General features: G+C 37.3%; 15 protein-coding genes and 1 long non-coding RNA gene across 28 annotated transcripts; 10 read left to right on the top strand and 6 right to left on the bottom strand.

The window, feature by feature from the left end:
- Positions 1–4,291: 4,291 nt before the first annotated feature.
- On the top strand, positions 4,292–8,181 carry LOC121241380 (cation/H(+) antiporter 28-like). The gene is given in 5 exon segments (XM_041139128.1): positions 4,292–4,478; positions 5,091–6,083; positions 6,743–7,205; positions 7,208–7,335; positions 7,443–8,181. Coding segments are annotated over 5 exon segments (2,367 nt in total). The 5' UTR covers positions 4,292–4,310; the 3' UTR covers positions 8,058–8,181.
- Positions 8,182–8,784: 603 nt separating this feature from the next.
- Positions 8,785–11,781, bottom strand: LOC121240219 (DNA-directed RNA polymerases II, IV and V subunit 11). Its single transcript, XM_041137616.1, has 6 exons — positions 11,396–11,781; positions 11,076–11,309; positions 10,905–10,994; positions 10,723–10,801; positions 10,273–10,368; positions 8,785–9,065 (listed from the first exon to the last, which is right to left on the bottom strand). Exons 2-6 carry the CDS (start codon positions 11,126–11,128, stop codon positions 9,033–9,035), a joined length of 351 nt encoding a protein of 116 aa, XP_040993550.1. The 5' UTR covers positions 11,129–11,309; positions 11,396–11,781; the 3' UTR covers positions 8,785–9,032.
- A 5,355-nt stretch (positions 11,782–17,136) lies between these two features.
- LOC121241203 lies at positions 17,137–32,476 on the top strand. 3 transcript variants are annotated; one of them, XM_041138883.1, is made up of 12 exons: positions 17,137–17,340; positions 17,431–17,830; positions 18,505–18,676; positions 18,751–18,800; positions 26,180–26,272; positions 26,346–26,434; positions 27,266–27,344; positions 27,779–27,861; positions 28,049–28,127; positions 28,233–28,977; positions 30,777–31,365; positions 32,225–32,476. In XM_041138883.1, coding segments are annotated over exons 1-12 (2,412 nt in total). In that variant the 5' UTR covers positions 17,137–17,308; the 3' UTR covers positions 32,226–32,476. The 3 variants fall into 3 exon arrangements, with proteins under 3 accessions (XP_040994817.1, XP_040994815.1, XP_040994816.1); XM_041138881.1 differs by having other exon boundaries at positions 17,139–17,340; positions 32,166–32,476; XM_041138882.1 differs by having other exon boundaries at positions 17,140–17,340; positions 17,431–17,797; positions 32,166–32,476.
- Positions 32,477–34,138: 1,662 nt separating this feature from the next.
- On the top strand, positions 34,139–35,144 carry LOC121240278 (stress-response A/B barrel domain-containing protein HS1-like). Its single transcript, XM_041137670.1, has 2 exons — positions 34,139–34,363; positions 34,592–35,144. Exons 1-2 carry the CDS (start codon positions 34,155–34,157, stop codon positions 34,794–34,796), a joined length of 414 nt encoding a protein of 137 aa, XP_040993604.1. The 5' UTR covers positions 34,139–34,154; the 3' UTR covers positions 34,797–35,144.
- Positions 35,145–36,508: 1,364 nt separating this feature from the next.
- Positions 36,509–40,379, top strand: LOC121241417 (putative disease resistance protein At3g14460). Its single transcript, XM_041139173.1, has one exon. The coding sequence runs from the start codon at positions 36,696–36,698 to the stop codon at positions 40,377–40,379; it is 3,684 nt and encodes a 1,227-aa protein (XP_040995107.1). The 5' UTR covers positions 36,509–36,695.
- Positions 40,380–41,261: 882 nt separating this feature from the next.
- Positions 41,262–47,449, top strand: LOC121241180 (tRNA-dihydrouridine(20/20a) synthase). 4 transcript variants are annotated; one of them, XM_041138841.1, is made up of 13 exons: positions 41,262–41,400; positions 42,189–42,426; positions 42,513–42,639; positions 43,152–43,279; positions 43,360–43,429; positions 43,586–43,688; positions 44,627–44,744; positions 44,960–45,041; positions 45,695–45,756; positions 46,118–46,190; positions 46,287–46,367; positions 47,033–47,113; positions 47,211–47,449. In XM_041138841.1, exons 2-13 carry the CDS (start codon positions 42,227–42,229, stop codon positions 47,376–47,378), a joined length of 1,293 nt encoding a protein of 430 aa, XP_040994775.1. In that variant the 5' UTR covers positions 41,262–41,400; positions 42,189–42,226; the 3' UTR covers positions 47,379–47,449. The 4 variants fall into 4 exon arrangements, with proteins under 4 accessions (XP_040994775.1, XP_040994773.1, XP_040994774.1 ...); XM_041138839.1 differs by having other exon boundaries at positions 41,264–41,433; XM_041138840.1 differs by having other exon boundaries at positions 41,264–42,426.
- Positions 47,450–48,565: 1,116 nt separating this feature from the next.
- Positions 48,566–54,031, top strand: LOC121240369. The gene is made up of 3 exons (XM_041137786.1): positions 48,566–48,849; positions 50,252–50,607; positions 52,020–54,031. Exons 1-3 carry the CDS (start codon positions 48,648–48,650, stop codon positions 53,643–53,645), a joined length of 2,184 nt encoding a protein of 727 aa, XP_040993720.1. The 5' UTR covers positions 48,566–48,647; the 3' UTR covers positions 53,646–54,031.
- Positions 54,032–55,197: 1,166 nt separating this feature from the next.
- Positions 55,198–61,873, top strand: LOC121240368 (actin-related protein 7). The gene is made up of 7 exons (XM_041137785.1): positions 55,198–55,437; positions 56,488–56,702; positions 57,262–57,395; positions 58,657–58,901; positions 59,864–60,047; positions 61,104–61,171; positions 61,523–61,873. The coding sequence occupies exons 1-7, from the start codon at positions 55,360–55,362 to the stop codon at positions 61,673–61,675; spliced, it is 1,077 nt and encodes a 358-aa protein (XP_040993719.1). The 5' UTR covers positions 55,198–55,359; the 3' UTR covers positions 61,676–61,873.
- Positions 61,874–62,946: 1,073 nt separating this feature from the next.
- LOC121241727 (cytokinin riboside 5'-monophosphate phosphoribohydrolase LOG1-like) lies at positions 62,947–64,554 on the bottom strand. Of its 4 annotated transcripts, none has more exons than XM_041139618.1 (7): positions 64,307–64,554; positions 64,106–64,203; positions 63,964–63,994; positions 63,772–63,871; positions 63,578–63,648; positions 63,351–63,494; positions 62,947–63,186 (listed from the first exon to the last, which is right to left on the bottom strand). In XM_041139618.1, exons 1-7 carry the CDS (start codon positions 64,439–64,441, stop codon positions 63,142–63,144), a joined length of 624 nt encoding a protein of 207 aa, XP_040995552.1. In that variant the 5' UTR covers positions 64,442–64,554; the 3' UTR covers positions 62,947–63,141. The 4 variants fall into 4 exon arrangements, with proteins under 4 accessions (XP_040995552.1, XP_040995551.1, XP_040995554.1 ...); XM_041139617.1 differs by having other exon boundaries at positions 63,964–64,046; positions 64,122–64,203; XM_041139620.1 differs by having other exon boundaries at positions 64,106–64,240; positions 64,307–64,451.
- An 11,197-nt stretch (positions 64,555–75,751) lies between these two features.
- Positions 75,752–76,798, bottom strand: LOC121241728. The gene is made up of 2 exons (XR_005935760.1): positions 76,647–76,798; positions 75,752–76,531 (listed from the first exon to the last, which is right to left on the bottom strand). It is a non-coding gene; the product is annotated as an uncharacterized LOC121241728 (long non-coding RNA).
- A 994-nt stretch (positions 76,799–77,792) lies between these two features.
- On the bottom strand, positions 77,793–82,908 carry LOC121241499 (nuclear transcription factor Y subunit A-1-like). 3 transcript variants are annotated; one of them, XM_041139282.1, is made up of 7 exons: positions 82,719–82,908; positions 81,818–82,074; positions 80,445–80,557; positions 80,238–80,309; positions 79,871–80,032; positions 78,228–78,653; positions 77,793–78,120 (listed from the first exon to the last, which is right to left on the bottom strand). In XM_041139282.1, the coding sequence occupies exons 2-6, from the start codon at positions 82,059–82,061 to the stop codon at positions 78,240–78,242; spliced, it is 1,005 nt and encodes a 334-aa protein (XP_040995216.1). In that variant the 5' UTR covers positions 82,062–82,074; positions 82,719–82,908; the 3' UTR covers positions 77,793–78,120; positions 78,228–78,239. The 3 variants fall into 3 exon arrangements, with proteins under 3 accessions (XP_040995216.1, XP_040995214.1, XP_040995215.1); XM_041139280.1 differs by having other exon boundaries at positions 81,797–82,097; positions 82,719–82,907; XM_041139281.1 differs by having other exon boundaries at positions 81,797–82,074; positions 82,719–82,907.
- A 1,095-nt stretch (positions 82,909–84,003) lies between these two features.
- LOC121241403 (protein FRA10AC1) lies at positions 84,004–92,074 on the bottom strand. 2 transcript variants are annotated; one of them, XM_041139160.1, is made up of 12 exons: positions 91,924–92,074; positions 91,739–91,806; positions 90,438–90,519; positions 89,748–89,831; positions 89,591–89,630; positions 88,408–88,453; positions 88,249–88,307; positions 86,789–86,856; positions 85,800–85,883; positions 85,655–85,719; positions 84,749–84,871; positions 84,004–84,638 (listed from the first exon to the last, which is right to left on the bottom strand). In XM_041139160.1, exons 1-11 carry the CDS (start codon positions 91,977–91,979, stop codon positions 84,786–84,788), a joined length of 738 nt encoding a protein of 245 aa, XP_040995094.1. In that variant the 5' UTR covers positions 91,980–92,074; the 3' UTR covers positions 84,004–84,638; positions 84,749–84,785. The 2 variants fall into 2 exon arrangements, with proteins under 2 accessions (XP_040995094.1, XP_040995095.1); XM_041139161.1 differs by having other exon boundaries at positions 84,004–84,633.
- Positions 92,075–99,004: 6,930 nt separating this feature from the next.
- LOC121241416 (cellulose synthase A catalytic subunit 3 [UDP-forming]-like) lies at positions 99,005–106,839 on the top strand. Its single transcript, XM_041139171.1, has 14 exons — positions 99,005–99,028; positions 99,499–99,694; positions 100,137–100,360; positions 100,494–100,608; positions 100,709–100,907; positions 101,220–101,486; positions 101,762–102,107; positions 102,246–102,383; positions 102,681–102,806; positions 102,895–103,107; positions 103,329–103,593; positions 103,942–104,144; positions 105,181–105,531; positions 106,001–106,839. The coding sequence occupies exons 1-14, from the start codon at positions 99,005–99,007 to the stop codon at positions 106,583–106,585; spliced, it is 3,252 nt and encodes a 1,083-aa protein (XP_040995105.1). The 3' UTR covers positions 106,586–106,839.
- A 573-nt stretch (positions 106,840–107,412) lies between these two features.
- LOC121240306 lies at positions 107,413–108,433 on the top strand. Its single transcript, XM_041137702.1, has 3 exons — positions 107,413–107,609; positions 107,704–107,937; positions 108,100–108,433. The coding sequence occupies exons 1-3, from the start codon at positions 107,556–107,558 to the stop codon at positions 108,259–108,261; spliced, it is 450 nt and encodes a 149-aa protein (XP_040993636.1). The 5' UTR covers positions 107,413–107,555; the 3' UTR covers positions 108,262–108,433.
- A 2,051-nt stretch (positions 108,434–110,484) lies between these two features.
- Positions 110,485–115,086, top strand: LOC121241053 (zinc finger CCCH domain-containing protein 30-like). Its single transcript, XM_041138656.1, has 2 exons — positions 110,485–110,815; positions 112,325–115,086. The coding sequence occupies exon 2, from the start codon at positions 112,336–112,338 to the stop codon at positions 114,535–114,537; it is 2,202 nt and encodes a 733-aa protein (XP_040994590.1). The 5' UTR covers positions 110,485–110,815; positions 112,325–112,335; the 3' UTR covers positions 114,538–115,086.
- A 2,392-nt stretch (positions 115,087–117,478) lies between these two features.
- Positions 117,479–127,904, bottom strand: LOC121241054 (protein DETOXIFICATION 43-like). Of its 2 annotated transcripts, none has more exons than XM_041138658.1 (14): positions 127,896–127,904; positions 120,951–120,982; positions 120,618–120,739; positions 120,287–120,492; positions 119,729–119,851; positions 119,429–119,564; positions 119,163–119,259; positions 118,960–119,060; positions 118,606–118,769; positions 118,392–118,463; positions 118,174–118,290; positions 117,964–118,059; positions 117,735–117,856; positions 117,479–117,542 (listed from the first exon to the last, which is right to left on the bottom strand). In XM_041138658.1, exons 1-14 carry the CDS (start codon positions 127,902–127,904, stop codon positions 117,488–117,490), a joined length of 1,452 nt encoding a protein of 483 aa, XP_040994592.1. In that variant the 3' UTR covers positions 117,479–117,487. The 2 variants fall into 2 exon arrangements, with proteins under 2 accessions (XP_040994592.1, XP_040994591.1); XM_041138657.1 differs by lacking the exon at positions 127,896–127,904 and adding an exon at positions 121,066–121,111 and having other exon boundaries at positions 119,729–119,901; positions 120,250–120,492; positions 120,951–120,978.
- Between the last annotated feature and the right edge of the window lie 7,855 nt (positions 127,905–135,759).

Here is a 135,759-nt window from a genome sequence, read left to right as displayed (position 1 = left end):
TTTGACCCAGTCAATTTAGTCCCTAACAGATATCATAATTGATTTTTCTGGTTTGATGAGGTCCGAATCTAAAATGTTTAATAGTTTTATAATAGATTTGTAAATTGAGAAATTGGAACAAGAATAATTTAGGTGGAAGAAAAGTTAGCCATTTTTAACCTTCTTATATGAAAGATAAAGTTTACCGGTGAAAGTTTTGTTACCCTACCTAAACATGGTTGTATGTATTGGTTATAGTCTTCTTTTTTGTTGGCATGACTCAAAGGGTCACTTATTTTTTGGTTTTGTTGTGATTATAATTTATTACCATGTTATAGGGGCTTGGGAAGATAACATTAGATTATTATTTGAAATGTGTGAAACACCAAGTAGAGGAAATTGGAAGGATAAAATGTTACGATTCCTACTTTTACGGTCCAAATTAAAATGAAGTTTATAGAAACATGGTGTGATTGACCTCACTTTGAGATATCCATATAGCATACATAACCTTAAGGATCTTGGTGGCTTTTCGAAGTCAAGAATGGCAATTTAACATAGATATAAGGAGTTCTGCTACTTTAGTTTCTTTTTTTCATTGCCTGGAGGCTTCTCAAGTTATCTAACATTTAATAGATAGGCATACCCTTTATAATGTAATTTATTTATGAGATGAGTAACCATTGAATTTTACTATCTTTATGTTCTTATCTTGATTGTGAGAATTTTGATAACTATATGCTTCAGAAAATAATCCCTTTACATGAAGTCACTAGTGTATGAAGGGCGAAGACAGCAACGATCTTCCCTAATACCATAGAAATTGTTACTCGAGGCAAAAAGATAATTCTAGATATGGCTTTGTAGAGATGATGTCTATAAGAATGTGGCCTGAATTTGTTTTGGTATTATCTTTGTCATTTCAGTATCAGCTGCGATGTCTTAATCCAACTATTATTATGGCAAAGTAGGGTGACATTTTTTTGGTTCTTATAGTCGAAGAAATAATTACGAATGCATGTATGAAGTTGTCATATTTTTGTATTGTTTTTTAATGCATGTACAAAATTTTCATATTTGAAATTTGAAATTCTTGAATTATATGCAGGGAGAAGGCAAGATGTCAATTTCTCGTATAGGCATATATAGTTCAATTGGTAGAGGAAAAAATCCTGACAAGAGGAATGCAGTTCGACAGAGGAGTCTATTGTACTAGTTTTTGGTTGGTTCGGACTATAGATGTATCTTGTTACTTTTAATTGTAAATAGATGGTTTGGATCGTAACTGTATGCTATATTCTCTATGAATATAATTATGACAGCTTATTATAGATGCTAAATTTTGTGTTTGTGAGAATGGTAATGGATGTGTTAAATTGTTGCATCCTCTCAGTTTGTGAGAATCCGATGGAAAATGCATTTTGATATTCTCTAAGGAAAACTCTTTTTTCAAGCGAAGTTGTGCACCGAAGTGCACCAACAGCTGATATGGAACGGTTTAATGAAACGTCTTGTTTTGGTTTTACTTGATGTGATGAGTTTTGGGTGGGATTTGAATTCTCTCTACTCTACTTCTCCTCTCCGCGTGCCTTTTCTCTACCTAGACTCCTCCATTTTCTTCTCTCTTTCACCTAAAAGCTCCATTCTCTTATAGGACAAGTTCAAGTAGAGTCTCCTATTCTTGTACTGGAATGTAAGAAAGATGGGGGATGGAATGAAATTGGTATCCTTTTTTTTTTCTCCTCGAAAAAACATTTTTTTCTGCTCAGTAAGAACCATTTTTTTTCCTAGACGCCCCAGAAAGATGAAATTGAAAATAAAATTATGTTGTGGTCCATCATCCCTTGTGTAATTTCATGAAAACTGGAAAGTATTTTCAATGGCATTTTTGTGAAAGTCCATTGAGAACTGCTTCATTTTAAAAATGGGTGTTTTTCTTACAGTGAAAACAGAATGCAATGCTCTGAAATTTTTTTTTTTTTTTTTGAACAAAATGCTCTACATTTCTAGTCGCTCTCCAACAAGTCATTCCGAAGATAGGAGAAAGATCAGTATTGACTTAGGCAAAAAACGATGTTTAGGGGGAAATTTCCCCTCAAGCATCCCTTTCTAAATAGATATACTTTTATATATACAATTTTTAATTTAAATCTACAATTTACTTTATTTATTGTAGGCATGTGCAGTGTTGTCTTCCGGGCTTGATCTCATGCCGTAGCTTTAGCGAGAGGAAGAAGAAGATGGACCCTACTATGGCGATTGTTGATTAAGCTTTTAGTTTGTAATGCCTCCAGTAAAAAATAAATAGATAAATCCAAGTTCTCTGATATTTGGAGATCACAACTTCTGAACTTTTCTGACTTCATGTTTCCTCAAATATTATTGTAAAGTGTAAGATAATCAACAAAGAAGAAGATCGAGGACACCCAAAGTAGTCCGTTGCAGAAGAGTCCTCAATTTTTAGACGTCTATGTTTCACTCTCATTTTTTTTTTTTTTTAATAAAAAATATATTTGACAAAAACATTAAAATAAGAATTGGTACACGGGTTGGCGCCAACCCGGTTGTACCTAGAAGAACTGATCCTCTAAACACGCTTACTTTGTATGCTGCAATCATTTAAGGTTCCAGGATTGATGAGTGGTGCTATCAAGGCTCTTTTCTTGTGAGCCCTGAGGAGTGCAGTACGGACAAAGGGCCAGGGAAAAAATTGTGATTCACTGCCTTCTAGAACAAAAGCCTTTTAGAACCTGAACTCATGCTTACTCTTACTCTTTTTCTTCGTTGATAAAAAAAACAAATCAAAGTACATGTACAAAATCAAAGCAATACACGATTACCCATTTGCCCATTTATATACACAAATCCAAAACTTTTTGGAGAGTCTAGACTATTGGAACTGTTCTCTTCCATGGGCAATCTCTGGTTGGATCTTTCGTCAAATTTGGATGTAAATTGTTGAGATCCATCATTGCCTTTATTCTTATAGCTAAATAATTATTTTCTCCATGCATGGCTTTTCCTTCCCACACCTCCTACCACGACATTTTCAAATAAACAATATATATCTTATCTGAGTTGGTGAAATTGAGGTAAAAGGCTTGGGTGACCTTCCATCTTCCTCATCGCCCATCACATTATTTTAATTGTGTTTTGAGAACAACAATTAATTTCAGATAGTAACGGGAGAAACATACATGTTGATCTCTCAGTCAGAGAAGTTGTTTGATTTTTTTTTTTTTAATCAGTGTCTCCTTAGTATTTGGATTTTATTTTGAAGTGGTTCTTTGCCATCATTAAGACAATGTTAAAGTCATATGGAGCTTGTCATATTTTTACATCCTAGCTTTGAATTTATAACCACTGAAGGCTAAAACCACATTGCTGGAGTGGACAATATTATATAATATGGCATATTTGTGATCATGACATCTGTATGGCATCTACATATCATTATGAATATGGCATCTGGAATTGCCAAAAATAGAGATAAATCCAAGTTTCAACCTCTACAGACCAATTTCATGCTAAGCAATCAACTCACCGCCGTACGTATGGAAAAAAAAAAAAAAAAAAAAAAAAAAAAAAAAAAAAACTTGCACAATGGTAAAAAAATGGAGAGAGATACACGAATAGAAAAATGCCCGAAATCTAACATGAGCACAGCTTTAGCATTTTTACTTTTAACTTGTCTAACGTAAGGTATACGAACGGAAAAATGCCCAAAATCTAATGTGAGCACAACTGTTGATATTTATACTTTTAACTTGTCTAATCATAATGTAAGGTACACAACAGAAAAATACCCAAAATCAGCAACCAACCACATATGAACAAATACAAAACCACCAATCTTACAAACACAAAAACACACAGGATGAGTCACGTTAGAAATGGAGAGAAACTGAAAAACAAAATGGAGAGAAAGTACCCTTCTTTCGGTTGGTTCTTACCCTTGTCTGAGGCCCTAGACGGGCGGGTGAGAATGGCGGCAGGAAGAATGCGGGCGGAGGGGTGAAGCCCGGAAGGAGAATGCTTTTTTTTGGGGGGGGGGGGGGGATTCGGAAGTAGCTCTAAACGCACGTTTCAATTATTAAAAAAATATAAAAAATTACACGTAAGTTGGGGAGGTTGTGTAGATGGCTGATTCTCCTAACACTGCTCCTTTATTTTCTCCTCAAAAGATGCATTCATTTGCTGCCACTCATTACACCGACCGTCGAAGCAAAGAAACGGTGACATTAATCATTTGCAACAAGAAAACACATAGAAATTAGGACATAAGATCCTTTTTTGGATCAAAGAAAGCAGGGAATCGAAGTGGAAAGAAAATGGCAGAAATGAGTTTAGAAGAGGACCCATGTACGGGTAAGCTAACCGCAATATTTACAAGGGCGGCAAAACATGTTTTCGGTTTCTTCTTAATGGTGGTTCTCTGCAATGTCACGCATTTCCTTTTAAGGCCCTTTTCACAACCTCGTATCACCTCTGATACCATTGTAAGTCTCTCTCAGCCTCCATTTTGGGTCAAGAAACGAGCCAAAAAAAACAAAAAACAAAACTGTCCGTTGATTGTTCTCAACGTTGAAGCATTGTTAACTATGTATATGTATATATTCGTGTGTTTCCTACGTAGATGTCTAGCTTATAAATTAAGTTTTGTTAAGACAATATATAAATAATCAAATCTCGGTATATGAGGTCAAAAAACATACCACCACATATATTACACAACTTTCCACAATTAATGCATTTCGTGCATATATCGTAGGGGTTAGAAGTTTGGTTTGAGTTTAAGGAAGGAAGATAGTTATAATCTTATGGTTGTTGTCTGACATGACTTCTTCATCCCAACTCCAAAAAACTGTCTCGGGGTCCTAACTATGACAAGTGCAGGCATATTTTGCAACATGGAAGGGAAGGGGGATCCTAGCTTGATGTATATTGGTGCATGCCATCATTGGAAAAGGGGATCAGAGTTGCATGATGCATGAAACCAAGTTTGTGCTAATAAAAAACACAAAACCTACTACCAATAACTTGCATTGCATGAATCCCCTTAACCTCTTTCATTGTGACTAAATTTCTGTCTTTTTTGTTTTTATATGCAGATAGGGATGCTCATTGGCAACTTAGGCATCGTACATTCCTTAATTGATAAATCAGCAGCGCAGACTTTGCGTTTCATAATCGATTTTGGGATGATATGCTACATGCTTGTGTTGGGTATAGAAATGGATCCATATGTGCTCTTTAAAGTTCCAACTCGGGATGCTAAAGTAGCCTACGCTGGAATGCTCTCCACATTCCTCCTAGCCTGCTTCCTAACCCCATTCCTTAATTATACACACGGATTTAAGATACACTTCACCCTCACCCTCTCCACTGCCCTCTCCGGCACTGCCTCCCCTGTCCTAACCCGCATAATTACCAGTTGTAAAATAGGCAAGTCGGACATCGGCCGGCTTGTGATTGCTGCAGGAATACACTCTGATTTTATATCCACTCTTCTCATTTCCATTGGCTATATTGTATGGCCAATAAGAGAAAAACCTTCGGGTAAGAGTCGACTTCAAGAAGGCATAGAGATGAGTTCTGCACTGGTTCTCCAAACAGTGATCACTGCCAAAGTTTCACCCATTATTATGAACTGGGTTAACAATGAAAACCCTGAAGGCAAACCCATGAAGGGTTCACACCTAGTGCTCTCACTTGCCTTCATGGCCTTGGTATGCTGCTGCTCGCCTGCATACGGGTACAGCCCCATACTTAGTGCCTTTATGGCTGGGATTTTCTTGCCCAGCAAGGGGAGAGTATCAAAATGGGTTATTAGCAAAGTCAACTACTTGTTAACTACCATTTTCTATCCAATTTTTTTCATCTGGATGGGGTTTGAAGCTGATTTCCGAGAGTTTCAACCTGGCCAAATAGGAACTTGGACACGCCTAGTTCTACTCTTTGTGATAACGACAGCTGGGAAGGTAACTGGAACTGTCATCTCAGGGGTGGTGCTGGGGTTTCATTGGCCAGAGTCAGTTGCACTTGGGTTGCTTCTCTCTACAAAGGGCCATTATCAGATCTACTTGGCTATTGCTGCTAGAACTGTAAGAATCTATTTTATTATCTTCTTCACAATATTTTGTTCGGAGGAAACTTTATATATTCTCTTATTCTTGTGACTGGATAATCACTATGATATTTATGCTAAGACGCGTCTAAGCCACTGTCTATTTGCTTTTTTAAAATTTTTCCTCAACCTTTCCTTTTCTTTGGTAGGTATCTTCACGAGTTGTTAAAAACACATAATGCTTCTAATTGTAGTACAAGGCAAGCTTCTCGGGGCCTAAAAGCAACAGGCATATAAACACTAAGGTGCCTACGTACAGGCAACCATGAAATGGGATATTTTTATTTTGTGTTTCTTGTATCATTCTTTGACACCAAACTATATCCGAAAAATCATGACGATACATAAATAGATGTGCAGCTAAGGCTAAACGGTTGCACTGCAACCTGAAAAAAAAAATCATACTACATAAATGATTCTGCATAGTAAATAAGAAGAATTATCTTAAACAGCTAGCAAAAACTAAATTGACTCATTTCATATCAATGCAAGTAAGAAACAGAGACTGAAGACTGCAACAAATGATGGTGACAGATACAACTGTCAATAGCTATGATTTCCATGCCCATGAGCACTAGAGAGCTACTCATTACCATTAGAACGACTATAATCTTGTGACTTTGTGCTCTAATGCAGGCTGGTACCACATCAACTACAACCAGTATTGTGATGGTAATTGCAATCTTTTTCACTGTTGTGCACACCCCATCAGTTGTTGCACATATCATCAAACGTGCAAGGAAACGCGCACCAACTCATCGAATGGCACTTGAATGGCTTGAGCCATCAAAAGAGCTCCGAATCTTGCTGTGTGTTAACGGGCCTCAAAATGCATCTGCTGCCATTAACTTCATGGAGATCTCTCGTGGCACAGCTGACCCTGGAATAGAGGTGTATGTCACTGACATGATCGAACTCACAGACCAGATAGCAGCCACACTTGTGCAAGGTGATGATGGAGTGAACACGTTGGCTGTGACTGACGAATCAGTGACAGACATGAGAGAACAAGTAACTACTGCAGTTCAAGCCTATGCAGATATGAATGGTGATGGTGTCACAGTCAAGCGAATGCTTGCACTCTCCACGACCAATGGCATGCCCAGGAGATTTGCAATTTGGCAGAGAACTTGATGGTAGCACTCATCATATTGCCATTTCACAAGAGCCAGCGTGCAGATGGAAGATTGGATGCAGGCCATTCAGGGTTCAGATATGTGAACCGCAAGGTAAAATCAGAATATTTTACCAAACTTTTAATCAACCATCTCTCATCCAGTTATTTGAAAGCTTGTCTTCCAAATTGTAGCTTGCTTATAGATGTGGTTTTCAACAGGTTCTCAGGAGTTCCCCATGTTCAGTGGGGATTCTGGTGGACAGAGGTCTTGGATTGATAGAAAAAATATCAGGAGCACATGTATCTCTCAATGTTGCAGTTATTTTCATTGGTGGCAAAGATGATAGAGAAGCACTAGCCTATGCGGGGCGTGTGGCACGACATCCTGGAGTAAAACTCACGGTAATAAGATTCTTAGTGGATACCAATTCAGAGAATGCATCGAGAAGAGCAGGCAACAATAGGGTCAAAATAGCAGAGCAGGAAGAGGAAATGAAACTTGATGATGAGTGCTTTGCTCAGTTTTATGGAAGACATGTTGCAGGGGGACACGTTGCATACATGGAGAAGCATCTTATAAATTCATCTGAGACCTATTCTACTTTAAGGTCATTGGAAGGGCAGTATGCACTCATCATTGTAGGACGAGGGGGAAGGGTAAACTCAGTATTGACATTGGGAATGAATGATTGGCAGCAGTGCCCAGAATTAGGTCCTATAGGAGATGTTCTTTCGGGTTCCGATTTCTCAGTGAAGACATCGGTTTTGATCATTCAACAACACAACGTAAAAGGAGAACTAGATGGACTTGAAGATGACTTCTCGATTATGTAAATGTCAAACTAAATGTGGTAGCTTAGGACATTAGGAACTAATTGTAACAAGGAAACAGATGATTTCTAGAACCTTAGTTTGTATAAATGACAACCACAATGTGAGAGTTTGCAGTGGGATTGACCAAGATTATTTATCTAAAGGGTGCAAAAAAGAAAAAAAGGGAAAAAAAAAAAAAAAAAAAAAAGATTAGAAGGTAGAGAGAGATACAACTAGTAGAAACAGCTATGAAAACGTAGAAAATGAATGGTACGCAATTTAATGTGCGAGATGAGTGTTGATCTGTTACAGAGGCGAGTCATTCCTTTGTTAGTAGTGAAGGGCCATGGAAACGATGACTACACTTTGAGCTGTTCTTGAGTAGTAAAACGAAAACAATGATGACTCCCAAGTGTCCTGGTATCCAGTTGCTGTTGCGATATATGTTCGATCCCATTGTCCACCCGTTTGTCCTCTTCTCTTCGTTTGGCCTAAAATCCTAGATCCATTCGAAAATTTCATTTTCTTTTCCCCATGAGCTATCCTCCTATCAGGTTGAAACAATTAGGCATACAAAAGAAGTCCGTCCAAACTACTTGGCACGAGCCAAAATCAAGCTTCTATCAGGATATAACTTCAATCGTAACATATGGTAATAAAACCTAAATCGTAACATATCTAAACTTCCCAGTGCAGAACGAAAATCACGAAGCAGTAACGCATTACCACAATTCATCTTCAAAAGATGAACTAAATCAGTGGGGCTGCTTGCGAATGAAACCCAGAAAGGGTAAGTCGAATGTCGATTCATACAAAGATCCATATGGTCCAGTTAATTCTGCAATTTACTTCAAGGGCTGGGCATAGAAGTTCATTAATCCATTACATTACACAAGATCAAATTCATTACAAAATTCCTGTAAAATTCCAATTGAGAAGAAGCATCCTAAACGTGAACATTGAACACGCTGATCCTTTGCTTGCCTTCAAAGCATATTAGTACTCTCTTGAATGCTTTGCCAACTCAGTCTGCAAGCAGGGATTTAAGATTGTAAGAAATGAGCAGTTTGATGTTCACAAGAATACGAGAATGCTTGAAAATGTGAGATCAGCATATCTTCAGAACTTAACCCCTTAAATTATTTAACGTTAAGAGTGCAACACTCATATCTCTCGGTATCATTGACGGAAGGTTCCTAGATATTTTGTTGTTCAACTTCATGTTGTCCAAAACTAAGAGGACCAAAATCAACGCAAACACTTATCTCTTAGATATGAGGAATTAGGAGCATTGTGACAGACAATAAAGCAGCACTATTGCCTTTTTCTACTATTAAAAAGAAATCTAAAATGCAAGCATCATCTTTGTATGTAATGAACTAAAATTTATTATAGGGGAATAGCCACAAGTACACACATTGTACACACATTGACATAGTATACACCAAAACCTCCAAACAAAAGGCAAAACAGTAGTACAGAGAATGGTAGACATTGAACTCATACAAAGATTATGCTTGGTTAAAAAGAAGAACGCACTAGGTCCAAAACTGAGACTAAGGAAGTTGCAACGTTGAAGAACCCACAGCAAGTATCCTAGTTTTTGTCTGTGGAAACCTATGTTGGCACTGAATGCTCTGAAGGAAATGGAATGATTCTACATCATCTCACAACGCCACAGATCTTTCCATGCAAAGAAATTGTGGGGTAAAATATGGAACAAAAAAACACACTAGAAAGTAGATCCAACTGGAGGGAATAGATGCCCTCTCTGAGTATAAAACAAGATCCGTCCATTCTAGACTCCAAAACAAAATTCATCCAACATACCAACCTTCCCGGCATGGCAAGTGAGGCACCCATGTTGGACCCACCATGAGACACAGGCTCTTTCACTCACAATCTTGGATCGCAATTCATTTCTAAGACTATACAGCAAGATGTCACCATGGAAGATATAAAAAGATTATTACACCAAAGAATATGACAAACTAAAACCTTTTCCCCTGATGCTTATATATATACCAGTGTCTTGATACATGAGATTTTATAAAGACGCGTGCATGGGAAAGATTTTTTTACTATTAATCAAGGATTTTATGAATGAAATCATTGGCATAGCCAGCGTACACAGGATCTATACAAGAAAAACAACATGGAAAAGAGAGATTAATATTTACGGATACTTATACTTTCAACATTCTCTCCAAATGCAGGATAGATAGGGATGTTATACCTCGAAAGCATTCTTCAAATGATCAAGTTCCTTGTCAATATCATTGATAGCCTGGTTATACGCCTGCATTGGTGATGACTGGCTTGTGGTGTGTATCTATAAAAAAAAAACCCAACAAAGCATGAAGAACAAAGTCTACACAACATTAAAAAGTACAAAGAGACCAACTCATGAAAAAAAAAAAAAAAAAAAAGTGGACTTTTCAATCATCAAAATATAGTATCGATATTGGTAGTTGTATCGGTATGAGATGCCCCAAAATCAGCTTCTTACACGAGCATTAAAAAAACAGACTGAAAAAGAAATCATCTGACTAAAATGCCAAAATAAAAAACATTCAACTAAGATAGGTTTTATAATTAAAATACCACAATGGAGTTACCCTACAGATTGCGTGCACATAAAGATTTTTTTTAATAAAAAAGGAAGAGGGGAGAGAAAATCACTAACCCTAACAATGATTTTATACTGAAGGGGGTGAGGAAGCTTGTACCCAGCGAATAAAACATTCGGGTCCCTATGCAATTGCCTGATAAAGACGAAAAAAAGCAAGAAAAGCAGGAGTTTTATTAAACTATTTTAGGAAAAGTAATAACTTAAGATAAATGGAATAAGCAATTCGAAGACAGTACATGCGAAGAATGTTGCCGATTGTGTGGTCCTCTCTCTCGACGGTGAACGACGCAGCGTTGATTATCTTCGTGTCCCTCTCGTACGACACCCTGAAAATTAAATTTTAAAAGAAACTAAGAAAATGAGGGTCAGAAAGAGGGGTTTAGAGATAAATCTTTGTAGAAAGATACTTTTTGGTGCCTTCAGGGACGACGAAACGTTCATAGCGGTCGGGAGCGTTCATATCTCTTCTTCTTCTTCTTCTTCTTCTTCTTCTTCTTCTACCGCTGCTTCTGCTCTATGAACGCTCTCTCACGGAACTGAAATCATACGCTTCTGCTATGCTACACCATATTGAATGATGTCGTTTATATAACTTTAGAAAAAGAGTTCGGCTACCAAGGAGCTCCTCTATTTTGCACACCCTACACATCCGGTGACGTGGCATTATCTAGAAGAAAAAAAAAACAAAGTCTCAAACAGATTGGCATAGGAAGGAAGGAAAGTTCACCTCTCGCACAAAGGAAATCAATTCATTTCGGAAAATTGCTTGTGTGTCTATCTGATTATGGCTGCCCAACAGAAGCATTAGCAATTTAGCAAATTTATTCTCTCTCTCTCTCTCTCTCTCTCTCTCTCTCTCTCTACCTTGAAGATACTCGAGCTTTGTCCAAAATCAAGCATTTTCTTCATTCTTTCGATTCCACTCTTTGTCTATGTTTGTTCACAGCAAACCCAACCAAAACCTCTATCTGTGTTACTTTCTCAAAAGCTTGAGAAACATGAGCTTTGTGAATCTAAGTACATGGGCCCAAACTTGTTCAATGTTTATGCAAGCAGGAAGATCCAGACCCCCCACCTTTCCAAAACCTTCATCCTTTGAAGAACATGCCCATTTCGTTCAGGGCCGCACTCTGCGTGTTATCCACGCGTTGGATACATGCGTACGGTACTACTGCATAGTATACGCAATTTCTTGCCGAAAGCGTGTAAGAGTATTAATAGTTGGGTCAACAAAGTTTGGCCAAAATCGTAATGAAATTATTACCAGATTTCGTAGAAGTCGATGGGGAAGAAATTGCAGAGAAGTCGACGGAGAGAAGTTGCAGATGAAGATGACTTCGACGGAGTTGTAGAGACGACGCACGGAATGCAGATCGTGTTTTTGGGTGTGGGATTTGGGCGAAATGCATATCGTGTTTATGAGCCGAAGATGACTTTTTTTGAGTTGTGGATCGCGCGAAACGTTAGACACGCGGGAAAGATGAATTTTTTATGTGAAAATAAATTGGCCAAATTTGAGTAGTGAAAACGATGAAAGTAAAAATTATTGAAGTTTTATTGAATCTATTACAATGTGTTATTGTGCACCTTAGCTATTTTTTGGCTAAAGTTTGAGTTTGTTGACTTGTTCAACCTATTACTAATACTCTAATTACTAATAATAATTGAATAAAGTGCATACAGCTCCTTGCCATTTAAAAAGGAAAATTATTCTCCTTACCTTAGCTTGAAAGTTTTCTAAAACTAGTTACGTTTGGGCTAAAAACTTTAGGACCGGTTTGGAATCATAGATGAGATAAGATAATTTTAGATAAAAGATAAAATTATTATTATTTTGAAATGACATATAGAGAAGTAAATTTTTTGTAAATTTTTTTTAAATAAATTTAACATTTTCCATTATAAAAAAAATTGACGATGAAAGTTAAAAAAGAAATAGGGTTGATGAATGTGTAATATATATATATAACAAGGAAGCTGCTAGGTCCACAGATGAATTCTACCGAAGGTGGCCACTGAAAAGAGTAAATTTGTTTTTTTGTTGTTGCTATTTTTCATACATTTTTTTATATCTTTAAATATATTTTTTTAAAAAAAATTACAACATCATTTAAAAACACTTTCTTCCTTAATCACTAAGTCAAAAAAAAAAAGAATCGATGGCTATTTTCGGTGGCTTTCATATGTGGATTAAGCATTATCCATATAACAATGCTATATACAGTTTTGGAATTTCTAAATTCTCGTTTTCTTTATGAAAAAAAGTGAGCTCAGCATTAAAAAAAATCATTTTTATATAAATTTTAAATTTGTCTATTTTTTAAAAATAAGTGTTCATAACTTACAGACTCTATGATTATAAATATCATTTATTATATATATATATATATATATTTATATATATCGAGTTTTCATTTTTTTTAGTTGTCACTTCATATGTCCGATTTACGAAAACAATTCTTTAAAAATAATTTAAGTTCGATCTAAGCATGTTTTGAACATTAATTTTCTTAATTTCAAAAAAAGGGTCTAATAATTTGTTTAAATTTCGGAAATAAAAAACTAAAACGAAGACAAGTTTTAAAAATAAAAATAAAAACCTCTTCATTGAGCTTACATTCCATTGATATAGAATCTGATTTATTGATGGCTGAAACATATCTCAAGATTGGGTCTTGAGATATTGAACAAGAAAAACAACCACTTCACTCATATCTCACCCTATTAGCCCATAATATAGTTTATTATAGCAGAGTTCTTAGCGATATATCTTATATGCTATTGCCATTATTCTACTTGTATAAGGGGATTTTTCCTCATTTACGCCCATGTGACAAGCCCATAAGGGATCTTGAGGGGCCCAACCCGGCCCAACAACCCTTCTCTAAAGAAGTCATTGGATCCTTATGAAGTACTCGACCCGTAAACTAAACCAACCCTTGAAGCAACCCCTACAGGGAAAAGACGAATTGTAAGGATAGATGAAACTCACCTCCCTGACATCCCCCCAATGACACCTAACACTTGAGAATCTGTATAGACAGGCAGACGAGAGATGCGAAGTACCCTCGATCTCCTGACAGAATGTATAGAGAGACTCATCGATGATCACCCGTAGGCTAAAGTCTATTCAGGGAGCCACATCGCATTAATGTCGTCACTCTATGAACTTCACGCCGCATTAACTAGCACCACCCCGACCTCAGCTTTAGACGCATCAACTAGAATCTCGGCAACCCATGACACTACTCTCACCATTTCCATCCAGGAAACAACTTTGTCACCTCCACTCCCTCAGAAACAACTTCGGTCGAGACAACCTCAACTTCGGGAGAATAGACAATGGGAGATTCTGGGATGGAAACCTTGTCAAAAGAGTCCTTGGCCCCAACAGGACGCTCTTTGGTCGTTGGCAAGGGAACCATCTCAATATCTATTTCAGGAGACGATACCATTATTTGGGACACCCGGGTATGAGGGTCTAAAAGGACTCAATAAAACTACAAGGAGAGCAACTCCTCCCCCCAGTAAATGTTCTCGATCCCCCCTGCGTTGCTCGACGAGATCAGAGAAGGAACCTCCGAAAGAACTAAAAGGGATCCCTAGGACTGAGGAACATCGACCATCGAAGGGTTGGCCCGGACCTGCTGAAAGGCCTCAACCCCACCCGCCTTGCATTGTGAAGAAGAAGAATAAGACATTGCTTTTGGAGACGGGGAGGGTTTCCCACCCCTCTCCGAGGATGGCTTTGGCCGCCAAACAAGCATAGGAACAGAAGACTGTCTTGTGGGAGGCATCAGTGCCAAATCAGAGCTACTGCGGGCGGGAATGTCCCTCCGAAGTTTCTTTCTTTTCCCTATTGTCAAAGGGCTAGGGGAACGCCAGTGAACCTGGGGAACGGCCGGTTGCATGGGTATACATTGATCGGTAAAGCGCATGTTGGCCGAGGGAGCCAAGTATTACTAGAGGCTACTCTAATCCAATAAGGCCTCGAAGTAACATCATGCGCGCGTGCCTTCATCCAGGCCCTAACAATCTCAATCCAACTCACCTCCTCATGAGTTGTCGACGACTGAAAGCTTTTGTCCTCGCGGACAACTCCCCAGATGGCATGAACGGGATAGTCACGCCAGTTGACCTGGCTAACCGAAAACTCCCATCCTTTGCTAGACAGGTAAAAGAAATGCCGGTTCCACCCCTTCACCCGATTATCCTGTAGCTCTAGACAGGCCAATGCATGGATGGACCAGAAGCTGTACATATTGCCATTTTGTTTCAAGAGGTTGTGGGTGAGGAGGAACTCGCGAGCAGTGAGGTTAGGGGATTCTGAACCTACCTCCTCCAACGCCCGCCACCAGATGTGCAATAAGACACCAAGATCCTCCATGCCTTTGGATGGAGTTGTGCTGGTGCCAAGTGGAGGTAGTCTAGCACGTCGTGAACCGGACGACAGAAGGGCAACTGAAGGCCACTAGAGAACATGTTGGGGTACAAGGCCACCTTTGAGGCGTAGCCTTTAGAGTCCACCGCTCCTTCTTGGGGCGCTGGCACCATAAGCTCCACAATGCTAGGAACCTTGAAAGTTGATTTCAGAGACTCCAACTCACTGGGAGTCACCACAGATTGCCAGGAAAACCTGTCGAACTGTTGTGACTCGATACTAGCCTCAGGAAAGTCTAAACCCCTAGGAGCCCGTGAGGAGTCGAATGGATTGACATAGTTGGAGCTATTGGGAGTAGCACAAGAAGAGTTATTGAGAGCCATGAGAATATGAAGATAAATGAAGGAGAGGCAAAAAACACGCAGAAGAGGGGAAGAAAGGGAAGCACGAAAGCATGAGGGATTCAGAGAAGGAAGACAATGGTAAGAAGCGTAGGTAAGCTCCAAATGACAAAGGGGTTAGGGTTTAAATAAGCCTTGGAGACGGTTGGGATCCTAGGTTGGGGTTTAAAGAAGCCCTGCGAGTCCAGTAGACGGGCACGAATCCCGTAGCACGTATTGTATGATGCGAAGTGGGAGAGGGAGAGCCACCTGAAACAATCAATGCCAGGGAAACCGAATGGATGCAATCAAGTGCCAAATCTAACTTTTAGAGAATGTGCCACAAAAACCAGGAGAGGAACAATTGCCTGACACCATTAATAATAGAGAAACCGAATGGGTGCAATCAAGTACAAAAAACCTGGGGCGTGCAACCAAAGCCGGAAAGAGTAGTAACCGCCCATTTTGAAAGCCGGAAAGTTGAATGGACGCAACCACATAAAGGTCAGAACAAGAAGACAAGGGAAATAATAAATTCCCATTCAGACCCGTCTAATAGGAATTAACGGGATAACTGTAAGTGGATTTTCCCTCCCTAGACTCATATGACAAGCCCATGAGGGACCTCGAGGGGCCCAACCTAACCCAACAACCCTTCTCTAGAGAAGTCACTGGGTCCCTACCTAGTACTTGGCCCGTAAGCTAAACCAACCCTTGCGTGGAAAGGACGAATGATAGGGACAGATGAGATTCGTCGCACTGACATCCCTCAATGACACCTAGCACTTGAGAACCTGTACAAACAGGCGAACGAGAGATGCAGAGGACCCTCGATCTCCTGACAAATGGTATGGAGAGACTCGACGATGATCACACGCAGACTAAAGTCTATTCAGGGAGCCATGTCTCATTAATAGCGCCATTCTCCGGACTCCACGCTGTATTAATGCTGCCACCTCAGGAGCCACGCCTCATTAAATGATTTTGACCAAACAACAGTCGAACTGACATGATCCCCCTAAGGTAAGGTATGAGATGTCCCCCCATAAACCTTGTATAAAAGTCGACCTCTAGGTATGAGAACTCTCTCTAAGCTTTGGCACTCTAGCACAAACTATCAAGGAGATATACTGACTTAAACATTGGAGGCTCCCAGCCGCACCAAGCCCCCCTCTTTTTCTCTATTTTTTGGAATGTGCAGGTATAAAGATTCAAACTCAAGTTGCAGGAACTGACTCAAAGGTGTATGAAATACGATATTAACAACTTGTGTGCTAGATAATAATAAAAAAATAATGGTAGATACAATTTTAAGGTGTGCAAGTCTATAAATTATTAGATTAATTATTAATCTTTGTAATAACATGGTGGATAGATGACATCATATCAACAAGCAAGATAATAAGTAAAGTATAATGCTATATACAGTTTTAAGGTATGCAAGTTTCATCACTTATTTTGAAAAAAAAGTAAAGTTCATATTTCAAAAATATTTTTTTTTTAAGTAGATCTTAAATTTATCTATTTTTATCAAAGAGAGTATATTAAATTTATACATCTTAAAACCGTAAATATCATTTGTCATGATAATAAAATGATACAAACATCATCGCATCATTGGGTGAGCGCAGGCACCTCCCCCTCGACAATAATATTGCGTTGAAAACTACCGCCCAAAGGCAAACAGATGGCCGCTTCACTTCAACAAAATTAAATACATTCAAAAGAAAAGAAAAGAAAAACGTAGGCCGCGAGCGGAGCCAGAGAATAGCGATCCCTCGCGCGCGCGCACGCTCACTCAAGTCTCAACCAAACGCTCAGGAAACGAAAAAAAAAAAAAAAAAAGGAAAAGAATAAGAAATTATCGTCTACAAACTACATGGCCTTTCACGTAGCTTGCCCAATTACATGGTATGGTTTCCCTTAACCAACCCCCCCTCTCTTTAAACACACCCTCTCTCTGAAAAGTTTCTCTCTCTCTGCTTCTTCGTGTGGTTGCAGTCAGCGAATTTGTTCCTGTTCGCTAGGGTTTCCGGGGAGCCTTCACAGCGCCAATGCCAGGATTGACTTTCTGCTCGATGTTCATACAATCGATCAGTTTCTCAACGATCCCTCCTCCTCCGGTATTTCGGCCAGTCCCGACTACGCCGCCGCCAGTAACCACACCTTCCAGGTTCTTGTCCCCAAAGTCGTCGCCCTTCCTTTGGTTTTATCCGACGGAGGGGTTGTTGGTGGAAATGCAGTCGACGAGGTCGCGCCCTCCGCATCGACCCGGAGCAAGCGCATCGCCCTCCAGAAGAAGGCAGCTGACGCGATGGTCGCCGCAGAGGACTATGCCAGGCGGTTCGAGTCCGGTGATCTTTCGGCGGTGAGTGAGCTTCCTTGCATCTCAATTCGATGTATAAGGGTGACTTTACGTGCGTTTTGTTTTTGGGGTTTGGATTCTGTTACGATTTTAGTTTTTCTAAACTTCCTGAAATGTGAGTTTTTCCGGTTGATTGCGAGCTTTGGTTTGTGCATTTTGTGTTTCTATTTTATCATAAGAAGATGGTTTAAAAAAAAATTCAACCTACGAGATTTTTGGGGAATTAGCATTAGTTAGGCTGTTGAATGTTTACCAGATTAAGTTCTGTTTTTTATTTTTTTGGCTGGACATAGTTTGTTTGTATGGGAATGTATCTTGTTATATACTAGCAGTTTTATGCTACATGCTTTTTTTTGGTATTTGTATTTCAATATACTAAATTTTTAATTTTCTCAATGTTGTTTGGTTCTTGAATGCCAAAAAATGTGGAATGCATTCTAAAGTTTTCTTAGTTTTCTGATGCTAGATTGACCAATAAAAAAAAAATGTTTTCTGAGACTAGAGTTTGGGAACTATAAATTTATACCGAGTGGTTTTCATTTCAATTTGGAGTTATGTGGTAATATAAGTGAATTTAATGCTTGCGATTCTGTTTTGTGCTGCAATTAACTTCTGTATTCTTTTTGTTTTCTTCTTGTTTCCATGTTGACTTCTTTGTTATGTTCTATTTTGTTGCTGTGGCTATACTGATTGGGCTTTCTATAAAACAGGATGCCTCAAGAGGTCAAGCTGGGGAAGATCAGTCCAATGTGAATGTAATGTGTCGTTTGTGCTTTTCTGGTGAAAATGAAGGTAGTGAGAAAGCAAGAAGGATGCTTCCATGCAAGAAGTGTGGCAAGAAGTACCATAGGAGCTGCTTGAAGTCTTGGGCTCAGCATCGAGGTAAGATTTACTGGTTAAACATCTCTATGAAGTTACAAGCAACACATTCTCTCACTTGTGGGACTTGATTACAGATTTATTCCACTGGAGTTCATGGGTCTGTCCCTCTTGTCGGATATGTGAGGTAAAAAATGATGTGTAGTACTGCTAAATCCTTGTTACATCTTTTCATTCTAATTAAAATTATTCTTTCTTTGAAGCTCTAGAATGGAAAACGGTTGCTATTTATCCAGTTGATTTTTTTTTTTAAAGTAATTGATTAAAAAAGAAAGTACAATGGAAGGTTGCAATCTTAGTACATGATAGGAATTGCAACTCGTATTCATTATCCAGAAAATCCAAAACTATGAATATATGTGGACTATGGCAATAGTATAATATTACTTGAAGCCAATGGATAGTGGAGGTAATATTTGTTATTTCTTTATTCCTTGCCAGTAGAAATCAAAATATTTCTTTGCTATGTTTTTCCTGTCAGTAACTGTTACAATTTATTTTTTATACCTTTTTTAATTGATTTGATTTGCGCATTAACAAAAATTAGACTCTGTGTAATGCTCAGGATCAATCAATAGTTCATAGCACTCCCTATTGTCCATTTTATTAGCATTTTTTCCATGTTTTTGTGTTGTTTTGAATTTTCACTTTGAATTGTTTTGATATGAAATTTAAAGTAGATGCAGTTCAAACTAACAGATTAGGCTCGTTTGGACACTTGGAGTATCTCAAAATTCTGTGAATAAAATTTTATTGACCGATAAAAAAAAACAATTATGTGAATAGTAGTGAAATGATCTGTGAATAGTAGTGAAATAGTTTGAGTTAAGATGTTTTATTGGGTTTTTGGAAATGTGAGAAAAAGTTGAATAAAAATATTATGAAGTTAAAAAGTTGTTTGAATATTATTTTTGTTTTGAAATTTGTAAAAATTGTAATGATAAGTAATGATTAGATGAAAAAGTTGAAGATGTGGAATTGAGAAGTGTTTTGTGTTGTGATGTTTGGGAAGAAAATTGTAAGAAGTTTTGAGAATTTCTCTTCTCATCTGAGTACCCAACCAAAGCCTAAATTTCCTAAGGAAGCTTTGTCTAGTTGTGACCTACAATCTAAATTTCTTCTACTTGCAACAGAAGGGGGGCGAGGGATCTAAAACTCTTAAGTTATATTTGGAACTGACGGGCTTGATTTATTGGAAATGGACAGACCCAACTGGGTTGGTATTGCCCAAGCATAGGAATTTAATTGGAAGAATGATGATGTGCTACAGGGAGCTTTACTGATTTAATTTGGGGGGGAGAAATGTCTTTAGTGGTTGTTCTAATGTTGGTATATTGGGAATGAAAAACTGATCAAATGCCATTTTTTAGATGTGTTAGCAAAGATTCACTCACGATGAAGGACTGCCAGTCCTGCATAAAATGTAGCTAAACGACAATTATGGGCCCATTAATTATAGAAGGTCTGATGTCCTGAGTATTCAAATGATCAAGCTAGTGCACCATAACATTTGTGGGATTCCTACTGATCAAGCTTTTAGTAAGCGTTATAATATTCATTCCAAATTTATATTGACATATGGGCTTTTTATTTTTGTTTTCTGCCTTGAGTATTACACTTTTCTCTCTGTACACTTTTTCACCTCTGTTCATGGGAGACTGAGTGTGTGATTCTAGAAAGTGTGGGAAAGAACATGGGTACGTTGAATGTTGTTAGTATTGATTTTAAAAATTTTGAGGTAGTAAGGAAGGGAAGATGGGTGCATATTACTGAGAGGGGATGGAAGTGGGTTTAGAATCTTCATCTGGAGTCAGCCACGACATGGTGGTTCACAAAAGCACTGGAGGATTGCTTAAAGTCAAGGAGAAAGGGTTTTTACTCAGCACACAGAGAAGGTGATAGGGGCTTCATAGCTCAGAGAAGCTCCAATGCACAAGGGGTTTTCATGGCCCTGGTGGAATACAAACAGGGGGCCGGCGCAACTGCATTATCATTCCTGAAGGTAGAGAGGGGAAAGGGTGGAGGAAAATGGTGGAGGTTTTGAAGGAGGAGGTCAGAGGAGGCCGTCACGTTGGAGTGGCCTCAATGAAGATGGCAGCGATGTCGGTAGCTCAACCTTCGTCGCAGTCGTATAAGGAGGCTTTACAGAAACCCAAACCGATGCCTGTTGCTAACCCTAGCAGGCGTGAGGTTGCCATTTTTGTAGAGGTACAACATAGAGGGGTCGATGGCAGGGGAGCTGTTTGCCCAAATAAGGAAGAAATACTTCGGGTGCTGGCAGAGATGCAGGCTCAAGTGGGAGAGTTGCAAAGGCAGATGTTTGGCTTAATTTGGTATATAGAGGAGGATAAAGAGGAGGGAAAGAAATGGTGCGGAGTGGAGGGTAGGGGGCAGGAAGTAAAACGGTGCGGATCATTAATTGATAATGGCGTGGGCTGGGGTGGGCTTGGGTCAAGAGTAAGGCCCGTTGGAAGGGTGTTGAAGGGGAAGGGGGTTGGGCAGTTGGAAGGCCCGGCTGAGGAGGAAGGCCCGTATCGGGTGTGGAGACCCAAAAGCCGAAATGATATCGGCGTTACGGGGGGGCTTCACACGACGGCGTCAATGCACACGACGGAGCCACCAATTACACAGAAAGTGTCGCCGTCCGTGGGGAGTCATTCGGTCTCGCGTTAGAGCCGATGCCTTTGCCTGAGGAAGAAGAAAAAAAAAAATAGTAAGCCGATTGGGCCTGTGGTGGTTTTGCAGGAGCTAGAAATGGAAGAGGGGGAATTTTTGGGAAGTAAGGTAGGAGATGAAGGAAGGGATCATGCTGGTGAAATACCAAATGAGTCCGAGACTGAAGAACCAGAGAATCTCGGGCCAATACAGAACACGCGGAGGGAGGGTGAGAAAGGGTCTGATAGTGAAGATATGGGAACACTGGTGACTGTAAAGGAGAAGGAGCAGAGGGAGGGGGAAGGTGAAGGCTCCTTGGTTTTATTCAATGCTGAATCCGAGACTGAAGAGCCTGCAGGGGAGGATCCCTCTCCGATAAGAATTATGCATCCTTTACCTGCAGATTTTGTTAGAAAAAGGTGGAAGAATTGCAGAGTTGTGTGGGGATTTCTTGCGTGGGATATGCAGATCAGTTTAGGGCATTGTTAACAGCCATTGAGGCAGGCCATTATCAACAGGAAGTAAGGCCAAAAAGAAACAGAGAATTGTAGCGGCTAGATTGGTCTATTAATTATGACAGTAAGGTGGGGAGTGCAAGTCGTGGTAGGAATAAAGGAAGGGCTGGTATGGTTGTTAAATGAAGCAAAAAATTCTGATATGGAATGTAAGGGGGTTGAATGAGATTAACAAACGCCTCCAAATAAGATCCTTATTAAGACAATGGAAGATGGACATTATTTGTTTGCAAGAAACAAAGCTGAAGCTTATTACAAGAAAAACCATACGGAGTATTTGGAGTTGTCAATATGTAGGATGGTCATACTTACCTTCGCAGGGGGCTTCGGGTGGTATATTGGTTATGTGGGACAAAAGGGTGGTGGAGAATATGGAAGAATTTGTGGGAGAATACTCGGTGGGATGTTTTTAAAAAAATACTATAGATGGTTTTATATGGGCCTTTGCTGGGGTGTATGGACCTAACTTAGATAGCGAAAGACGTTTGCTTTGGGATGAGCTGGCTGGTTTATGTTCTTGTTGGGAGGTTCCTTGGTACATTGGTGGAGACTTTAATGTGACAAGGTTTTCCAATGAAAGATCTGGGGAGGGGAGAAATAATCACGCAATGGTGGAATTTTTTGACTTAATATTTGAGCTAGAACTTATGGACCTTCCTCTTACGGGAGGTGATTATACGTGGTCTAATAACTAAGCTTGGTCAAGGCTGGACAGATTCCTCATATCTCCCTTATGGGAAACGCAATTTCCAGATGTAAGCCAAAAGAGACTTCCACGGGTATGTTCTGATCACTTTCCTATAATGTTAGACTGTGGAGGAATTCCAGGGGGGAGAAGACCGTTTAAATTTGAGAATATGTGGTTAAAGACGGAAGGGTTTGTGGAATTGGTTAGGCACTGGTGGAATTCATATCAACTAGAGGGCACTCCAAGTAAGATATTGGCTGGAAAACTAAAAGCTTTGAAAGTGGATTTGAAGTCATGGAATGAACAGATTTTTGGAAATGTAATATTACAAAAAAAAAAAAATCTCCTACAAGAACTACAAAGTTTGGAGGATGTTGAAGATGAGAATGAACACAAAGGCCAAGTATTATCCGAGTTAGAAAGGTTGATATTAATGGAAGAGATCTCGTGGAGGCAAAAGTCAAGAGCTTTGTGGCTCAAGGAGGGGGATAGATGCACAAAATTCTTTCATCGAGTTGCAAACTCACACATGAGGTTTAATGCCATAGAGTCCATGACAGTAGATGAAGGTATATCCTCAGATCAAGCCGTAATTAAAGATCATGTTGCTGTACATTTCGAACGATTGTTGACAGAACCCCATGGATGGAGGCCAAAAGTGGATGGTCTAGTTTTTGAGGCCATTGATCAAAACAGCATGACTTCGTTGGAGAGACCATTTGAAGAGGAAGAGGTACGAGTCGTCGTCAGAAAAATGAACAAGGACAAAGTGCCAGGTCCAGACGGCTATACTATGGCATTTTTTCAAACTTGCTGGGAGGTGGTGGGAGGAGATGTCATGCAGGTGTTTCAGGAATTTTTCTCGTTTGAAAAATTTGAGAAAAGTTTAAACGCTACTTTTATTGCACTTGTCCCTAAAAAGGTGGGTGCCATAGAGGTGCAAGATTTCAGGCCGATTAGTCTTGTGGGCAGCATATACAAGATAATAGCCAAGGTACTTGCCAATAGGATGAGCATAGTAATGGATAAGATTATTTCTCAGTCTCAAAATGCCTGTGAGAAGTAGACAAATACTGGATTGAGTTCTTGTAGCCAATGAATGTCTAGACAGCAGGCTTAAGTTGGGGGTACCAGGTATTTTATGTAAGTTGGACATGGAGAAGGCTTATGACCACGTCAATTGGGATTTTCTGGTTTATTTGTTAGGTAGATGTGGATTCGGGGAAAGATGGAAGGGGTGGATAATGCATTGTGTGTCGACGGCTCGCTTTTCGGTTTTGGTAAATGGTGACCCGGTGGGCTTCTTTAATAGTTCACAAGGACTACGACAAGGAGATCCACTTTCACCACTCTTATTTGTCCTCGTGATGGAGGCACTTAGTAGAATGGTGTCGGCGGCTGTAGCGGGGGGGTTTTTCTCAGGTTTTTCAGCGGGGGCTTCTAACCATGGCTCCATCACTATTTCTCATCTTTTGTTTGCTGATGATACGTTGCTGTTTTGTGAGGATAATGCAGGACATATTCAATCTCTAAAAGCTATCTTACTTTGTTTTGAAGCGGTTTCTGGGTTAAAGATCAATCTTGCTAAAACGGAGATGGTTGCAGTGGGTGCGGTGAGAAATATTAGTGGGTTGGCCAGCGTATTGGGATGTGTGGTCTCCTCGTTGCCGTTAAAGTATCTTGGTCTTCCGTTGGGTGCAAATTTTAAAGCCAAGACAATTTGGGAGGAGGTGTTAGAGAAACTAGAGCGTAGGCTGGCCGGGTGGAAAAGGTTGTACTTATTGAAAGGGGGAAATATCACACTTATCAAGAGCACGCTATCTAACCTTCCCACATACTTCTTGTCTTTATTTTCCCTCCCGGTAAGCATTGCATCTAGAATCGAGAAACTCCAACGTGACTTTTTGTGGAGTGGACTAGGGGATGAGTTTAAATTTCACTTAGTTGGATGGGATAAAGTATGTACTCCCTTGAGCGCTGGTGGGTTGGGGGTTCGCAATGTTAGATTCTTTAATAAGGCTCTACTAGGAAAATGGTTGTGGCGTTATAATCATGAGAGGGAAGTCTTATGGAAAGGGGTAATTGATGCGAAGTATGGGTGTGCAAGGGGGGGTTGGTGTTCTAATGAGGGGAGGGGGGCTTATGGGGTTGGTTTGTGGAAGCACATAAGGCAAGGGTGGGGGACTTTCTCGAATAATACTAGGCTGTGTTTGGGGGAGGGCAGTAGAATCAGCTTTTGGAATGAGGTGTGGGTGGGAGATATGGCCTTCAAAAATGCTTATCCTAACATTTTCAGAATTGCAAGAGAAAAGGAAGCTATGGTGGCTGATGTGAGGGTGGTTAGACAAGGTTCACAGGAGTGGAACATTAATCTCACTAGGGAGGCACAAGATTGGGAAGTGAGTAAGCTGGTGGATTTTTTCAGCTTATTATATAACATCACTACCGCGGGTCCAGCTGACGACATGATGGAATGGAGGCCTTCCAAGAACGGGAAATTTTCGGTGCACTCTTTTTATGACATTCTTTCAGCTCAGGATAGACCTTATTTTCCTTGGAAGAACATATGGAGGTAAAGCACCTCCCAAGGCTGCGTTCTTTGTTTGGACAGCAGCTTTAGGGAAGATACTAACCATGGACAACTTAAGAAGGCGTGGACTCATAATTACGGATTGGTGCTGTATGTGTAGAAATAGTGGATAAACGGTAGATCATTTACTATTACATTGTGATTTTGCAAGAGACATATGGACTTACTTTTTCAGCAATTTGGGAGTCGCATGGGTAATGCTAGGAACGGTGGTGGAATTACTAGCTAGCTGGAGAGGGATCACAGGGACACCACAGATTGTAGCGGTGTGGAAGATGGCACCTATTTGTATTTTCTGGTGTATTTGGAGTGAAAGGAATGGTAGATTCTTTGAGGATCATGAACGCTCCTCGGAGGAGTTTAAGAGCTTTTTTTGGAAGACTTTATTTATGTGGGCCATTGCTTTAGAGTTAAATGGTCTCAACTTCCATGATTTCCTTGTAACAATTTCTAGTTCTTAATTGGTATACTCATATGTATACCTCCGTTGTACTTGGGCTATGCCTATCTTTATCAATACAATTGCTTATTACCTATAAAAAAAAAAAAAGCTTTTAGTAAGCACTTTCCTTTATGCTAAATTTGCTCTCTTCTCAATATGCTTACCTAAACTCATATTCAGAGACCAGCTGTGGACTTTCAAGGATATCAAATTATTATAATAATAAGCTCTAAGAGATATGATATGATGCATTTTTTTGCCTATGTTGTACTATGTGCTGCCTCTGTATGAGCAGAATCAACAGAAATATCAGTTATGGGTTTGAGAAATAAGCTACCAAAGTAAGGTCAGGAGTCAGGACTACAACTTTTGTAGCTTCTTGGGATCTTTTTTTTTTTTTTTTTTTTTTAATCTAAACTTTGTCAATAAATAATAGGAATACCTGAAGATTAGCCTTTTTTATCGGCTGTAAAGCATTTTCCCCTTGGAGTTGCATTTACATTATAACTTTACTTGTCAAGTTCCTGCATATCTGGTTGGTATCCCCTGGTTTTCCCTGTTTATAATTGATATTTTGTGTATCACATTTTTTTTTTTTTGCCTTTTTTTTCTCCAGGTATGCCTAAAAACAGGAGACCCAAACAAATTTATGTTCTGTAAAAGGTGCGATGCTGCTCACCATTGTTACTGCCAAAAGCCTTCTCACAAGGTGAGTGTAAATTGTTTGTTCTCAAGATTCTATATCTTAGTTAAAAGCTTGCTTATGCTTGTGAATGGTGCAGAATGTCAACTCTGGCCCTTATTTGTGCCCAAGGCATACAAGGTGTCACAGCTGTGGCTCAACTGCCCCTGGAAATGGCTTAAGCGTGAGGTATTGATTCTTAGACGTTATATGCTGTTTGTATACCTCCTGTGTACTTGGGCTATGCCTATTTACTTATATTAATAAAATGTTATCTTATAAAAAAAATTATTCTTAGACGTGATAACAGACTCTTTTATATGTATTTGATGTTTAATTGATTGTTATTGTGTTTTGCACTGAATTGAAGTGCTTAGGGTGTCAATGTTGGGCGCTGGGAACTATTTCGTGACCATTAGGCCTTCTAGAACTATGCTTAGTTGTGTCCTACCTTTAATGTACAAAAAATGGGAAAAAAGTTTATTCTTTGAGATCTAGTGCTTATGATATTTAATGAGCTTATGGCAGTAGCTTTATTGACTAGTATATAAGAGCTTAACACAGCTTGCTAATGGTCTTTTAAATCAAATTGCATGTCCCTATCCATAAGCAATGGGTGCAGTGCTTCAATTCTGTATGGACATGGCATTAAAAAACATTGACGCAGCTTATTGTTGTTTGCACTTTTAGTAATTTAAATACTTATCTTTACTGGTTGTGCAGCCTGGATTTGGAGTGTGTGGTTCTGGATTTGTACCGCCAAATAAAATGTGTATTTAATATTCATGATGCTTCTTTCAATCTTTCAATTTTTTTATTTTTTTTTTTATTTTTTATTTTTTTTTAATTTTAAGAGCTGTTCAAAATACTTTTAGATATTTGTACCATGCTTTCCACCCCCAAACTCTAGCTAGCAAATAAATAGATGGAAATTAAAGACCACTTCACCCCTCTATTTTGGAGTTGAGTACAGGGTCTACTATACACTATGGATTCATGATTTGCTTTTTAAATTTTCAGGTGGTTTCTAGGTTACACTTGCTGCGATGCATGTGGAAGATTATTTTCGAAGGGGAACTATTGCCCTGCTTGTTTAAAGGTTCCGATTATGCTCTTGATATTTATTGTCCTTTTGAAGTTCCTTTACATGATTCATTTGCATATTTTGCATTGGTTGTATAATGCACACTTAATGGTCTTAGTGAGATGATTATGACAAAGTGCATTCAACGGTTGTATGCATGAATGTGGTACATGAGTTCTAGTTCAATTGACACGTCCTCCGCCAATGAAAATGGTGAGGAGAGTGTTGTGGGTTCAATATCCAGGGTTCATATAAACTTACCAATTCCTGTTAAAAACAGGAAAAAGGTTCACTTGTATGTGACTCCATTAATGTTTAAAATCTGTTACTCTCTCTCTCTCTCTCTGTCTCTCTGCGCCATGAGAGTTTGGAGAAAGTTGATACCCCCCCCCCCCCTCCCAGCCCACGAAAAAGGAACTCGTCTTAGTTGCGTTGGTCCAATTTTGTAGGTATATCGAGATTCAGAATCAACACCAATGGTTTGCTGTGATGTTTGCCAGCACTGGGTGCATTGCAAGTGTGATAACATCAGGTTCATTTCTGCCTCTGTTTTTAATGGACCAACTATGTTTGTTCTGTGCTATTGTGTTTTTTTGCTGGTTTCCTGGGACAGATCATTAGGAAAGGTTAGTTGCAATAGTAAATGTCTTTGAAAATAATTCAATTTTTAAAAAGTAGCTTTTTTTTTTAGCTCTGAACTGGCGAACCATGTTTTACAGTGATGAAAAATATCGGCAGTTTCAAGTAGATGGAAATCTTCAGTATAAATGCTCCACATGTCGTGGGGAATGCTATCAGGTTTGCTTAAAAAGAAAGTGCATTCTTCCATTTGTTATCAGGTTTTGGTTTGGGGGTTCTTGCATTTGACTGTTGTTTTTGTAACTAAAAATTTCTATATGTCAGGTCAAGGGTATCGAGGATGCTATTCGGGAGCTTTGGAGAAGAAGAGATGAAGCTGATTGTGATTTAGTTTCTAGCTTGAGGGCTGCTGCAGGTTTGCCAACCCAAGAAGAAATATTTTCTATTTCACTTTATTCAGATGACGAGGAAAATGGTCCTATGAGAATGAAGGATGAACATGGACGGTCCTTGAAGTTTTCTCTTAAAGGGTTGGTTGAAAAGTCACCAAAAAAGACTGAGGATTATGTAAAGAAATCGTCGAATAAAAAGAATGCCAAGAAAAAAGAATATGAGGCACCTTTAGTCGTTAACCTAGAATATCAGGAGAGTTTTGAAGGACACAACAATGCCCAATCTTTTGGATACAGCTCGGATGACAACAACAATGATGATAGGCTGTTCTGCAGAAAGGAAGGTCTACAAAGGGATTCCTTTCCTGTGGCTGGAAGTCTGAGTCATAGCAAAGGGATTTGCTCAATCAATCAGCCAGGTGTTATGAAACACAAATTTGTTGATGACGTGATGGTGAATGATGAAGATAGGGCCCCCAGAGCTGTTCGACTCGAGAATGTTAAGCCTTATGGTTTAGATACTGGAGAAGACTTTGGAAAACATTCTTGTAAGTCAAAAGATGTGAGAGGGAAGAAGATAGTTATAAGTTTAGGTCGCCGAAAAAAAAATGTAACCGACTCTCCTATGTCTGATGCTTCAAACTGCCAAAGAGAAAAAGATCTGATGACCCCTAAAGGTATGTATACCACTTAGAATTTTGTTTTCTCTAGTTTTATCATAATTATTGTTAGACAGGGATGATTGTTACGATATGAGGATAGCCACGTGTGTGTGTGTGTGTGTGTGTGTGTGTGTTTGATTGGGATTTGTAGGCATTGCACAAGATTTGTTTATTGCTGCTGAGTTTGATATGATTCGCCTTTCTTCTTCCTGTTTTTAGGAAAAGGCATTGATAATTATGCTAAGAGGAGAGTAGTTTAATTGATTTTTAGTCTGTGAATGGTATAGTTTCTTCTATCAATCTGAGATAAGTGATCACATCGTGTAGTTTTATGAGAGTTAGTATACTTAACAATATAACTGGAGAATTCAATTGGATGCCTTCCATTTGATTCTTGGTATTGGTGAATGATACTTCAAAGGATTTTTCAATAGTTATTGTGATTTGCACAACTCACAAGGGGGATCTTGTATCTCCATTTTTTAAATCATTGTTGATGAAATATTGTGTATGATATCTGCTATGGTGTGTGAGGATTTGTTATTAGGTTTGCCGTGGGACCAAGAAATGTAGATAAATTGATTATTTCACATGTAATACCCTAGATTGAGTACTGGAGGGTACAGAATGGGATAATGTACTGCCTGGGAGAGAGAAGTTCTAGGGGGTTTATAATGAATCTAAGGGGTTCCAATTTTAATCTTCACTAGCCTTTTTGGAGTATAAGGTTAGATGTGGCTTGGGATATTCTTGGGTTGTTACAAATGGTATTAGAGCCAATCCTCAACTAGAAGAGTGGAATTTGAATCGTGCCACTTACAATGAAAAGGCCTGATGAAAACTTCAGAGATTTTTAACTAGGAGATTGAAATATCCCAGACTGAGTATTGGAGGGTAGTGACTGAGATTGCACATTGTTTAGGAGGTAGAAATTCTTGCGATTCCAAGAGGCTCCAATTGTAAGCTTGGCTATTCATTTCGGAGTATAAGCTCATTCATTTAAAGGAATGAAGTAGCAAATGGTTAGTCAAGAATACAATATGGTAGCATGTGGGTTGGATGGCATTCAAATGAGGCCGGTGGGCCTTATGGAGTTGGGGTGTGGAAGAACAATTATCTATTACTTTAAAAATGCAAAAACTAATATTGAATGGCAGCTATAATGATTGAATATTTCTACTGCCTGACCTGCATCATTCTCAACCTATTCGCTTATTTTAATCTTTTCCTTTGCTTGTTGTCTTCCACATTTTATCTAAAGCGACTTACTGAGTGATTTTACTTTCAGCAACTTGTTTATTCAAATATTATTTTCTAGGCTCTTTCCTAGAATGTATTTAGGTGTTCTTTTGTATACCTCCTATGTATACGGGCTTCGCCTACTTCATCCTTATCAATAAAATTTTCATTTTACTTATAAAAAAAAAAAAAAAAATTATCTTCAAGGCCCTTGCTTCTTTGGTTCTGTTGTTTTGCCTGAACAAGAAGGAACGCAAAATGCATGGGTTTCTAATATAATGAGTTTAACTCTTTTTCTCTATAAACTACAATTTTGTGTGTGTTGAAAGATGATAATTGTAGTATGTATCTGTTTTGGGATGACTTGTTGATTGACAAATTGATGTGGGATAGACATTTTGGCACTGCAAAACTTGGTGATGAGGTAGGAGTTGTTTGGACTTTTTCATGCACTGAAAAGTATGATCCTCCCACTCTTAATGTCTAAAACCACTTCTAATTTACAATAATATATGAAGTTGATATTTATTTTAAGTTGCACTAAAAACTTCGTTTGGACTTTCTGCAATTGGCAGGAGACAGAACTGATGGCTTTGGCCAATTGAAACTTTTGAAGGTTGCCGGGAAAGAAGGAAATTTGCTAAAATTGGGAGAAGTTAAACCTGAAACTTCTGATGTGAATATCAAATTTGGCAGAGGTGGTGCTGAGGCACATGAAAGTATTACTCAAGTGCGTACACAAATGTTATTGGGAAAGAGAAACAGTGAAGGAAACATGGCTGCAGCAGGGTCCTTAGGTGAAGTAAGAGGTAGCAAGGAATTGTTGGGGAAGCCAGCAGAAAGGTCTGAGAAGTATGATGAATGCAACGATGATTATGGCCAGACAACCGGTTCACATTTGCCAAAAGATATCAAATCCTTGCTGAAGTTCAAACTTCAGAAACCCACTCTTGAAAACCAGAATTCTCCTCATCCCGAGGAAGAGAAGAATTCTATCAAGGGTCAAAGGTCAAAAAGAAGGAGACCATCTCCCTTGGAGAAAACATCATTTAATGAAAGTGGTTTGATGGATGAGATCATGGATGCTAATTGGATATTGAAAAAGTTGGGTAAAGATGCAATTGGAAAGAGAGTTGAAGTTCATCAGTCATCTGACAATTCATGGTGAGTTATTATTTTCTTTCCTAGTTTTTTTTTTTTTTTATTTGGTGGGTGGAGGATGGGAAAAGGTAATCATGAAGGAAAAAAAAATGAGAAAAATATAGTCCACTAGAAATAGTGTTTTAGTTGTCAGCCGAAAGAGACCTTTTTTTTCCAGTTTTGTTTACCAATTTTTGTCCTCAAGCAGAGAACACAGAGTCCACTAAAATGGTAATCAATGTAATCATGAAGGAAAAAATAGAAAAAACATAGTCCACTAAAAATAGTGTGTTAGTTGTCAGCTGAAAAGGATCCCTCCCCCTTTTTTTCAAATTTTATTCACCAATTTTTGTTTTCAAGCTGAAAACACATTTGATTATTCTATCTATCTACAATAGGAAGTGGAGAATTGGTGTAGGATGCATAAATAGTTTAGTATGATTACTTAGAGGTCTACCCGTTTTTTTTTTATAGGTAATTAGAGGTCTACTCGTTTCTACATCTTGTCGCTTGGATTAATTTAAGCCCCTAACTTTACCTTCACCCCCTTCTCTCCGATGCCTAAAATTGATTGAATGAAAAAAAACATTTTTCTGATCAGTAGGATTAAATGAAAAAGCATGTCCTCATTCCCCACAAGTTTGCTAACTCCATTAACACAAGGAAAAAGGAAGTAGTTTGCTGTTTTGTTGCAAATGACATGAAACTGAATTATGAATCCCATTCTTGTTCAAACTCAAATGTCTCCATTTCCCCTGAAATAATTATGAATCCCTCAATTGCCGCGACTCTGCATTCTGGGTTAATTATCCTTCCTTATCTAGGCACAAAGGAGTGGTTACCAACATAACTGAAGGGAAATCATTATAATATGTGACACTAGATGATGATAAAGTGAAGACGTTGGAGCTTGGCAAACAAGGGGTTCGCATTGTTCCTCAGAAGTGAAAGAGATCGAGAACGTGAAGAGCTTGTTCTTGATGGGTGTGCAATATGTTTGTTTCATGTTAAAGATGAAGAGACAGCTCTGTGTTCCCCAAGGTCTGAAGAGGTTCAGCATTCGTCCAGTCACTTGTAGTAGTGCAGATATTTAGCTGCAGGATTATGTTATCCATCTCTTTTCAATGTTCAACCTGGAGTGTGTATTCTACTACTAAAAAGTTCCCTATATTTCATTCCTATTCTATACATGAATAGGAGAACACATGGTCCTAAGCTTTGCTTGGGTCACCACTTTGGTGGGGAACTCAGACATTTAGGGATGCACTGTAACCAAGTAGGAATGAGTGGCCTGAAAAATGATAACGTTCTTTATTTTGTTGACAGCCTGTGATGTCTCTGATTGCATAAATAAAATATGATTAAGAAAAGGCGTGGGGTGAAGCAATGTAACATTATTGGGAGTGATAAATTAAGCACATTTTAGAATGAAATCTTCGGGTTTGCATGCCCGCCTTATAAGGTCTGCCGACTATACAGCTTGTGGAGTGGGGACCTGCTTTCACGTGGCCCCTTCATAATTCAATTTCAGGGATATCTTTTCTTCTTCGGTGTTGGTATCTACTCTTATTTGTCTCTGATTATTCTAATACCAGAGATAATTTTCTTGCCACCCGCATCAATGATAAATGGATATTTAAGAAATATCAATGGACTTTGTCCCCAAAACTCTGATTTACATAAGCTATATATATATATACATATATTTATTTATAATGCCCCAAAATTATAGCTGGTATTATTGCTGTACAAAATACAAGAAATTAGATGGATGAATGAGTCTGGACCATATATAGGTGTTTTTTGTCTTGGAAAAAGCTGCGACCATGACATGTATGGTCCCTACTCTCGGCACAACGTAGCCAGTGATGAATTTTGAGTACCGGGCATACGACAGCCTGTGCCACAAAAGTCTCTAGGAATGTTTGGTCGTCGATGATTTTGCTGTAAAAGATCTTTTTCTGTGGAGATGCTTTGAGCTGGAATGTCAATTTATTTGATCGATCGCAACGTCATGAGAATTGTCTTTTTTGTTTAATTTCCAGCTTGCCTAACATGCCTTAATTCATAAGTAGTATGTCCTTAATTTTTCATACGATTGGACCTTCAAAAAAACGTGCTTGTATTAAAATCAACACGCTAAACATACGACTCATTACGAAATCTGCATGTTTTAAAACGTGACATCTTCCATTAATATATTATCTTGTACTATATGCATGCAGACTGGGAGATCAGATCAGAATTGCTGTACGTTGATGTATTTGCGACGATATTGAATTTTTGGAAGCTCTAATAATTATAACATCATATTTTAAATGAAAATGATTAACTTGTAATTAATTCTTTTATAACTTCATGTGAATTGAAGAGTAATCTTCTAGAATTAAAATTTATTTTTAATTAAGTGATCGACATTTGAAGTACAAATAAAAGAAAAAATATATTCATCATCTATCATTTTTTTTATCATCCTTTCATCATTCTATAATGTGATATTAAATGATAGATTCACAAATAAAACATAATAAATAATCTCCAATCATCTAATGTCGTCACATCATAGAATGATAATGAGAAGATGATAAAAAAATAAACGAAGAATAGCAATATTACTCCAAATAAAAATCGCCGGAAATTAGAGGGAGGTGAGCATCATGCACTATGAAAGAGTGAACTGGCCGCCTGGGACAACAAATTAATTATAAGCTGCATGCGTGCTCAACGGGGAACGGAAGAAGCTACCGACGTCTTGTCAAGTTGCGTTGCAAGCTGATACTATTTAATGGGGTGCTATACTATCATCATATTATATGCCTCAAGCTTTCTTATTAGAGAGAGAGAGAGAGAGAGATCATCAAAGAGAGAGAGAGAGCATGGAGGCCAAGGAAGGAAAGGGAGTGGCGAAGCACGTATTTATAGCAAAGTTCAAAGATGGAACTTCAGCTGCACAGATTGAGCAACTCATCAAAGATATGGCCAACCTCGTCAACCTCATCCCCCCAATGAAGTCTTTACACTGGTACTCATCATCATGATTCCTAATTCACTAATTAAGATCATGAGATCAAGACCCTAGCTTATAAATTGATCTCACCATATATAATATATATATATATATATATATATATATATATATATATACTTTAATTCGTTTAATTTTGAAAATTAATACTTGATGTAGTCGTCATAAATATTATTAATGTTTTTATTTTATGTAATAATTAATTAATCATATTAATGGTAATAGGGGCAAGGATGTGAGCCCTTGGAACAAGAATGAAGGTTACACTCATGTGTTTGAATGCAACTTTGAGAGTATGGAGGGAATCGCAGAGTATGTTGCTCATCCTGCCCATCTTGAATACGCAAAGAGCCTCCTTCCTTGCGTGGACAAGTGCATTGTGTTTGACTACAATCTCAGTACTACTCAGCCGGCGGCCATCATGATCTAGATCATCATCATCATCAGCCCTGCTTCTTCATGATCTGCTTGCTAGCTTCAATATATATATATATATATATATATATTTATATATCATGTAATCTCTAGCTAGCTAGGGAATTAATAAGCTGGACATGCACGTCCAAGTGATCTTTTCTAATTAAGATCAGATCGATCAAGTACTTAATTACTCATGTAGCTTAATTATAATGAACTTATTTGAATTAATTATGTAGGTACGTGCATGCATGATCATGATCTGTAACCCATGATCATCTCAATAAATCATGAACGTACTCGAATCTATATTATATATATGATATTCGATCATATTCAAATAAATTTGTTTGTTTATATATATATATATATATAAATATATATATACTCGATCGTATCATGGAATGTTCTTCCTAGCTTGCTAGCTCTCTCTAATTTCTTCTTCCTATATAGCTATGAGAAGTAATTAGGAGATAAGGAATACCATATCCTTTATCTCCTAATTCCCTTGCCTTCTGCTTGAGAAGTTCTGACGTTTGTTAAGGAGTCCCGATCGACGATATAATTAAATAGACAAGTAATTAAAAGGTTTAATTATTTCGTATGCACGTTTGGAATGACTATTAGGGGTGGGCAGACCCCGTTCCCGCTATCTCACTCTTGTCCGCCTCCTATATAAAAGTTTACTTACGAAATCAAGACAATAAAAATACAACTCTAATGAATTTATATTTTTTTTTGAATTTATAAATTATAATTTAAGTTATATTACAATTTAAGTCTAAAAAATAATTTTAGACCAAAAAATAACTTATAGACCCAATGAGTCATTGGGCTGAGGCGGGGCGAGACGAGACGGGATGTAATTTCAACCCCACCTCCTGTACCCTGGCTGGAAGGCCCACCCCTACCTCCTGGGAGCCGGGGCTTGGAAACCCTCCCCCGCATGATGCAGGGCGGGGTGTGGGGGTGGGTCCACCTCACCCCGCACCATACAAGTAGTACCTCTAATAACTATGACTTTTAAAAGTCCAGCGGCCCCAACAGTAATGTACGTAATAGCTAAAAGATAAAAGAAAAAAAACAACCTTACTCTTCATTTAAAATTTTATTACTCTTGGCCCTACTTATAATCTCGCACAATTTAAATAATTTATACATAACAAGCATTCCAAGTACGACAAATCAACGTGCCCATATTGTGATGTTTTGGTCAAACCAAGGGAAAAATCATTGTAAGATCAGATCGAGGCCATTAATTTTAAGTTTGTCCTCCGGAAAAAGACCCATGCATGTAGCTAGCTAGGTTGTAACAAGTGAGGTTGATTGATAAAGTGAGGAGGCGCCGTCCTCCCTTACACGAAAAAATATTTATATATAATAAATAAATAATTATAATTGATATATGATATATCTTGCATGTTCACTAGAAGAATATATGAAAGTAAATAATTTATAATTTATTTTGAATTTATTTTATAATATAACGTATTATATTAAATCACGTCTTTTAATTATGAATTTACACATCTTTTAATTTTAATTACATATGAAACATTAGATTCAAAGAGTGCACATGAGACACACATATATGTCGACTATGCCGAGGAGTACTTGAGTCTCCAATTACAATGCTGGCCTCTAATTAATTAGGTAATTGGGTGCTATAAATGAATTCAAAGCAATGGAGATATCCATGATCTGATCTGATCGATATTTGCTCTGCTAGCTGTTTGGAATCCCCTTTCTTTATTTATTTGCAAATTAATTAAGAACGAGCAAACATGATGGCGACCACCTTCGCGGCAGGAGTACTTCTTCCTGTCATACTCGATAGATTGGCTTCCCGTGGGTTCTTGAACTTCGTTCGGGGGGAAAACTCACTGATGAATTAAGCAAGTTGGAGATAAAAATGCTGTCCGTGAATGCTGTGCTAGAAGACGCGGAGGGAAAGCCAGATACAAATCGGAACGTGAAAGACTGGATTGATGACTTAAAAGATGCCATCTATGATGCAGAGGACATTTTGGAAGAAACTCTTATTAATGCTACTAATGCCAGCTGGGGTAAGTTACTCAACTATTTCTTTAGCCCTGCCATCGTAAGTAAAGTGAAAAAGGTACACGATAGATTGGCACTTCTAGCAGAACAAAGGGATCTTATGGACCCACTTCAAGGTGTTGGATGCAAATCATTCATAAGATTGGCTCCCACAGCTTCTTTGGTCCAAGAATCTTTTTTTCTTGGTAGGGATGATGATAAGGAGGCTATAATTAGCCACTTGCGCTCAATTGGCCATTGTCGGCCGGATGATAGCAAGATATGCGTGATTGCCATCGTAGGAACGGGGGGAATTGGTAAGACCACCCTTGGTAAGGTTGTATACGATGACATTAGGGTGAAGGAGCATTTTGACATTCAAGCTTGGGTCTGTGTTTCCAAAATACTTAACATGTTCAAGGTAGCCCAAACATTGCTTGAAGCGATATCTTCGTCCACTTGTACTACTAGTAAGGATCTAAACATGATTCAACTTAAACTAATGGATGAATTGAGTGGGAAGAGGTTGCTATTAGTTTTAGATGATGTTTGGAATATGAATTTTACTGTTTGGAACATCTTAAGTAATCCCCTCAAATGTGGGGCTCAAGGAAGTAAAGTCATTGTAATAACTCGCGATGAAGATGTTGCATCAATCATGTGTGCTGATACAACTCATCATCTAAACCCGTTGCCAGATGAAGAGTGTTGGTTGCTATTTGTAAAATATGCAATCCAAGAAGGTAGTTTTAATAACTCACCTCTTGATCAAGAGCTAGAGGAAATAGGTAGACAAATTGTGAGAAAGTGCAAAGGCCTACCTTTAGCAATCAAGACAATCGGAGCACTCCTACAATGTAACCAAGTTGTTGCTGCATGGAAACAAGTATTGACAAGTGACTTATGGGATTTTCCGAATGAGCCGATAGTTCCTGCTCTAATATTAAGTTACAAATGTCTTCCCTTAGAGTTAAAGCGATGCTTTGCTTACTGTTCAATTTTCCCAAAGGCTTATATTTTTGAAAAAGATGAGTTAGTCTTACTGTGGATGGCAGAAGGTTTCCTGCAAGAGTCCATGAACAAGACAATGGAAGAAGTTGGTGATGATTACTTCTTTGATCTTGTGTCAAGATCGTTTTTCCAACAAGCAAGCGGCAGTAAGTCGTCATGTTTCGTTATGCATGATCTAATCAATGATTTAGCAAGATTCGTGTCTGCAAAGTTCAACGTTGCGCTGGAGAGCAACGATTCTCAGGAAATTGTGAGCAAGACTCGTTATTTCTCATATATCATTGACGTGTTTGAGAAGTTTGAGCCTCTTTGTAAGGAGGCTCGAAGGTTGAGGACGTTCTTGCCACTTGAATTGTCACCAAGGAACTGTGATTTCCTCTCAACTAAAAGATTGCCACGTAATTTATTTTTGAAACTAACACGCTTACGAATGCTCTCTCTATCCCACTATCGGGATTATATGATTGAGTTGCCTGAATCAATTGAGAATATCATACATCTACGCTATCTGGACCTTTCTTTCACTAAAGTTGGAAAGTTGCCTGATTCTATATGCGAGCTGATCAATTTGCAAACTTTGAAGTTATCAGGTTGTAGAGATCTTTCTTTATTGCCAAGAGAGATGCGAAAGCTCGTTAATTTACGTCATCTTGATATTACTGCAACTAGAATAAAGCATATGCCGATTGAACTGAGTAGGCTGGAATGTCTCCGGACATTGACTACGTTTGTAGTCGGCAAAGATGGTGGGTCTTGCATTGGAGAGTTGGGAAAACTTGAAAATCTCCGGGGAAAGCTTTCAATTTTGGAGCTCCAAAACATTACATCTGGTAAGGATGCGTGGGATGCAAGCTTAAAGAGCATGGAAAACATCGAGAAGTTGGAGTTGAAATGGAATGCTGTCGATAATATTTCAGAAAATCAGAGAATTATTCTCGACAATCTCCAACCTCACACAAACTTGAAAAGTCTCACCATCAACTATTATGGTGGTAATAGTTTTCCAGATTGGTTGGGGCATCAATCATACCGTAATATAACATCTCTTCATCTGGAAAAGTGCACATATTGTTGCAGCTTGCCACCTCTTGGGCAGCTACCCCATCTACAGGACCTCTCTATTATTGGGTTTTCAGGAGTCACTACAGTGGGTCTCGAATTTTATGGCTGTGGTTCTTCTTCGATTGAGCCTTTCGGAGCTTTGGAAGTTTTGAAGTTCCAGCAGATGATGAAATGGGAGGAATGGTTACCTTTTAGCGCTGGAAGTGAAGGAGGTGAAGCTTTTCCCCGTCTCGGAGAGCTTTATATCGATGACTGTCCAAAGCTGAAGAGAGGGTTACCCGTTGGTTTTTCTTCTCTGGATAAACTTGCAATTAAGAAATGTCCAGAGTTGGTGGTTCCACTCCCAATGACTCGTAACACATGTGAATTGGAGCTAATACATTGTAACGAGGCTCTGTTGAAGGAGTTGCGGAGTGGAGTGCAGAAACTTGCAGTTGAGGGATTTGATGTACTAGACTCGCTACCAGAAGGGATGATGAACTCCAACGATAATCTTCAAGAATTAAGAATCACTGATTGTTTCTCGCTCATGACACTTCCTGACGGCAGTCTACTCTCCAAGTTAAAAACACTCGAAATTAACATGTGCCAGAAGTTGGAGATTCCAATGCATTCGCAGTATTCTTCCCTTGAAAGATTGAAGTTGTTCAAAACCTGTGAATCTCTCACGTCGTTTCAGTTGGACCAATTCCCAAAGCTTTCAACAATCACCACCTCTTGGTGTAAGAATCTGGAATCTTTTGCGGTTTCAGAACGATATGAATATGATTCAATGGTCTCGTGGATAGAAATCCATAACTGCCCTAATTTTAAATCTTTTCCGAAAGGTGGATTGCGTGCTCCAAATCTTACATACTTTTGTCTCAATAATTGTGAGAATCTGAGTTCCCTGCCAGACAATATGCACCTACTCCTTCCTTCTCTTATGTGTCTCCATGTACTGAATTGTCCTGAAATTGAGTATTTTCCTAAAGACGGCTTGCCTTCCGGTCTGAATTCAATTATCATCTACTGCTGCGACAAACTTTTTGCTAATCGGAAGGGATGGGTTTTGCAAAAACTACCCTCTCTTATAAAATTGGAAATCGGTGGCAACTCAGAAGACTTGGAGTCTTTTCCCGAGGCCGGATTGCTGCCCACCACTCTGACCCATCTTTCCATCAATGGATTTCCAAACCTGAAATCTTTGGACAGGGAGGGGCTTCAACACCTAACTTCTCTTCAGCGTCTTCGGATCGAATACTGCTCTACCCTCGAGTGTATACGAGGAGTGGCTTTGCTCGCCTTCCTTTCTCATCTACAAATCAATCACTGCCCCAAGTTCAAGGACATGCCAAAAGAGGGGCTGCATTCCTCCCTCTCTCTTATACAGATCAATGGCTGTCCTTTGTTGGCCAAACAACTCGATGGGAAAAAAGGAAGAGAATGGCACAAGATTGCAAAGGCCCACCGTATAATGATTGACGGAGAATTTATTGAATGAGCTGAAAATCAAGCAAGAATTCCCACTTTCTGCTGTATCTGCATAAGGGATCTTTCGTAGGGTAAGTGCTCTTTGTCAACCATTTATTATCCGATTATTGTGTGTTTAATATATTCCTCTCACTTGCAATCATAATTTTCTCAATTCTGTTTTATATATGATTTTCAAGCTCAGGAGGCATAGGTGGGCAGTGCAGCATGTGGTCTAGATGATATTACATCGTATGTATAAAATAGATGCTTTTAATAATGACTTCTATTTATATTTATTCATTAAGAAATTGTGCAATGCACAGTAATCCAATTTAATTTTAGTGCATGAATGTGTTGATGTTGTCTGTGGGGAAATCTTGTTAGTGTTATTCGAATCTATGTGTGGAGCTAGCTGTTCTTCATATTGAAATAAATGTGTCTGTCTAATCAAACGAATGCATATATCCTTTGCTGCTCTTTAGCCTTCCTTTTGTTAGTGTTATTCGAATCTATGTCTAATCTAACGAAGAGACAGCAAAAGACACTGAAAAATAACATGACATGGCAACCACATAACGCGAACTATGGAAAAAAAAAAAAAAAAGATTCCTCTTTCTTTAATTACAATTCAAACCTCTTTTAATATGACATTAAAAAATATAGATCTCTCCCCCGGATTATAGATGTTTGACAGATTCACAATTGTATCATATTTGCTAAATTCATTTGGCTATATATGCATTAATCTTACGATTTTATTCTTTATTATCTAATCTAAATAATATTTCTGAGGAACCAATTGAATGTAATTAATAATTGCAATCGGTCCACGTATTCGCCTGTTCCACTTTTCCTTTCTTTAAATCAAAACGACCTCGTATCCTTGAGCATAGATGTCGATGATAAAGTAATATTTGCCGCGGGATGTAGAAACAAGAAAAAGTGAAAAACTACACGGCTCTCTGGATCCAGCTCCTCTCCAACTACCTCGGGTGCAGTCCTGAAATTTCCCTACGGTTCTCACGGCGACTGTCTACGCACATACACCTGTATATTGTCTTTTTGGATCTGTGTGCATCTATGTATGCAATCCCGTGCTGATCATCTGTTCGAGAAAATGCCTCTTGTTGGTTTTATTCGTTCAATCATTTGTCCATTTCTTTGCTATGCAATCAAATGGAAAAAAAAAACTGAATTTTGTTCTTTTTTTAGAGTCCTTCAATGGGTTTGCTTCGCATGCATTTCATGTTCATTTGGTGCTTCTCGTTCTCTCTTTCTTTTTCTTTATTTGTTGTGCTTGCTTTCACTCTATTGGATGGAATTTATCCCTTCTGTGAATGCTCTGGAAAGTCTCTTCTTTAGCCTTGGATTATTGGGTCTAGAGGTGGCATCTACGATGAGTAATCTTAGTGAAGCTGCGCTTTATAGATAATTCTAGAGAAGCTTCGATTGAATTGTATTTTTGGAGTTATATCGCATATCAGACTAGCATTTTTTCTGGGTCGTTACATTTGGCTTGCAAGACTTGCACAGATTTAACCAGCCTAATTAGCCGACTCCTTTTTAAGATTTTTTTTTCTCGAATATGGCAGTACGAAACTCCAACCTATGTAGTATTACTCTTTTATTAATTTACATAAAGCTGACTTTTTTTTTCCAAGGGGAAACTTGGAATTTTTGCGTTGCACTGTTGCTAGTATATGACCTTTATTTTCCTTTACTGTGTATAATCTTCTAGGAGTTTATGGATACACGCTGTGAATAGTTTTTGCTGACTCACTAAAACTATCTTGTTTGTCTGTTTTTTCACATGTATATGGCTATATTCAATGGATAGGTACTCAATGGAGCAGGCTATGGTCTGATTAGAGGGGAATGAACTTTTCAGGATGCTCTCTGACAGCTTCATTCACTCCTATTCATTCATATCTCCTAAAAACCAATAGCAGATTGCCATTCGCTATATTCCATAGGAATTTGACCAAATCAAAGAGCCTGTCTGCTTATACTAGAAAAGATCAACTACTTGCGAATGCTGTGATGGTTGCAGGGCGCTATCCTCCTCCCTTGTTTAGGTGGCTATTCATATGTTTCAATTTTGTATGCTCAAAAGTAAGTGTATTGATTCTACGAACCTTATTTTGTATTGGGTTTTGATCAGTGTTGCTCCGATGATGGAGTGGACGGACAATCATTATAGGACTCTTGCCCGTCTCATCTCGAAACATGCATGGCTCTACACAGAGATGCTTGCAGCTGAAACAATTGTTTATCAGAAGGATAATCTTGTAAGTTAGTAAAAGAATTTCCTTTTGGAGGAGATTGAAGAAGTATTAACAGTATTGTGAGCAACTGAAGTATTTAGTACATGAAAAATGACGTAACTTTGTAGGATGGAGCATGCAAAATTGTGAGCATGATTCATTAACATCACTAGATTTTTGGTGTTATGTTGCGTATTGGATGAATCCAACTCCAGGCTTCTCTTCTCCTAGGAATCCTGACTTGGTATGCAAGCTCAAGAATGGACCTTTGGTCCATGATTAAGATGGAGTAGTACAACTAATTGTTTGGCTTTCAAGCAACAATTTTTTTTAACTCCTTTTGAAGCTTGTTTCATACCTCATTTTAATTTTATTATATCCTGATGTGGTAGACGCTTGAATGGTTATGAAATTTCAATTTCCAGTTTCACTGCCATTAACATTGTGTTATGCCCTCATTTCCTCAAATTTTGGTGTATCTGACGGGTTGCTGTCCCCATACTTCTCACTCTTATATTTATATTTCTCTTGCTCAGGACAGATTCTTGGAATATTCTCCAGAACAACATCCCATCGTGCTTCAGATTGGTGGGAATAATTTGGAAAACCTGGCAAAAGCAACTAAACTTTCTAATCCGTACCACTATGATGAAATCAATTTCAAGTTTGTACAATTTATTGTGCCATCTCTTTAAGCTTTTTTCCTATTTGAACACTGGACTGAGCCATTTTAGTGTTTACCAGTTGCGGATGTCCTAGCCCTAAAGTAGCTGGACATGGATGCTTTGGTGTTCGTCTTATGCTTGATCCAAAGGTTTGATAACTATGCTGATTTATTTGATTACTGCAACATGCTGGTGCATAAACGGCTATGCTTACCAATAAAAGAAAATGTTTACTGCAATATGTCTGGATAGTAACTTTCTTTCTCAATATGCTCTGATATGGCAATTGTTGTTTACAAGGATAGTTTGTTGGGGAAGCCATGTCAGTGATTGCTGCCAATACAGATGCTCCTGTTTCTGTTAAATGTCGAATTGGTGTCGATAATCATGATTCGTATAATGAGCTTTGTAAGGTCCACTCATCAACATTTTTTTGTCTGTTCCAGTTTAAGGCAAACAATTTAAGTTAAATTTTCTTTGGTACTTTTTTTTCTCTTAAGGTCTCGTTTGTTTTCGTAGATGAGATGAGATGAGATGAAAGTTGAATAAAATATTATTAGAATATGTTTTTTTAATATTATTTTTGTTTTGGAATTTGAAAAAGTTGAATTGTTCATTTTATTTTGTATGGAAATTTGGGAAAGTTGTAATGATTAAATGAGATGAATGAGATGAGAAGTTTTGTGAAAGTAAACGAGGTAGTCCTCAAATTTAGAACGAACTGCTGGAGGAGAAGAAACTAGAACCAAATTGTGCTTTCACCTGAAAATACTCTGCCACCATCGATTCTCTATGGTTGCATTTGAATGTCTTGCCAATATATGGGCTTTCAACTTAGAAATTCTCATACGTACATACATGCATGCGTATACAGCTTTCTCTGGATAGCTTTGGACAGTTTGTTAGACTTTAGACTCTTAACACTCTTCCTTTAAACAGCTTTGATAGACTTTAATGGGCATAGCTTTCATGATTTTGTTGTTTCTTTTTCTTCTTCTAGATAGGCGTATGTCTTGTATACTTCATGTGTACTTGGATTGTGCCTTGAAATGAATTCTTATTACTTATAAAAAAAAATATAAGTTTGTCTTATAAAATCTGATTTCTTACAGTAACATGGCTTAACCGTGGCTTCAATTTCTGCCGAATGCAATATTTCTATGCCTTTCCATGTCTTTTAGCAACGCATACTGTGTTACATGATTCCTCTCCAGGAGCTGGCTATGTTTTTTTGCTGTTGAGCCAAGAATCAATATTCTAGAACTATGATTAGGTTATATGCCAAGGTTGCTAGGGTTGCATCCTCATATTTTTGTGTTTGTTGTTGTTTTTTTTCATCATTTCAGGTGATTTTATCTATAAGGTTTCTTCTCTATCACCAACTAGGCATTTCATAATACACTCGAGAAAGGCCCTCCTCAATGGCATCAGCCCAGCTGAAAATCGAAGTATTCCCCCCTTAAAGTATGTACTTGATTATTCTACTCTTACTAAAACTAATTACCACAATTACCACTCTTGAGTACTTGGAATGGGCCTGTTGAGGTTTTTAATGAATATTTTATTATTTATCAAGACATGAGCATCAGAATCATACACTGCTACTCAGGATATGTCAATTGCAGATATGCACTGTTATTAATTGATATGTACACTTTCCAATATATTTAATTATGCAGATACGAATACTTTTATGGTCTCCAGCGTGACTTTCCTGACTTGAGATTTACAATCAATGGAGGCATAACTTGTGTTGACGAGGTGAGACAATTATCTTCTTTTTTCTCTGTCAGTATATGCCTGGATGTCAAGAATTGTATCTATAAAGCAAACATGCACACACATCATAGATACATACAGGCGGCATATGTAGGGGTCAAGATACATCTAAAAGCTGGAATAACTGAAGAAGACAATGTCAGCTTGCTATTAAGAGTGCTCCTTGTATTTGTGGCAGAACGTATGAACTTGGATTGGCCCGTTTGCATGACTTTACTACAATAAACCTCTAATCTCTCCCTCGAGGCACTATTGTGATTCCCATGCCTCCTAATGAAAATTGAGATCCTTTATGAAGTCACTACTTTTTGCTTATATTCATCTGGTGTAAATTAATTTTGTTTTTTTTTTTTTTTTCATTTTATAACTATCTGGTGTAAATATTTGTTATTTTGTGCTTATATGTATATATATATATATATATATATAAATGGTTGCTGCTTTTATATTTGGTCCTAGCTTTTTATTTTGCTTCTCTTTTCTCTTCATGTATTGGTTCTAGCTTTTGATATGGTTTGTTAGTTCTGAGTTATGCTTCACACAATTTTCTTTAAATGAATTTGCTATCTTGTAATTTATTGATGAATTCTCTGATACTTCCACTTTTACCTATTTCATGGTCATTTAAATCATAGGCCAATGCAGCTCTAAGGGCAGGAGCTCATGGTGTGATGATTGGGCGTGCCGCATACAACAAGTATATGTTATACATATTTTGAGAATTTTCTTGGTCTGGTCATTGATAGAAAGTTTTAAAAGTTGGTTTCATTTATGTGATTTCTGGCTTGTGCAGTTTTAAACAGTAACCATAAGTATGGTAATTCTAGTTCAATTGTGACAGCTATAATTAGTGCAATTAACAGAGTATACAAATGCTCCCGCACACAATGCAAATAAAAATCCTTATTTTGAGTGAGGGAGTGGGAAAGGAAAAATTGGGTGAATTCCCTAGCTTTCATGAGTTTTGAGAGTTAAACAAGATGCTTTACGCGCACACAATACTTCCCGCTGTTGACACCGAGTAGTTGACGAAATACCACTTGCCCTTTTTAATACAGCCCTTGGCATACCTTGGGACATGTTGATTCAGCAATTTATGGTTTACCAAGCAGTGGCCTTACACGTCGTCAGGTTGATTTACATATTCAGCTCTCAAATGAATGCATGCACACATTTTCTCTGATCAATTTACTTGACTTACAGTTTTTATTTTCTTTGTCATTCTAGATTCTAGAGAAGTATCAAGTCTATGGAGATTCCGTTTTGGGAAAATATGGGCCGAGACCACGTGTCCGGGATGTGGTGATGGTGCGAATACTTTAACTGATTATTGTTTTGCTTTTTATTCTGTTTCTTCACTAAATTTATTATTTTATTATTTTTTTCAATGGTAAGATTTAATATATAGCCATACTTCTTGTAGACATGGATGATTGAACAATAAAACAGAATTATCCCTGCATTATATACTGTTCTTTTGCGTTAGGCTACCTTGGCTATCAAGCTGATTTGATCCCAATATGGTATTAAAATTTAGGCTATGTCGCATTGGGTCCTTTAGTATATGGGAACATATGTTGCCCAGAGATGATGCCATTTCGTGAAATTTGGCATTCCACATGCCAAAGAGGAGATGTAGATGCTTGGGTCACAGATCATCAATGTTGCTGCTATGCTACTTATAAAATAAAATAAAGAAAAAAAATAAATAAATAAAAAGATGTTGCTGCTATGCTGGCCCAGTTTAACTGCCTCGTTGCTTACTACCCGTTGCCTTATAGTGTCCTACTTTGGAAATGAATATGGAAGTGGTGGATATACTTAGAAGTGCAAAGTAAATATTGTATTAGAATCCCTAGTATCTGATTGCTGCATATAGACTAACACACCTATTTTTTTCCCTGAAGTCAGTTTCTCACTTGCTTATGCTTACAATAGTCCTAATATTTTCTGACGTGTCTTCTGTGTTGCAGCCTCTCATTAACTTTTTCCATTCAGAGCCTGGGAATGGTCTGTGGAAGCGCAAAGCCGATGCCGCTTACCAGCATTGCACGGTGAGAATTGTCTTTGTTGTTGTTGTCCTTGTCGTCTCGGCAATTGTTGCTTTTTTGCTTGAAGAAAGATTCTGACACAAAGATGAAAACCTTGTAGACGATTAAATCATTTTTGGAGGAAACCCTGGTGGCAATTCCGGACCGTGTGTTGGATTCAAGTGTTGCAAAGCCAGCAGCTGGTCGTGATGATCTTTTTGCTGATATACATAGTATGTTACCCCCTCCATATAATGTTAGAGAACAGGAGGTGGTACTGTATGCGTAGTTTGTGAATCTTTTTGAACGTGAACTGATTGGTCTCATGTAACATTATGTGGTTAATAAATCTTGAGGTGATTGGTTACATACAATAATATAAACATTATTAACAATCAAAATGAATTATATCAATCGCACGTAGCGAGTGGAAAGGAAACACTGACTGTTTGTCATCGTCCTCCTCGATATCTGGCTGCAACTATCGGAGGTCTCTCAAGGCCACGCACGAATTCCTCCCACCTATATATATATATATATATATATATGGTGCAATAATAATTATTCTCATTAGTCACTATTCACTATTTTACATCTCACACCCTATGAAAAATATTTTATACTGAAAAAAAAACTGTGAGGTGTAGAGTATACGGGTGAATAGTAATTGATATATTGCAAAATTCATGGTATAATTTGTCATCAATCTTTGAATAAAATATATTTTTATGTGTAAAGGTTGGGGTGGGGCGACATGAGGTCATGTGTTGAAATCTTTATGCTACCATGTTAGACATCACTTGGCCAAAAAAAAAAATCTAGAAATTTAGTGGTTAGGCCACTTGCTTTTAGAATTACATCACATGTAATAAAAAAGATAAAAATATTTCAAAAAACAATCACAATAGAAATTATTTCATCAAAGATCAAAACAAAACCTCCACACTCCTCTATGTATTCACTCTGTTTTGTTCAACAGTTACGCTTCATTTGAATCATCAACTCATTTCAACTTATCATTACAATTTTTTTGAATTCCAATACAAAATATAATAAACAATTCAACTTTTTCAAATCTAAAAATAATAATAATATTAAAAAATAATATTCTAATAATATTTTATCATCTCAACTCAACTCAATTCAATTCATTTCAACATCCAAATACAACCTTAATCTATGAAACCTCCAGTAAAAATCACTTTAACCTACAACATTATTATTACTCTCCAATTTGCAGAGCGATTATATCTATTTCTTCAAATTTAAATTGCTTTAAAAATCTCTTATGAAAGCATTAAATATTTTACTTTCACTTGCACACATTAAAAATATCTATCTGAATAATCGAATTTGAACAAAAAATAAATTAAAAATAAAATATAATTTAGTTATGCAATGCACGGTAAGTTAATGTAGTATTTTGTCTGATTTTGTGGCGGTAACGCTTATTAATACGGGCCCAAAAACAAATAATTGTATTAGAAATACGCAAGAAAGAACCTTTATCTACTGTGAGAGAGTCAGAACCAGACAAACTCAAACGCACCCACCAGCAATGGAATCATGGAGCTCTTCAACCAACTGGACCGTCACCGGCGGCTCTCTCGCGAATTCCCTCGCTTTCGAGTCCTCTCATTCCCCGATCGACGACGACGACGACGACGACGACCCAAAAATCACCTGCAATCCAACCGTCTTCAAATCCCCTCTTGTTCTGCGCCCTCCTTCGCCGGATTCCGGCCCTTGCGAGATCACAAGTTAGTGCTGCAAATTTCAGTTCTTTACTCCTTTCTTTTGCTTCTATTGGAATATTTTGTATGATAACTTCTTCCCGAGGAAAAATCAGTTGGCTTTCGTTGTTTCGGTTTATATGAGCTATGAGAGCTTTTTCCGGTTAAATTAATTCGCGAACTGTTTCCTGTATTATTTTATTTTTTATTTTCAAATGAATCAGGATGGGATTCGTGAATTCATGTTTGCAAAAAGGTTCGGTTTTATCCCTCTGTTTGAGGCAACTTTTTTTTGTAAGAAAAAAAAATCCGGTTTTCTTTTCCCAAGTTTCAGGAAATTTGTAGAGCATAGATTTTTCTCTCTCTTTTTTTTATCTGGTTTTAGACAAAGCATGAAAATGTCGCTTAGCTCAGTAGAGGATTACGCGTAAGAGAGGATTGTTTGAACAATAGTTGAGATTACTTCTTGGTACACTATATCGCATAGTTAATGTGTAGTTTTATTTTCTTCACATATGAGCACCGTTTTGTAAGTGGAGTACGTAGACAGCAGCTGTTTCTTTGAGGACAAGAATTAGGCAAAGTTGGGTGTTAGTGATGACTTGTTGATTATTTGAACAAATTTATGGAATATAATAAAGGTGAAGATTGTTTGTCAAAATTGCGGATTTGTGAGCAAAACTCTGATTTACCAATTGTGAAGAACTAAACAGGAGATATTATTGCATTGAACTGGAGGAATTAACTCAATTTCATATTTTTACTTATAAAAAAAAATTAACTCAGTTTCAACAGTGTATGTGTAATGATAAGCATTAAGTTCATTTTGTTTCAAATATGAGCACTTTTGTATTCTCTGCATTGTGATTTGCGGTGCGACACCCATGAAGTTCTGGGCATGCTCAAAAGGAGTTGAGAGGGCTGCTGCCACCACCATCACCACCAACTCATTGATGGTTTTGTAGTTTCTGAGTCCTCTGGTAGAAATTATATTTTATGCTTTGTGCGTTTGAAAGGATTTGTGGAATCCTATCAATGTTGTTATGTTTTAATATCCATGTGAATGATCAGGCCCAACCCGGCTGTGCCCAAACTCGAATTTGCTTCCTATCATGAATTGTGAAACTCCAGCTTGTTTACTCATGTGGTGTCAGTATTGGTATTTTACATCCACTGTTTCTCCTTGCTTCTTAGGAAGAAGACATGTAGAAGCCCACTACACTTGCTTTAAATATGGTCATCATCTGTTCCTATTATATTGAAATTTCTTTCTGATGTGATGTTTATAGATTAAGGCCATCGATTAAGTAGCTCTTGAATTTACGCATAATTTTCCTAGAACCTTATTTATTTTCTTCAAGTGAAAGTAGATGAGATAATTATTGGAACCTCCCACATTATCCTTGTAAATAATAAGCTTCTGTCGCAGTTGATTTGATGCAAAAGCACGAGGTGAGGCAGGTTTATGTTCGAAGTACTGCTCGAGTCTATGAGATGTACTATCATTCTGGTCTACAGTGCAGCAATGAGTATCTCTGTACTGTTCGCTGTGGCATTGCTGCTAGAGATGAAGAAGTGCTCACAGCTGAAGTTGAAGAAGTTATTTCTCCCAATCTAGATGGGACTAATAAAGGCCTGGGTGAAGCAGATGTGAAAAGTGGGCGTAATTTGACTGGTGGTGAAGATGACTGGGTTGAAGTGAGAGTCCCTGATACTCCTGTGGCTGAGAAGAAAAACTCATCTTTGACATCGGAGGCTGATAGCGTTGCAGGCAGAAACAAGCAGGTATATTTTGGCTATCTTTGTACTTATTCAAGCAAAGCTCTTTTTGTCCCCATTTCCTGCTCTTAAATGGTGGGTATAATATTTTGATGTATATCACTTAGTGGCTTGTATAGTGGCTTCCATCCCTTCCCAAGAAACACAAAGGGAAAAAAAAAAGAAAAAAAGAAGAAGGAATGATCTAGCCATTGATTGGGCCAAGTAGATTAAGAGTGCAAATGATTAAAGTATCAACTAACCAGGGCATTCTTTCGATAAATTTATTTTTGGGTGAACTACTTCAACCTCCCTTGCATTTTGACAAATAACATAGACACTTTCCTTCTCTGAGAAAATTACTTGGGCATCCCTCAAGTGCCACGGAAGGCATACATTTAGGTCCATTCTGTCAGTTTACCATCATAGAATGAGTCAGGAATTATCATAAGTATTTTTTCCAGTTCCAATACATACAGAAGTTTGAGTTTACGGAGCCCTCCTTTCTTCTGATATGAACACAGCCTTAATGTGTTTTTTCTTAAAGGGGGGACTCAGTTGACCACTATCTACTGCCACCCATGGGTAAAGCCCACCGGTTTTGATAAATATAGCCACCATTCTCTAAAGCCAAAGTTCCACTATCATCTCCAACCTCTGTTGCTCTTTGAGCAGACCCAATTTGGCCATTGATCACAAGATCTTGGCGTTTAAGGTTGCAGGTGAAGTTTTGACATATGAACTTTGCCTGTCTGCAACAAAAACATCTGCTCCTTAAACCTACTTCTAAAGGCCAACGCTTGTGATGGAAACAGAAGTCGATCTGGAATATTTTATGCTTATTGCCAAGATCTGTTGTCATTTTACTATATGGATTGAGATTAGCAGATGGAATATGGTTGGGGTTAAGATTGTGGATTGGTGATTGGAGATTTGGATTAGCAGATGGAATCTATCTGGATTTGGGATTCAGTGATGGTAGTTTGCTGTTTGGAAATTTAGGGCCGGTAGATGAAGGATATGAAATGTTAAGGTTAGAAAAAGAAGAGGGGGGAGGAGGATGAACAACATGAAGGTTTTAAATTCTAACCTTTTTAATTTTTAATGAAGCAAATCTCTAACATTTTATAAAAAATAATGAAAGATAATCACCAGTCTCCATTTTCTGTTTATGGCGTCTTTTATCATGGATGGGAGTGTAATTTTATAAAATACAAGGGAGGTACATGTATTTGAAAACTCTAGGGGAGGTTTAAACAATTTACCTTCATGTGTTAGGCTTACTTCTCCAAATCTAGTTGGGGATGCTATGATTTAATGCTCAGAATAAGGAATGTCCAAGTTGTTTCAGCTATCATGACATCCTATAGTTTTTTCCCTATTTGCTTTTGGTTTTTCTTCCACTATCTTTTCCCCCCCTTAACCTTAAAAATTTACAGGAGTTTTATGAGGCTACAGCAGAGATTACTGATGCAAGTCCTTGCTTATCCCTTACACTTCGTCTGCTCTCACTTCAGAGTAAAGATTGTGTTTATGTTGATGAAGTGTATGTGTTTGCTGATCCTGTTGCTTCAACTGACTCTGAAGATCAGGAGGATCGGGTGGAAAACCCAGCTGGAAGTTCTCTTATGGCCATGCTTGTACCAACCCTTTTGCAGTTATCTAAGACAACTAAGCATAGTACTGGTACAATGGAAAAGCAGAAATTTCCTGACTATGGGTCAAGGTCAACTGATCCGACAAACTTTGCAAGTAAAATTAAACAGCAGGAAGGAAAATCCAGTCTAACCGATCATCAAGAAGTGAAGTGCCAAGGGGTGAATGGTTCCAGTGCAGGTCCACCACATATGCTGAATCCTCCACAAGTTCCTGTTTCAGAAAACAAGCCTAATCACCCCTCACATTCTCATCTTGAAAGAGCCATGGACGAGCTTGTTTCTCGAGTAGGCAGAATAGAGGATCTTTGTTTGAGGTTTGAAGAAAACATGCTAAAGCCCATAAGCAGCATTGAGGTAAGACTCCAGAGGGTAGAGCAGCAACTTGAAGTACTGATGAAGAAATCACTTAATTCTGAGTTGCCATCTTGCTCAAGAATTTGTGCTCCTGATTTTTCATGCAATGAATCAGAATCCAACTCCTTCTATAATAGTGGAAGTGATTATCCTAATTGTGGATCATTTGAATCAGATAAGAAGGACTTTTGTCCAGATGTAACGCCCATCCCTCCTTATGATGCATGTGACTCAGTGAACGCTGCTCAGTTGCTCCCAGGTCTTGTTGTCACTGCTCCTGAGTTTTCAAATTGTGATGATGTGGAAGAAACTTTTGCAACAGACACACTGAAAAACTCTTTGAAGGATAGACCAAAGCAAGCCTTTTCAATTGATGATGCTTTAGCATCTGCACTCGCACAATTTGTATCTTCAACTTCAATCCCACCTCCAACCTATACCCAAACTCTTGCAGTTAAAGCCCCTGAGTTTTCAAATGAAGATGATGAAAGTGACAATAAGAAAGCTTCACCTGGAGTTCAGTGTGAAATAGATCATCCAGTTTCTTGCTATAGAACAGATGGGACAGAGTGTACGAAATATTCAATTTCATCCAATACTTGTCTAGAGGGTGAAGGAGATGTAATAGGATCTCCTAATGATGACTGCCCTGAGGAGACAGCTGGGGGAGCTGACAAAGACTGCCGGCACTCCAAGGGAGGGGAAGGTGACTTTCAGGCCACAGGATTTGACCCTATAGTTGAACACGAAATAACAAGAACAGATTCCACTCAGATATTGAATGATAGTGTAAATTTAGAAGTGAGCAAGGAGAAAAGCAATACTTCAGTTCCTAATAGCGAGAATGTCTCTGATACTACCCAAGAAGATGATGTTGCAAGCTCTGAATTGGCTGCTACATTAGAAAACACAAAATGTGGATCTGAATTTCTGCAGAAAGTTCTTGACTTTTCATGTGCAGTTTCTGTAGTGGATTTCAAGATTCCAGTCCTGGATGTGAAATTTGCATCTCAGGAAAATTCCAATACCAAGGCTCCCTTGAAGCCCTTTTGACTGACATGCAGGAATTAAACGTCGAAGTTCCTTGCATCAAGGATACGGATGATGACTCCCCAATTACCGAGCAATGCAACTTAATTTCGCTGGAGGATGGTGAACTGTCATCTCCTGCAGACACCAGCCATATTTCAGTGGATATGAACTACTGCGATGTAGTGGATGTGCCTTTGATCATTGAGGGTGAAAGCCTGCAGGACCATCGGACATTCTGCAGCCATGAAATCTTTGCAGAGAGTCTCATATGATACAACTTTTTTTTTTTTTGTATAAACTTGGTTTAGGCAAGTAATAGATGTATGCTGGTCATCATTTTATTGTATAGCCTTTTCTGTTAACTTTTTTTACCCTTTTCTCATTTTGTTTTAACCATTTAAAAGTAACTTGAATGTCTAGTACATTACCATAGAGAAACTGCTGTGAACTCGGAATGCTCCTAGAAAAAGTCAGTCATTAAATTGTCCTCGGCAGGAGAATTGTAACATCTCCAGCCAAAAAAACTCTTATCCCATAAAGAATTTAACCTTACAATAGAAATGTCTCTTGTCTTAACAGAACTTATCCCATTATCTTCAGAAGATAGTGTTGGAGGGACTGCATACGTATTTGTACTGTTTTGATACTTCAGATTGTTTTATCTTCGTATATATCAGTGACATATATTAAATTATAGTAAATTTTCTTCAGAGAATGTTTTATAACCGATAAAAACCAGGAAAAAATAAACTATTGAATTAAAAATAGTCATTAAAATTGTAGTAACTGGATATTAGAATTATCAGAACAACCTGAATCATGACTCTCTACCATGTCAATCATCTTGTGTAACACTTTTCTTATTGGGTCATTCAATTGAGACTACAAAAATTATACTAACAAATTTTAGAGCATTGGTATTAGTTTTATCAAATTTATCTCTAAAATTTGATGAAAAGTACATATTTTCTATAAATTTAAAACCTCTCTAGCTATAACCCCATATTGAATTAACTATTGAATTAGTCAAAATAATAATATAATATTATTTTTTTAATAATAATATTTTTAATTTATTTTTTCATATTTTACAATTACACTAACTCTATATTAATTAATAATTTAATTTAATAGTTAAATTATTGTTTTCCAACTTAAATATATTTTGACTCAAAAGTGGGAAATAATAATTTAAGTAAATAAAATAATGGTTATAGAGTGTGAACAGTTAATTTTCAAATTTAGAGATAAACTTAAATGTACTGTAACTCAAAATTGAAGATTTTAGTATAAACTGAATCTAATGCAATGATTTTAAATACAAATTCATTAAATTTTGAAGATGACATTCATTTGATAAGTCCAATACTAATATTCTTAATATTGATAGGTTTTTTGTCCTTTTTATAATAATAATAACAATAATAACAATAATAATAATAATAAAATTTCAGAAATTTATTTTTTATCATTATTAATTTATTGTTAATATTATTCCCAAAAGAAAGGCCTCAACAAAAGAAGGAAATACTAGTCCACTGGTAGATTCAACACGCCAACGATATAGAGGTAAGAGGCTTTGCGAGCTTTGAAACACAGGCACTGTTTGTTTTTCTCACTTCTCGAACTCTGAGCTTGGGCTAAGCTCTCTCATTGCCGCCACAAAAATTTTAACTGAAGCTTTTTGTGCTCAAAAGCCTAGGGTTTTGTTTTGGTTTTGAGCCAAACCAACTCGATGGAAGCCGCTGTTGTCGACGCCGGCTCCAAGTTCCTCAAAGCTGGACCCGCAATTCCCGATCAGGCTCCATCCATGGTACTATAAAGCTTGCCCCACCCTATGTTTTTGTTATAGACCAGTGTTTTTCCTCAATTCTTATATTTCTAGACTTGATTTCTAGGCTTATAGAAGAGTCGTGAGATGTAGTGTTTGCAGATTCTGCTTCACAGTTCACTCATACGGCACGCTGCATAAGTTTTTTTTCCTCCCCATTTGTTTGCGGTAGCTAGTGTAGAAGAGAAAACAGAAGAAAGAAGTTGAAGCTGATATTTCTTTTTGTCTTGGGCTTAGTTGAGTAATTTTTTTTCCATTAATGTATAACATTGAAAAAAAAAATACAAATTTTGTAACAGGATTTTTTCCCCTGATTTTAAAATTTTGGGTGGTTTGAAAACCTAATGAGAAAAATTCGTGGTGAAAGGCTTGGTTTGAACCCCGTGTTTGTTTTATTTTCTGTTTGGCTACTGGGACAAGTGAGGACTAGCACGGAAAGTAAATATTTTGATTTGATTTGGTGGCTGCTGTGGTTTTTATTATGTAATGGAGAAATTGCATGGGCGACCTCAGGTGGGCCCAATAGTTGTCATAGGTTCAGCTTGAGGGACCGGGGGGGAGGTATGCTTACCCATTTTTTGGTTGCTTGGAGAACCGATGAAGCTAGAAGAAACTGTTTATTTTCGGTTTGGCTAGAATACTCAATTAAGCCAAGCTGTTCTATGTGGATAGATGGTATACGCTTTTGCTTACCTTCAGGCTGGTCTCGTATCGAAGGCTGGGAAAGGGGAGAATTTAAATCTCTGGTTTTATTACACTTTGAACCTTAGTAGCTATCCCCCCGCCCTTTTCCTCTTAATCCTTACTCTTAGACGGCATTCTACCCAGAACAACATTCACTTTTGATTGTTCGTGTAAATTTGTGTCATCTTTGGAGAATTACATAATATGGTCTGAGTTGCACCCCCCCCCCCCCCCCCCCCCCCCCCCCCCCCAAAACCAAAAAAAAAAAAAAATCCATTTGTGTGCCCATATATAATGTATATTAAGGCCCCCGAGACTTATTCTTTTACTTTCCTCTCTGCAATTTAGATGATTCCCACTCAAATGAAACGCATGCTTGAAGATGGGTCAATGGCCGATAATTCATTGTGTGAAGATATTACTGTCGATCCAGTTGTGCGAGGTTTTATTAGAGACTGGGATGCTATGGAAGATTTGCTGCACCATGTTCTGTATACCGGCCTTGGATGGGAGATAGGGAATGAAGGACAAATATTATTTACAGATCCGCTTTCTACCCCAAGGTTAGATAATCCTTATTTCTTGGAAAGGTTTTTTTTTTTCCCCAAATTTAAGGTTCATTAATGTAGAGAAAAGCATGATGCAGAGTTGTGGTATTCTTTGAAAATCATGATGGTCTATATTTTTCAGAGTAAATTATTATCTTTCTTATATTATCATTCTTATTATTCATGTCACCATTACTATTATTGATATTATCTCATTTATGGAGGATTGTGAGTACATTTTAGTGTGCATGTGCACTGGCTTAATGGAAGTTTTGTGTCTTTCTGCGGTGATGTGGGTTTTTCTGGTTGGACTTGGCAAGGGTGTTTTATTTTATTTTTTATGTTTTTCGGGTTTATTTGGTGTTGGGGAACTATTAAGCAGTTTTCAACCATAAAGATCCAACTTGCTACTTAATAAAAAATAAAATAAAAAGATCCAAACTTGCAAAGCTGTTTCATTTCTTCACACTATGATGGAAGTTTGCCAGCATCAAATAATCCAACATTCTGTTTTTTTAATAGCTATATTTATTTTCTGAAAATTAATTCACGATTGTTTTTAACAGTCTTTCAGAGAACAGTTGGTGCAGCTGATGTTTGAAACATTTAACATCTCAGGCTTTTATGCATCAGAGCAAGCAGTATTATCACTCTATGCAGTAGGACGTATCTCGGGTTGCACTGTCGATATTGGTCATGGAAAGATAGGTATATATATCTTAAGAAGGGAACTTCTCAGCTCTTTAAGCCTAAGAAGCATTTTGTTTTATAAATACCTATGACGCAGTTTACTAGGATTCTTTAGGCATGATGGTGAGATCTGTGTGAATCCATATCATTCTAAAATTTCAATTGACTGTCTAGAAAAGCACATCTATATTCTCTTTGCTGTGGACCAATGTTTTATAAAGATGTAAGCAATTAATTACTATCATATCCTTTCCAGCATATGATCAATATGCTTGCATGATCTTCTAGTAAGGTGGCTATTTAAATGAGGTACTAATGATCAATAATGTTACTTTTATGAAGCTGTAACCATATTGTTTCTTTACTTTTTTTTAATCGGTAAACAAAAGTTTATTGATAATAAGGCATTATTTATTAAAAATATTGAGTTGTAAGAAAAGGATATTGTTACTTTTGTGAAGCTGTAATGATGAACATAGAGCATCTAGAGCATTGGACCCTCACTCAATGAAAAAATCCTAGATTATGGCCTTAAATCTGATCTACTTGTGTTGTGTCTATGCATTACATTTGGCATTGTGCCATGCCTATTCTGATACCGTCTACAGCCTTTTCTCTTATTGCTTCAAGTATGCTCGAGTAATGTAAGGAAGAGCTTCTAAGCAATTGTGTATATATCCTGACTTTAAAAAATGTGAAAAAAGTAACTTCTCAAAACTAGGTGTGGACTAAACTTATGGGGAAAGGGTAATATATGTAGCTCCTAATTTGTAACTCGGTGTTCTCAGTTATATTCTTCGTGTACTTGGGTTGTGCCTTGTTATTTGCTTCAATTAAATTTTATCTTACTTATTAAAAAATAAAAAGGAAACATATACATTTACACAAAAATATAAAAATATAGACATACGCATAAATTGAGGCAAATTGTTGTGTGGTAAATAATTGTAGTACAAACCTGAATATCAGACTTAATTTCAGAGAATTATTGTTTCCATTGCCTTCGATTCTTTAAAAGTAAGGTGGCCATAATTTCCAAGATTGCAATCTGTTCTTGATAAGAATCATAATTCCTATTGCATTATGAACAAAGTAAATCACTCCTTGAATACGTTCAATCTTTTAGCTGATGTAGAGGGTTTACTTATGGCCTTTAAGAGCATTTGTATGCACAGTCTAGCTACTGGATATGCAACTCAATGGTCTTCGGGCAAAGAAGGCCATGATTTGAACTAACCAATCTTTGTGTTTCACATGATCTTTCTTGCTTTATAACCAGATATTGCACCCGTAATTGAAGGTGCTGTTCAGCACATTGCCTCTAGAAGATTTGAAATTGGAGGTATTGATTTGACGAAGTTACTTGCTCAAGAGCTTGGAAAATCTAATCCGCTAGTAAATATCAGCATGTCTGATGTTGAGAAAGTGAAAGAGCTATACTCATGTTGTGCTGAAGATGAACTTGCTTATGAGAAGACCAAAAATTCATGCCAGATAGAGAAGCATACCCTTCCGGATGGACAGGTTTATGTTCAGATTTTTCCAGTTTTGAGCTAGCTTTTCATATGTGAGCCTTCTAGAACCAATTCAATACAACTTCAGACCTGGCTAGAGACCTGAGTGGCTTACAATGCCACTCAGATCTCTCTCATTCTACCTGTTACTTTTGTTTTTATTATTATTTACCTTGGCACTTACTGGTTAACGAAAAAAGATAACAAATTAAATCTTCACCAATTGGTTTCACTTCTATAAGGGAGTGAACTGAAGGGGCAGAAGATGGAGGTACCATAACATATGAAGTTATGAAGATTTGTTACTTGGTTTAAATAGTTCTCTACCAGACATTGATGAACAATGAACTCCCCAAACAGGTAGCTTTTTGGTTTAGGTTGATGGCCAATACGAAAAAAGTAAGAAATGTGACTTTGAGTAGTAAAAAACTTGGAATGATTGGGATGAATATATGTTGATTTGAGTACATGATATTGTTCCTCAATCTAGCCAGACTATTTGTATGGAACTTTCAGTCTTTTTTCTTGGTGGATTTATTTTGATGGGAATAATTATTTTTCAGGAATCCAAATTAATCAGAAAACTCTGTAAAGCATGATCTTATCTGTTCTTTTCAACACTGTCCTTGAATAAAGATATGCCGACAAATCCTGAAACACTTGACCAACTTTATTCTCTTATATTTTTTGTAAGTACTGAACTCATTAAAAAGTGCAAAAGGCGCAAATCCAAGTACGCAAGATGTAAGCAGTCTTTTCATACATATTGAAATGTTAAAGTTGTGAAAGCATTGGCAAGCTTATTCAAAAGATATGTAGGTCACATGCATTATTTATATTCCAAATGTAACCTACCGATTGGCTGTACATGCTATCTGACAATATAAGAAACTCTGCATCATGACAGTTATGTGTAGCTTAGGAGCTTCAGCATGATAGATTTGTAGACATAACATCTGGTTATTATCTCAGGTGATAACAATTGGGAGAGAAAAATATACTGTTGGTGAGGCTTTATTTCAACCATCTCTACTGAGTTTAGACGCACATGGAATTGTTGAGCAGCTAGTTCGTAGTATCTCAACAGTGTCATCTGATAACCACCGGCAGCTGCTTGAAAACACAGTACTTTGTGGTGGCACTGCTTCTATGCCTGGTGCGTTGTAATTTATTGATTCTGGTGATGCCGTAGATATCATTACCCCCTCCCCTTCTCTCTCCTCCAATTCTGCTTCGTAAATAGTCATTGCTTATGGATCTCCATGAGCATCAAATGGAGCTCGACTTGTTCCCATGGATTCAAAGGTGTACAGGCTCTTCTGATTTTTCTTTTAGAACTTCAGTTTGGAGCATAAAATAAAATTGTCTTATTTATAGCTACAGAGACAGTGGGCACATCATACATTTTCAAGTAGTAATTACTGATCAAGGGTGAAATGTCATTGATATCATGGGTTATTTACACAAAAAAGAAATCGTGTCTTACAGGCATTGGGTTTAAAGAGGGATGAGAGTCTCGGTATAATATATTGGGTGAAGTTATGTGGCTTAAGGCAGATAACCAAAAAGCCTATATTTCCTTTTATTTTGATTTTCTTGTCACTCGCTCTTTTGTAATTTATAAGTGCAGGATGTTGCCCTTTTTTGTCTGTGGCAACCTAAACCAGCCCCTAATGGCATATTGAATTATTTATTTTGTTTGGCTTGGGGGTGGCTGGTGGATAAATGACTACACCTCTACGGTTAACTGTTTTTACAATAATTCTGATATGGTGATCAATCTAGGCTCTTAATTACGTAATTGATTGGATTTTTTATAGGTAATTGATTGACAGGATACATAAATTGTTCACAATTTTGGCATGAAAAGTGGCTGTCTGGCTTCTGTCAGTGAGTGAGGCTTTTAGGCAAATTGAGTGCTGTATTGCCCATAGAGGTCCTTAATAATCATTAAGCTCGTGAGAAAACAAAAACTATTCAACTTTAGGTTATTATTTTAGATTTATGATGTGGATGCTCCATTTAACATACCATGTAAGATAGAAAATAGATTTGATAAGCTTGGATGGTGACCTTTATCTGTGTTGCCAATGCGGTCCTGGTGAGAAGGCATTAATATTGCCAAGTACCTTGTCAGTTGAGCTTACCTTTAATGAGGAAAATTGTTGCTCTATAGCTGCTAACCAGTGGTTGTATTAAAATCCAACTCCAGGTTTTGAAGAAAGGTTTCAGAAAGAAGCTAGCCTGTGCTCATCTGCCATTCGTCCTGCTCTAGTTAAGGTAACCTATTTTATTTCAAAATGGGATGAATTAGAGATTTTAACTCTTTCCTACCAGACTAATGTTTGTATTTTATTGCATTTTACATTATTGCAACTATTGGCTTGATTTTCTGACATCTAGAATTCAATAATTACATGTAAATTTTTCTTAAATCACAACTGGATGGATATCTTCTTATTTGACACATGGATTAATATTTTCAAAATGAAAATGGTGAGGAATCACTATCGTTTCCTACTCCCAGGACTGTTTTTCTAGCAATTTTGTTGTAATTTTCTTGGACATGTATGGTGCTTGTTTTATGTAAAGAAATGGAAATTCTTAATTCTATCTTTTTGTTCATTACAGCCTCCAGAATATATGCCTGAGAATTTGACAATGTATTCGGCATGGGTGGGCGGTGCAATACTTGCCAAAGTTGTCTTTCCCCAAAATCAACATGTAACCAAGGCGGACTATGATGAAACTGGACCTTCCATTGTTCACAGGAAATGTTTCTGACGATGTTCCTCCGAAAAATTTCTCAAAGTGTTTAGTAGGTTCATCATGCCTCCTTTTGTATTATAATAGCCAATGTCTATGGTAGAAGAAAGCCAAAACTGAATTCTAGATGCAGAAAAAGTCTCCATAACTTACATGATCTAACACATTGTAGTTCATCTGGTTCACCCAATTTAAAGGGTTGACTTCTTTTATCAATTCTAGTAACCTAATGATGTCTTTTGGGATTTGTGATTGACTGAGCGGGCATTCAGCCATGGTCACAGCCTTTACTCTTAGCTAATTAGTGTTATGCATGTGATAGAGAGCACGATGGAGTTCGTTAATGTTTCCAAATGGCTTAGTCATGTTATCATGGCTAGGCCAGCAGATTGGTTGCTAAGAGGAAAAAAACAATAAATTGCTCAGGTTCTATGGATGTAGTCGCAACTATAATTTGTAGGGATGTTATGATCCCCCTGCTCTCTCACTCTCTCTCTCTCCACTGGTAAAAGTTGGTTCAATGAGTTGTTGCCCTTCCTTTCCTTGTTAACTCTCTAAAAGCATGCATTAAGAAAATGTATTGAATTATGGGTTGGTGTTTATTTTGATTCTGAACAAAGGGAATTCTTTTGTTGATCCCACACTGGGCCTCTTCTCTGTGCCCTTCACTTGCTTCGCCTGTAGGCTGTGGCACCGCTCAAATTCTAATATGTCAAGTTTGTAATGTGGCACAGAGGGTCAGTGATTTATCAAAACCAAAAAAAAAAAAAAATAAAAAACCAAAAAACTCGAATTCACACTCGACTATCTGCATAAACAATTTGCACCGCTCATCGAAACTCAAAAGGGCACAGAAGAATAATCAGAGTCATATATAGCCATCTAGCTTTTCTTCTCTTTACCCCCCACCCCCCACAGGTACGTATTCTATGATTTGTTTTTTCAGTCAATGGCCTTATGACTTTGAGAGAGATATGTCGTGGTTTTTCTTTTTCTTTTTTTTCTTTTTTTTCACTGACTGACTTTAATGAAATGGAACCAAAATATGACAATAAATATACACATAGATAATCCTGTAGGATAGCTCAGTTGGTCCAGTCTTGAGTTTGCTTTATAATGGTCACCAATTCGAGTTCCCTTAGGATTACTGGAGGTTTACCCAGTCGTCAACTTCAAGACACCGTAGGATTAGTTGAAGTGCGCACAAGTTAGCCTGAACACCTACAGTTAATATATATATACACACATACAGATAGATTTGGGATCTTAAGATTTCACACTCGAGATAATTGAACAGAGACAGAAATATTTGGGCCCATTTTGCTGTCCTCTTTTTTGTTTTTTTATTCAAACGGAACTACTCCAGGGCCCAGGCTCCAGCACATATAGGGTATATAAATAAATATATACAGATGGATGATAAAGATCTAAGGTCTTAAGGCTTCCCCCACTTGGAGTAGAGTGAAATAAAATGGGCCCATTTCTCAGCTTTGTCTGCGTTCTACCTTGTTACGGACTGGCGCATACTCCTGCATTATACAATAAAAAAAAATAACAATTCTACCCCACTTTCGCCTGCAACTTTGTTTTGTCATCCTCTACAATAATTCAGCCACCAACCCTACTAATTAATGTTCTCTTTGGAAACTGTTTTTATTTCAAAAATAAAAAGAAATTACGTTTCTTCAAGTACCTCCATTTTCTTTACGAGTTCTTCTGCTGTGTTTGTAATAATCAAGAGATGGCTTGCTGACGACTCTATGAAACCCTCTTCCACTCCTTTATCAAATAAGGCAAGCAAGCCGTTATAATACCCATCCACGTTCAATAACCCCACCTGTTACACAATAAACGATGTCAAACAAAATCCTGCATTGATAATGAGAAATAATATATTGACCCATTTAAGAATCATCTCACTGGCTTGTCATGGATTCCAAGTTGAGACCATGATATCATCTCTAGCAATTCTTCCATGGTCCCATAGCCACCTAAACGGATTCAAAGTTGGATCCATAAACATGCATAAGAACTTATAATATATTCTGTACGTGTAAGAACAAGTGAAAGCGGATCTATATGTGTGTGTGCGCGTGTGAAGCTTAATTAATTACCGGGAAGTGCGATGAAAGCATCGGCATGTTTTGCCATTTCCGCCTTCCTTTGGTGCATACCTGAAACTATTTTTACTTCCCCGATGGCCTCTCCTGATATCTGCAAGAGGGGTTTGCTCAGTTTGATTCTTTCACAAGGAAGTACTTCAATTGAAGAAAGCATTCAACAGTACTGGAATAAAGATTGAGTACCTCATGACGCAAAAGAGCTTTAGGAATCACTCTATACAAACATAAAACAAAACAAAGATACACGTTGATTCTCTTGCAGAAATCTAAGGAAAAGAAAATTTGATGCATGGGTTAATAAGACAAAAATATATATAATGTATACCCAAGAACATGGCAACCTCCATTAAATACTGTCCGAGAGATCAAGCCCATTAAACCTACGCTTCCTCCGCCATAAACCAAATCAATCTTCCTATCTACCTGTTGAATAAAGAAGCTCGATCTGAGAGACATGCAACTTCTCCAAAAAAAATAAAGGGGTTAGAAGAAGAATTTGTATCTCTTTGAGTATGCACCTGATTACCATTAGTTTAGCGAGCTCGAGAGCTGCATCACTAAATGCAGCTTTATGCCCTGGTTGACTGCCACAGAAAACACATATTCTTTCGAATTTTCCTTTCTTTTCGTTTGGTGCGGATGTCCCTTCTCCTCCTTCCATTCTCCCAAAGATACTTATGCAAGGGATAAGAAAGTGTGTAGCCAATGGAGAGAGAGAGTGTGTGTGTGAAGAAAGAAGAAGCAAGATACTATTGCTCTCGAAACTCCCTACCTTTTGTCTGCTTAAATACGTAGTTGGTGTTGCGGAGTGTCAAGACTCGAGACAACGTGAGCCCGTAGGAGGGGTTTGAACAGTGAGATAAGATGAGATGATTTTAAATAAAAGTTGAATAAAATATTGTTAGAATGTTTTTTTAATATTATTATTATTTTGAGATTTAAAAAAATTGAATTATTTAATGTAATTATGTAAAAATTGTAAGATGAAATGAGATGTTTTTATCATCCAAACCTTAATTCCAGAGATTGCACCTATCTCTCTCAATCCTTAATGGGCCTTACTTAATTGGACGGCATTGGACATTAAGATTCGGTTTAGATAGTGAGATGATATGATTTTAGATAAAAGTTAAATAAAATATTTTTAGAATATTAATTTTAATATTATTATTGTTTTGAAATTTGAAAAATTTGTAATGATAAAATGAGATGAAAAACTTTCACCATCCAAACCAGGTTAATGCAGTTGTCTTGAGCTCACTAAAAAGTTCATCCCATTTTGGGACCAAATAACTTGTTGTGTTACTTTCGTTACTCGTTTATGGTAAAAACAAAAAGATGCATTTTTGAAGTATTATATTTCGTATATTAAATCATTAAAACCGATATATTACATCTTTAAACCATAAAAGTCGACATTTTGCAACATTCATTAAGATCCTATTGTCAGTATCTTGCTGCATGACCTATTTTTCATTTATTTTAATACATAAAATTGAACAAATTTTTAGTTTTAATGATATTGTTAATTGTGATAATTTAGTCTATAAATACAAAATGCTTCACAATACATAATTTACTTTTTCCCTAAAAGAATTATTAAGGTACAAGTTAGGAGGTTTACTTTCTCAATAATCTGTCTGTTTATGGCCTATGGATTACACAACGAGTTGTTACTATTTTCCATCTCAGGTTCATGGATGGATGGATCCTCTAGTGAAGTGAACGAGAGAAAACAGAGGGTACTACTTTTCTATTATAAACTATTTAGTAGGAGGGCGTAAGAATTTTAAAGGCTTGAAGAAAGATTTTATTTTCTCCTTTGGCAGAGGTGAAGATTGAAAAGTAGGAAAAAGAATTTTGGTGCAAGATAATTACTTATCATCATGTAGCTCTTAAAGAAATTGGTGATTTATTCATTAGGAGGATGGATCAGGCAAGTTCTCAAAAAATATGACTCCTTTCCCCAAACAAATACGAAATTTGACCATCATCAATGATATTTACAGCATAGACATGATAGTATGAATATCGCTAATCCTCTGAATTAATTTGACTTTCCCCTTGTTTGTCAAGACAACATGTAACACTCCGTATTTTAGTGTATTTTTACTGAAGGAATTATTTTTATGTAATTAAAATAAATTCTCTTATTTTAAAATTGGTTGGATTTTAGTGAGTTTATTTCTATGATTTTTATTTGGTGAAAATTATTTTTATGTGCTTTCCAAATATTTATTTATTATTATGCATTTAAATTGCTTTTAATATTTAAATTAATTACCGTGGGATTTAATTATTTCAATTTGACTTTACCATTACGTTTAAATTATTTTATTTAACTTGTGGTTTTAAAATCGTTTCCGTTGGATCATTTTTGTGACCCAAGTTATGAGGATTGGACCTCATTTCTTTTTCCCTCTTTTTCTTTCCTCTCCTTTTCTTTTCCTCTTTTTTTTCTTTTTTCTTTTCTCCTTATTCTTTCCTCTCCCGCGCGATCCCTCTCTCTCCTCCCCTCTCCTCCGCCCGTTTCCCTTGTCCACTCCCAGCGCCGCCGTCCGCCGGCGGTGGTCGTCACCGCCCAGCCCATTAGACTCCCCAGCCGCCGGCCGTCCTACCCCACCAGTATCATCGCCGTTCGTGCCGCCGTTAGCCTCCACGAAGCCCACGAAACCCACGACGCCGCGGCACATTTTCCTCCATTGCGCCGCCGTCGCGCCACCTCCGGCCACCATCTTCCTACCACTTCATCCCCGGCCTCTTGGCAACCCATTGGACCCAACCCCAGCTCCGATCCGTCACCGGTGAAGCCCCACCAAGTCCATCTCCGATTTGCACTTTTCGGGCCTAAAACCGCCCCTTGCGCCGCCACCCACGACAAACCACCACCACCACTAGCTTCACCGACCTCCCTAGGCCCTACCCTATCAATCTTGGGTCTTCGTTTGTCCTCGTTGGAAAGTTGGTAATTGTGACCCACGGCCACAGTGTATTTTACACTGTGGTGTTGCTCAAACGTCGCTTTTTTCAACTTCGCGATCCTCGGAAAATTATTATATTGCACTGTAAGTATTTCTCCAAAGAATTTTCGTAATTCAAATGTATTTTTGCACTAACCCATTTCACTGTATTTTTTTGGCATGCCGGACTGAGTCCGAGGAGTTCGGGGGTCGGATGGATTTGTGATTGGAGTTGTTTGGTTGGATTTGATTGGATTGGTATTTGTTGGTTTGGATGTTGTGTTGGTACATGTGCATTTCATCATTTCATGCATGATCATATTTGTAAAAGAAAACTGGGTTTTCGTGTGTTGCATTCATGTTCATGTGCTTTGAAAAGCTATGATTTTATGTGTTAATATTTTTGGTGCGTGTGTATCACGACCCCAAGCCGAGATGGGGCATTAACTCGGTGGAGCTCCTCTGGTTACTCGGGAGCGGAATATACTGAGTAACGTCCCCTGGATTGTCGCCGGGCGACAATGGGTTCGGACGAGATGGTCTCGTGCCGACTCCGTGGTCCTTCTGCTGGCGGGGACTAGAGGATGTCTGGCCACGTACGCGCTGGGCGCGGAACTGGGCATCGCTCGTTGCGTAGTGTGAGTGCTTGGCCACGTACGCGCTGGGCGCGGAACTGAGCACCGCTGCGAAGCCAGGACGTGCGGATGGTCCATAGGGGAGACCATGGTGCATATGGAAATAATGCATGGTGCATTTGGTATTAATGCACTATTTTCTGGGAAAATAGTGCGAGTTGATTTTTTTTGGGTAAATCATTTTCTGGGAAAATGTTTTACGGATAATTCGGACCAAAATGAGATTTTGGTGTGTGTGTGTTGGAAAATTTATCATTTTTGGAAAAATGATGTTTTGTGGTAAAATGCATGTTTTCATGTGCATGCATGTTAGTTGCATTTAATGCATTTTGTATTACGTCGTTGTTTGGGTTATACTTACCTGCGAGACCATTTTGTGATGTCGCAGATTTTGATGCTGATGAGGAGGAGGAGGGCGAGCCTGAGGAGACGGCTCCGCCTGAGGAGTGATCTGGGATCACTCGTTTGTAGCTTTTAAACTATTGTAAATTATTTTATGGATGACTGTATAACTTCTATTTAAATCTTTACTGATGTTTGATTGTAATTAAATTCTGGTACTTAGTTGACTATCCGCTGCGTTATTTTATTTGAACACTGTTGCATTTACACACACTGGCACTTCGTTGGGATGTGTGACCGTGTTGTCACCATCCTGGCGTCTCGATCCCTGTGTATTTTTATAAGGGAGATTGGGGGCGCCACAGGTGGTATCAGAGCAGTTCGGCTCTGGGTAAAACCACATGTCCTTTAGGATAGTACCAGAAAATTATTTTTATTATTTTTATTTAAAAAAAAAAAAAAGTTATGTAAGTTAAGTTATTTATTTTATATTATGAGTTTGTTGCTATGTCATTTTATGTTAATTGTTGTTATTTAAATTATTTTATTTATCGCTTTAATTATTGTTTATTTTTGGTTGAGTATAAATTATATGGATTTAAGCGGGGTTGGAGAATGTTCTATGACAGGATTATGGTGAGACCAAGAAGGCAAGCTGAGGTGCCTGAAGATGAGTTACCTAGAGGTGATGGAAATTATGCTATGGCAAGAGCATTAAATAGAATGACAGAATTTCTTCAACAGAATTTCCGACCGCCGCAGGGAGATTCAAGTAGGGGAGCCCAAGTGGGGTGTCCCTATGAGCGCTTCCTAACGCATAGGACCCCTGCCTTCATTGGGGAGGAGGACCCAATGCGTGCTAGGAGGTGGATTCAGGATTTGGAAAGAACATTTGAAGTTTGTGGATGCACGGAGGCTCAGATGGTATTATATGGAAGTTATATGCTGCAAGGTGAAGCGGCAAATTGGTGGGAGACCAAGCGGACATTATTAGAAATGGAGTTGGGTTCCTTGGCTGCTGTGTCTTGGCAGCGTTTCAAGAAAGAGTTCGATGACCGGTTCTTTCCTGCTTCAGTGAGAAGGCAAAAGGCTCGGGAGTTCAATAATTTGGTCCAAGGTGGCATGACTGTGGAGCAATATGCAAGAAAGTTTATGGAGCTTGGACGGTTCGCTCCTCACCTCATTTCTACGGAGGAGTTGCGGGTCGAGCGCTTCCTGGAGGGTTTGCGCCATGAGGTACGTAAACAAGTGGCCTGCCTTCGGATTAAGGACTTTCAAGAGTTAGTGGATTTAGCCAGCATTGCAGAGCGGGAAAACAGTTTTGGAGCAGGTTCCCCTCCGGGTCAGAAAAGGCGGAGTTACCTTGGCGAAGGGAGTAGTTCTGGGTCGCCTCATAAGTTCGTGCAAAGGACTAGTGCCCGTCCGCAGACGACCACCGGTGCTCGTGCTGGAGGTCGAGCTCCAGTTTGTAACAGGTGCAATAGAGCCCATGAGGGTGAGTGTGGCCAGAGAGGAATTCAGTGTTTTAGATGTGGCCAGCCGGGTCACTTTGCTCGGGAGTGTCCTGGTCAAGTTCAAGGAGGACAAGAAGCGCGAGGAGCGCGAGGAGGTCGAAGAGGAGGAAGGGGCAACCAGAGACAGTTGGTACAAGCTCGGGTTTATGCAGTGACCCCTGGTGATGTGGATTACGGAGCTCCAGAGACCCACGATGCTGGGGTTATTACTGGTATGCATTTAATTATTTTAATTTGATTTAATATTTGTTATGGTTGGATTATTTGGGATTGTCTGGTGGATGTGTTTGCTTCAGGTAGAGTTCGCCTATATGATTTCTATGCATGTACTTTGTTTGATTCTGGGGCGTCTCGATCTTTTGTGTCTGCCACTTTTGCACGGATGTGTAATCTGGTCACGGAGCCTTTATCGCAAACTCTAGTAGTGGCACTTCCAAATGGTGAGATGGTGTGGTGCTCTAAAGTTGCTTTGGGCTGTCCTTTGGATTTTGGAGGAAGGACACTGGATGCAGATTTGATTGTATTCAAGTTGCTGGGATTTGATATAATTCTGGGAATGGACTGGCTATATCGATATTCAGCAAATATTGATTGTAGAAGTCGGGTAATTGGTTTTCAACTCTCGGATGATGATTATGTGGAATTCACGGGAAGTAAGTTGAAGGCAAAACCAACAATTATATCAGCAATTCAAGCTAGGAGAGATATAGCTCGTGGAGCAGATGCTTTTTTGGTCCAAGTTGAGTCTACGTCATCTGAGAAGAAGTCGTTAGTAGACATTCCAGTTGCGGGCGAGTTTCCTGATGTGTTTGTAGATGATTTGCCCGGATTGCCTCCCGTTCGCGATATGGAGTTTGTTATTGATTTGGAACCTGGTGCGGCTCCTGTGCATAAAGCACCTTATCGCATGGCACCGGCTGAATTAAAAGAGTTGAAGACTCAATTGCAAGAACTGGTCGACAAGGGATTTATTCGGCCTAGTACTTCACCGTGGGGAGCGCCCGTATTGTTTGTTAAGAAGAAAGATGGTACTCTCCGAATGTGTATAGATTATCGGGAGCTTAACAAAGTGACTATTAAGAACAAGTATCCTCTACCAAGAATTGATGATTTGTTTGACCAACTTCAGGGAGCGGCTATCTTTTCGAAGATTGATTTGAGGTCAGGGTACTATCAGTTGAGAATAAGAGATAAGGACGTGCCCAAGACTGCTTTCAGGACGAGGTATGGGCATTATGAATTTAAGGTGATGTCTTTTGGGTTAGCTAATGCCCCTGCTGCTTTTATGGATTTAATGAATAGGGTGTTTTGGCCTTTCTTGGATTCTTTTGTGGTGGTGTTTCTCGACGACATTTTGATTTATTCTCGAGATTTGGAAGAGCATGCTTGTCACCTTCGCCTGGCACTTGGGAAATTAAGAGAACATCAATTGTACGCTAAGCTGAGCAAGTGTGAATTCTGGTTAGAAGAAGTTAAGTTTCTTGGACATGTGATTTCTCAAGAAGGGGTGGCTGTAGATCCCAGTAAGGTAGAAGCTGTTTTGTCGTGGCCTCGCCCTTCAACAGTTCGTGAGATACGAAGTTTCTTGGGACTTGCCGGTTACTATCGAAGATTTGTGGAAGGTTTTTCTCGGCTATCAGGACCTCTCACTGCCTTGACTAGGAAGAATACTGAGTTTGTATGGTCTGACAAATGTGAGAGAAGTTTTCAAGAGTTGAAGAGAAGATTGACAACGGCACCTATTTTGGCACTTCCGGAGCCACACAAGCCATTTGTGATTTTCAGTGATGCATCCAAATTCGGGTTGGGATGCGTTCTTATGCAAGAGGGACGGGTTGTTGCTTATGCATCTCGTCAGCTGAAGATTCATGAAAGGAATTATCCCACGCATGATTTGGAGTTGGCGGCAATAGTCTTTGCGCTTAAGATCTGGCGGCATTATCTGTATGGCGAAGCCTGTGAAGTTTATACTGATCACAAGAGCTTGAAGCATCTATTTACTCAGAAGAATCTAAACATGAGGCAGAGACGGTGGTTAGAGCTAATTAGCGACTATCAGTGTGAAATCAAGTATCATCCAGGAAAAGCAAATTTAGTCGCTGATGCCTTGAGTAGGAAGTCACAACAAGTGGATGAAGCGGAATCTTCAGATGTGGACTCTCTCCTTTGTGGAATGAGGAGACTTCTTATCGAGAGTTCACAGCAAGAAGAATTATTATCTTCAGTCTTGGATGTCCGAGTAGTGGATTTTGATGAATTGAAGACTCTTCAAAGAAAGGACCCTAATCTGTTGGCTATCAGGAAAAGAGTCAGAAAGTCTAGAGGACCCTTGCATTACAGCTTGGATAAGGATGGCATTCTTAGGTTTCGGGATCGTAGAGTGATTCCCCGAGACTCTGAATTTAAAGAGCGAATTTTAGCAGAAGCTCATGCAGCTCCTTATTCGGTTCATCCAGGAAGCACAAAGATGTATAGGGATTTAAAGAAGAATTTCTGGTGGGAAGGAATGAAGTCGGACATCGCCCTGTTTATTGAGAAATGTGACACATGCCGACAGGTGAAGGCTGAACATCAGAGACCTGCTGGTAGACTCCAACCTCTCCCTATTCCGGAATGGAAGTGGGATGATATTTCTATGGATTTTGTGGTAGGGTTGCCAAGGACTCCTAGTGGGAAGAATTCCATTTGGGTGATTGTGGATCGGTTGACCAAGAGTGCCCATTTCTTGCCTGTTAATAATACTGACTCGTTGGGTAAGTTGACTCGGTTATATGTCAAGGAGATAGTGCGTTTGCATGGAATACCCAAGAGTATTGTGTCAGATCGGGACCCGCGATTCACGTCCCATTTCTGGAAGAGTTTGCAGGCGGCATTAGGCACTAAATTGAAGTTTAGTTCGGCGTATCACCCCCAAACAGACGGCCAATCAGAGCGTACTATTCAGACTCTGGAGGATATGTTGCGGTCTTGTGTCATGGAATTCCAGGGAAGTTGGGAGAATCACTTACCACTTATTGAGTTCTCTTATAATAACAGTTTTCATTCCTCCATCCAGATGGCCCCGTATGAAGCCTTATATGGACGGAAATGCAGATCGCCTTTATGTTGGGATGAAGTTGGCGAGAACAAATTGCTTGGGCCTGAGTTAATTCAAGAAATGAAGGATCAAGTTCAGTTTATCAGGAAGAAGATGACTGAAGCGCAAAGTCGCCAGAAAAGTTATGCAGATACAAGAAGAAGAGACTTATCCTTTGAAGAAGGAGATTGGGTTTATCTTAAAGTCTCTCCTATGAAAGGGGTTAGGCGCTTTGGTAAGAAAGGAAAGCTTAGTCCAAGATATATTGGCCCTTTTCAGATCGTAGAGAAGGTTGGGCTTGTTGCTTATAGAGTTGCCTTGCCAGATTATTTTGGAGATGTTCATGATGTGTTTCATGTGTCCTCATTGAAGAAGAGTTTTGGACAGCAAGAGCCATGTTTTGTGGATCCCGAACGCATTCAACTGCGGCCCAATCTTACTTATGAAGTTGCCCCGACCCAGATCGTAGATTGGAAAGAGCAAGAGTTAAGGTCCAAGGTAATACCTATGGTGAAAGTGGCGTGGGGTGATCCGTTGGCTCAAGATTTCTCTTGGGAGAGAGAGGCCGACATGAGGGAGCAATATCCATACTTGTTTGATTGATTTTGACGGTATGTTCTAAGTATTCTCTTGGTTGAATCTTGATCTTGTCTTGGTGCAATATTTGACCTTGCCAATTTCGTGGACGAAATTTTTTTTTAAGGGGGGAGGATGTAACACCCCGTATTTTAGTGTATTTTTACTGAAGGAATTATTTTTATGTAATTAAAATAAATTCTCTTATTTTAAAATTGGTTGGATTTTAGTGAGTTTATTTCTATGATTTTTATTTGGTGAAAATTATTTTTATGTGCTTTCCAAATATTTATTTATTATTATGCATTTAAATTGCTTTTAATATTTAAATTAATTACCGTGGGATTTAATTATTTCAATTTGACTTTACCATTACGTTTAAATTATTTTATTTAACTTGTGGTTTTAAAATCGTTTCCGTTGGATCATTTTTGTGACCCAAGTTATGAGGATTGGACCTCATTTCTTTTTCCCTCTTTTTCTTTCCTCTCCTTTTCTTTTCCTCTTTTTTTTCTTTTTTCTTTTCTCCTTATTCTTTCCTCTCCCGCGCGATCCCTCTCTCTCCTCCCCTCTCCTCCGCCCGTTTCCCTTGTCCACTCCCAGCGCCGCCGTCCGCCGGCGGTGGTCGTCACCGCCCAGCCCATTAGACTCCCCAGCCGCCGGCCGTCCTACCCCACCAGTATCACCGCCGTTCGTGCCGCCGTTAGCCTCCACGAAGCCCACGAAACCCACGACGCCGCGGCACATTTTCCTCCATTGCGCCGCCGTCGCGCCACCTCCGGCCACCATCTTCCTACCACTTCATCCCCGGCCTCTTGGCAACCCATTGGACCCAACCCCAGCTCCGATCCGTCACCGGTGAAGCCCCACCAAGTCCATCTCCGATTTGCACTTTTCGGGCCTAAAACCGCCCCTTGCGCCGCCACCCATGGCAAACCACCACCACCACTAGTTTCACCGACCTCCCTAGGCCCTACCCTATCAATCTTGGGTCTTCGTTTGTCCTCGTTGGAAAGTTGGTAATTGTGACCCACGGCCACAGTGTATTTTACACTGTGGTGTTGCTCAAACGTCGCTTTTTTCAACTTCGCGATCCTCGGAAAATTATTATATTGCACTGTAAGTATTTCTCCAAAGAATTTTAGTAATTCAAATGTATTTTTGCACTAACCCATTTCACTGTATTTTTTTGGCATGCCGGACTGAGTCCGAGGAGTTCGGGGGTCGGATGGATTTGTGATTGGAGTTGTTTGGTTGGATTTGATTGGATTGGTATTTGTTGGTTTGGATGTTGTGTTGGTACATGTGCATTTCATCATTTCATGCATGATCATGTTTGTAAAAGAAAACTGGGTTTTCGTGTGTTGCATTCATGTTCATGTGCTTTGAAAAGCTATGATTTTATGTGTTAATATTTTTGGTGCGTGTGTATCACGACCCCAAGCCGAGATGGGGCATTAACTCGGTGGAGCTCCTCTGGTTACTCGGGAGCGGAATATACTGAGTAACGTCCCCTGGATTGTCGCCGGGCGACAATGGGTTCGGACGAGATGGTCTCGTGCCGACTCCGTGGTCCTTCTGCTGGCGGGGACTAGAGGATGTCTGGCCACGTACGCGCTGGGCGCGGAACTGGGCATCGCTCGTTGCGTAGTGTGAGTGCTTGGCCACGTACGCGCTGGGCGCGGAACTGAGCACCGCTGCGAAGCCAGGACGTGCGGATGGTCCATAGGGGAGACCATGGTGCATATGGAAATAATGCATGGTGCATTTGGTATTAATGCACTATTTTCTGGGAAAATAGTGCGAGTTGATTTTTTTTGGGTAAATCATTTTCTGGGAAAATGTTTTACGGATAATTCGGACCAAAATGAGATTTTGGTGTGTGTGTGTTGGAAAATTTATCATTTTTGAAAAAATGATGTTTTGTGGAAAAATGCATGTTTTCATGTGCATGCATGTTAGTTGCATTTAATGCATTTTGTATTACGTCGTTGTTTGGGTTATACTTACCTGCGAGACCATTTTGTGGTGTCGCAGATTTTGATGCTGATGAGGAGGAGGAGGGCGAGCCTGAGGAGACGGCTCCGCCTGAGGAGTGATCTGGGATCACTCGTTTGTAGCTTTTAAACTATTGTAAATTATTTTATGGATGACTGTATAACTTCTATTTAAATCTTTACTGATGTTTGATTGTAATTAAATTCTGGTACTTAGTTGACTATCCGCTGCGTTATTTTATTTGAACACTGTTGCATTTACACACACTGGCACTTCGTTGGGATGTGTGACCGTGTTGTCACCATCCTGGCGTCTCGATCCCTGTGTATTTTTATAAGGGGGATTGGGGGCGCCACACAACATCCTTCACGTACTAGATTTTAATATTCTACAACGATGAGGATTTCTATTACTGTAGTCGGATTTTACGGCATCCTCCGATGGCACTAGTTAGTAGTGGCTTTGCTGTTTTTGTAAACCACATGCTTAGTTGCATGGCCGAGGCCTACAGCCATTAGAATAAGATGATTTGCATCATCACGATTTGCTAGGATTGTAAGTGAAAGTAGGGTATTTAGGAGTTTTACCTGTTCTTTGCACGGAGCTTTTTTTTTTTTTTTTTTAATCACAACAGTTATAGGATTGCTGACATTATTCATTTCAACCATTGAAACATGATGCTTTTGGCATATCCGGAGCCTCCTTGCATATGGATAGACAACAAAAACAGATGTTGGAAGCGTGAAATATATATACTAGTGTCAAGCTAACAATATATGTTTAAAATGCCAAGCTAAATTGTAATTGCACAACTCTATATATGGAGATTGTTGCTTGGAGTTGAGATAAGGTAAAAATCAAATCTTTTAGATATAAGTATGGAAATAATTTGTAATAATCAAATAAAAGATTCTTGATTTGATTTCATCTCTAACAATCGGTATTGCTTATACAGTCAGTGAAAGTGCTTGCTTAGGCAGATTTATGAGGTGCTATGGAATTTTGGGTGGCTCGATCGCATTTCAGATCGCAACATACAGCCTTTGCAGACTACAGGTTACTGCTTTAGTATGTATGTCATGAGACAACATGGGTTCTGTCACATGTGTGTGTGTTTTTTTTTGGTGTAATGTGGATATGAAAGTGAAATCTATATGAGCTCTTCCCGATGAGAAAAGCTCCTCTGTTCAAAACGCACAATGCACTGCTAATTATCAAACTGCGCAATGCGCAGTTAATTATGCTATTCAGTATGTTCAGAGACACCCAATTTTCTGGTTTGCCAAACAGCCGGTTGTGAATGCTTGCGGAGTTATAAAAAAAAATGGCTCTTTGTTTCAAATCCCAGTAGAGGAAGGAAGTAATTTGTTAGCTGTATACGTTTGAGATGCGCCGTTATGGTACACAATATATGTTTTGAGCAAGAGAATGTTATCTTTTAATGCAAACATTGAAAACGAAACTGTGTTATGTTAGATCACAGAAGGACATATGAATGAATCCCTTAGGTTAAATCAGATCACTAAACCTGGTCAAATAAAATAAAAAAACCCCTCAGGATGCCTAGTATCAACCTGGGAGGGCATGAAACCATGGGTTCCTCAACCTCTGCAGTAAGCTTGCAAATGGGAGCCCCATGCATTTCCTGAACTGTGAAATCCATTTCCATGCACCCATTTCAGATTACTAAACTCTTCCTCATTGGGATCAGAAATTACAGAAACCTAAATACTCTGACACACAGAGAGAGAGGGAGAGAGAGTACCGTTAGCCGTCGGGGAAGTGCGCCGCTGTGAAAGTGTGTCGAGGGAGCCGTTCTGCCGCTAGGGCTTGTGCTACGGCTCTGAGTGACGGTGCCTTAGCCTTATATACACCCTAAGCGCGAGCTGGTGTGAGCCTGAGGATACGATTCCCTTTTTTATTTCTTTCTTTTTCTAAAATAAGTTTTTTTCTTTCTTTATTTTTATTTTGAGAAATATTTTAGTGATAAAAGAATTTCAGTAAAATAAATTTATAAACTGACGTAATTTAATAAAAAAATTTCAGTAAAATAAATTCAGAATTTGACGTAATTTAATATAATACGTCAAATTATAAAATTAATTTTATTATAAAATAGATCTAACGGATCACATAAAATCATACTAATTTATAAATTTATTTATATGAAATTATTTTATACCTGTAGTAATGAATCGCCTCAATATATCTATTGAATTTTTTCTTTTCTTCGAAGAAAAAACTAAAAGCGTTCTGAAAGAATTTATTTGATACCAAAATATTTATAAATATTTTTCAAATAAGAAACGAACGGGGAAGAGCTTAAAATTAGTTTCTTTTAGTACCAAACTATATCTACCTAGTTTTTGCTTCTGATCCATGCATGAGTCCATGACCTTGTTTAAAAAAAAAAAAAAAAAAAAAAAAAAAAAAAAAAAAAAAAAAAAAAAAAAAACCTATACCTACCAAATTTTCTCGTACTGTTTACTTGCTTCAATTTTGTTTCCTTGTTTTGTTTATGTAGAAAATTTGGCCAGCAATATCACACCAATGGAATTAGTTTGCTAATGATGCAGACTATAAGCTCTGATCCAGATTGGCTGTCTATTTGCAAGAAAAAAATTGAGAATAAACTTAAGATTTCAGTCTGATGTATGCCAGAATCAACACCTCCAGAACCATGACACCTGGGGCTCTTACAGAAAATGAACCAAGGAGAAACTTTCTTAATTTCCTCCCAACCCCTTATCTCAACCGCCCTATGGGATGAAGGGCTGTTATAGGCAACCAGACCTCCATTCAATCATAGATTGATAGGATGCACCTCCTATCTGTGCTTTGCATCTTTTGTTGTCATCTAACACTCATCAAATTGCAATAAAAGCAGAGAGAGAGAGATAAGCTCATAACATTGTCAACACAGCACCATCAGGCTAGCCAACTCTTGTCATAAACAAGCATCACACTTCTGAAATCTCCATACCTAAATTGTTGAAATTTTACACATACATAACCATTTCCTACTTGATAAGTTAGGAACTTTGAGCATTTTACACTAGGAGGGAAAGGAAGAAAAATGTATGAACTTCAGACCATAATAGCAGCGAGTCATATTTGTCTCCCAATTCTCACCTAGAATTAAGACAAGTAACCTAGTTTTTTTTAAGCCAAGAATGAATTGCCTGAGAAACACGAGGGTTTCTCCCAAAGCTGGATGCGGTGAACACCTTCAGGTTCACCTGCACAATAGTCTCTCATAAGATACAAAGTTACTTTGTTCTCGATCACAACTAATATCAAGAGTCATTAGAACTGAACTGGTAAACTATTTCAGGAGGCATCCCACCTTCAGCGAATGTCATTTAATGGGGAGTGCCCCATGTACAACCCCGTTCACCTGCATGCTCTCTCTCTGCTGACCCAAGCAGTCTACCTCCTTACCATCACTAAACAGTGAATGGTAAGTTGATGACAGGCCATTGCCACTGCTGTTACCGTTGGAAAAACAGTGCGTTCCATGTGTGTTGTGAATTATGGCCAGTGATCCCTTGTGCTGATTATGCGAGGAACTTGAATTCCCATTGCCATTGTTGAAAAAGCATTTAGAGCCAGATGAGATGGTTGGCCCCATAGAAGGTTTAGCACCCATATTCATGCCTTCTTCTGAAGGGGGATCAGAAAGATTATCAAGCTTTTTTGTATTAAGAAAGCGCCCCCCACAGCCTCTCGCCCTCCTCATAGCATGTAGGTGTCGAGACTCGTGGAGATATGGCTGTCACATGAAACCATCATACAATATCAGGAATCCTTCCAGCCATTCTAAATCTTCACAAGTTAGAAGGTTGGGGTTGGAGATGGAGAAGCAAAACAGAAGCTGAACTCACAAGATAACCAAATTATTACAAGTCCAAGCTCCTTACAATATTTTTATCAAACAACTTCCAAAACAACCATGCCCCCCCCCCCCCCCCCCCCCCCCCCCCCCCCCCCCCCAAAAAAAAAAGAAAAAAAAAAACCCTTTTTATGTTTTCTATTGAGGCTAGACATAAATTCAGCCTCAGACATACCCAATCCGTCCCACCTACTCATGCCCTCACCATCTGCCATGATCGAGGCCTGCATTTTACTCCCCATAAACAACAGTATGGCTTAAATATAGACCACTTCTTGATTTGTATCAAGTAAATGAATATGTTTGAAAAAGAAGACTCATTCCAATTATATAAAGCAACAGAAAAGAAACGACTAGATTTTTGCAAAGACAATAAACTTTCATATTGGCACTCCCGTCATACGAAATCCCGACACTAGAAAGGGCAGCAACATGCTAAATCTCCTTAACTAATTCCATTCTACACATAGAACATAAGTATGTAACAAGGACCTGGTCCAATGACAGAAATTGTTGAGGTCCACTGGTCAACATTATCAATTTCATTCCGCCTTCATGATTATGGGTTTTTCATGCCTTCAGGACAACCCTGTCCAATCTGGTTTGATTTGTGTAATCGTGAGAATAGAATCCTTTCAATAAATAATGCAACTTCAAGCATCTAATAATATGTAGACAGACAATATAATGAGATAGGCTTTTAATTTGAAAGTGTGATTGATGAGTTGCAATCCCCCAATGAAGCAAGCATTAACGGAGTCAGTTATTCGAAGAGGTAACACAATTTCTAATGGATCCCAACTGAAAGAGAGCTAACCAAGCTATGAAACCCAGCAGGAAATTTTCCAGCATGCAAACACACATTAAGTAACAATGTCCATCCACAAGGGCCATAATGAGAAACAAAACCTAGAAGGAAACTTGCCAATAATGAATAAATTTAGCTGAACATAAAAGAACTTTGACCAAAAGGAGATATACTAAATGAAAGTTGCATCAACCATTCAATGCATGTTTTTATTCTGACAATATATTATATATCCCAGTTTATATAGCATGGTCCAGGGAAGAAAAAGATTACAACAAATTAATTATACCTTCCGAACTTTTATCACTTTCTTCTCAAGCTCAGCCTTAGCACGTGATTGTCTTCGTCTCAGAATACCATGATATTGTTTTGCATTTACATAGACAGGTTCCTCTTCCATTTCAAGAGGTAAAGGCATTCTAGCATGATGCATTCCATATAATTGAGGTATCTGGCATCGCAGGAGGTAGCATCAGAAGATTGTTACATCCCAAAGCAGACGACTAAAAATAACTACTCCCAACACCAAGCAGAGTGGCTAAATAACGAAATTCAGTTTTCTTATATGTGTAACATACAAGTACCATATTCTATCAAGTGGATCTTAAATTTTTATAGCGGTCAGTTCTCAATTAAATTTACATCAAATTGCATACCATAGCTTGGGGCCCATAAGAAGCAAACATTCCACCATACTGTTGATCTGAATAAGGATATGATGTCAATACCTGCATAAATTACATTGAAAAGTAATAATTTTTTCCAGTAGCCCAAATAAAAGCAATCCAAAGCACCAGATTATTAATTGAACATCCAAACATGCAGGTGTATGAATTTGAGAGAGAGGGATGAACAGGACTTACAATCGAGTGACCAACAAGCTCCATCTGGGAGTTCGGATCAAGGTGTTCAACCATTTTAGGGGTTAAGGATGGAACATGGTTATTATCTCGGTGCTCTTTCCCAATATTCCCATCTGATATGAAAAATAAATTTGAATATTTACCAGATACTCTGCACTTGTGACATACATGATCATATAGCAGAGAACATGACCTGTTAAAATTTTAATTCTAAGATATAAGAAACATTCCATCCACACCTTGGCACAACATTGCATTTGTGAAGTTCGTGTATCTCAGATCACATGACTATGTAGATCTATATTTTCCCCCTATTCTGAGATACCTGGTGGTGTAAGTCGACATATCTTCCTAGTAGTATTTCATAAGACGTTCACATAGAAAATACTATGACATATAGTTTGGGAAGGACCTAGTAAGGGACCATAAAATAGGAAAAGGACAGAAAAGAGCTGCTTGAATTTCGCATTAGGACCAAAAGCACAGTTAAAACCTTTTTTTTTATTGATTCTGAAGCCTTTGTTCCATTTATGGACAACTCGTGTAACAAAGGAAAAGATGGCAGTCACAGGAAAAGGGGAAGTTGGAAATGGAATAAAAAACACAGTTTAAACATTGGAAGCCCATAAATACTTAACAGCCTGAAGCCTTTGTTCCATATATGGAAAACGCGTGTAACAAAGGAAAAGATGGCAGTCATGGGAAAAAGGGGAAGCTGGAAATGGAATCATGATTGATCAGCAATTGATGGTCTCGGTCGAAGATGGTCCACATCTTGACCTATTTCACTTACGCCAAAAACTGAAGCACAATGCAATTTCTTGGTCTGCTTGTCTGCCATAGTCAGCTTCACATTGCACCAACTGAAAGAAAAGATGGTTGTTGGGGGGGGGGTACTACACACTCTTAAATAACAGGGGACAAGATTCCAACTTATCAAATTAAAAAAAAAATCATACAGGTGTATAAACATAATTTACAAATTAGAAGTAACTCCTAGTGCCATCAAGTAAACATTTTCCAGCTTTTCAAGGCAAATAAACATTAGCGGAGAATTTTAATGGACTTTTGTGAAGCCATCAAAGCCAAATTTCTCTCCTTTCTGCGGTAAGGTTTTGTTTTTACTAAATTACAAAAATTTTCGGGAATTTAATAAACAAAAGTAGTTGAGGAATCAAAATTGCAATCATCAACCATTTGGATATAGTGAAAGTGGTTTCTCCAATTGAAACAACGTGTGGTTCGATACATTCAATAGCTAGTAAATAGATAATACACACATACAAATAAACATATATGAAGCAATCTTCACAACACTTCATTGAGAAAAGGGCAGCTCAAAAGTTAACTACCAGATTTTGATGCTACAGTACCCCGTGTTTCTTTGTTGAATTTGGCTCCATCATCTAGCGGGCCATTCACTTTCAATTGCATGACTCCATTCCCAACAGAAACATTTAAGTGTTCCATTGAAGTTGATTTTGAAGCATTGTCACCTAAGGACACATTGTTCCCCACGCCACGCCACCAAGGTTGAGAATATGTGGCTGACTGCAACACAGTCTGCCCACCATGTTCTAATCGTCCATCTTCATTTCCAGGCTTTGCTGGCATCATTCACAACTTCCTCCTTCAACCCATAAAAGTAAGCAACTAAAATAAAATAAATTTTGATTCTTACCAAAAATATATTGGGCAAATTCGGGACTCCATAGGACCATACGTAAGCAAAAGAGAACACGCACACCCAACGAAATGAATAATAATATTATAATCGAAGCGAACATACAGCTGAGTAACTGGGCTCGGAAAGATGATCAACGACCATTGTTCGTCAGCTCAAATATTTGAAGGAAGAAGCAGAACAAAACTTATTTAAGTTGTAAAAATTCCAAGACCCTACTCCACCAAACTTAGCCTAATACAACTATTTAGCCCAATTTGGCTGAATGTTTCGTCTGGGTATCTCCATTTCCACTCTAAATTCTGATACGCCCAATCTCTCACAATTTATAACAAGTACATATTCGGAAGGGGAAAAAACTTTTTGAAAAAGACGTGAAATATCGACCATCCGTAGCATTTTGAAGCCCAAAAAAACCAAAGCTTTTCTCGTTTTTCCACGTGTTTTCTCAACAACCAAACACTGGATAACAAAAGGAAAAGTAGAGAATTTAGGTACTAGTAAAATCCATAGTTACATATTGTGATCAAATTTTTGAATCAAAGTCCAGGAAGAGAGATATGAGAGGAAACTGTTGGAGTAGAACTTACGATGCAGCTAATCGGAACTCAAGATGCTTTGGTGTTTCACAAGTCGAAGCTCATCGGTACTGGAGTCTCTCTCTCTCTCTCTCTCTCTCTCTCTCTCTCTCTCGGTGTAACCTTAAAGAGAGACAGTGGAAGTCCACGGAGACAGAGAATAATTATATTTAGAAAAAGGAGATCTTATTTAAGGTTTTCGAGATCGAATTTTGTCTGAATATTTATTTTCTCGCAACTCGCAAGCGTCGCTCTCTTTGTCCAAACTAACCCGTACTTTTAGATAAAAATAAATCTAAAAGTCATTTCTATTACAGTACTGACACGTGTCATTTATTCATGTCTTTTTTTTTTTTTTTTAATTATTATTTTTCTTCCATTTTCAAAATTTCATGAAATTAAACATAGGCATTCGAGATAATTGATGATCTAATGTGATATTATTAAAGCCATAATTATAGTCTACCTTCCAATTAAAATGTAAAACTAATTCCAATTAAGATATTGGAAATCCATTTTTCTTAGCAGACCAACAACATTGAGAATGGACAATTTTAATTTTCCAATATAGTCTAAATGTATTTAATGTGCTTAATTTGAGGTTAAATATATTATTGATAGATAGCATGATTGATAATAAACTTGGTAAATAGCATTATCATTGCCATTCTTTTATTTTCTTAATCAAAGGCAATAATACGATTCCTACAAATCCATCAATTCCATACCAAAAAAAAAAAAAAAAAAAAAAGGTATAAAAGATATTTGCTTACAAACCACATCTTAAAAGGATCAAATCTCAGGACAACAATACGAAACAAAAAATACATTTGTTGATAAAAGAAAATGAAATTAATGGGGATTAAAGAATTGCCGAATTGGATTCCTACTGAGACTTCTTTAACCTAAAGGATGTCGATGCCTTTCATTGACTTTATATAAAATGGTTGAATCATTCAAATCAGCACCACCACAAGTAATTAAGTAAGAAAGAATAGATTCCATTCTATAATTTGTTTTTTTTGTCCATTCCATATTACCATTTTATCGAAATAAAAAAATATGAAATTTCTTTTTATAGACTTGTTGTTGCTTACCTTCCTTTGTCGTTTTGTCGGTCCTATTAAAATGGCATTATCATAAATCATATATGCTTGTTTGTAAGTTAAAAAAAAAAAAAAAATTATATATTCTCTCTTCCTTTCATTCCAATATTAAAATGGGAGCAGATAAGAAGAACTCTTTTAGTTTTAACTAACACCATTATTGAGTGAGCGAGCTTAAAAACAACTCAATATGACAAAAGACAATCCATGGCTTTAGCATTTTAATTTTTATTTTAATTGAGATCTAAAAATGTCATTGCCAATTAATACACAACGTGTCAGGATCAGTGGACCATTGGGCCCAAATTTAGCTGTTTCAACACGTTGCCCCCTTAAGCGGTGTGATAACAGCGATGCGCCCCAAGTAGACGGCTTCTTGTTTGTCCTCATCCTCTGTGGCAGCCATGCCAAGATGTGTGCCACGCCTGGTGCGATGCCTTGTAGAATGCAATTCCAATACACATCCTAAAGCAACCAAACATTTTCATAGTACACCAACTTCGAACTCAATCAGACCGACATGTCATGTTACAATACAATACAATACAATACAATACAAACCACAAACATTACTACTTCATGGTTACTATTCATTCCCATATCACCAATTGTCACAATCTTAAATAAGGTATCAAAACCTTTCTGCCTAGCAAAGCTTCTCTCTTGCCTCTGTTGTCGCTGCTGTTTGTTTGTTGTTATCACGTACACTAACAAAAGACAAACCATTCTGGTTTCCGAGGGGAGAGGCAAGTGGCATAGCCAGAATAGCCAGCAAGGCCGGATTAAGAAAATGGAGTCTACTTTTAGCCTTCCCTTCACTACTGAACTGGAAAAAAAAATATACACGCACATATATTATTACTCTTCATCGGCCAAGGTTACATGTTTTTAACTTTTCCCCTATTTCTAACTGCCCAATAGGCGATGAAGAAATACCTTTGAATTTGGCAGCAGTCATTCAGCTGTTCGTCCCTCACGGAAACATCCCCTCAAGAAACTCATCAAAGTTATCATCGTCATCAATTTTACGATCATCAGTTGAAGTTGAAGCCTTTTTCCCTGCAAACAACAACTTAGTATAAATTCCCCACTGTTTGATCAGACAGAAACAACCAGCAAGGATCTGGTTCAGAAAAGATAGGGATGTGTATGCTGGAGCAAATTTCTATCCAAATTAATAGGTGCTAGTCTTTCAATCTATTGCAGTGGTCACAATTACAACAGACGCTTGGCTAGCTTAATGAAGGTAACACCAACATGTGAAACTTGGAGGAAGTCCTATGTAATATCGGAATATCCCTATCCACATATCCATGGAGAGAGAGTCAAAACTGAAATTGCTCCCGAGTCTTGGATAGAGTTCATCCTAGCAAATAGGACCAACACCAAAAAATTGTGTCAAACTTTAACCACAAATATGACTATACTGTTACACAGATCCATTTAATTTATAATTAAACTTGTACTAATTTAAAAATCGACATATTCAAGAAGTGACCTGCCCACAAATGGACGGAGTAGGTTGAAAGTTTTGAAAACCAAAAGCTCCTAAATTCTAGTCATGGTCACAACCCCCGGAACATCCCTTCTTTAATCCCATGGAACTGGTGTGCACAATTGCAAGTCTAATTCGTAATTGCCACACAGCAGAGTATTAAATAGGAGTTCCAATCATTTCCAAGACCTATCCCATGATCCTACCACAAAGTAGAAGATTGCTAAGCCACAAATAACTAGATGCACTAATCTGAACTGAAAATAGGCACAATAAACTGCAATGAAAAAAAAGGGAATGAGCATAGCTTATGTAATATTGGAGTTCAATTAGAGGCAAGTCCAGACCTTTTCTCCTCTCCTTGATCCCTTCATACTCGACATCTGTTTCATCATCACTTCTTGACCGGTTCCTGGAATAAGGAGCTGGTAATTTAATCAGTAACTCAGTACAATATACACTGCAAAGTAAACAATAGACTTGGATTGGGACCTCTTCCGTTTGTTTTCTTCTTGCTCTCTTTTCTCTGATTGCTCCTTCTCTTTCCGCCTTTTATAATGAAGCTTCTCCGCGCATCTATTTGAGAGTGATCAACAACATCAAAAGGTGTTGGAGCATGTTAATGAAAACTTCAAAACCAGTGAACCAAAACATTCATTAGTAAGAGAAGAAGACGTGTTTGTCCAACCCAAGAAACAGACAGCACCATATCTGATCACCTTCCAATGAGAAATATCAAGTAAAAGATGATATCTGATATCTGACTTATTATTCGATTTTACCTGTGCCAGTTAAAATGTATATTATTCTGAAATTGAATTAGAGGGAAAACCTACTAAATCCCATTCAATTATAATGGCCAATTGCTGGCAGAATTTACGATGAGAAGCAATGTTTCAAATACCCCTATAGAACTATAAAAAGGAGGGGACGGACACTCCCGACCAAAAGAAACTTAGAAAACGAATAAAGAAATTTCTAAGCCTGTTTCTTTGTAAAACAAAAAGGTCCCTGAAATTACATAGGGTTGATCAATTCAACCATCAATTGGACAAAAATGTTATCAACTAATTTTCTCTCAGATGATACCTATCAAAAAAAAAAATTCCTCAGATGAACCACTTTTCGCTCCTTAACGCAGACTGTAACCCTTTCAAACAGTACATCATACTTCCAACTTAAAATAAGTATTATTGTCCAAATTTGCTATGTCCCTGCCAGGAACATCAATAACGGATTGGGAAAACAAAGTCAAGTAATGTTTCATTCATCTGTTTAAACTCCACGTGGATGCCAAACATTCATAGTAAAAAACTAGAAGGGCCAAACTTCATATAAAAACATATATAATTTCAGAATAGATTATAACAGCCATCTGAGATTTTAGATCCTGCTGAACAACAACATCAACTAAATAAGTTACATAACCATTTCAGACATAGATGTAGAAATGAATATAGAAACAGGAAAAATCAACTAACCTCTCACAAGTCACCAATTTCACAAGGGCTTGTTTATTTTCTCCAGCTTCAGAGTAAGAAAAGTTCACCTGTAATGTAACAGCCAAGAAGTGGTATAAAACTTCTTTGATACATAAACACAGAAAAATTTTATTAAAAGAGCACTAGGGAAGCAACCAAGTGCATATGAAGTATAAAAAAAGGCACCTAGTTAAAGCAAAGCAGAAGCACAAAAATCCAAAAAGTCAAAAAAGGAAGAAAAGCAAGTGTTGTTGTAGGCAGTTGTGTAATCATACAGAGATCTGAGCATAGAGTTTTCTGACTCTGGCAACGCCCTCTTGCTATCTTCAAGAGTGGTATAGAACTTGATTAGAGAACAGATCTAATAGGATAATATAGCATGATTTACTGTTCCTTGAACTAAAGCTTATATATTGCAAAAAAATAATAGCAATCATATTCCACTATTAGTTCAAACATGAAGAACTTCTACTTATCACAAAAAAAAAAAAAAAAAAAAGAAGACAAAAATGCAAACCAATATTAAATGCTGGAGGAAAAGGACATAAAAACCTTGATTAGTCAAGACTCAGAAAACATGGAATACCAATGTATGAACACATAGTTTACAAGGGTTCGACACACACACAGACGAAAAGAATTAGCTTTATGTAATTTAACCATCTCACATGTCGCAAGTACCATCCAGAACCAGTGGAATAGTGGTATAAAACATTACTTGGCAAGGAAATCAGTATCAAATATCTGTCAGAATTGATTTTGTGTTTGTGTGTGTGTGTGTGTGTGTGTGTGTGTACACAGCTGAGACAGCTGAAAGCAAGAGGAGGCCTCTCACAAAATTCAGCCTATGCTCCTAGTTCATTAAATACATCAAGCATGACATCTTTGAATATGAGCAAATAATGGACAGACAAAGCAAGTCTTACTCAAAAGATTGTAATGATGTCCAAACCAGCTTGTAAAAATTGCAATCTTTTTATCTTTCATTCTATTTAAAGACAATGGACATCATGTAAAAAAGGCAATCTTTTTATCTTTCATTCTATTTAGAGACGACACTGTCTGAATTTTAAGTACTGCACCCATATTGTTGGTGGAATATTGAGTACTCATATTAACAGAATCATCGCCAAGACAATCACTGAATACAATTATACAGCTAAAAAAAAGATTTTTCTGATGACAAACTCCAAAAAGTGGTTAAATAATGAAAAATTAGAGGGTGAATGGCTCGATGAAATTGGTAAATAGATGATCCTTACAGAACAATACGGTTATCAAAGTAGCATACCAACTGTAAAAATATGACCCAGCATTGGCATGCACCAATGCAATATATTATAGATTGTATAAATAAAATTTCCCCAATGTCGTTTAGATGAAACATTATAAACCAAAAAAAAAATTATACTGCACCATAAAATGGTTAAGAGATCAATGACGTTTATAGAAACACTTGCCTCATAACTTGCCAAGCCATCTTTCTCGTCACAATGTTTATTACCACATATAAACTGCCCTGACAAAAAAGGGTAACAAGTTGATTCAAACTCAAAAAAAATTCTCAACTAGGAGAAAAACAATGGTATTAAAATAATTAATGAGGAGAATGATATTACCTTTCCCAGACATGACTTCCTTCTCTGTCCTCCACCTCAGACCAATCTATAAAGAAACTTTTATATATTAGAGTAACATTTTACATGTAATGCAAGTACTACAAGACATTCAATACAGCATAACACAGAAGCTATAAACACGTAACATTCATTCTCTTCCCCTTAAGCATGAAATTTCAATTGGACTCTCATTTATCAGAATCAATTGACCAATTAAACAACTCCATTATGTTAGCAAAGTTTATCTTTTAGAGGCTTCCAACCCCCAAATGCTCTCCCATGTAAAAGGACTCCCTTTTTTATCGGTAAAAGGACTCCTATTAAAACCTCTTCACGTTCACATCCCCTTAGATCCCATTCTTTTAATTTACTTATAAAAAAACTCTTCACATTCACAAGAACCCCCGAAACTCAATTTATCAGTCTACTATCAAGCCATTTATAAGAATTGAGAAGGAATCTAAAATCCATCTTTCTTGAACATGTTTTGTTTTCTGACTAACTTCCTGCAATAGATTTTAGTGAGTATCTTTAGTAGAATATTGAATATTTTTTTTTATTGGCACCGGGTGTCCGAGAACAAAGTCCTGACTAATCCCATGGGTGCACAGGCCCTCACAAGAAGTTTCCCGCAAGTGCACCTCGGGTAATTCAAGAGGAAGTTCCCCCAGTCCGATGGCCCCTACCCAAGAGGATTTGAACCTTAGACATGGAGGGAGCATACTCACAAAACCAAGGCCTTTACAACTTGAGCCAACCCCTAGGGATTTCTTTAGCAGAATATTGTAAAAGAAGCATTGACAATTTTCAAACTAAAGTAGTAAAAAAAAACAAAAACAAAAACTTCCCCAACCCAAAATGCTAAATAGTAGTACCATAGACCCAAAACCAGATTTACTGCAAATTTAGAACAGCTTACAGAACAAAATGACAGAAACCAAAATGAAAAGGAAAGATACAGAGGAATCAAAGATAAAACAAGAGGAGCAAAATGTGATCTACTTCACACATTCTCTCAATAACTTTGTTTATTTCACTGGAAACTCATCAGAAGACAAACTTGCCTTCATATGCAGGTAAAGGAAGCATTTTCAAAGGACTAAATTAAAATCATTACTGTTAGGTTCATATCTTAAACTTAAAAGAAACTGAGATTAGAAAAATGTACTGAATAAACAATCACCTTGCCACTTTTGTAGTGTGACATGTCGGCTATGCAATATCTTCAGCAAGTTTAAGGCAATGAACATGGAAACATATCTGAAACAATTTCACAACTTTGAAGTAATATCTTTTTTTTTATAAGTAACTTTGAAGTAATATCTTCTCCCGAAGGATACTCTTTAAAAAGCTTATCATAATAACGCTTCACCAGCCTTTGCTCCCAAGAAGGATCCATATCATCTTCCTCAGTACGTATAAACCTAATCAATTGGTGAAAAGAAAATCGAAGTCTTAGATTTAAGGAAGAGAATTTCACAAAAGTATACTGGGGAGACTACCTCTGAAATAGGAAAATAAAATAAAAATAAAACGATAAAAAGCTAAAATAGCCAAAGGAGACACTGCTGCTTTCTTTCATTCTCTTTTGTATCTCACAAGAAAATAAAAGTCCATATTTCTCTCTGCACTTATGAAAATAGAAAAACAGTTTTTTTATGAGCAACAGAAAACATAATTGTTTGTAATTAATATCATCTAGTATTTAATAAGCATGTTTCCTCCATGAAAGTAAAGTACAATGCAGCCACCAGACTGTCCCAAGAGCTAGTAAGTAGGGGTTGCGTCTAAGTGCAAAGAGAAAGATGAAATTCCATAAGATACTCAAAGGCTGCCTAGCGGAACACTTGATTACATTCAAAAAGATCCAACCAAAAACCAGAAGGTTTTCCATCAAATACATATGGAAAAGATCTGAAATTGAGTAATAAATATATAAAACAACACATCACATAATACAAGCCAAAGGGGGTGTAATACAGATGTGCAGCCAATTGAGAACTTGTAGAGAGTAACGCAAGAGGACGTACCGATATCCCTCTCTTAGGGTGTCTTGATCAGTTTTAACAGGCAACTTTACATGTGTGGCTTTTTCTTTCCCATAAAATCCAACTGCAACCCAAAACAAGAATCATAATGAATATGCATTAACCTTAACTACTACTATACCATTATGTTTAAAAAAAATAGCAAGCTGTGCTCGGCTTTCAATTAAAACTCAAAAGACTATTTTTTTAAGTTTAAATCGAAAACTTAAAGGACTGATTTAAAACAAAATTTCTTATTGAACGTTGAAAACAATAAGGAGATGTATATGTGATACAGAGAAGGGTTCACAACAAAGAATTATAACTCAATGCAGCACTACATCCAGCAATAGGTTCATCGAATGATGAAATTTAAAAGCAAAGAAAATGAAAAGTATAGACACTTGATGTGAAGTATAAATCAGCAACATTTGATAAATACAAAACTAAAGCACCATAACTGTATAAATCATTGCGACTTATTAAAAAAAAAAAAAAAAACTGTATAAATCATCCTGCTCATATGAACATTGACAACTCAAAAAAAAAAGAATAAATAGAAAGTTAAGTACTTACTTATAAATAGAATCTCATAATTATTTTGTGAACTGTAGAATCTCATAAAAAATGAACCTTATTGAGTCAAAAAAATCCACAACAAATTGACATGGAAGCACGTGCACGAGACGTACATATGTAATATTTCTAAATACGTATCAAAATGCAGCAAAAACATTGGGTATGAGCTCCCTCACAATACATTTGAAAAATAGCTACATTTCCTACCTCCCTTGTACTGTGTCTGATCACTTCAATATCAAAAATAGTAACTACTAGATAATTCCATCTACAATGAATATATGGATGATTGTAGCCCCCTTCCTCCTTAGTGGAGAGGATTGTTCATCACCCTTATTGCTTTAGGACAAGAGGAACCAACAAACAAAATGCTCGTCATTTGCATCCATCTCATGTGTCCATTTCAATCACAACCTATTCCCCAACTAATGGGAACAAAACTAATACTTATTTATCGAATCTAGTTAGACAAGTCAATCTTCCAGAGCTCATATGTATTCCAGAATACAAAATATTATTCGCATCTAAATGAAGTCAACAGTGCCTTTTTATGCAAAACATGGGAATTTTCTAATTAAATACACGAAATCAATCCATATTCTGCTACTAAAATTCATGTTTCGATATATATATATATATATATTTGCGCAGTACAAATTCGAAGGGTGCTTAGAAAACGATTCAAATGCCCAGACACAGAAATAGTCAGAGAGAGAGAGACGAGCCGTAATCATGGAGAAATTTCTTGTGGCGGTCGTACGCGTTGAGGCCCCGAATGTGATCCTGGTACTGCCTGTAAAAGATTAGGGTTTTGCAGTTAGTCAGCAGCAAATCGAACAGTGTGGGGAAATTTAAGGGGAAAAAGGAAAGAGAAATGGCTTTTTTTTGGGGGGGCAGGGGCGGAACTTACTGTTTTCGCTCTTCTCGGTCGAAGATTTCGGATCTCAGTGATCGGAACGACGCCATCTGGTTCTCCTCCACTCTTTCCCTCTATCGCCTCTCGCAGTTCAACTGGTTCTAACTTCTGTTCGTGCCCTCGACCGTTATCCAAACCAAGTACTGTGATAAATAAATAAGCTTTTTTAAATTTATATAACGCTTATTTTTCATATCACGTGCAATCTTCTTTAATTTTTGCAAAATAAAAGGTATGTAAAATGAAAAAAATAAAAAATGAGTTTTCCTGGATTTAGGCTATTTGGACAATGAAACTGTTTTGTCTCTTTTATTTCTTTATTATAATTTTTTTAAATTCTTATATAAAATATAATAAACAATTCAATTTTTTAAAATTTTAAAATGCTAAAAATTTATCCAGCTCAAACACAATCCATCAGAAAAATAGATGAGATTATCTCAACAATTTTTGTATTTTAAATATAGTCTTCAAGATGTAATTGGTTTCACATTCCTATCCCATGTAACAACTCTATTTATGTTGCCTTTATAATCTAATGCAAACACTCGAATAGAAGTAAGGTGACTATCCAATACAGTTCAACTTGGTATCAGAAGCCAATAGACTCACGTCCTCTGATTCTTATGGTCAGCTGGTGAAACTCACCAACACACCTCCCCACACTCTTCTTCTATCACTACTCTTACCAATATCCATCACTCGATTACTATCAAATTAAATCGTGAAAAATTTCTTTTTTGGCGTGCCCAGGTCATTCCCTATTTTCATGACCAACATGTTTTTGGCTTTATTGATGGAACTAACCTACCTCCACCTCTAACCATCCCAAATCCTACGCCTACCTCTGGTGATTTTGAAACCATTCCCAATCCAGTCTTTCACATATGGAGTCAACAAGACCAAATTATACTAAGCACTCTCATTTCATCTCTTTCTGAAAATGTCTTGTCTCATGTCATTGGTTGTTCTTCTTCATGTGAGCTTTGGTTATCTTTGGAACGTATGCTCATCTCTCAGTCTCAAGCCCATATCACCCAAACCCATTACCAACTTGCAACTTTAAAGAAAGGATCATCCGCTATCCCTAATTACTTTCAAAGGATGAAAGTTCTTACTGATACTCTTATTGCTACTGGCCAACCACTTAATGACTCTGAAATGGTGTCATATTTACTTGCTGGTATAAGGACCAAATATGACCCCTTTGTCACTTCTGTGACTACTTGTGTTGACCCTCTGCCTCTGGATGAATTGTATGGACATTTACTTGCACATGAACATCTTCTTGAGCAACATCAAAATACTACTGATCTTGCAATGTCATTTGCCAATTTGGCTTCTTGCAATCATCCAAGTTAAAGCAGAACCCAACAACAGTCTTTTAACAACTCTGGTAGCCATCACAACTCTAGTGGCCGTGACCAACATGGTCGTGGTAGGGGTCGAAATTCCCTTCTTCTGGTACCTTCTCAAATGGTTCCCGTCCCACATGTCAAGTCTACAACAAATCTGGCCATATTGCTCTCAACTGTTATCACTGCTTTGATCATACTTTTTCAAAGTGCTCCTACACAATCTCCATAAGCTTATTACTCTTTTAAGCATATTATTCCTGATGAAAACTGGTATCTTGATATTGATGCAACACACCACCTGACCAACAATCTCTCAAACCTCAACATATCATCGGAGTCTTACAATAGCATGGATCAAATCCACGTTGGTGATGGCTCAGGTTTGCATATTGATCACATTGACTCGTCTCTTCTATCTACATCTGGTCCTTCCTTTCTCTTAAAACAACTCATACATATTCCACGTATCACAAAAAATATTCTTTCTGTTAATAAATTTGCTATTGATAATTCTTTTTTTTTTTAATTTCATGCCTCTCATTTTGTGATTAAGGATTGCAGCACAAATAGAGTAATTCTCCAAAGTCCTCTTAGAAATGGTCTTTATCATCTTTCTCCAGCAACTGCATCTCCTCAAATAAAAACAAGCTCTTGTTGGTGAACACACAACAGATGCCAGTTGGCATCGACATTTGGGCCACCCAATGTTTCAAATGGTTCGGCATGTCATCTCCAAGTTCAAGCTTCCAGTGTCTTCAAATAAATTCACGAATCCATGCTCTGCTTGTTTGCAAGCCAAAAGCCATCAATTGCCATTTTATTCTTCTACGCATAAGTCTATGTCTCCGTTAGAGTTAGTTTTCAGTGATGTATGGGGACCCTCCCCAGTTGTGTCACATCTTGACAATAAATATTATGTTTCCTTTATTGATTCTTTTTCTCCCTTTACATGGCTATTTCCTATCCAATGCAAATCAGATGTTTACTCTATATTCGTAAAATTTCAAGCCTTTATTGAACGACAATTCAATACCAAAATTAAATGTCTACAATCAAATTGGGGTGGTGAATATAGGTCTCTTCACATCCACCTTCAAAATCAAGGCATCCAACATCGCTTATCCTGCCCACACACTCATAAACAAAATGGGTGTGCGGAGCGAAAGCATCGCCATGTCATAGAAACATCTTTGGCTCTCCTAACTGATAACTTGGTACCTAAAATCTTTTGGGATGAAGCCTGTAAAACAACTTGTTTTCTCATAAATCGTATGCCTAGTACTGCACTTGGTAATTTATCTCCCTATGAAAAAATATACAATTGCAGTTCTGATTATACATTCCTCAAAATTTTTAGTTGCGCATGTTATCCACACCTTCGCCCTTACAACACAAATAAATTGCAGCCTCGCTTTTCTCAGTGTGTGTTTCTTGGGTATAATATGCATCATAAGGGTTATAGGTGTTTGAATCCCATCACAGATCAAATTTACATCTCTCGAGGTGTTATCTTCGATGAATCCACCTTTCCATTTGCTTCTAACACTTGCAGGTCTACTCCTCCTACTTTCGAGTCATATATTATTGCAGCTTTGTCACTCCCTTTCACTCTTCCTCAGCCAAGCCCGCAAGTGATCACTATGCTGACTGTTGCCTCACCAACAACTGCACCTACTAGTGTCACTCTTTCATCACCAGGACCCTTGAGAACACACTCCATGATCACCCACTCTCAAAATCATATTTTCAGACCCTGACAATTTACAGATGGTACCATACATTATCCACTTCCCCGAGCTCTCCTAGCTAAGGCATCCTTATTAGTGGAGCCAACTTGTTTCTCTATTGTTGTCAAAATTCCTGAATGGTGTGTTAGAATGCAAGAAGAGTTTAATGCCTTGCTTCGAAACAACACATCGTCTCTTGTTCCCTCTAATACTGCATATAATGTTGTACGTTGCAAATGGGTTTTTAAACTTAAAAGAAAGGCGATGGCTCTATTGAGTGCCACAAAGCACGTCTTGTTTCCAAATGATTTCACCAATTAGCTGGCTTGGACTGTGGAGAAACCTATAGCCTAGTGGTTAAACCAACCACTATTCTGATTGTGCTTTCGATTGTCTACTCTGTAGGTTGGGCTATGCGTCAAACTGGCATTCAAAATGCATTTCTCCACGAAAATTTATCTGAGGAAGTGTTCATGAACCAGCCACTTGGGTTCTCTTACCCTTTACACCCATCTCATGTTTATCGCTTAAATAAATCCATCTATGGTCTAAACTAGGCTCCGAGGGCATGGTTTACTTGGCTAAGTTCATGTCTACTTCAACTTGGTTTCCAAGCTTTTAAGGCAGATTATTCTCTATTTATTTTCATGCTGGATCAACTACTGTGTTTATTCTTATTTATGTTGATGATATCATCATCACATCCTCTGCTCCTAAAGCTATTGATGAGCTACTTGATCTTCTACAAAATGATTTTATTGTCAAAGACCTTAGGGACTTAAGCTTCTTTCTTGGCATTGAAGTATAACATCTACCAACCAGACTTCTATTATCTTAGCATCGTTACATCATTGATTTAATCAAACACACAAAAATGCTTGAGGCCAAGCCCATATCCTCATATTCTCTATTAGCATATGATAGTGATCCCTTTCATGACACAACTCTCTCTTGGAGTACTGTTGGATCTCTACAGTGCATGTCTCTTACCAGAAACGATCTAACATTTGTTGTAAATCGTGTGTGCCAATTTTTGCATAAACCAACTAAGCTGCACTGGCAAGCCATGAAGCGCATTCTCCGTTATCTCTAACATATGGTGTCCCATGGTCTTCTCATCACCAAGTCCCCAATGCAACAACATGAAGCCTATTCTGATGCCAACTGGGCAGGTTGTTTCGATGACTGTCGCTCAACAGGTGCTTATTGCGTGTTCCTTGGCAAGAACTTAATCTTTTGGAGTTCTCGCAAACATCCAACAGTGTCCCACTCGAGTATAGAGGCTGAGTACAAAGCTCTTGCAAACACTGCTGCTTAGTTACAATTGATTCAATATTTATTTTGTGATCTACGGGTTGTACTTCCTTGTGCTCCAAAGCTTTGGTGCAACAACATAGGTGCCACGTACATGTCTATCAATCCAATCTTTCATGCTCGAACTAAGCATGCTGAGATAGATTTTCATTTTGTTCATTATTGAGTTGCTGCCAAAGCATTGCAAGTGTCCTTCGTCTCTAGTCATGACCAGCTAGCAGATGTTTTTACAAAATCCATCGTCTCCTCCCGATGCCAAATGTTATGTTCCAAGCTCAATGTTCGTGCCTCCTTGTTGCACTACAATCCATCAGGAAAATAGATGAGATTATCTCAACAGTTTTTATATTTTAAATATAGTCTTCAAGATGTAATTGGTTTCACGTTCCTATCCTCTGTAACAACTCTATTTCTATTGCCTTTATAATCTAATGCAAACACCCGAATAGAAGTAAGGTGATTATCCAATATAGTTTTACTTCTACAATTCAACTTAAAACAATAATAATATTAAAAAATAATATTTTAATAATATTTTATTTAACTTTTATTTTAATTCATTTTATCTCAACTCAACTTATAGTACAAATGACATCTAAAGCAAACATGATTATGAATAGATTGAAAATGGCTCTTTCTAAATAAATAAAAAAAAAACAAATCAAATATCTTTGCCATGGCTATTGTCCTATCTAATTAAAAACAGTACTTTTGTCGTGAATGGTTGTCATTGGTTGTGTTTGCATGTGTGCAGGAACGATAATCATTTTAGATACGAGCAGTTTGGAGATGAGACGCTTCCAGTCTATAACTGTCGAAGCCTCTCATACCTATGTTGTCTCTATATATTTATTGTTATTGTTATTTCTTCTTATTCTACAGATACAGCTTTAAAAGCATTAGCCCTTGCCTTTTTTTTTTTTTTTATCATGACTCTGGGCAAAGACTAACCCCATCAAAGCAATTGGTGTTCCTCTTTCAGGAAAATTTTAGCTGTAAAGATTGAGAAAGTATGGACATCTTGGTCTAGTTGTCATGGTTGGTCAGATAATTAACTTCAAGAATCTGATTTTATGATTGGCAAATCATGTGGTTGGAGCATCCATTATTTGTCAGAAAATTATGGGGCTGCAGTTGTTACAGGACCATGTGAATGCGACAATCATTACTAGAGAGAGATGCATATTTGAAAGGGGAAAAAAACACAAATGCCGACACTTCAATCAAGAGGGAGCCGAACCCAGAAGAGAAGATATATAAATCAAGATGAGAAATGAGTCAAAGGAGAAGCTGCATATATTATATGGTTCAATAGAACATGCTGACTTAGCTTATTTATCTCATTGGGAATTTAAGAGATAAACCACCAATCTCTCATTTTTTTTTTTTTTTTTTTTTTCACTTTTAATCAGAGGTTCATTGAATTGGACGTTATTTCATGGTGGTTGATCTGCGTTGTTCTGTTTTTAGATTCTCCAGAAGCATGCACATTCAGGGCTTTATCCAAACTAATCGACCCTTATATTTGCTTGAAATCTAGTTATCGATAATTGAATGCTGTCGTAATCATAAAAGACAAATGCAGAATAGAATCAGGTTCGAGCAATTTTTCCCGATATTAATCCAAAATGTCACTTCTATAAAAATTTTAAAGAAATGAGAAATATTGAATTATATAACAAGATCATGAAGTTATCAGTAATAAATAAATAAATATATCATTCATAAGTTTTTAAATGAGTAAAAAGTTATTTATTATCCGAATAACATTTTTCTTTGATAAAACCAATACAAATCAAATGATTGGACTGTATGATTACTGTGATCAGATCACCCTCTACCACGCACGGAATATATAGAGACTGTCGGTGGAACTCTTTTAAGCTCGTGGTTGCTATGTCCCTTTCGTTTCCTCGAAGCCATTGCCTGTGAATTATATTTTTATATATATATATATATATTTTTTTACAATCATCGGCAGTAACACCGTACACGCTTCTCTCACAGTGAGAGACAGAGCTGGGCTTCGCTTTGCATTGCTCGTCCACTTGGGTCATTCGATCTGTCTCCCCCACTTCGACTCTCTCTCTCTCTCTCTCTCTCTCTCTCTCTGGATTCTTGGTACGGGATCTGTAGGAGATTTTGGTGAATTTTCCGGAGAATTTCACTGGGTCCTTGGAAATCCAACTGATCGAGTTGTTTTTCGCACAAAGATCGCGTCTTTTAGGTAAGTGCCGCCAGTGGGATGTGTTTCGTTGCTGTGCAAAGTGAGAAACGAGAGCTGCGTTTCTTCTGAAAATTGCGTTAGAATTATGATTCCGGTTGTTGAGAAAACCGAGGAAGAGTTATATAGCGAAGTGCTCAGTTCATAAACACTGCGAACTCCTCCAAGATTGGAATTTTGACTGGCTAGTTTTTCTTTTCGTATGTTTTCTCAGCTACCAAATAGAACATGTAAATTTACAAATTTTCATTTATAGGAACTATTGATCACTGTTGAAGGAGATAAACTGATTCTTTTAATTATTTTCAGGTACTTCTATGGAGATCTGGGCTTTCATTTTATAAAAGGCTTGTTTTTTAATCATAGAGCTTTGAGGCATGAGTAGATCCCGTTGAGACTGATTTACCATATTGATCCATTGTACCGACCTGGGCTAAGAGAAGCGGGTTCCAATGGACTCGGAAGGAGAAACTGGGGTGAGTGTCGGAAAGCTTCCGTATCTGCCCATTGTTTTGTTGATGAGAAAACTGAGGCAAGGAAAAGGTTAAACATGTTCATAGTTAAATTCCCGGTGTTATTTTGATTATGAAAATAAAACATCTTGCCCTCATCTTAGTCCACTAGTTACATTATGTTCAGATGAGTGGTAATTGTGGTTATCTCAGGTCCCACGCGATGAAAGAAATAGAATAAGATTCTCTAGTTTCTTCCTTTCTGTCCTCTACATTTTCTCAGCAGCCAGATTGGCAGAGATCGAGCTTTCACCTTTTCCGCTGTTTTTCTTGTTCCCCTTTGATTTTGATTTGCCATAGACTGTGGGCTACATTTACTTATCCAAAAAAAGAATAACTCTAGCTTAGTTTAGATTGTTCTGTTGCTTGATTCAAATTGATGTTATCAGTATCTAAATTTGCTGAATGTTATATCTTTTAATGTGATGCCTCAGGCAAAGGCCACAAAGAACCTGGGCGGGCAGGTCTGCCAGATTTGCAGTGATAATGTTGGGAAGACTATAGATGGTGAACCATTCATTGCCTGCAATGTTTGCGCTTTTCCTGTTTGCAGGCCTTGCTATGAGTATGAGAGGAAGGATGGGGATCAGTCTTGCCCTCAATGCAAAACCCGATATAAGAGGCATAAAGGTAAGTCAGGTGTTATCTAACTGGAAAGTCTGCCACACTAGGAAACATGGGAAAAACATGATTGCGAGTAAGTTGTTTTTATTTATTTTTTGGATCAGTATAGAAAGTCGACTTATTTTAGAATATCCATATTCTATTTCTCCTAACAAGGTCAACTGCAACAAACTTGTTATGTGTCTTATTCACGAGTCTGTGACAATGTAGATGAACATTGTGGAAACTGCAAATATGAAAGCAAAAATGATAAATTTATTGAATGTTGTAAAATTAGAAAACATGTTTTGTCAACTCTGATAGTATATCTTTGTGGTATGCTCACACTTTCATCTCTGAACTTCTTTCTACGGTTTGTCCGGTATTGCTGGTAAAGCCGTGGGTTTTTTTAATTTTTAATCACAATATTCTGACTGTATATTGTTTCTCTTTGTGTTGCCAATTCCAGGAAGTCCTGCAATCATCGGGGATGGAGGAGAGGATGCTGATGCTGATGCTGATGATGGTAGTGACTTCAATTACACTTCAGAAGATCAAAACCAAAAGCAGAAGATTGCTGAGCGCATGTTGAGCTGGCATATGACATATGGACGTGGGGAGGACGTTGGGACTCCCACTTATGGTAAAGAGGTTTCTCACAACCACATTCCTCTGCTCACTAACGGAACAGAGGTAACAAAAAAAAAACTTCTGACATGCTATTTTCTTCCGGTCTTTTGGTTTTGTTTTGTTTTTTTTTTTGGGGGGGGGGGGGGGGGATGACTTTTGAAGTGGAAGTAAGCATTTGGCAATTACTAACATCCAGGTTTCTGGAGAATTGTCTGCTGCGTCACCCGAACATCTTTCTATGGCTTCTCCTGCAGTTGGTGGTGGAAAGCGCGTGCATCCTCTTCCTTATGCATCTGATGTTAATCAGTCACGTATATCTCTCACCTTCACATGCAATATGAACTCTATACTTTTGTTTTTGTGTTGATATCAGATATTGATATGTCGGTGTTGCTTATACTTTTTCTGCAGCTAATATTAGGATTGTGGATCCAGCAAGGGAATTTGGTTCACCAAGCTTAGGTAATGTAGCCTGGAAAGAGAGAGTTGATGGATGGAAAATGAAGCAGGAAAAGAATGTTGTTCCAATGAGCACTGGCCAAGCCAATTCTGAAAGGGGGGCTGGAGATATTGATGCCAGCACTGATGTGCTTGTGGATGACTCTTTACTGTGGGTTCCCTCTTGATTGAACTTGTGAATCTTTGGCTGCTATTTTTTGTATTTAGTTGAGGTTTTACTCTCTGGAATGCAAGTTTAAGACTTACTAGTTTGCTTTCTTGATTATACAAACTTTACTTAATATTTACTTGCCAAAAGTGGTTATTACATTTTAGCAGTACTTGCAAATTGAGTTCCGAGTGTGAACCAAGTATAGGTGCTCAGTCAATTTTCCCAAGTTTGATTTCTATGATTATCACTTGTTTGTTAAATTCCACAGAAGAGCTGCAATTGATTTGACGTCCCTTATGTTTTGTTTTGCAGGAATGATGAAGCTCGGCAACCTCTCTCAAGAAAGGTTTCTATTCCATCTTCTAGAATAAACCCTTATAGGATGGTCATTGTTCTGCGGCTCATTATTCTCTGCATTTTCTTGCACTATCGAATCACCAATCCTGTGCCGAATGCCTATGCTCTGTGGTTAATATCTGTGATTTGTGAGGTTTGGTTTGCGATATCCTGGATATTGGATCAGTTCCCTAAATGGCTGCCTGTAAACCGTGAAACATATCTTGACAGGCTTTCTCTGAGGTAAGAATATCTTTCCGCCTACTCTCAGCTATCATACTTGGTGATCGGATCTGCATTCATGCGTCTCGGACTCTCGAGTAGCTGTGTCATTTCAGTTTTATTCTTCGTCTTATATAATTTTGAATCCAAATTTCTCTAGTATCCATCCTGTGTACTTGAGTTATTTGTTTTGAATTGTCTTATTACTTATCAAGAAAAAAAAATTAAATATTTTGAATTGTTCAATAAATTTTTGATCACTTACAAAAAAAATTCCATATTTATATGAATTACAGATATGACCAAGAGGGAGAACCTTCACAGTTAGCTGCAGTTGATATATTTGTCAGTACTGTTGACCCATTGAAGGAACCTCCTCTTGTGACAGCCAATACTGTGCTATCCATTCTTGCTGTTGACTACCCAGTTGATAAGGTCTCTTGCTATGTATCTGATGATGGAGCTGCTATGTTAACATTTGAAGCTTTGTCTGAAACATCAGAATTTGCGAGGAAATGGGTTCCTTTCTGCAAGAAATATAGCATTGAGCCTCGAGCCCCAGAATTTTACTTTGCACAGAAGATTGACTACTTGAAAGACAAGGTTCAAACATCCTTTGTCAAAGATCGTAGAGCTATGAAGGTAAGGTTTTACCATCCCAATGTACCTTGCCACGCCATTCCCCTTCCCTCCCCCCCCCCCCCCCCCCCCCCCCCCCCCCCCCCCCCCCCCCCAAAAAAAAAAAGTGTGCTCATGTTACTTGTTCATGTCATATTGCAGAGAGAATACGAAGAATTTAAAGTCCGTGTTAATGGGCTTGTTGCCAAGGCACAAAAAGTTCCTGAAGAAGGATGGATTATGCAAGATGGTACACCATGGCCCGGAAACAATGTCAGAGACCATCCAGGAATGATCCAGGTATCTCCTCCGTTATATCGGTAGATCTGTTTATGCTGAACCCTGTTAGTTACTGCTTGTTAGATTTCAGTCTGTTTTTAAAGTTCATAAAAATAATCTATATATGACAATGGTGTTGGGAATAGTGCCAGTTACTCCTGAGAACCTTCTCCTTTTGTATACAAGTTAAGTTATCCTCATTAAGTTTCTTTCCCAACCCCTTACTCTTTCCAATTAGTGTTCTGATACATTGGGTTCTAAAGTGGATTCTAGTATCTCTGCTCTCTTGTATAAGTATCATTTGGTTACTTTGTGAAGGTCTTCTTGGGCCAAAGCGGGGGGCTTGATGCTGAGGGCAATGAGCTGCCACGTTTAGTCTATGTTTCTCGTGAAAAGCGTCCTGGTTTTCAGCATCACAAGAAGGCTGGTGCTATGAATGCACTTGTGAGTAATTAACAATATGCATTTGGAGTTCTTCATTCTTTTGATGTCCAGAAGTGTCTTATCTTTGGTGGCCAACACTCTCTTGCAGGTTCGAGTATCAGCAGTCCTTACCAATGGGCCTTTCTTGTTGAATCTTGATTGTGATCACTACATAAACAACAGCAAGGCCTTGAGGGAAGCTATGTGCTTCCTCATGGATCCAAACCTTGGGAAACATGTTTGCTATGTTCAGTTTCCACAGAGATTTGATGGTATTGACAGGAATGATCGATATGCCAACCGTAATACTGTTTTCTTTGATGTAAGTTGTTACCCCCCCCACACACAAAAAAAAAAAAACACAAATTTAAGCAAATCGTTCTTTGTTGCTATCTGCAGTTGTTGAATAGTTTTAATTGTGGTTGCATGTCTGATGTATTTTATGTGCCTAAGTGATTGAACAAGCATTAGGGAATTTGTTAATATATTGTTTATCTTTCTGCCCAGCATCTTTTTGATACATATTTTTATTGTAAATTTCAGATTAACTTGAGGGGTTTGGATGGCATTCAAGGCCCTGTTTATGTGGGTACTGGATGTGTCTTTAACAGAACGGCTTTATATGGTTATGAGCCACCTCTCAAACCTAAGCATAAGAAACCTGGAGTTCTATCGTCAATCTGTGGTGGTTCACGAAAGAAGAGTTCAAAGTCTAGTAAAAAGGGTTCAGACAAGAAGAAATCTAACAAGCATGTAGACCCCACTGTGCCTATTTTCAGTCTAGAGGATATAGAAGAGGGTGTGGAAGGTACATTAGTTGAATATTATTTTTATTTTTTACATATTCTGTTTATCAACATACCAATCAGAATCTTATTTTGCTTTGTCAACTTGGGTTTTATTGTTGATTATACTTTGTATTCCTTGTTGACACGTTTAAAAGGAGAATGATTTGGTCTCTTTTTTATTCTTATTGAGCTGGCTACCTTTATACATATACAATATATATTATTTAAAATCAACTCTCTGATTTTTTTGGTAAGTGGATCAACTGTCATTTTAAAGTACATTTGCACAAGGCAGCAACACATAGTAACTCTCATTTGATTTTGTTATATATAACTATAACCTTCTTTTACGTGCTTTTTATGATCAGGTGCTGGATTTGATGATGAAAAGTCACTATACATGTCACAAATGAGCCTGGAGAAAAGGTTTGGTCAGTCTGCTGTTTTCGTTGCCTCTACCCTTATGGAGAATGGCGGTGTTCCACAATCTGCAACACCAGAAAATCTTCTTAAAGAAGCTATTCATGTCATCAGTTGTGGTTACGAGGACAAAACAGACTGGGGAAGGGAGGTGTGTTGTATTGCTATTTAGTGCTTTGTGTCCTTGATTTTTTCATTTATTTTGTTGTTTCCTGCATAATGAAAGTTGTTTCCACAAAGCATCACGTGCGATATTAAGACTGCTACAGGTAGTAAGGATGGATATAAGAGCAGGTGGAAATTGGTTTGTAATTGATTAACCTTTGAGGTAAATGCTGTTATTTACCAAGTGTGCACAGGTAGAGTATGCCTTTGGCCATAGAGATTTGCATCACGATTAAGTATGTCTGAGAGACTGAGGAAATAAATACACAGGAGCCTTTTTCTGTATTGTCAAAAAACCAATGTATGTTGAAGAAAAATGATTGGTGCAGCTAGTTCTTTTCTGATATTCATTTAAGCACGACTGAAGTACTTATCAAAAAAATAAAATTAAGTACGACTGAAGTCACCCCTAGGTGTCAGGATGCTTCTCTTCCCTTAACTTAGTTTTCGAGGCATTGGAGACTTGTGTAAACTACATGAAATGTAATTTCCTCATCCTAATGAGTTCTTGTTGTCTGCCACACATAATATCAATCAATCAACTTTTGTTAATTCTGGGTTCATACTTGGAATTTATGGCACCTGCAGTGCTTTTGTTTTATTTTTTATTTATTTATTTATTTTTTTTTTGGGGGGGGGGGGGGGGGTGTTCAAGACTTTCTAAAGCTACAAGTCTGTTCAAATATCCATCAACCACTAAGATGCTCTCAATCAGGAGTCAAGACCATGCTTTTTCCTTGATGAATTCTTAAAGCAGAGAAAAAGTTTTTTTACATCTAGCTTTTGTTATCTTTTTTCTTAATCCTCCTCCCTCTTAACTACCTTGCAATTTCTTGATGGGTAGCACTTCTCTGCTGATATTGAGTCCCTGTAGTAACCATCCATTAAATGACAAACATGACATCTTCACTTATATTCTGTGTGTGTGGTCTACCCAAGTTGTGTTGAGTTTTGTTGTCTCATTAGATATGGTAAAATATTGTTATTTATTTTCTCTCACCATGATATGTTTTTTACTGCAGATAGGATGGATTTATGGTTCTGTTACAGAAGATATTCTTACAGGATTCAAGATGCATGCTCGTGGTTGGCGATCAATTTACTGCATGCCCAAGCGCCCTGCCTTTAAAGGGTCTGCTCCTATTAATCTTTCTGATCGACTGAACCAAGTGCTTCGATGGGCTCTGGGTTCTGTGGAAATTCTTCTCAGCAGACACTGCCCCATATGGTATGGCTATGGTGGCAGGCTTAAATGGCTGGAGAGATTCGCATATGTGAACACCACCATCTATCCAATCACTGCCATTCCTCTTCTTATGTATTGCACTTTGCCAGCTGTCTGTCTACTTACTAACAAGTTCATCATTCCACAGGTTCGTCATATGACCAAATTCATCGCATGTATTTTCATTGTATGGGGTACTTTTGACTTTCCTGGCAGTAATCCTTGCTGCAATCCCTGCATCTTACAAAAGCTTGCAGGTCATGTATTTGTGAGTTAGTAGTGATTTGGCTTCAAAATATTTTATGGCGAACATTTAAATTTGCAGTAGGAGTTCACATTTCCACAATTAACATGACATGCATTATTTTATTTTACCTCTAAAACAAAGTAACATGGCATGCATTCATTATTTAGTGATAGCGGGATTTACAGAGCAGTGATTTATTGGGAAAGGAATGCATTCTTCTCACAACCTTCACACAAACTTTCATGTTTCTTTGTGAACACTCGAATCAATTTTAGCATGGTCTAGTTTGTGTGTAATATGAATATTATTTCATAATGCGGCAGTCTTTGGAATGTTCTAAATTCTTTTGCTCGTCTCATTTTGCTTGCAGATCAGTAACATTGCAAGTATATGGTTTATATCACTCTTTCTTTCCATCTTTGCTACTGGTATTCTAGAAATGAGGTGGAGTGGGGTTGGAATTGACGAATGGTGGAGAAATGAACAGTTTTGGGTTATCGGTGGTGTTTCAGCCCATCTCTTTGCCGTTTTCCAAGGTTTGCTAAAAGTGCTCGCTGGAATAGACACCAACTTCACAGTTACATCCAAGGCATCAGATGAAGATGGAGACTTTGCTGAACTGTACATGTTTAAGTGGACAACCCTACTCATCCCACCAACAACACTCCTCATCATAAACTTGGTTGGGGTCGTTGCGGGCATCTCCTATGCCATTAACAGTGGTTACCAATCATGGGGTCCGCTCTTTGGCAAGCTTTTCTTTGCCTTTTGGGTGATCATACATCTGTATCCCTTCCTTAAGGGTTTAATGGGTCGCCAGAACCGAACACCCACCATTGTTGTTGTCTGGTCGATTCTCCTTGCTTCCATCTTCTCCTTGTTATGGGTGCGGATCGATCCATTTACCACCAGAGTTACAGGTCCAGATATAGAGCTGTGTGGGATCAACTGCTAGAATGACGACTGCTTGGAACACCAAAAAATCGTTCTTAAGCTATTTAGGTGATCTCCTTGTTCATGCCAACACAAGTTTGAGAGGTGGGAGTTAAGTTAATTCTCATATTTAATTTTGCCGTAACCTGTTGTTGTATGTGATCAGCTTATTTCATGTGTACTTGGGAGTTTACGTACGTATATGTGCAGATCATAGGTGATCATTTTGTTGTTACAGGAGTTATTTTATGTATTAGTTTGGACATAAATTGTTCTGAGAACTATGGCCGGACACTACTTATGGAACCGATTTAATTATTCTTTATATATCCAAGTAATTTGTATGCAACCTTTTATCGTTCTGCAGGCCGCGGCATTTTTCAACTAGCTAGTAACCGGTCTTAATTTTTAGTGAAAAGTTGCAGTCGTGAGTGTGTAAGCATTATGTAATCATTTTGAAAAAAAGTAAATAAATATAGGATATATATGAAAAAATAATAATTTTTTAATTGTAAAATTTATTCTTTTTTAAAGTGATTGTATTCCATAAATGTATGTGAAACTGCATGCAGGCTAACAAAACGCACGACCCCTTGTACCCAGCTTCCCTTCGAAACAAATATTAACGAAACTCTCTCATCATCATCTTTATCCATCTAACATGCATGTCTATATATATGTTTGACACAACCTTTAGAGAAAATCACAGAAAACCACACGTGCCGATTCCTCTTATATTGACTTGGCCCTCTGCTCATACACACTCATCCTAATAATTAACCATGACATTCCCGACATCAGCGTAACACGTGTCGTTTAGTTCCACCGATTCGTGGCGAGATGTAGTAATTTTTACATCACACGATCTTATCCTTTTAAAGGGAACCTTAGTAGTCCAAACAGCTCCATAATTGCCAGTTTTCGGGGTAGGAAAGGTCGCAACAAGTACCCTAGTTTTTTGAGTATTGCATGCGTTGTGTAGGGTCTCGGCAATGGCCATCGTGGAGGAGCCCATTACTTTTAGGCTTGATCGTTTGGATAACATGGTGGGTGTTCGTATAAAGCTTTTTTTGTATATATGTTTATGTTTCATGTTGTATAACATTTTTTTTTTATTTTTTTTGGCACGATGATGATCAGTTGAGGCATTTGGAGGAAATTAGAGGTTGCAACGTCAGATCATCCCCAAAGAGCTCTTGTGCATCAATCGCATCAAGCGGGACGCAAACGAGCGACGGCCATGCATCATCCACGGATCTCTCTCCAAAGAGCCTGGAGAAGAAAAGCCGTCCGATCGAGCACGTCATAATTGAGACTGAAGTCAAAGGAACGCTCATCGAGAGGATTGAACTAGTAGAGGACCGTGTGCTGAAGGTAACGAAAAAAAATATATGAAATTGAATCAATTAATTAATTATTAATGCATGGATGCATACTAACACTAGTTTGATCGATCATGAAGGAGTATATATATATATATATATATATATATATATATATATATGATGAGCTTCCTGCATATGTTTGTATGATCAGCTGTGTTTGCAGTTGGAAGAGGAGGAATTAGAGGCAGAGAGAAAATTAGCGGAGAAAAATGAGAAGAGGGCCCACATGAATAAGGGATTGAAGCAACTTGCACGTAAACTTTGTATGAAGGGGATCAGCGCCAACGCCAAGGAATCATATATAATTAATTAATTAGTTTAGTCATGTGCTTTTGGAGAGAGTGATTTTTCTTTTTCTTTTTCTTTTCCGTAGGCAGAATTAGAATTAAACAACTCCCGCCACTTTTATGCATGCATGGATCCCAAGTTAAGGTTTGTATCATCTCATCAACTACTAATACCTAAAATAATAATAATAATAATTTGGGAGTAATTAGTGTTTTTTTTTTCCTTCTTTTTTGGGTCTTTTTATTTTTTTATAATTAAGCTCCTTGTAGTTCGTGCTTGTATATATGGAAAGGTTCCGTACAAATTTCATGCCAAGTTTTGTGCAAAGTGATCTTTTCAAACATTAAATTAATTAAAATCCACGATAGCAAATTACTTTTTATTATGAAAAATATAAAATAAAATAAAAAAAGAGAGAGATTTCTCTTAACTTTTTCAAAAGACTGCCCAAGAAACGGCCATGTAACTATCATTTGTTCTGGCCCCTTTATCTTTCGTGCTGCCCGTCTCCCTTTTATGGGCCTGCTGGATTGGGCCCTTTTTTTTTTAACGGTTCCGGTTACTTCTTGGGTTCTTTTTCCTTTTAAGTGGGCCTTTATAATTCATTTATTTTTAAGGAAGAATTAATGAATTATGGGACATGCCGAGTGTGCGGTGACGAGATAAAGAGACAAAAAAATAAAAAAAATAAAGTTTGGGATTGGTTCCCAGGAGAGGGAGCTAATTGAAATGGCCAAAATATAGGTCATTTTCACATTCGTGGATCTGATGCTTGATAAGAAAGTCCAGTACTAGATAGCTAGATTGGTGGTTAAAAGGGACCAAGAAATGCTTTTGAAAAAAGGGGGGTTGTTCTTTGCTAATCTCTGTCTACCTTGTTTTTCTAAGGTAGTTGAGGTGGCATTATCAACACCTTAGCTACAAAAAGACATGCTTGTTATTGTATGTATATGGGACACGTGTTAATCATCCAACATCAACCTAGATCAAATTATACTAAGTTAGACATTATCTTTAATGGTTGGCACATGTTCTAATTCTCATTTTTAAATGAGTGAACACTTAACAACCAATTTGCCACGTCACTCTTAACATGCAAAAGCCAATCTTCAACGAATAACTTTGTCCTTTGACAGCCTCATTTTCTTACACGCATATAAAAAAAAAAAAAACATGAACAATAAAATATAAATCAGTGTTTATATCTCTATTTATGTACAACATCAGTGTGTGCAGTGTGCATAGCATGACTTGTTCTTTTAAGCCAAATTCAAATCGAAGACTTTTTCATGTTACATAATATTATAATTTTTTATTCAAAACATTTTTTTCACCTTCTATAAGAGATAGGTCATATGACATATCAATGTGAAGTATTCAAATGATAAAATGTATACTATCTAATATTGAGTTTCCATGTTCACTATCTTTTGGGAAAAACATGGCAAAAATGCTGTGTCCACAAACAGGATAGGTCTCGACAAAATACATAATCTGTTTTTGATAAGTGACTATTTTATTATTATTTATAAACTATTAATTATATTTTTATTCAATAAACAAAACAACACAAAAATGCCTCTGTTTATCTTGGACTCGATGCCCCCCACACTCGTTGTTTTTATAATTTATTTTAACTCATCTTATTTATCTTATATTTAGAGATTAATTGAGATATTTTTGAATAATAAAATAAATTATTATTTTTTAATATTATTATTATTTTAAAATTTTAAAAATTAAATTATTTATTATATTTTATGTAAAAATTTTTAAAAAATTATAATAATAAAATGAGATGAGTTGATGTGAATTTCTAATCTAAATTAAAGCTTAATTATTATAAATTTTATAAATTAGTACACAAATTAAAATAAATAATTTGATTTTTTTAAATTTTAAAATAAAAATAATATTAAAAAAATATATTTTAATAATATTTTATTTAATTTTTTTATTTTAATAACATCTCATCTTAAAGACGGACGAGGCGGTCGAATGAATTATAACTGATTTATTATATAATATAAATAACACGTCGCAGCTTATCATTTGTGGACTCCAAACCCCCCCAATTCCAATCTATTTTACTCCATCTCCAACACGTCCACTCCACTATCCACCTACTCCACCGGTCACCCACTCTCCTCCACTAACCCCGTCTGCCTCCTCTGCAAGTCTGTTCCCTTTTCCCTCCCACCGGCCCAATAGGTCACCCGTTCCCCTCCCCCACTTCAAACTTGGACTTCATCTCTCGTGCATTTCAATGCCATTTCATTTCATCGCTCGTCCCTGTCCTATATCCCCCACCCCGTTCGCCACAATTCTCTCTTTATTTCGTTCATTTCCATTTCTCTCCCCGATTCTCTCCCATTCTCCTTTGTTTCTTCGACACTATTTATTGTTGATAGAAATGGAAGCTACAGTGTGTCGCTCTTCCTTATCTTCTTCTTCGCTGTTGTTGTTGTATTGCTCTCTCTTCCAGACAGTTTCGCCGCTTCATCGATGAGCGAGCCGTGCTTGTAGCTCATTTACCCCTCCAGATCTTTTGTTTGACTTTGATCCCGTACTGATAATCGGTGAGTTTTATATTCTACAACGCTTCGTGTTTGGAATTTTTATCTGCCTCTGTTTGCTTCGAAGGGAATTTATTTCCAATATACAGTATTTTACATGGGGATATTTGTGAGTTCTGTCCTTCATTAGTCTTCAGTATTCGTTGGTAATTTTCTTGTTTTACTGGAATAGTTCAAGCACTTGTAGTCAATCCAAGTCGTTGTCTCTGATTTTGAATTCTATGCATTTTTGAGTGATTGTGTGAAGGTGTTTTTTGGTCTGATCTTGAATTGCTTTCTTTGTTTGGTTTCCGGGAAAGGTGGACAAAAATGGAGGAAAAGAGAGGAAAAATTATCTGGAATGTTTAATTTTTATTGTTTCGACCGACTGTAATATAAAGTTTTAACTTGAGTCCGCTTGATTTGAAGTCGGGAAAACCTGGAAGTTGAATTTTACTTTTTAGTCCGAAAGTATACACTTTTTCGAAAGTTTTTTCCTCAAAACATTCGGTGATTTTGGAGCGGAATGAATCATGTATTTGAGTGATTTACAAATTCTTCATTTCTTGTCTGATTTTTTTTTCTCTCTCTTGGAAAAATATTACGTTTTTTAAGAGAGTGTAAGTTTCTATTTATATTCTTTCTCGTGATATTAGGAGGATCTTCGTTTTTGTTTGAGAAGAACAAGTACGATTATGTGTTCTCTTTTTCCAGAGGACCATTGCTATAATAGATTTAAATCTAGATGACGGTAGATTACCGCAGATCTAATGCATGACCTGAACTGTTAAGATTTGTTGTTGATTTTTTGCTCGGGTTTCTGCTTCTGGTAAGGGCTATCTACTAAATTCTTGAGTTTAAGGAATATAATTTGGTGAATAATTGTTTCTTTGCTAACTTTACTTCATAAGTAGATGTGTTTTAAATTAGTTATGATTCGAGAGCTATCTGTAGGTTCTCGTATGAGTTTGGGTATTGCTCGATTACCAATTTTCCACTTTTTCCCCTTCACGAGTTTATGGACTCTTGAGAATTGATTGACAGCTTTCCATGTTTCTGTTAGTTTTCCATTGCTCTTTTTGCCTGGGAAAATTTCGGAAAGGAAAACAAGGTAATGTTTTTTGTGTGTGGAAAATATATAATTTGCTTAGGTCTTTGTTGGCTCAGTCCAGAGATTGTGACTCATTGAACTTGTAACTTGCAATTTCACCGAGGAATACAATTCCAGTAATTTTTTCCATTCTCTTAAAATTTTATTTTATTTTTTTCCTGGGGCAATCGTAGGAAGGAAAAGAAAATATGAAATTCTCTGCGCTACTCCTAGAAATGAGGAACAATTGGGTCAGTCAATTTGATTTATTTGTTGTTTTCTTTCAATCAGGAGGCCTGAAAATTTTCTGCTACATTGTTAGACATAAGATATGGATATGGACGTGCATCCATTTCCAATATGTTTTCTTTAGGTTTGATATTGTCCTTTCAGTTAAATGAATTCTAATACAGTTTTTTTCCTATTTGGATGCCGTGTTCCAGCTAATTGAAGCATGTGCAGTGGCCCGGAACAATCTAAATCGTCATCCACTCCATCTGGGATAACTGTAGACACCACATCTTACACCAAAGACATGAATAACCTAGCTGCTCAAACAGAAGATTCTCTTTTCAGCTTACTTGATCTTGCTGCTAATAATGATGTTGAAGGCTTTAAGCGATCTGCAGAGATGGATGCTTCAATTGATGAGGCTGGACTCTGGTATGTACGCCAGAAAGGCTCAAAACAGATTGTTCTCGAACATAGAACTCCATTAATGGTTGCTGCTACCTATGGCAGTGTTGATGTTATTAAATTTATAATATCGCATTCTGTGGCGGATGTAAATTTCTCGTGTGGCCAAGATAAAACCACTGCTCTTCACTGTGCTGCTTCTGGTGGATCAGTTAACGCAGTTAATGTTGTTAAGATGCTTTTATTAATGGGTGCCGATCCAAATCATACTGATTCCAATGGCCTCCGCCCAATCGATGTTGTTGTTGTTCCTCCAATGTTGCAAAGCATGAGAGTGGCTCTTGAAGAACTCCTTTCTAACAGTGCTTCTGATGGCTCTGTTTGTGAGCGCAATCTGCAAGTATCTAGTAGTTCCTCTCGTTCTGACTCACCAGCCCTTTCGTCATCCCCAGAAAACGTATTGTCATCTTCTCCTTCAGGGATGGTATCTTCTCCAATGGCTTCAAAGTTTTATGAAACACCTGTTAGTTCTGCATTGGAGAAAAAAGAGTACCCTGTGGATCCATCACTCCCTGACATTAAAAATAGTATCTACGCGACGGATGAATTTCGCATGTTTTCATTCAAGGTTCGCCCTTGTTCTCGAGCTTACTCACATGACTGGACTGAGTGCCCTTTTGTGCACCCTGGAGAAAATGCTCGGAGAAGAGACCCAAGGAAGTACCATTATAGCTGTGTCCCTTGCCCTGATTTCCGGAAGGGGGCTTGTAGGCGTGCTGATATGTGTGAATATGCTCATGGAGTTTTTGAGTGCTGGCTGCACCCGGCTCAATACCGGACCCGGCTGTGCAAGGATGGTACCAGCTGCAATAGACGGGTCTGTTTTTTTGCTCACACAGCTGAGGAGCTCCGTCCGTTGTATGTATCCACTGGATCTGCTGTCCCATCTCCCCGCACGTCTGCCTCTGCTCATAGTGTCATGGACATGGCTGCTGCAATGAGCCTTTTACCGGGGTCTCCATCATCAATCTCTGCCATGTCGCCTTCCCCATTTGCTCAACCTATGTCTCCATCTGCAAATAATGGCATTTCACACTCAGTTATGGCGTGGCCCCATCCAAATGTACCAGCCCTTAATCTTCCCGGAAGCAACCTTCAATCCAGTCGCTTGAGATCTTCCCTTAGTGCTCGAGACATTATGCCTGATGATATGAATGTGATGCTGGATTTTGATGCCCCACAACATCCTTTAAATGACCTGACTTGTTTTTCACAGTCCTGGTCAAATAATGTCTCTGCTAACCGTCCAGGTCGATCCAAGACACTAACACCTTCAAACCTTGAAGAGCTATTTTCTGCTGAGATCTCTTTGTCCCCCCGGTATTCTGATGCTGCAGCTTCTGCTGTTTTTTCTCCTACTCACAAATCTGCTGTTCTTAATCAATTCCAACAGCAGCAGGGCATGTTATCGCCCATCAACACAAATGTTTTCTCCCCAAAAAATGTCGATCACCCTTTTTTACAGGCTTCATTCGGTATCCCATCCCCAGGAAGGATGTCTCCAAGAAATGTGGAGCCAATCTCCCCAATGGGTTCTCATCTCTCTGCATTTGCTCAGCGTGAGAAGCAGCATCAGCAGCTGCGCAGCCTCAGCTCGAGGGATCTTGGAAGCAATAACCATGCCTCCATTGTTGGTTCTCCTGCTGATTCTTGGGCAAACTGGGGATCATCCCCAAATGGAAAATTGGATTTGTTGGTTAATAGAGATGAAGTGGGGCGACTAAGGAGATCATCGTCGTTTGAGCTTGCTAACAATGGGGAGGAGCCTGATTTGTCATGGGTCCAATCATTAGTTAAGGAGTCACCAACTGAGATGACGGAAGAGAATTTTGCAGTTCCAGTCTCAAGGGCTGCAGCATCAGGTGAAGGTTTGAATTCTAATTCTCAAAGTGAATCAACTGATCATTCTGTTTTAGGAGCTTGGCTTGAGCAGATGCAGCTTGATCAGCTCGTAGTTTAAACAAAGTGAATTCTTTTTTACTTATTGAGATAGGTTAAAAGATTTCGGAAGGTACATAAAATTTTTTTGCGGGCTACTTTTTGATGGTGAAGGTCAAGTGGAGAAGTTGACATTAGTGAAGTTGGAAATTGGTGGTTAAGGCCTAAGAGCAAAGAATGGCTGGATAAAGGTTAAGGGATATGATTCAATTTTTTGACCTTTTTGTTGTTTAAAAGCAGGAAGTCTGGAGAGAAGGAAGCCGTACTTTGGGCTAATATTAAAGAAACCAAGTCCTGGTTAGGTATCTCTCTAAAGTATATCTGTTTCTAGGGTTAGTGTTTTTGCATAACTTTATATTTTTCTTTATTTATTTTTTATCTATTCATCTTTAATATATCTCTTTAAAGGAAGCATGCCAAATTGCGACGGAAACATTAGCTTTGTTTCCTTTTTGTTGGTGGTTAGGTAGTGTTGCATAAAAGAGGGAGGCGATATGTTTATTCGATGATGAAGAACTGAACTAAAGTTGTTATGTGATAATTATTATTATTATTATTTTGTTCCCTGTAATGGCTGTGCAGATCTATCTTTAATCCTTCTCTCTCTGTCTCCCTCCATTATTCTGAGTTTGTGGAGATTATTATGGGGGGAATCCGGCCGTCGGGCCTCCTAGTTGAATTCTCTCTCCCTAAAAGGGGGTTCCTACCAGCGTATGGGGAGGGATTAGGTGAATGAATATATATGTATGTTTGGATTATTTCAATCTTTCTGGAGAAGATCAGCGAACGAGTGACTGGAAGAGGGGTACTGGATGAACTTTCGTACCCACTACCCATAAAATAAAAGAGAAGTGGACTGTGGGGGCAACCTGTTCACCCTTGTTTGATGCCCGTGGCTCATGGGTTGGTGGGTCTTTTTCGGAATGGGGCTGAGAAAGTAAATGGTCGTCTGCAAGTATTAATGAATTTTGATAGTGATGTGTGGGGCATGTGGTAGGACTTCCATGGCTTTGCTTTTTGGCTGGTCGGTTGAGAATTTTGATGCTTGGTTTCCAAGTCTTGGTTTTGTCCATCAGCACGCTCAAAAACCCATCACCGTCGTCATCATCTTCCTCGTCAATGGTTTGGTTGCGACGGGTCCAAATCTTCATTATCATTAGTTATTTCCTCCGTACTGGGTAGAGATGATTTGATAGTATTTTTATTTCTCCATCTTTTAAAGCCAGCGTTGGCATTGTGGTAAAAAGGTGGCTGTACTGTTTGGAGAATGGGCTGTACTGATTGTATTCATCCTCAACGCGCGAGGATGAATGTATGCAAATTACAACAAATAATATTTACGAAAAGTACAAACCTTGAATGAAATTTGGACTTGTTTGGAGATAGAATTCATTTTAAAATTTTCATCTCAGCTCATATTCTTTTTAAACATAATTCAAATATAAAATTTTTAAATTAATCATCACAATATTTTCAAATTAATATTACTACTTTTCAAAATTTTTAAATAAAAAAAAAATTAATTTTTTCAAAATTTTAAATAAAAATATATTTTAATAATATTTTAACTCTATAATATTTTTTATTTAATTTTTTCTTTTTCCTTTTTCAAATTCAAAAAATATTTAACTCAAACTATCTCACATTATTTATAAATTATTTTATTACCATTTATAAAATTTTCATCTCATCTTAATTTACAAATTAGCCTTATGAAATAGTACTTCTCAACAACATTGTATAATGAGAAATGATAAAGCCATTGAAAATTTGAATACATATTTTGTATTGATTTTTAAATTTTTTTTTTTACTTGGTGGTTAAAGAAGTGTTTTTTAATAATTTTGTATTTTTTTTATTTTAAAAAATATTTAAAGAAGTTTAAAAAATATTGAAGAAAAAGGAAAGGAGAAGAAAATAATTTACACTATTTGTACCAAATTTTCTATGGTCCTAACGCTGCCCTTATGTTCACGAAATCGTTCAGAATAATTTTATATATAATCATAAAGTACGTAAACGTCATATAATCATTTTAAAAAGAATAAATAAAATATGAAATTTATATAAAAAATTAATTTTTTAATAATAAATTTTATTTTTTTCAAATCGAATACACGATGTTTATATAATTTTCCGTTGTACGTATAATTATTCAAGTGGAATGGAGTTATTATGCCGTTCCACATTTAAATTTTGCCAAAAGGAGCTGCCAAAATTGTCAAAATAGGGAGACAAAGTGGCTTTTTTCATTCAGGGGGCAATCAGAGGTTCTTCTTGTTGATGACGACGTTTTTATCCCTCGGGTCCTATCGTTCTGGATTGTGCTCAGTCTTTATTGTTCCTTTTTCGAAAACAATTGACATGTTTCCATAAAGGGTGGTGCCGAGGATGGGTCTTGATAAGTTATTTGATTTTTTTTTTATTTTTTATTTTGTTTATACGTTTACACATTTAAAATAAAAAAAAAATTACAAAATACTTTCTTAATTATTAAATTAAAAAAAAAAATTGTGGAGATCTGTTTGTAGGGAGAAGTAGCATTATTCTTCCATAAATGCGTCCTGATGAAATGTTGATAGAGGTGGCAGACGCTTCAGATAGTTGAAACACAGTTAAAGTGTAAATTGTAAACAGAAACACGATCAACATAACATTATTTAAGCATCTTAGTATTACAAGGCTGCCAAGTTAAGAGACATGGCATGAAAGATTCATATGAATCCAAAATATAATTCCTTTCAAAATAAGACACAATAATAAGTTTGGGTCTTGGCGAGATCAGCGCTACTTCTCATGACTGACTCTAATATATATATATATATAGTTGCTTTTCTTAGATTGTCCAACAGTCTCTCACCATACCTTAAGTGATAATAAACCAACAACCATAATTAATATATATATATATATATATATATATATTTTTTTAAATTTTATTGTATGACGGACAGTCCTGAGAGTAACAACTCTTATGAAAGCATTCTGCCTCTGAGGAAGCGCCAAGGTCCGGTGGCTGTCCCCACCCTGCCATTTGCAATTAATAAAAATTAAATGAAAAGAAAGAAAGAAGATATCATTCAAATTCCAAATGCTTACACTATTATAAAAAATGGAAGTAAAAAAGTGAAGCAGTGTGAGATTGAAACTTGAAATATATATCTCGATTATAGATTTCATTAGCTAGCTAGGGAATATGGATTACAAAAGGAAAATCACCTCCAAACACCAGCAACTGTGCGCAAACCCATGTAGATGATTAACGCATACCAGATTCCAATATAACCTCTGGCTTTAGCCAGAAGGTATTCTGAGGTAATACTTGCTATAGCCATAATAATCTGAACAAGAATATTTTTAATTATTTAAAGAAAAGTTCAGAAAGATAATTAAATTAACAGAGATTGAATATATATGTATATGGGAAAAGAGGGTTTAGTGAACTTGCCATTGAATATGCAGTGTATGCAAAGTCAGATGCTCCAAAGTTCACACCATCAAGAACAAAAGCTAAGGTGTTTATTGGTTGTGTACCTGCAATAAACTTCAGAAGCCAAAAGAAAAAGGAGAATTTGATCAGTTATCTGCTCAAAGATGTAATTCTTTAATTTAGTTGCATGTGTTTTGAATATATATTAGTAGGTAGGAAAATATATACCGGTATGCCCAAGTACATAAGGTGCAAAACATTTTTGTCCTTGGTAAACACTCCAGCTCCAAAGTATAAGCCACCTCCAACGATAACAAGGAGGCCCAAACCCACAACAACACCCATCTGCATATAATTACAAAGTGGTATTTAATTGTTAAAAATCAAGCCTAGCTCTGTAAACACTTCAATTATCTTGTCCTTGTAATTAGAACTAAATTAATTACCTGTGCTACCCGGATAGCTGTTGTAATTGCCTTTTTATGGTCCTTCTCAGTAAAAGCATAAGCTAGGATTGCCTTATAAACAACAGAGAAAGTAGATCAGTCCTGATTAATTAGTATTTGATTTTCTTGGACACAAGTCGACCTACAAACGCTGACCCACACGGCCATCTTCATTAAGCATGCATGCAGAATTACCATCAGCAATAATGCCTACCTGTCCAGAAACGGCCAAACCATCAGCAAGAAGTGATGATGTTAACCAGACCTGTAAGCAAATCTGGAATGCAGCCATGGGAATGGGGCCCTGTCTTGCAGCCAATCCTGCTGCAAAGGTCACACAAGATGTCACAGCTATGACTCTGGTCAACATCAGAAAACCTGCATGAAACATAAATTAGAAAGTTAAGTAGGGCTAGCTATTGAAGTCGATCGGCATATATTTCCGATCGATGTATTTATTTATTTAGTATTAGAGTCTCAAGGGAGATGCTGGTGGCCGCGACCAACGTACGCCTTGGTTTTGTAATTATAAGAGAATTTCCTGATGGAGAAGTAGCCTCTTAATTACCAGTTTTAATAAACCGACCAAATTGTAATTCTTTCACACTCGGAGCCAAGAGATTCACTTGTTGCATCAACCTCAGGAAAAGGATCAGAGCAATTAAGTACCTTGAAGAAATAATATCAGAGAATCACAATCATGAGATACATAGATACATATACTAACTACTAAATTAAATTTATCACTAGACCAGTACTACTAGTACTTACTGTGAAAGAGCATGTGAAATGGCTGCACCCCTGACTCCAAGACGCATAATAAAGATGAAGATTGGGTCCATAACGACATTCATTGCATCTCCCACAACTATATATTAAGCGAAATAAATAAAAAAAATTAAAAAATTAACAAACCTGATCAGTTAGGGCAAATGTCCAACAATATATCCAATACTAGGAAAGTCCAAATAAATAATACTACATATATATATATATATATATATGTATGTATGCATCATGTATAGCTTCGTAGCTACCCGTGGCATATAAAGGAGTTGTGGTGTCCTTAAAGCCTCGGAAGACCCCTTGCATGGCCAAGGAAAGAAGAACCGCAGGAGAACCAAGTGCTCTTATTGTCAAGTACTGTCTTGCTGGTATATACATAGGGGAATCCTATTCATGAATAGAGATGATCAGTAGCTACCATTATATATATATCTGTTAGTACATTATCGAATGAAGTTATGAAAACTCATTAAAAAATAGATATACATTAATAACTTCCATGATCATTATAAAAAAAACAGCGAGAGAGAGAGAGAGAGAGAATTCCTCACAGTCTTCACACCCATGAACCTTAAGAGAACTTTTGCACCAAACATAAGTAACAAAGCTTGCGCCACGCCAAGAAGTGTGCCCATGATTATTGCTGTTGTTGCCGAAGGAATCTTTCGCTTTACCTTTATAGGCGTTGCAGCGGCATTTACCTGCATAGAGGGAGTCTTGCTTGCTGCTGTTGCGTGATCAGGATGACCTGATACAAATTAGGCCAAAAACATGCATATATATGTATATATGTAAGAACAATGACAACTTATAGCACTTTCACGTTCTGAACGTACAATTATAATTACTAGAGAATGAAATTCGTTTTTTTCTAACTTGGCCCATAAGAAGAGTTCTTTTCAGAAACTAAAAGCATATTTCTGAAGAATCCTTCCGGGACAAACGATTAAGTTAATGGAATATATATATATATATATATATATATATATATATATGATGTATATATCATATATATTGGACATGTGAGCGCATGCAAATCAAATAGAGTGAGCTAGCTGGTAGGCAGTAGTACCATTTTGTAGGGTTGATTCTGAAGTTGTTTCATTAACATGATTTGATGTGGCAGAAGCTTCTAAATCCAAGTTGTTAAGCCTGTTGGCCTCGACCTTTTGTGCTAATTCAATACTCATTTTTTCTGAAGAGTGTTCCTCGGCAACAAAAGAAGTGGTAATGCTAACAATGGGGTACATGGTAATCCTTGAAGCTTGGTTAAATATGGCTATTGCAACCCCGACGGCACCAATTTCGACGGCACCTGAACAAAGATTAACGAGATCATTAAGCCAAAGCCAATTCTACATTAAATTTGGCTATATATTATATATATATATATATGATTAAATATAAAGATTCCTCAAAGATATCATCATCAGCACTGGCCTAGACGACCGATGAAAATTGTGTCGATGAGAGAAGCAACAGGATCAGCCGCTAATGTAAGGATTGCAGGAATTGCTATTCCTAAAATCTCCCGCCCAAGTGCGTCCAACTTGCAAACAAGTCTGCATGCATTCATTGCGCGCATTGTTAATTCACAATTGCAAGAGAATTAAAAACACTATAAATATAAATAAATAAAAACTCATGATACTATTATATATAGCTAGTACTACTGCATTAAGCAAGCAAGCAAGCTATATATATATATATATATATATATATATATATAAATAAACTGAACTTATTATAAGCCTGCTTATATGTATAGCCAACCTTAAGTCTTCAAAGAAAATGATGAAAGGAATCTTTGAGGTGCGCTGATATCGCTGCAAATCACCATTCTCATCATGAGACGTTTCATGCTGCTCATCATGCGAAGTCCCATTATTCTCATGATTCCCATTTTGATGCGATTCACCATTCTGATCAGCCATCATATCTAATCCATTTTTTAAACAAGACTACAATTAGGTACGGTACTTACATAATCAGTTTTTTATCACCTTTTTCTTTCTTTCTTTCTCTTGCATGGATACAAAAATTAATTCAGCAGGAAATCATGAACTTCAAAACAAATGTATAATTGGCTAGCTATTAATTAACAACTGAAGATTTCTCTCTCTCTCTCTCTCTCTCTCTATATATATATATATATATATATATATATGGAAGTGAGTTATAAGAAAATCATTGAATATTGGGGATATATAACTTATGTATGTATAATGAATGACTATAGAAGTAAGAAATAAAGATGGCAAAGAAAGTACTACTGATCATCAAAACTTAAACCTAGCTACTAGCTAGCTCAACTGCTATATACATACATTTATACACATACACACACTTATAATCAACAAACTTCCAATCACTAGATCTTTAACAAACCTTCGATCTAGCGGCTGCAGAGATAGGCGAGGAAGACGATCGATCGGAAGTTGATTGCTAGCTGAATGATATTAATTGAAGTGGATCATGAAGTGATTTTATCGGGCTATATATACTACAAAAGCCATTGAATATAAAATATAAAATTATGATGTTAGCTATATAGGTTGTATTTGGATAACAGAATTTAAAAAAGTCATGACTAATTGCAAATTCTGTTTAATAATGTAATTAAAATCCAAGTTTTTGAAGTTTTAAAATCTAGACTAGATTTGGTGCAAACCTGAATCTAAACTTCAATAAATGATCCAAACACAATGTTGGATACTTAAGATTGTATATTTAAGACATGAAGAATTCAAATCATTCTCTCCAAGTCCAGTTATTCAGTGATGCACCATTAATAGTAAATATGCAAATTGAGTATATATATATATATATATATATATATATATATATAATCGTTATTTGAGATGGATCAGAGTTCATACTGTTTATTATAATGATTCTAATGGGACTTTCCAATTATACCATTAAGTACTAGTCATTTTAAAATATGAGCTAGATGTACTGTAATTTACAACTAACAGATCATCAAACACATATATATGGCAAGCGTCATAAATATATATATATATATATATATAAGTCACGGCCTAGATATAGTAGTACTCTAGCTAATTAATGCAATAATATGATCTGTACGTATATATACTAATTGAAGAATAATTAACTACTTAGATCAGAAGCCATCTTGCATGACGTTTTTGGAAAAGAAAAAACAAATAATATGACTAGCTGCATATACATGATCATGTGACCATGCATCTAGTGATAACTCTAGATCAATTTGTATTATCAGACGCTGCATATATGGCTAGCTGATATTCATGCTCGGTCGGTATATTAATTGCAGCAAATAATTAATTAGCTAGTATATATACAACACTAGTACTGATATAATTAAAACACAACCAATTATAACATTGATCGAGTACTGTGATATTTATATATATATATATATAATATATAATATGCATGCAAGTGTCATGCATGCAATATATTTGGCTTAAAATAATAGACAATTAATTAGTATATAGTTGAGGTGAGTTGATCATGACTGAGACGGATGGATATTCTTGATCGATCATCGGCTGGCCGGCCTGCGCAGTTTAAGGCCTCGTTTGTTTTTAAGAAACATATCATTTTATCTCATTTCATCTCATCTCACTTCATCATTATAACTTTCTTAAATATTCACATAAAATAAAATAAACAATTCAAATTTTTTAAATTTTAAAATAAAAATAATATTAAAAAATATATTCTAATAATATTTTATTCAATTTTTTAATTTTAATCTCATCTCATCTCATCTCATCTCTGAAAACAAACGAGCCTTTATTGTTTCTTGATCTCGATCATCTATCGGCCTCCCTCATCTTCCATGCACTTTCACCAATTATATATATAAATCTATATTATATATAGTACTTGAGTTGAAAATTATCTCATGATCTCTTTAATTCCTATGATCTGGCGGCCTTTTTCTCCTGGGTTCTTGCATGCATGGGTTATATTAATTAATTTCCCAATATCATAATTCAAAATATCCCGAGAAAAGATCTAATCAGTGATCCTCATATATATATATATATAGAGAGAGAGAGAGAGAGAGAGAGTTTGTTTGTAAATTATAAAAAAATAAAACATTAATTAATAATTAGGGATCAGGGGGAGTACTTCCGGGCTAGCTGCTATAACTACATAACATAATTATATATATTATATTAAGGGATTTTTTTAACGAGCAATCATATATATATATATATATATATATATCAAGGGACGTTAGTCTCGCATGCGAGATCGATGGAAGTGGCATGATATAATACGATCGAACAACCACTTGAACCAGTGATTATCTCACATTAATATATAAAAGATAAATAATTAATTATGAGAATTAACTTCTCTAATATTTCAGACAAATTAAGTACTTGGCTGCATATATGCATGGGCAGGCATGCAGCTGGCAGAGTCTTAAAGAGTCGTGACGGATCGAGATAGCTAGCTAGGTACGTACGTAAGCTTGGGTTCCATCATTTTCTTTTCATATATATAAATATATAATATATATATATATATATATATATATATATATATATACACATTAGATACAGTTTTGGAGTACGTTTTATTTGAAAAAAGTAGAACCACTACTAAAATTTAGGCTTTCTCACGTGGGTCCTTAATTTAGCCATTTTCTTCAAAGGAAATGCTCGAGGCAATTTGCATATTACGAGGCTGTATAAATCATTTCCCATATATATTATATATATATATATATATATATATATATATAAATAAGTCTTTGGAATGACAAGGTTAATAAGTGATAATTTCATATTGTACCAAAATAAAAATTATGAGTTCGAATTTTGACATTTTCTTATTTTTTTTAAAAAAGGAAGGAACGGAACCCAAAATTTTATTAATAACTTCCTCTTATGGCATATGAATAAATTCTCAAACGGGAGAAGATTTTTGGGATTATATAAATCTCGAAACTAAAGCTATTGCAAAATCCATATATTTCACCGAATACTTTCCATTTTGTTTTTCCCGATTCTGTTTGATGTTATTGGTGGTGTTTCTGTATTTCCGAATTTATGTCGATGTGTTTTTGTTGATGTTTATTTGTTGAGTTTTTTATTCGTAGAAAAATAAAGTAAAATAGACTATTGAATTTTTGTCCATACCGATATTTTGTTCCTCCCTCCTCCGTGTTAAGAGGATGGGTGTGTTGTTCAGTTCTACTCATTTGGAGGATGGAGTTTTGATGCGAAATGTTTTTTCCTCTGTTTTAATACAGAGAATGATACTCTCTTTTTGAGAGTTTTCATGAAATTTAGACAATACCCGTTGCAAAGTTTTTGTGTACGGGGATGCTTAAAACATATATTAGTTTGACTTGTAATTTTGAGTCACAAATGTAACTTTTTTAATGGAATGAAATAAAATCTATTTCTTATAATAAAAAAAAAATCCATATATTCTAATAAACTAATACATACGATAATTGTTGCAAACTATCTATCATAGCATAAAAGTATAAAATTAGTGTCTAAAGTGAGAAAGTCATACTTTATCAAAAACATCTATGTCATATAAGTGTTTTGGTAAGTGAAAGTCTGAGTAAAAAGAAACATCTATTCCAACAGCTCCTAGATTTGCTAAACATCAGCCAAGCTATTCATTTTTTGTAGGTATGAATTAATTAATTCAAAGTAAAATATAGAATGGATACTAAGTATGCTAGTCCACATTTTAAAACACTTTCAAGGAGGCTTATTTTTTGTTAAACCAATTCACACAAGTAAAGAACCTATCTCCACTATTAATTCCAAAATTTGCAATTGATACATAATAATAAATTAACCATATATATTTCAAAGCATGCAGAAAGCTCACCAAAAATGTTTGTACCATGACCTAGATGGTAATTAAGAAAAACCGTAAACAAACTTACCATAATGATTTTTAATGGTAATCCAAACAAATTTTGGATGGTATAATTGTCAAATGATATTCCCTGTTGACTTTGTTGTGAAAGAATCATCTTCGGTATGTTTCCAAACTCTACAATCCCCTCTAGATTTCAGCTTGACAGGGTATTTCATGACTTCACATAATAAGGTCCTCCCAATGAAAGCAACTTTGTATGATTCTAACCGGAGCTTGAACACATGTCTTTAGTTTTTAACTAGTGAAGGGGAAACAACAATAAATCACTTACTTGCTAGAGAACTTGTTCCAATCTAATCTTCATACTAGAAGTTGATTGACCCATCTTTCACCAAATACCATTAACTCTCTTGAATAATGATAGGGAGAAGCTGATGACAAATAAACTTCCAAATAGGAGATTCTAAAAGTTTTGGCACCACATTTTCAACCGCAAGAGCATTTGATAAGTAAATTAATGTTTGATTTTTTTTTGTTCGTTACCTTTACTAATAATCTGTTCACTGTTTAGAATTGTCAAACAAGAAAGGTGGTGGCAACTGGTAAGAGAGATGAAGGCTTATATGCGCTGGAACGCGGAAACTCCACTTTTATTTCTGTCCTTAAAAATAAATCTCTACATGCTTCATATGATTTATGGCATGCTTGCCTTAGACATGTGAATCATTTTATTTTATCTCTTATTTAAATAAAAAGGACATCTTTATTTACATCTTTATTGCTCTCTCCAGCTAGCATTGTGTAGTACATGCCAACTTGCGAAAAATCATCGTTTGCCTTTTTCACATAATGAACGTAGATTGTCTCGTGTTATATCTTATAATTTATTTTTTGCGACATATAGGGCCCTTCCCCCATCAAATCAAATTTGGGATTTACCTATTACGTTCTATTCATTAATGATTATTCCCGATTTACTTAGCTTTATCCTTTAAAATTCAAATATGATTTTTATGATGTTTTCACTCAATTTCAAAATTTTGTGAAAAATCAATATTCAGCTCGTATCAAGATTTTTCAAAGTGGTGGTGGTGCCGAATTTACTAGCAATTGAAGCTCATCTTCGTTCCCACGACATACATCATAAACTTTCCAGTCCATATACACCTGCCCAAAATGGTCGCATTGAACGAAAATACTGTCATGTCATTGAGACCGGCTTGGCTCTTCTTTTCCACTCCTACCTTTCTACTTGCTTCTGGGTTGACACCTTTAACACTGCAGCTTACATCATCAACTAGTTGCCCACTCTACTTTTTGGAGGTAAGTCACCGTTTGATCTTTTATATGGTTCATCTTCGACTTATGAAAATTTTCATTCCTTTGGTTGTCGTGTTTATCCTTGTTTGCGTGATTATATGCCTAACAAATTTTTTCCTCGCAGTATTTCCTACATTTTTTTGGGTTACAGTCCCTCTTACAAAGGGTTTTGTTGCCTTGATCTCCTTACCTCTCGGTTATATATCACTCGACATATCCAGTTTGATGAAAATCATTTCCCTTTCATTGATGCCTCTCAGGCTCAACCCATTTCCTCTCTCCAGTTTTCCAATTTTCTAGAACTCCATCTTCAAGCAGACCCCCTCCTTCTTCCTCTGATTCCCATTCCTCACACATTACTCAATCTGAATCCACCCTGTGTTATTTGTACTGACTCAGTGGATGAGTCTTTGCAGGCTATTGATTCTTTTGCAGGTCCCTCCTCATCGTCACCTGCTTCTAGCTAGCTCCCCATTGAGCCATGCATCGCTCCTTAGGCTCATGCTCCTGCATTTCCATTGGGTTCGCACCCAATGCTCATACGAGCTAAAGCTGGTGTTTTCAAAACTCACCATTCAGCGAACCTTAGTGTTTTGGGCTCCTCTGGACTTCTATCTGCTCTTGTTGCCTCTACTAAGCCTAAAGGACTGAAATCTACTACTAAAAATCCTGCTTGGCGTGCTGCCATGGATGAAGAAGTTCAAGCTGTGCAAAACAATTGCACTTGGATTTTGGTCTCTCGACCTGCAAATACCAACATTTTCGGCTCCAAATGGGTGTTCTGGACCAAATATCTGTCTGATGGATCCATTGAATGTCTCAAAACCTGCCTTGTTGCCAAGGGCTATACACAGGTACCTGGTCTTGACTACACTGACACATTTAGCCCTGTTATCAAGTCTACCACTGTTTGTGTTGTACTTTCTGTTGCTGTGACCAACAAATGACCTCTTCGCCAACTTGACATTAAGAATGCGTTCCTCAATGGTACTCTCACTGAAAACATTTATATGGAGCAACCTCCTGGTTACATTGATCCTCGTTTCCCTAATCATGTTTGTCAGTTGAAGAAAGGTCTATATGGTCTAAAGCAAGCTCCTCGTGCCTGGTTTCAGCGCTTCAGCTCCTTTCTTGTTCAACTTGGATTATCTTGCAGCCGTGCTGCTGACACATCTCTCTTTGCTTTTCATAAGCAGTCTGACATTATCTACTTGCTTCTTTATGTTTATGATATTATTGTTATTGGCAACAACTCCTATCTTCATAACAACTTCACTTGCAAGCTCAATTTTGAGTTTGCCACTAAGGATTTGTGTTCCCTTAGTTACTTTCTTGGTCTTGAAGCTTCGTCAACTGCAGATGGTCTTTTCATCATTTAATTGAAGTATGCACAATATATTCTCACTTGGGCTCAGTTACTTGATAGCAAACCAGTCCACACCCCTATGTTTGTTTCCCAACATCTGTCTGCTGATGGTCCTCTATTCTTGGATCCTACTCTCTACAGACGCCCTCCAATACTTGACTATCATGCGCCCAAACATTGCCCATGTTGTCAAGTTTGTCAGCCAATTTCTGCACACTCCAATTGTAGATCATTTGCTTGCTGTTAAGCGTATTCTTCGCTATGTCAAGGGCACCCTCCATTTTGGCCTTACTTTTCACTCCTCTGCAACTCCTGGTGCTCTAGTTACTTACTCTGACATTGACTGGGCCAACTGTTCTGAAACTCGCCACTCTACTTCTGACTACTCCATTTATCTTGGTGACAATTTGGTTTCTTGGAGTGCTAAGAAGCAACCTACTGTATCCCATTCCAATTGTGAATCTGAGTATTGTCCTCTTGTGCACACTGCAGCCGAACTTCTTTGGCTTACGCACCTTCTTCATGATCTACAGATTTCAATTCTACAGCGGCCTCTTCTTTTATGCGACAATAAAAGTTCCATTTTTTTTAGCTCTAACCATTCTTACAAGTGGGCAAAGCATGTTGAATTAGACTACCATTTCCTTCGAGAACTTGTTGTCGCTGGCAAACTTCACACTCAGTATGTCCCCTCTCACCTTTAGGTTGTCGACAGCTTCACCAAAAGTATTTCTTGACCACTTTTTGAATTTGTCCAATCCAAGCTTCACATTTGTTCAAATCCGACGCTCAACTTGTTGGGGGAGGGGGTGTTGAGGATACTTTGCTTTAATCTAAGGTTTGACATATGTGACATAGTTGATCCTTAATTTTAAGAGAGTATTTCGTATATACTTCCCATTTCTTTGGATTCAATTTTAATTGTAATTGATATGTCATTATTTCATGCAATATGTAAATCAATATAAATGGAAAATACTCACCACTTCAAAGGTGTGGTGGTTTCATCAAAATTTCTCAAGCACTATTACCTTCTTGAATAGGTCTGGCTATAATTTTCTTCCTAGATTCATTTTTTTTTTCTTTACATTACCTGGCCTCATAATTAATCACCCTAGAAAAAATCTGAAAAAGCTTTATAAATAACTTCACTATCCTTTTTTTGGTGGAGCTAAAATAGATAAAATATGCATTGGTATAGAGGACACCATTGATTTGATTAGAGTTGCTTTCATCTTGCTGAAAACAATCAACTTTTCCATACACTTATATTTTTTTTAATCTTAGAAATAAGAGGTTCATTGCAATTATTAGATAATTTATCATAAGACAGGGCAGGAGCCCCTAGATAGATTGTTGAAAAATAATTTTCTACAAAATCATTAATTCAAGCTATCAGTTGCTTTCTGACTTGAGAGATAGATTTATGAACCAGATAAAGTTAGCAAGATAATTGAAATGATTTGCACGCATCTTCGAGCTTAAAGCGGGGAAAAAATTCTGAGTCCTGAGTTAATTCAATTGAGTTGGTTTGGTACGTATCGTACGTATTTATGAGAGGAAATGTCATAATAATATTATAGGCCAATGGAGGAATTGGTCAGTGTTAGTGGTTGGCCTCTGTATTGATCCGGCCTATCCTGCACACTGGCCACCATCGTAGCCAAGGTATTGAACGGACAATTTGTCCGGTATTAGCAAGCAGTTAGACCGGTGAAAGCTAGCTTAAAAATGATCATATTATATGTATATATATGACCTAATTTTCTTGCTAATTAATTCCCTCTACGTTACTTAATTTGTTCTCCGGTCCCAACTGCTTATTCTCGGCCAGCTGCATCCTTATAATTCCTCCAACTTATTCCTCTCCATTTGATGATCTCCTCCGGCCCTCCTCTTTTGCATTTTCGTTATTTATCTTCTTTTCAAATTCTTAATGTTGTAACGTAAGGCTGAGAGACTTTTTTTTATAAGTTTTTAATTTGTGAAGTACTATTAAGATTTTTATTTTTTTATTTTTATTGAGGGGAGGTAGTTGATAGCATATATATATATATATAATATATCGATCGAAGAACCTTTTTTTTTTTAAGAGAAACTTACATCTATGATTGGTTACATACTAGGATGTCTCCATATTAAATATGACATCATAAACCGAAATAATGCATTTGAAACTTCACTAGTATACTATTTCCTTTTGTGACTGGTCTAGTCTTCACTATTGTTGATACTCTCTATAGACAAACGTCCAAGAGACAACAATTTATGCCTAAACAGAGACTTAACCTCACCCTTCATAGAAAGAGAGGATTCAACCTCTACAGACAAACGTCCGATAGATAAACTCTTTTTATTTTATTTTAATTAACAATAAGGAAATTAAAAAGGAAAGCAATAAGATAGATGCAAAAAAAGACGGATTATAGATTAGACCAACTTCGGTAAACTTCAAAATCTGTGACGGCCCGTGAGGTAACATTTTTGTCTCTTTTCAGCCACAAAGGTCAGATCTGAAAGGTCTGGTAGTGGTGAGTCCGGTGATTTGGCCTGTGTGTATAGAAGAGTTGCCGGAAGGGGTGGCGCGTGAGGAGCACGCGCAGATGTGGGCAGCGTGTGAGAACCACGCCTGGTGATTTTTGCGAAACCACCACTTTCCTCCGAATAATTTTTGACATGAGAATTTGCTTGTGTTGCCCGTATCTCTCAGGAGTTACCGGAAAGTTGTAGATCTGTCTTTTTTGAACTTGAAGAAAGTAAAATAAAACTAAGTAAAATAAATTTTGATAGACAAGGTGGGTGAATAAAGGAATGAGGGAATGAAAGGGACAGATCTGGAGCTCTTAATTTTTTACTAGAGAGATCGAAAAAGCTTAATTAAAACGTCCCTCGATCGCCGACTTGAAACTCCATTAATAATATTAATTCATTATTTATATAATAAATTAATAAGTATGCATATATATTATATTGTCGATGGGTTAATGATCAGTACATCATTGGTAAAGGCATGAGTTGAAAAAAACAATAGAGGGAGCAAAAGACCACTACCAAGACCAAAAAAAAAAAGAAAAAGAAAGTAGAAGCATGAGGGAATGGTCAGATACTCCAGTTGGCAGAAATTTGCTTCTGACCCAGTGAATCTGCTCTTCCACATACGTACATGCATGCCTGACTCTGTCATGCTCCCGAATCCCCACACATGCACGGTCATATATATATATATATATATATATATATATATATATATATATAGATATATAACGATAATTGACAACGATCATGAAATGCTTGCTGCGGCCACAATAACCTGATGATCATTTGACAAACAAGTTGGAATTAGTATTAATTGTATATATATAGATATATATATATATACTAGGTCAGAACAACGTGCAAAGCACGTTTGCCTAGTTCAGTGAAACATCGATATTTATAAAACATTAATTTATAATATAATATAATCTAACACATATTTACAACATTGATAGTTTTAGCAAAGTTGTCTCCGATAAGTTTAATACAAAACCAACAAAAATATCAGTTCAAAATATGAGTCTTTTGATATTTTTACTATGATGTATCATTTTGTGTCATCTTGTACCATCCATTCTTTCTGCGAAACTTTTGCTACAAGATTTTCTATATATGGCAGATGCTCCTGCAAAAAAAATTTTTAATAGGCTTCCATGATTAATAAAAATTTAAAAAACAGATATACTGAAAATTAATATAAAGCTCAATGTGCTCATAGATAATGTAGTAAATATGTCAAAAATTCTAAGATGAACTTTTTTACTCACAACGATAAATGCAATGGAAAACAAGAAAACATACATCACCAGTGTGATTCATAAGTTCAACTGTCGAACAACCGAATGTTTGCTCTACAACTTCACCAAACATAACAGTAGATAGTATTCCTGTACCATCGTCGAGTTCAACATATACTCAGCAACTATAAATTTGATGGAAATGTCATTTTAAGTTCGAATCAACAAAAGCTATACATTAAATTTATCACATAAATTATCAAACAAAACAAAAAATTTAAAAGATACATACCGTGGTTGGGAAATGCTTTGGTGTTTGTAATGGTAACAAAAGAAGGTATCATTGTAATCATATCCAGTTCCTTTCTTGTAGCCAATACATGACATGTAAAAAAATATCTGGCGCAAGTCAACCACATTTATCTTTGCCTTTATCCAAAATCTTGCTTTCTACATTATATTAGAAACAATTTTTTAGGTGAATTGATGGTATAAATATTTGAATTTGTTACAAAAAATAGAATTTTACTTGCATGGGTTGTAAACTTTTGATGAACTCAGCAACATCACAATTCTTGATTATTTCTCGAATACCAACAGAAGACAGAGATGTTGACGGGTATGTCAAGCATTTTGCAATAATATTCTCAAGTAATAAGTTATTAGTCACTGCCCTTAAAATTGATAAAAACAAGTCGCATGAAACAAATAATGACTTATTTGTAATAATTACCACTCTTGCAATGAAGTTGACTCTGGAAGAACATGATTGATCATAAATTTACTTTTCAGACGCGATGAAAGAGACAATTCTTTATTAGAAATAGAGATCATAATTAATGCAAGCATATACAATATAAAAAAAATATAATATTGTTAATTATTAAAAATATCATTATAAGAACTTCCTATATTTTATATAAAATTAATTAACAAGCTACCAATTTTTACATACAGTACGATTAATTAATAATTACGGCCACCATACTTGCATTATTAATTGCTTTGATCGCGGTACATGATCATGATATATATAGAATATCCTAATAATATTACTATCACGTTAGAACTGCTAATTAACAATAATTAAACACTCGTCAATTAGTATAATTTTTTCCTTGATACATTAATGGTCCAGCTAGATTGCGAACCGGCCATGATCTCCATTTTGGAGATATGGATCTTGTACCATCAGGTCACATGCCGTTGGCGCCGATTAGTATAATCAATTAGGCCACGCCGCCACATGGTCCTTTTTTTTCTAAGGATAAAAAAAAAAAAAAATAGGTCATGAATAAAGCAATAATTTGCATCTTTAAACTTCAAAACACTAATTTGATAGTTTTAAGTTCGGAGCGAGGCTACGTACGCTCGATCGCCCGCCGGCTAAGTTCAAGTACTCCATGAGTGCTTGATGATTAATTTGTTATAGAAAGCAATTTTCTACCCATTTCTCGTAAAATAAGCCACTAGAATATTATTTTGACACTTTATTATGTAATATTTCTCAAAATGACTTTTTTAGGGATTAAAATCACCTTTTGCTTAAGTAGTACTGCATGCTGTCGCGCGATCTTCTCTTTCTTTATAATATATATAGGAGACAATTAATGTCATCATGTATGACACTATTTATTAACTTCATCTTCATTATGAATATCTATATCTATATATATATATATATATATATCTATTCTATTATAATAAATGATTATCTAATAGTGAATAGTAATTTTATTATTTTTCCGTTAAGTTATGTTTTACCAAAAGACCCTTAAAACTTTGACCATTTGACGTGTAGCTTTCTTGTAGAATTTAATAAAGAATTATGTTTTACCAAAAGGTCTTTAAGACCATTGATCATTTGATGTGTAGCTCTCTTGTAGAATTTAATGAATGATCATGTTTTACTAAAAAATCCTTAATAACCCTGCGGTTTGATACTTTGCTGAAGTTTAAATTTGTTTTTAATCTTTATTTTTTGTTTTTCATTAACCTTGTATTTTCTTTTCTCAGACAAATAGGCTATTGACTTTTTCACTTTTTTATTTTATTTAAATCATTATGTCAAGTGCACCCCAGGCTAACGCACCCTAGGCCGTTCCATAGTATATATATATATATATATATATATATATATATATATACTAGCAGTGGGTAACGTCCAAGGGACGTTTGCCCAATTCAGTTAATTAAGAATAATATTTTATAAATTAAATTTGATAATTTATTTATGATATAATATTTATATATTAATTATCTATTTTAAATTAATTTAATTTAGTATTTAAATTTTTACTATTAGATCAAATTTGGAGATTTATGATGAAATGTTGGATTTAAATCCAAAAAACTTTAATATTTTATAAATTAAAATTGATAATTTATTTATGATATGATATTTATATGTTAGTTATCTATTTTTAATTAACTTAAATCAATATTTAAATTTTCTCTATTGGATCAAATTTGGATACTTATGATGAAGGGTTGGATTTAAATCCCAAAAACTTTAATATTTTATAAATTAAATTTGATAATTTATTTATGATATGATATTTATATGTTAATTATCTAATTTTAATTAATTTAAATCAGTATTTAAATTTTTACTATTGAATCAAATTTGGAGACTTATGATGAAGGGTTGGATTTAAATCTAAAAAACTTTAATATTTTATAAATTAAATTTGATAATTTATTTATGATATGATATTTATATGTTAATTATCTATTTTAAATTAATTTAAATCAATATTTAAATTTTTATCATTGGATCAAATTTAGATACTATAATGAAGGGTTTGATTTAAATTTCAAAAACTTTCTTTTTCCCTTCACTCTCTCTCTCTCTCTCTCTCTCTCTCTCTCTCTCTCTCTCTCTCTCTCTCTCTCTCTCCCTCCCTCCCTTTCCTCTTCCGCTCAGCCGCATTTCCCTCTCTCTCACGCGATCTCCTCCCTCAAGCAGCTAGGGGTGGGCAGCGGGGCCCCGCCCCCACTGCCCCGCCCGGCTTCCGCCCCGCCCCGCATAGAGAGGGTATAGCGGGGGTGGGTGGCGGGATGACCCCAGCGGGGCCCCACCCCTGCCCCCGCCCCACATTAAAAAAAAAATTTATTTATATATATTAAATAAATATATTGTATATAGATATACACAATTTATAAAAGACTTAAAATTATATTCAAGTCATTGGATTGTTTTGGCCTCCTAGGCCAATCTTTATATAGGAGGCCAAGGCAATACAATAGTCATCCTTGAGCAATGTGGGACTTACTACGCCAAATCAATCCAAAATCTAACTCTAATGAGTTTAAATTTTTTTATATTTATATATTTTAATTTATTATTTAAAATATATTATAATTTTGGTCTAAAAAAATATTTTTAGACCAAAAAATTTTTTTTTTAACATAATGGCGAGGGGCTGGGCGGATGGGGGTTTTTCCCCCGCCCCCCGGCACCGGGGCGGGGGACCCCGCCCCCGCCTCCCGGGGGCGGGGGGAAAATCCCAAACCCCGCATGGTGCGGGGCAGGGTGCGGGGAAGGGCACCCCCCGCCCCGCACCATGCGGGTAGCAGGCCTACAAGCAGCCGTGCGCCACCGTGCGGTGTCACCGACCACGTCACCGGCTTCCCCTCACGTCGGCGACCAAACCCCACCGTCAAAGTCCCTTGGAAGCTCCTCCGTTAGCCGCACACGAGCAACTCGAAATGGGTCTCAATGCATGGGTTCTCCACCCTTGCGCCGCCGCGACTCAGCCTTTGTTCCACCAAGCACCACCATCGAGTTCCCCTGACGCTGTGGACCATTTTCATGGAATTCACCACCCGTAGCTCCTCCCTAGCCCCACCAAGCAACGCCTCTAGACGCATGGGTTTCTCCTCGTAGCGTTGCCGTTAGCCAAGCCCACGCTACCGCACCACCACGACGGCCTAGATCCGCCGCCTACAACCCACGACGCCACCACCAGCCTTCCATGGTACCTCCCCTGCTCCTTGATGCCCAGCCCTCTACCTCTCCCATTTTGTGATTTTATAAATTTGTAGTTTTGTACATTTTGTGATTTTGTAGAATTATGATGATTTACAGTGAGTTTGTGATCATCCTACTGTGATTGAGATGATTTCGGTGAGTTTGGCGTCGTGGGATCTGTTTTGAGATGATTTCGGTGAGTTTGGCGTTGTGTGATCTGTTGCAATTTCGGTGATTTTGAGATGATTTTCGTGAGTTTGGCGTTGTGTGATTTGCTGTGATTTCGATGATTTT

The sequence above is a fragment of the Juglans microcarpa x Juglans regia genome, chromosome 7S, assembly GCF_004785595.1.
Source record: "Juglans microcarpa x Juglans regia isolate MS1-56 chromosome 7S, Jm3101_v1.0, whole genome shotgun sequence".
NCBI classification, from domain to species: domain Eukaryota; kingdom Viridiplantae; phylum Streptophyta; class Magnoliopsida; order Fagales; family Juglandaceae; genus Juglans; species Juglans microcarpa x Juglans regia.
Note: the sequence above shows the minus strand (reverse complement) of the source record. Positions and strands in the feature narration are given on the sequence as shown.

Bases quoted from the DNA above. Each gene is read 5' to 3' on its own strand.
- LOC121241180 (XM_041138841.1), top strand. From the start codon at position 42,227: ATGAACTTTTCAGGATGCTCTCTGACAGCTTCATTCACTCCTATTCAT. The intron at 45,042-45,694 runs GTGAGACAATTA...TTTAAATCATAG, and splicing joins GCATAACTTGTGTTGACGAG to GCCAATGCAGCTCTAAGGGC. The intron at 46,368-47,032 runs GTGCGAATACTT...TCTGTGTTGCAG, and splicing joins GTGTCCGGGATGTGGTGATG to CCTCTCATTAACTTTTTCCA.
- LOC121240219 (XM_041137616.1), bottom strand. From the start codon at position 11,128: ATGAACGCTCCCGACCGCTATGAACGTTTCGTCGTCCCTGAAGGCACC. The intron at 10,369-10,722 runs GTTAGTGATTTT...TTTTTTTTATAG, and splicing joins AGTATAAAATCATTGTTAGG to ATACACACCACAAGCCAGTC. The intron at 9,066-10,272 runs GTATAACATCCC...CCCTGCTTGCAG, and splicing joins ATTTGAAGAATGCTTTCGAG to ACTGAGTTGGCAAAGCATTC.
- LOC121241499 (XM_041139280.1), bottom strand. From the start codon at position 82,061: ATGATGCCAGCAAAGCCTGGAAATGAAGATGGACGATTAGAACATGGT. The intron at 80,558-81,796 runs GTAGTTAACTTT...TTTTCATATCAG, and splicing joins TACTGTAGCATCAAAATCTG to ATGGGAATATTGGGAAAGAG. The intron at 78,654-79,870 runs GTATAATTAATT...TTCATGTGACAG, and splicing joins AAGTGATAAAAGTTCGGAAG to CCATATCTCCACGAGTCTCG.
- LOC121240369 (XM_041137786.1), top strand. From the start codon at position 48,648: ATGGAATCATGGAGCTCTTCAACCAACTGGACCGTCACCGGCGGCTCT. The intron at 48,850-50,251 runs GTTAGTGCTGCA...CTTCTGTCGCAG, and splicing joins CGGCCCTTGCGAGATCACAA to TTGATTTGATGCAAAAGCAC. The intron at 50,608-52,019 runs GTATATTTTGGC...AAAAATTTACAG, and splicing joins TTGCAGGCAGAAACAAGCAG to GAGTTTTATGAGGCTACAGC.
- LOC121240278 (XM_041137670.1), top strand. From the start codon at position 34,155: ATGCCTCAAGCTTTCTTATTAGAGAGAGAGAGAGAGAGAGATCATCAA. The intron at 34,364-34,591 runs GTACTCATCATC...TAATGGTAATAG, and splicing joins CCAATGAAGTCTTTACACTG to GGGCAAGGATGTGAGCCCTT.
- LOC121241054 (XM_041138657.1), bottom strand. From the start codon at position 121,111: ATGGCTGATCAGAATGGTGAATCGCATCAAAATGGGAATCATGAGA. The intron at 118,060-118,173 runs GTATATATTTTC...TGGCTTCTGAAG, and splicing joins TTATGTACTTGGGCATACCG to TTTATTGCAGGTACACAACC. The intron at 117,543-117,734 runs GTGATTTTCCTT...TGCAAATGGCAG, and splicing joins ACAGTTGCTGGTGTTTGGAG to GGTGGGGACAGCCACCGGAC.
- LOC121241416 (XM_041139171.1), top strand. From the start codon at position 99,005: ATGGACTCGGAAGGAGAAACTGGG. The intron at 99,029-99,498 runs GTGAGTGTCGGA...GTGATGCCTCAG, and splicing joins ACTCGGAAGGAGAAACTGGG to GCAAAGGCCACAAAGAACCT. The intron at 100,361-100,493 runs GTAACAAAAAAA...ACTAACATCCAG, and splicing joins TGCTCACTAACGGAACAGAG to GTTTCTGGAGAATTGTCTGC.
- LOC121241403 (XM_041139160.1), bottom strand. From the start codon at position 91,979: ATGGCGTCGTTCCGATCACTGAGATCCGAAATCTTCGACCGAGAAGAG. The intron at 86,857-88,248 runs GCAAGTGTTTCT...GTTACATTACAG, and splicing joins ATGGCTTGGCAAGTTATGAG to GTGAACTTTTCTTACTCTGA. The intron at 84,872-85,654 runs GTCTGGACTTGC...TGTTGTTTGCAG, and splicing joins GATCAAGGAGAGGAGAAAAG to GGAAAAAGGCTTCAACTTCA.
- LOC121241417 (XM_041139173.1), top strand. From the start codon at position 36,696: ATGCTGTCCGTGAATGCTGTGCTAGAAGACGCGGAGGGAAAGCCAGAT.
- LOC121240368 (XM_041137785.1), top strand. From the start codon at position 55,360: ATGGAAGCCGCTGTTGTCGACGCCGGCTCCAAGTTCCTCAAAGCTGGA. The intron at 57,396-58,656 runs GTATATATATCT...CTTTATAACCAG, and splicing joins TATTGGTCATGGAAAGATAG to ATATTGCACCCGTAATTGAA. The intron at 60,048-61,103 runs GTGCGTTGTAAT...ATCCAACTCCAG, and splicing joins TGGCACTGCTTCTATGCCTG to GTTTTGAAGAAAGGTTTCAG.
- LOC121241053 (XM_041138656.1), top strand. From the start codon at position 112,336: ATGTGCAGTGGCCCGGAACAATCTAAATCGTCATCCACTCCATCTGGG.
- LOC121241203 (XM_041138881.1), top strand. From the start codon at position 17,309: ATGGCCTTTCACGTAGCTTGCCCAATTACATG. The intron at 18,801-26,179 runs GTAAAAAATGAT...TTTTTTCTCCAG, and splicing joins CCTCTTGTCGGATATGTGAG to GTATGCCTAAAAACAGGAGA. The intron at 31,366-32,165 runs GTGAGTTATTAT...TTCCTTATCTAG, and splicing joins CAGTCATCTGACAATTCATG to GCACAAAGGAGTGGTTACCA.
- LOC121241727 (XM_041139617.1), bottom strand. From the start codon at position 64,441: ATGGAAGGAGGAGAAGGGACATCCGCACCAAACGAAAAGAAAGGAAAA. The intron at 64,204-64,306 runs GTAATCAGGTGC...TTTATTCAACAG, and splicing joins TCGAGCTCGCTAAACTAATG to GTAGATAGGAAGATTGATTT. The intron at 63,872-63,963 runs GTACTCAATCTT...CCCCTCTTGCAG, and splicing joins AAGCTCTTTTGCGTCATGAG to ATATCAGGAGAGGCCATCGG.
- LOC121240306 (XM_041137702.1), top strand. From the start codon at position 107,556: ATGGCCATCGTGGAGGAGCCCATTACTTTTAGGCTTGATCGTTTGGAT. The intron at 107,610-107,703 runs GTGGGTGTTCGT...GATGATGATCAG, and splicing joins TTGATCGTTTGGATAACATG to TTGAGGCATTTGGAGGAAAT. The intron at 107,938-108,099 runs GTAACGAAAAAA...TTGTATGATCAG, and splicing joins TAGAGGACCGTGTGCTGAAG to CTGTGTTTGCAGTTGGAAGA.